The following is a 144,179-nucleotide window of genomic DNA, read 5'->3' as shown; positions in this document are numbered from 1 at the left end:
TTGAAACGGTATAAGCAGGTTTGCAACCTGATAGTTAAATGTACCTTACGTATCTGGTTTCAATTCTGAAAATTTTTTGATCTTAATGAACTTGTGCTAGCGATTCCTATATTTAATATATTTATAGGCAATATATTTTTTCCTCCCCTCCGCTACAGACTGTGCCTTTCAAATTTGGAAGACTAATAGTATATCACGGTTTTCTGACTTATTTTCAGATGGCTCCCTTATGTCTTTTGAACAGTTATCTAATAAATACAATTTAGCAAGAACACATTTTTTTTTAAGATATTTGCAAGTAAGAAATTTCCTAAATACCATACTCTTCCTTTCCAGCGTTACCCCCCACAAATAGTTTAGACGCTATCATTAACCTTAACCCGTTTCAGGAAGGTGTAACGGCTACTATTTATAATATTATCATGAAATTTAGGAAAGCTCCATTCGACAAGATTAGGACTGACTGGGAAAGGGAATTGGGTCTTACTATCCCGGCTGAGGACTGGGCCTATATTTTACAACTTGTTAATACTTCCTCTATCTGTCCCAAACACTCTTTAATTCAATTTAAAGTTGTCCATAGAGCACATATGTCTAAAGATAAATTAGCTCGCTACTACTCTCATATTAACCCTCTTTGCGATAGATGTCATGGGGAGATAGCTTCCTTGACCCACATGTTTTGGTCTTGTCCAACTCTGGAAACTTTCTGGAAAGATATTTTTAATATTATCTCAAAGGTTTTGAATAGTGATATTTCTTCCCATCCTATTACTGCTAGCTTTGGATTAGCTAAAACTTCCAGTAATTTACCCCCCTCAGCTCGTAGAATGATTGCATTTCTTACTTTAATGGCGAAAAGATGTATTCTACAACATTGGAAGGAGATTAATGCCCCAACTACATTTTTTTGGTTCTCTCAAACGATACTGTGTTTAAATTTGGAAAAAATCAGAAGTAATCTTTATGATACTTCAGTTAAATTTGAACAGACCTGGAGATCATTTATTCAATATTTTCATTTAATGTAACTATTTTTTTCTCTCTGACCATATTTACACTCCATTTGTGGATTTTATCTGTTATTAGCAGAGCTCGGGTTTGAGGACGCGATTGTTTAACTGTTCAAAGTCTAGTATATACCTAGTTAGCCCAATACTTTGCTTTCTTAGGTTAGTTGCACGGTAGGTTTTTTTTGGCGGGTGGGGGGTTCGTTCTATTAGGTATATATGAAAATTAGTATACAATTATATTACCTTGTTATTCTATAATTAACATACGTTGTTTGTATTTTTTTTGTATTAATATTACTTTTACATTTATATCCTAACAATGTATTGGTTGCTCTTTGTGTACTAATTCAATAAAAAGATTTAAAAAGAAAGAAGGAAAGAAAGACGTGATGGACACAGTGGGGTGGTTCCCTGAGCAGACTGTCCAGTTCATCTGGCAAAATGCCTCATCGCCAGATCTCACCAACAGGCACCAAGACCTCGCCTGGCTGGCGGTGAGAGGGGCCCTCCCAGTCAGATCCCTCCTGTACACCCAGAACATTGCCTCTACACCCCACTGCCCACGGGAGGACTGCAGTGAGGAGGAGTCTGTGACACACCTCTTTGCACACTGCCAGTTCGCAGAGAGGGTGTGGAGGAGGATGGACGGGCTAGTGTCATGTTTCATCCCCAGCAGCTGCGTAACAGAGGACTCTCTGATCTACGGGCTGTTCCCGGGGACGCACATGGAGACCAACATCCGGTGCTGCTGGCAGATCATCAACTCGGTGAAAGACGCTCTTTGGTCGGCCCGAAACTTGATGATCTACCAGCACATGGAGATGTCTGTGGGAGAATGCTGCCGACTGGCACATTCTCGGCTGCAGGAGTACGTGCTGAGGGACGCACTGAAACTTGGTGCAACCACCGCAAGGGCCCGGTGGGCAAGGACCACAGTATAGGTTTCTCCACCCGTGGGAGTGGGAGGGGTCGGGTGGCAGGGAGTATACCCCTTAACAATGTTGTGGGAAGGTGAACCAATGGATTGCCACGTGGGTGGCCAACGTATGGATATCTAGATACCATAAGGGAAACGTATGTAAAGGATTAAGTCATTGAATATAATTAGTATATAATTTTATTTTTGAATAAAGTACATTTTGAAATAAAAAAGTTGATTAGTATTGTTTAGATTAATTTTCTTTTCAGTATTAAACAGTATTTTTTTTTCTTTTCTTATTTCATGCTACTTCTGCATTTTTTCCTTATATTCATATTCTGTAAGGTTTTGGGAGGTTTAATATCTGTGTGTTAACTGAGTTTATACTTATATATGCTAATTATTAACAATGTAATCCTAATAGCTTTGAACTAATACTATGTTATGTTTAACATTTTGATATTAATAAAAAGATTGGAAAAGAAAGTTAAAACTAATGTATGATGGGATATGTGACCACTCAGGAGCTGCTGGACTTAAGAATGCAGATGCAAGTTGAGAATAACTTCAATGATAAGTGCAGCACCGGGAATTCAAATAAACAGAATATTAAGTTCTTTGTTCGTATTTCCATGACAGTTGCCCTATTTGATTGGCCTTTGTCGGAACAAATTATTTTTGTCCAGGAGGGCCAAGAAGAGGAAATGTTAGAGTGTATTCTGAGGTTATTGAATATAGCAAATTAGTAATTCCAACAAGTCTTCAGATCTGAATGTGGATTGTAAATTAAATTTAAAATGCAGCTCATAACAATGGTCTTGGAGCTGCAGACTGCGATTGATTGCAAACCAGGAAACACTCCAATGACCTGAGATGTCTGCACATGTATGAATGCAGCTCAGAGATGATGGTGATTAGCATTCATTTTGAGAATGCTCATGTGAAGATCTAGGTGTCTGAAAATTATATGCACCTCAAAGGAAGCATTATGAATGCATTGTAACTATAGCAATCATCCTGCTGTAACCTTTGATCTTTAGCAAACATGTGATGTAATGCTGGGTCAGGGAACCTCTCTCCAGAGCCACTCCAAATGTTATCAGCTTGTGTGTGCCAAATAGACTTTTATGCTACCAGTTACGTGCCTCTCCAGTGGCTTTTGTTGAGTCACAACACTATCCATACTATCCTTTGGCCTTTAATAGTCACATACTTAGAGATCTGATTGCAGCACTTCAACGGTAAACCCAACCATCTTCCTCAGGCATAAGTTCATCAAGTGACAAATCTCCCTGAAGACACTACCTTATATGCCCTCTCAAGTGAACAGGGCATGGGTGGGGCTTAATACTTGATCCTGATTGGCTGGATCTGAACTGCCTATTCTTGATTGGTTAGTTTGAATCGGTCAATCTTTCTGGCCAAATCCTTTTTAGGAATGTGCGGTACCCAGGCTGGTGCTATCCCTACACTCTTTGAACCTATATTTAGGTCCCCCACATGCTCCATCTTTAGTGATTCCTTAATCTTTCTCGTATAGGAATTTTCTTCCTTGCCAAGGTCGTTGGCCTCATCAAACCTTGGTCTACATGAGCATGATAGGAAGAGTTCAGCAATCCCGCTTCATTCTGCTCTCAAGTTTTTTCAAAGCACTCTTGTGTTCTGCTATCCTGGTATTTAATGGCCCTCCAATCTCACCAATAAAAACAAGAGGATATTGAGGTGACAGGGAGGAGACTGTGACAGAGCATGTGAAACCAGCGGGCAATTGAGGGTACAGGCCACGAGCAGGCACTGATGTGCAAGTTTCAATCAATATTGTGGTCAGCAGAAAGACAGTAGGCTGAAAGGCCATTCCAGTGCTTGACTGCTCTCTGCTCCTCATTACAAGGGAGGGGAGATCTGTTCAGGAAGGGTAATTTCACCAACTTCTGAGACAACAACTCAATAAAATCTGCAATTTGAAGGTACCCTGGTCACTGAGCAGGGCAAACGGAATGCATTCACGGAAACGGTTCAGGAAAAGGTGGGCAAATGCAAAAACCTACAAAACAAAAGAGTGCAGCCACCAAATTGTGAGGGTCCCTGTTCCTGCACTGCAGAACAGGGCCAAGTGCCCAGGGAATTGAAGCCAGCCTGTCACACCGTCAAGCCACGCCACAGATTTGTCTGCAAGACCACCCTATTTCTGCACCCACTACATAACCCATGTCAGCTCAGCAGTGAGCAGAGGTACCCCTGGCGTCAGGTAGCTGCTGCCTACTCCTCACCTCCCTCTGCCATAAACCTGGATTGTGATGCATCTGCATGGCTGCATGATGATGACATTTTGCACCTTGAACACCCCCCCCCGCCCCAAAGCCCCACCTCAGTATACATTCAGGCAACGGCAATGACACAACCCTGCCGTTCTTCTGGAGTATCAGACATCCCAATACCCATCAGCAGTGCATCTCCCACATCTCCAGCCATAAAATAATTTTCCAAAGGTTTTCATCAAATGCAGCACCAGATAATCATTTTCTAAGACCACTCACTCAAACGTCGTATGTTCACAGCGATGTCCAGAATTGACAGATCATCGTGGTTCACGTGCAGCTCAGTTTCCCTCCAGCAAACGTCACCCCGATGACAGCCACCTTCTTCCACAGCACCACCAAATGTGACTTTGAGGATTTAGATGAACGATGGTACAACTTCTACAGAGCTGCCTCCTTGCCATTCAAATGTTTCCTGCTTCACAAGAAAGGCTGTAATCAATACTATATTAATTCCACATCACCCACTCCCAAACCACTGTCACACACACGCAGGCACTAACATTCAAAGTCATCTTTGTGTTGCCAATTGTGGCAGAAGAGCTCCAACCAGACAGCAAAGCAATATGCTCGCTTTTCTCCTTCCCTTCCAAGCCCCATGGTTCCCTCGCAACCCTCTCCACCACCAGCACCGCAGTCCTTCCACCCACTATCGAGCCTTGTGCCCAGTGGTCACACAGGCCCCAACTGCTGGGCTGGGGCCGAGTTTACAAAGAGTTCGACTAAAGAGTTACACAAGTCAGTGCGGTTATATGATGGTCAACAAGGTCCAAAATTGACATGGTGAAGTTGTGGGCGGGGGGGGAGAGGGAGGTACGGGCGCAGACGGTACTAGTGAAAGGATGTTCTGCTGATTGATTGCACATCTGTGATTAATGTCCAGTGATTAATGGACACAGCAGGTACAATGAGATGATGTGGATGTTGGCGGCATTATGATGGCAAAGAATGTCGTCACCAGGCTGTAGTATTGTACGGATCAGTTGGAAAGTTCTTTTCCTTCTCCAAACTTCAGTACCAGAGTGATGGAGTTTTTAAATTATGACTTTCACCTCCCCATTATACAAAGGCACCATTTCAGAAAAATCTTCAATTTTAAGTGATTGCTTGGCTAGAATGTCCGTCACCTCATTCCTTCCAAGCCAACAATGTGTTACACTTAGACGTACCTGGCCAGCGTCATACATTTGCACCAATGTCCAGATTTCCACATCTTTGTGGTTCAGGTGCCACTCGGTTTCTCTTCGGATTGCCCGCAGACATCACTGCAACGAGAGCTGCCTTCTTCCAGAGCGCCACAAATTGGGACTTCGATGATTTCTCTGACAGCACAATTTGACGCAGCTGCATCCTGTCCTTTTAAACATTTCCTGTTTCACAAGAAAGGCTGTGATCAACACCAGGTTTATTCCACAGCGCCCACTCCCAAACCCCTGACAACACATGCACAGGCACTAAAGTTCAAAACTAATCTTTGTGTTGCCTATTGTGGGTAACCCAAATCTTTGTCTACCAAAACCAAACCATCTTTAACAGGTTGCAAACCAAGATGGTGAAAAGTAAAAATTAAATAGCACGTGCTGAAAATCTGGCAAATCAGGGCTTTTATAAATTGTTTCCCCAGTAAGTCATGCAGGTTTTTTTTTTGCATAGGCTTAGTAAGAGCTTGCTCATATGAAAGACTGCACCCTGTGCTCATTGTTACCAGGGGGAAGAGAGGAAGCTCTCCAAATTAGAGGAAGGCAATTTTAACTGCCTGAAAGTGGAGGCAGGAATGCTAAATGAAAGCTGCTGCCATTTAAGGCATTTCAGTCCCTGTGCAGGGCTGAAATGACCCAATGGATGGCATGCAAATACAGATCTGCAAAGCAACTGGGTGCCAATTCAAAAATCACAATGGTCCCTGCTCATGCACTGGAGAACCAACCCTGGTGCCCAGGAATCCAAAGTCAGCTCCCTCCCTGCCTGCATCCTGCGCTGTCAGTCCGCACCACAAATTCATCTGCAATGCCCTTCATCTCTGCACACATTGCATAACAAGGGTTAGTTGAACATTGAGCACAGGAACTAGATAAAGGGTCTCGGCCGAAAATAATGACTCTTTGTAGACAGAGAGACAAAAACATTTTAAAAGAACCAACCAGACTATCACCGCTCGCCTTTTCCCCCTTCCAAGCCCCAAGCTGCACGCACTGTTCCTTCGCAGCCGTCGCCACCCGCAGCCCCAGGCCTTCCACCCAATAACGTGCCTTGGGCCCAATTGTCCCATCTGAGCTCAACCAAAGTCAGTGCCTGCTCTCTGCCATCTGCGCCAGGTCGCAGCCATGAGGGAGTTCGGGGGCTTCGCATCAAACGTGGATGTACAAGTTAAATCATGAGCGGCGCAAACACAGTGGGCCGAAGGGCCGATTGTGCACACATCTCTCTGCTCCTCGTTACCAAAAAAAAGGAGAGTCGGTCAGGTCTCCACCTTGGCCAAGGATAATTTCACCAGAGACAAGACCCCAGAAGGTCCATTGGTTCCTAAGGTTAATTATTTCACGGAAACGATTCAATACACGGTGGGCAAATACAGACTTACAATGCATTAGGATTACAAGCACCTCCCGCGCTGCACAAAACCCGGTGCCCGGGATCTGAAACGGGTTGCGCCCTGCACCGTAATCCGTGTCACAGATCACACTGCAATGCCCCATAGTTCTGCACCCACTCCGTACCCACCGTCAGCTCAGCAGCGAGCGGAGGAGCAACAGGCCGTTGTTAAAAAATGAGCACAATGTGAACTGTTAAAAAAGTGCGAGAACCTGCGCAGACACGGCGCGAATCTTTAAAATCCAGGCCAGCCAGCGCAGCCAAAGAACAATATTCACACGGAGAACGAATAGAGGGGTGCACGGCTGTATCTCCGCATTCAGCCGGAGAAGCGGGCAAACACGCCCATTGCTGTCTTTTACCAATATGGAGATTGGGAAAGTCTTTCCTCTCTCCCAAGATTTCACTTCTATCCAATTTTGGGAATTTGGTAATTTCCTGCCTTCATCTTAAATGCAAGCTAAAGAGATACCAGCTCTGCAGGACACAGAAACTGCAAACAAGACCACGCAATTCCTGCCCCTCTCCTTTCCTTTGATGAGCTCTCTGTCCGAAAGAATCTTTGCAGAGGTGTAACCCTCCAATAAAGCGAGGGAGACTTTATAGAGCAACTAAACGCACTGTCCGGAGCAAATGATCTCAATCCCACGCAGACATAATCTCAATACAGAAACAAACAGGTCCCACACCCCTGATCCTAACCCTTGGGTAAAAGTTTTAGTTTAGATGGGGGCAGGTTGGTGAGGAGTGGGGTCAGTTTCAGATTGACAAAAAAGAAAATCCAAAAGCTACCGTACCCAGCCCTGGACTACTTACTGTGATGAATCCCCACTGCTGTCCTACAACTTCTCGCTAGGCACAGATTTCTGCGACATTCTCACTTCTGCAGCTAATGCAGAATAGGAATCAGACAGAGAGCAAAGCCACCGAGGCAGCTATTCAGTTGCTATGTTTGAAAACTCAGAGAGAAGCACAGACTGAACAAAACAAATTAAGGTGGCAATCTGACAACCTGTGGAAACCAAGTTCGTGGCTTAAATCTTTAAAATCCAGCAAAACCACTCAATTATAATCGCACAGAAATTTTTTTTTTAAAACAGACGTGAACGGCTGCAACTGACTCTCTATCTGGGAAAGCACAAACCCATTGTTGCTTTTTACAAAAATCTATCGATTGGAAATCCCTTTCTCCTTCCTAAGAACTCAAATCACCCGAATTTCGGGAACTTTGCAGGAGCAACGCACCACAGCAGGACACGGGAACTGCAAACAGACGGCGCAATTCTTGCCCTCTCCTGTCCTTGGACTGATATTTCCAGACTCGAGTCAGTGCCTGAAAGAATCTTTGCAGCGCTGTGACCCTCCGACATGGCAGGGGAGACTTTACTGACCAGCTAGAAAAATGAGCGCTGAGCCATACAGATAGGGAAACTCTGCCTACCCGGCCTCGTCCTTCCCCTCCGTCAGGTTCACTCTCCCTCAGCCATAAACTTGGACTGAGATGCATCTTGCGAAGGGAGCATTGTGAAGATTACTTTCACCTACACATCCCAGTCCAGCCCCAAAGCCCTCCTCAGTAACACATTCAGGATTCGGCTAGGGCGGAACCCCGCCCTTCTCCACCGTCTCAGATGTCCACACATCAGCAGAGCAAAGCATGCCCCATATCCAGCCGAAAATAAATTTCCAAAGATTTTCTTCAGATAATTATTTTCCAAGGCCTCTCACTCAAACGTATTAAAGCTTTTCTTGCAAAGTTTAATGGCGACTGACAGAACATGAGGCGGATTACGAAATTGGAAAGTGGAGCAAGGGAACGAGGATAATACCCACGAAATTCCCTCAAATAATATCGTAATGTCTTATGCTTTTCAGAAAGTGTTATCTTAACGAGCTTTACATCTATTTCTGTCCCAAGGATCTTAATTGAGCAATTAGACATTTCCTCTGCAACTCATATGAACTGAATTCAAACAATACCGGGTATTGACAAGTGCATTCCCTGCAAATGCCGAATCGTGCTTATTAATTCTGAACAAGGAATTATTGTCCAACACGTAAAGGTGTGAGTACAACGTCTTCCCTCCCTTTAAACCGTCTCTCAGTTCCATTCCCACCATCCTCTGAATTTTATATAAACGCTGCCCTTTCTTTTCCTTCTCTCCAACTGGTGATCGAATAAACTTTAATTACGACTCTCACCTCCCCTATATAGAAAGACACCACTACATTTACATCCTTAGCTAGAACCTCCGCACTTCCCTTCCTCCAACACCAGCACCTTGTAACACTGAGCCCTACCCGGTCTGGGTCGTTTGGCAGCGACGTCCACAATTGCCAGGTCGCCGTGGTTCACGTTCAGCTCGGTTTCCCTCCAGCAAACATCACGCCGACCACAGCCGCCTTCTTCCTCAGCGCCGCGGACAATCCGCTTGAGCATTTAGGTGGCCGACGGCACAATTTCGATGGAGCCGCCTCCTTTCCCTTCAAATACTTTCTGCTTCACAAGAAAGGCTGTAATCAGTACTTGTTTGATTCCAAAGCGCCCACTCCCGAACCCTTGCCGACACACACGCGGGCACTAACGTTCAGAACTCATCTTTGTGTTGCACATGGCGGGCGACCCGAACCATCTTCAACAGGTTCCAAACCAAGATGGCGGCCAGTGCAGAACATCTGGGCTTTTACAGATTGTTTTTCGCGCGGGCTTGCGGATCCGAGAAATGAAGGGCGTTGGTTTCAGGGAGAGTTTGTCCGTGTGCCGCACTGCTCTCCGTGCGCGTTGTTACCGGCAAGGAGAGGGTCACCTCTCTAAATTTGAGGAGAACCTGAGAGGGGAGAGAGCAAAATTGACATCGGACCCTGAGCAGGGTTAACGGGGAAAGGCCTCAAGCAATGGCGAGCAAGGCTGGTTCATGAGCTGAGCTCACATGGGGTTCAGGGTTGGAAGTTAGAGAGAGACGGAGGATGGTTGTTAATCCGATTGAAGTCCTGTGATCAGTGCTGGGTTTCCTAGTTGCCATATTAACAATTTGCATGCAAATCTAAGTGGCCTAAACTGGTGAGTTTGTGGACAACAACAAAATAATTGGTGTGTCAGTGAAAAAAAAGTCTACAATTAGAATTGGATCTTTATAAATTGGAAAATTGGGCAAAGGAATGGCAGATAGAATTTAACAGCATCAGGGGATATATTTAGTGAAGTTAAACCAGAACACAGCATACACAATGAATGGTAGGGCTTTGGGAAGTGTTGTCCAAGAGAAGAATCTAGGTGTACAAGTATACAGTTACATGGAAGTGCTGAGACAGATAGACAAGATGGTGAGAAGCTTGTATGACCTGCTTGTTTTCATCAGACAGGACATTCATCACAACAGTTGGATTGACCTTAAATACTGTGTGCTGCAGTCAATTTGAGCTCCCCTTTGGTCGGGGGTGACCAAGGACATTGCATCCTAGCTATCTATGTGATAAGCAAGTCAGGGCAGTACGATATGGAGAGCAAGCTGTTGCCCATGCAGCAGGCTTCCCCTCTCGGTGCAGCTGATTAATTCAAAGGAATGGCAGAGACCGATTCAGTTTGTTACTGGTGGCGTTGCAGGAGTTGCCAGTCAGCGTTGAACTCAACGTAGAGCTGCCTCAGGGGTTCCAGCTCCAGATTTATCCTTGGGGTTTACCCCAAAAGCCTTCCCCATGAGTGGGTATAGTCACAAAGCAATGGAGGTTTGAGATCAGAATTTTCCTTCTCCTAGATAAGCTGCCAACCATGGCTGACAAGCCCCATCTGCCTGAAGGGACTGGTTTTAAGGTGCCAGTAACATGCTTTTTCCCCTTCTCTTGTCAGTAGGAATGGTTCTGCTGGGCTTAGTGGCTCAGCCACACATGAAGCCCAGGAGCTGGACTTTGGTTATCAGAGGCTATTTGAGATGCACGCCACTAGGAGCATTTAATAGGTAGTGGGAGTATATCACCACTACCTCCCCCAGCAATGCCAACCTTGGGGACCTTATAGTCAATATGCTGCAACATCTGTGGAAAGAGGTGGGCAGTTAATGTTTTGGGTCCAGACCCTTCATCTGGACTGACGGGTAAGGGGGCTGTTACGAGAATACACATAAAATTAAGATGTTTGCTGGCCTGGGCTAGCATCAGTGGCATCAGCAGTTGGTCTGCCACCTGCCCTCAGGGGAAGGAGAGATAAGGAACAATGGAGCAGCGTCTGGAGATGTGTAATGAAGGGATGTGGGAGGAAGAGCTGTCTGGAGCGGCTCCCCCCTTTGAGCCCTGAACTGTTTGAAGTGATGGACAGGCGATACCCCAGCAGGGGGATAAAAAGGGACAGGTTCGCTAAGACAGACACACACGCCACCCGAGGTAACGAGACCCTGGAAGCGGTGCGCCTCTCACGAGTGGTGAGAAGTATCGGACAACGCACAGGGTGGAAAGGTACGATCAGCGGGAACCCGGTGTGTGTCCGCCCTTGCCTGGGTGCCGGGTTCACTGCAGAGGATCGACCGCATCTGGAGGAGGGGTCACAGTCGGTGACCTCAGGTGACATCACCAAGGACCCGCCCAAAAGCTGGTTGTGAGCCATCTCGCTGGTCTGTGAGCCATCTTGCTGGTCTGTGAGTGAAGCCGTTCTGAATGATGAGTTGTTCCTATTCTATCTCTCTCTTCCCCCACCTTGTCCATCGCCATGGCAACGATTACTGCGAACTGAACTACAAACTGGACTGAACTTTGAGTCATTTTGAAATTGGTCATTTAACCCCTAGACAACGATAGAGCTTGATTGATGCTGTTATCTTAATTCTGTGCACATGTGTGGTTATCATTGTTGAATTGTTGCATTTATTATCCTTTCGATTACTGTGTTGCTTGTTTCTTTAATAAAACTTTCTTAGTTCTAGTACTCCAGACTCCAACTGAGTGATCCATTTCTGCTGGTTTGGCAACCCAGTTACGGGGTACGTAACATAAGTGGGGTTCTCGTCCGCGATTTTGAACGCTAAATTTGGGACGGAGTAAATTGATTGGGTTAAAATTCCCGAAAGAAAGAAAAGACAAACAGCAGAAATGGAGGTTGAGGAATTTATAAAGGCGCCGACCTTGGAGGCATTAGAGGATGCCAGGAAATCGGAATTGATAGCTGTGGCAAAACGGGTGAATCTTGCTAAGGTGAAGTCGACAATGAGGAGAGAGGAGATACACAGAGCTATTGTAGAGCACTATGTATCTAAAGGTGTGTTTCCCCAAGGTGAGCTGGGGGAGGTGTCTATTGAAAAACCTGCTGGAGACGCGGTACAGGTACAGCTTGAAAAACTGAGACTCGAGCACGAGTTCCGGGTACGGCAGTTAGAACACGAAGAGAAAGAGAGGGACAGACAGATGGAGAGAGAAGAGAAACAGAGGGAAAGGGAATTTGAGCTGGAGAAGTTAAAGATAAGGGCCGAGCAGGGGCTCGTGCCGAACCAAGGTGGAGGGTTCCGGGCGACCCAGGAGGTTAGGCTGGTTCCCCCATTTGACGATACCGATGTGGATCGGTACTTTCTCCACTTCGAAAAAGTAGCTATAAGTCAGGACTGGCCGAGGGATAAGTGGGTTGTCTTACTTCAGAGTGTACTGAAAGGGAAAGCCCAACAAGCTTACTCCGCTTTATCCGCGGAAGATGCCCAGAAGTATGAGGTGGTGAAGGAGGCCATCCTCAGGACTTATGAGTTGGTCCCGGAGGCATACCGGCAGAGGTTCCGGAATGCGAGGAAGCGGTGGGACCGCACGTATTTGGAGTTTGCTCGCGAGATGCAAACATATTGTGAGCGTTGGTGCGCCTCGAAAGGGGTAGAGGGGGATTATGACAGACTGCTGCAACTGGTTCTGATTGAGCAGTTTAAAGGTTGTGTCCCTGAGGGTATGAGACCCTACCTCGATGAGAAAGAGGCAGCCACGTTAGCCGCAACTGCTAAGTTAGCGGATGAGTATGCGTTGACGCATAAAATGAAGGTTGCCCCGAGTAAAGGCTACCAGAAGGGTAGTCAGGACGGCGGGGAGAGTCCACCGGAAAAGTCAGAAAGTAAGCCGGGGACTAGTGAAAAGGATAAGGTAGACCGGGAGCAGTCTGGTGGGAAGTCTCCTGGGGTCGTCTGTTATAATTGTGGGAAAGTCGGACACTTTGCGTCCAGGTGCTTTGCCCCAAGGAAGGAGACGGGGAAAGGAAAAGCGGAAATTTTGAATGGCTGTATTGAGCTGTTAAGCGAACCGCTAGGGAAGGACAGGTCTGAAAAAGTCCAGGAAGGGCGCGAGAGGTTTATCTCGGCCGGACTGGTGTCAGTGAAGGAGAGGTTAAAACCAGTTCCAGTGCGGATCTGGAGAGACACGGGAGCGTGTCAGTCACTAATACTGAAGAGTGTATTAGAGTTTAGCTCAGAGACCCAGATTGGGGAGGTAGAGGTCAAAGGTGTTGGGGAAGGGACAGAGTCAGTCCCTTTGCACCAGATACATTTACAGAGCAACCTGGTCTCTGGACTAGTCACGATCGGGGTGAGGTCCGAATTACCGATGAAAGACGTGGAAGTCTTGCTCGGTAATGACATCGCCGGAGGAATCGTGTTCCCAGTCGTGAGATTGACGGGTCAGCCTGCCAGCATGGAGGCCCCGCCCGCGATGGTGAATTTGGCTGAAACATTTCTGCCAACCTTGTATGAGACAGGGTGTAGTGAGATAAGAGGTAGTGAGGGAGCTGGGACGGACGTAGCAGTAGCCAGGAAAGAATTTGTGCAGACGCAGGAGCGAGACGAGGGGCTGATGGTTTTGGCCGAGACAGCTCTCTCTGACACAGCCTTGACAAGCTATTGTGCGGATGAGGAGGTGCTAAGGAAGAAAGGGAAATCAAGTACAGCATCCGCAGATGAGGAGTGGGGGGTGGTGCAAAAGAGTTATGGGGATGAGGTTTTTAACATGGCCCACGAGGTACCCCCCGGTGGACATTTTGCGGTGCTGGAGGAAACAGTTGGTGGAATCATGAAAGAGAGTTACCGGCTGCCCAGGGGGAAAAATGTTATTGATCATGACCGACGCGAACTGAGACGGTCACCGGCTTTTGATATGCTAACAAACCTAGTCGGTGTTAGCGTGGAAATCAATGAAGCTAGGGGCCCCTTGATAAGAGGAAAAAACCATTTTGAAAAGATTAGGATGGGATCGGTCAGATGGGAGAAGGCTATTGTTTTGGCCAGGTCTACTGATAAGGTCTCTCCCTTAATCCCCGAAGGAGTAATTAAACGACTCGCACCCATGTGTTTGATTGTCCCGAGGAAATGCAAAGAACTGGGACGTTGGGTGATTGTGGTTACAATAGGGCGGCCAAGTAAACAACACCCATATTTTTTGAGTAATTCAGTGACTAAAGGGCTGATGAACACAGAGGTGTGTATTGGCAATTTAACACGGCTGTCTGAAGCCAGCTTGATAGTGAACCTTGGAAAAAATGAATTCGGCCACACGAATGTCACTTACCTGGGAATTGTGGTGACACAGGGGCAGCTGGCAGTGATGCAAGCTACAGTGCAGGCTATCGCTGACCTCCCAACCCCGACATACAAGAGGGCCCTCAGAAGGCTTTTGGAGATGGTGGGGTACTGCAGGAAGTTTTGCAATAACTCTGCGGTCAATACCCGTCCCCCTCCTACTAAGCCCTTGCGAGGGAAAATTGAGTCGGAATGGGACGACCCTTGTTGTTGTGGTCCGGGACAAAACCAAATGAGAGGTTACATTGGTCGCAATTCATCAGTGTTTTTGGCCACTATGAAGTTTGCTGAGTTGGAGCCTGGTCTAAGGGATTATTAATAACACGTGTAAAAGGAACAGAAAATGTGATGACTGTCTGTCAAGGTATTGACAGCTTCAAATTCTCTGTATTAGCTAAATAACTGTTAAAGATGTATATTGTGTATGTATCAGATAATGTAGTCATGTTTGTAATTTTTACCTCCCGGTAAAAATCCTTAAAGGGGGGAAGTGTTATGAGAATACACATAAAATTAAGATGTTTGCTGGCCTGGGCTAGCATCAGTGGCATCAGCAGTTGGTCTGCCACCTGCCCTCAGGGGAAGGAGAGATAAGGAACAATGGAGCAGCGTCTGGAGATGTGTAATGAAGGGATGTGGGAGGAAGAGCTGTCTGGAGCGGCTCCCCCCTTTGAGCCCTGAACTGTTTGAAGTGATGGACAGGCGATACCCCAGCAGGGGGATAAAAAGGGACAGGTTCGCTAAGACAGACACACACGCCACCCGAGGTAACGAGACCCTGGAAGCGGTGCGCCTCTCACGAGTGGTGAGAAGTATCGGACAACGCACAGGGTGGAAAGGTACGATCAGCGGGAACCCGGTGTGTGTCCGCCCTTGCCTGGGTGCCGGGTTCACTGCAGAGGATCGACCGCATCTGGAGGAGGGGTCACAGTCGGTGACCTCAGGTGACATCACCAAGGACCCGCCCAAAAGCTGGTTGTGAGCCATCTCGCTGGTCTGTGAGCCATCTTGCTGGTCTGTGAGTGAAGCCGTTCTGAATGATGAGTTGTTCCTATTCTATCTCTCTCTTCCCCCACCTTGTCCATCGCCATGGCAACGATTACTGCGAACTGAACTACAAACTGGACTGAACTTTGAGTCATTTTGAAATTGGTCATTTAACCCCTAGACAACGATAGAGCTTGATTGATGCTGTTATCTTAATTCTGTGCACATGTGTGGTTATCATTGTTGAATTGTTGCATTTATTATCCTTTCGATTACTGTGTTGCTTGTTTCTTTAATAAAACTTTCTTAGTTCTAGTACTCCAGACTCCAACTGAGTGATCCATTTCTGCTGGTTTGGCAACCCAGTTACGGGGTACGTAACAGGGCATAGACAATATAAAGATGTGAAGGAAGGGGTGAAGCAGGAGCTACATTAGTGACAGCTGAGTCCATTTAGGAGGAGTGATAGATAGGCGGAGGAGGGAAGAATAGAAAACACAATATAGACTGGAAGGTGAAAGGTGACAACGGTCTGCAGATGACGGAACCTGATAGGAAAGGAGGATGGAGCATGAAACTAATTGGGGAGGTGGGGTGAACAGATTGGGAGAGTCAGGAGAGGGAAGGAGTGGGTTGGCAATGGGCAGGACAAGTGGGTGAAGAGTCTGGGGTGGCTACAGAAACAACTCAGTAGATCAGGAGAAGTGAAAAGGGAGAGAAATTGAGGGCTGGAGTGTGACCTGATGAAGGTTTATAAATTATAAATGGCATAGATAAACAACACAGACATTCTCTGATAGTTTATAAATTATAAACGGCATAGATAAATGACACAGACATTCTCTGATCGTTGAACCTAAATCCAGATGGTACAAGTTTAAGGTGAGAGGAGTTTTTTTTAACAAGGAAAACCAAGAGTGGTACAGATATGGAACAAGGTGGCAGAGAAAGTGGTAACAGTGGGTGCAGTGATGAAGTTTAAGAGACATCTGGACAAGTACGTGGGTAGAACAGGTTTAGTGAGATATGGATGGATTGCATGTAAATAGGACTAGCTCAGGTCAGCAGCTTGGTCCCTAGGGTCAAAGGGCTTCCTGTTTGCAGAGTGTGAGGCTCTATGGTCAATGGCAGACCCAATCGTCATGCAAGAGTGTGAACTGCTGTACCTCTCCACTGTTGGAGGTGGTCACTGTTAGGGAGTATTCTGGACTATGTGAATAAAGCAAATATTAATTCAAACAAGAATGTCAAGAAAACAGGCTTCAGTTCTTATTATAAAAGTAGGTAAGTTCTGGAAGCTTATAATTAACCTTCAAGCAACACACATCAAAGTTGCCGGTGAACGCAGCAGGCCAGGCAGCATCTCTAGGAAGAGGTGCAGTCGACGTTTTGGGCCGAGACCCTTCGTCAGGACTAACTGAAGGAAGAGCTAGTAAGAGATTTGAAAGGGGGAGGGGGAGATCCAAAATGATAGGAGAAGACAGGAGCAGGAGGGATGGAGCCAAGAGCTGGACAGGTGATTGGCAAAAGGGATATGAGAGGATCTTGGGACAGGAGGCCCAGGGAGAAGGAAAAGGGGGAGAGGGGGGAAACCCAGAGGATGGGCAAGGGGTATAGTCAGAGGGACAGAGGGAGAAAAAAGGAGAGAGAGAGAAAGAATGTGTGTATATAAATAACGGATGGGGTACGAGGGGGAGGTGGGGCATTAGCGGAAGTTAGAGAAGTCGATGTTCATGCCATCAAGTTGGAGGCTACCCAGACAGAATATAAGGCGTTGTTCCTCCAACCTGAGTGTGGCTTCATCTTTACAGTAGAGGAGGCCGTGGATAGACATATCAGAATGGGAATGGGATGTGGAATTAAAATGTGTGGCCACTGGGAGATCCTGCTTTCTCTGGCGGACAGAGCGTAGGTAACCTTAAGTACTTTTTTGTGTGGATTGCAAGCAGTAAGATTGAGGCACGACTGTGCAAGCACGTGGACGTCAGCGAGTTTGACCAGTGGGAAGGATTTAAAAAGAAGAATGCTTTGTAGTACAGGCATCAGAGGAGCAGGCGACAGAGTAGAGGGAGTCAGAGTAGGAGGGCTTTGGCTCAAAGGGGCTTTGACAATAATGGGTCGAGGCAAGTCAAGTTACTTGTGAAGAATAGGAAGTACATCTGTGAGACGGTGTTCTGTACTGGGTGTCAGATGTGGGATGTCTGGGAGACTCCCAGCCTCCCATATGGTCACATCTGTGCTAGGTGCATTGAGCTGCAGCTCCTTAGGGAACTGGAAATGCAGCTCAATGACCTTCGTCTGGTCAGGGAAAGTGAGGAGGTGATAGAAAGAAGCTATATATAAGGTTCGTCCATCGTCATCGATGAAGACCTCGACACCATTAGTACTTTTTATGAGATCGAGTTGCTAGCTCGACACTCAACCCAGCACGGATGGACAGCGTGCACAGGAGCCGGCCGGATTCGAACTCGGGACCTCTTGCCCCGAAATCCAGCACTGAAGTCACTGCGCCACCAGCCGACTATGATGGTGTCGAGACTAGCGCTTGATTTGGATTTAAGTGAGGGAGAGTTGTGCAGCGTCAGCCTCACTCTCTCTTCTCAATTCCCATCTGGATCCAGTGGCAGGACAAGAGATGAGACAGCTGGAGATGGGACTAGGCCTGGCGGATGACCAGGACATCTTCTGTGTCTTCTTGTGCTCTACACGTTCCACAACGCTTGCAGAGACCACCTTCTTGACCGTTGGACCTTCCATTGGTCTTGTTCGCTCAATCCACCGGAGTCTGTCTTCACGTGCTGGGATAGACAACTCCCTATCTCACTGAGGGTTTGAGACCCGTCGGCTACCCTCACCTGGTTTAGCCGGCTTGCCGAGGCTGTTGCCCGGGGTGTCGCCACTGTCGCATGCAAACAGCTACGGGGAGCCACAGGTGAGAGCTGAGTGCCAGGTGGGGACCAAAGGTGGACAAACCGCCTGAAAAGGAGGTGACATGTTCCCCTACCAGAGGTGCTACCCCTCCCTGACACCCCATACACCCCAGAAAGGAGCTATAGGCAAGTAGTCACACCGGGGCCAGGGGAGACAGATAAGTGAGTAACAGGAGACGGAAGGGCAAGAGTCAGATACTAGAGAGTATCCCAATGGCTGCCCCCTTAACAATAAGTACTCCTGTTTGAGTACTGTTGGGGGGAACGACCTACCTGGGGGAAGCAACAGTGGCGGCGCCTCTAACACAGTCTGGCCCTGTGACTCAGAAGGGTTGGGAAAGGAAGAGAATGGCAGCAGTGACAGGGGACTCCATAGTTAGGGGGTCAGACAGGCAATTCTGTGGATGCAGGAAAAGGAACATGGATGGTAATTTGCCTCCCAGATGCCAGGGTCTGGGATGTTTCTGATCGTGTCTATGATATCCTGAAGTGGGAAGGTGAACATCCAGAGGTCGCGGTACACATTGGTACCAATGATATAGGTAGGAAAAGGGAGGAGGTCCTGAAAATAGACTACAGGGAGTTACGAAAGAAGCTGAGAAGCAGCACCTCAAAGATAGTAATCTCGGGATTACTGCCTGTGCCACATGACAGTGAGTATCAGAATAGAGTGAGTTGGAGGATAAATGCATGGCTGAGGGATTGGAGCAGGGGACAGGGATTCAGATTTCTGGATCATTGGGACCTCTTTTGGGGCAGGTGTGACCTGTACAAAAAGGACGGGTTGCACTTGAATGTGAGGGGGAACCAATATCCTGGCAGGGAGGGTTGCTAAGGCTATTGGGGAGAGTTTAAGCTAGGATTGCTGGGGGGTGGGAACCAAACTGAAGAGACGGAGGAAGAGGCAGTTAGCTCACAAATAGGGAAAGCTTTTAGGCAGTGTGCGGAGGAGAATAGGCAGGTGATAGAGAAGGGATGCGCTCAGACTGATGGTTTGAGATGTGTCTATTTTTATGCAAAAAGCGTCATGAACAAAGCGGATGAGCTTAGAGCATAGATCAGTACTTGGAGGTATGATGTTGTGGCTATTACAGAGACTTGGGTGGCTCAGGGGCAGGAATGGCTACTTGGAGTGCCAGGCTTTAGATGTTTCAGAAAGGACAAGGAGGGAGGCAAAAGAGGTGGGGGCGCGGCACTGTTGATCAGAGATAGTGTCACGGCTGCAGAAAAGGAGGAAGTCATGGAGAGATTGTCTACGGAGTCTCTGTGGGTGGAAGTTAGAAACAGAAAGGGGTCAATAACTCTACTGGGTGTTTTTATAGACCACCCAATTGTAACAGGGACATCGAGGAACAGATAGGGAGACAGATTCTGGAATGGTGAAGTAATAACAAGGTTGTTATGATGGGGGAGTTTAATTTCCCCATTATTGATTGGCATCTCCCTAGAGCAAGAGGTTTAGATGGGGTGGAGTTTGTTAGGTGTGTTCAGGAAGGTTTCCTGACACAGCAGGTAGAAAAGCCTACAAGAGCAGAGGCTGTACTTGATCTGGTATTGGGAAATGAACCTGGTCAGGTGTCAGGTCTCTCAGTGGGAGGGCATTTTGGAGATAGTGATCATAATTCTATCTCCTTTACCATAGCATTGGAGAGGGATAGGAACAGACAAGTTAGGGAAGCATTCAACTAGAGTAAGGGGAAATATGAAGCTATCAGGCAGGGAAGCATAAATTGGGAACAGTATGGCAGAAATGTGGCAAGTGCTCAGGGGATATTTGCATGGTGTTCTGCACAAGTACGTTCCAATGAGACAGGAAAGGGATGGTAGGCTACAGGAACTGTGAACTGTGGTGTACAAAGGCAGTAGAAAATCTAGTAAAGAAGAAAAGAAGAGTTTACGAAATGTTCAAAAAACTAGGTAATGATAGAGATCTAGAAAATTATAAGGCTAGCAGGAAGGAGATTAAGAATGAAATTAGGAGAGCCAGAAGGGGCCATGAGAAAGCCTTGGTGAGCAGGATTGAGGAAAACCCCAAGGAATTCTACAAGTATATGAAGAACAAGAGGGTAAGATGTGAGAGAATAGGACCAATCAAGAGTGACAGTGGAAACTTGTGTATGGAACCAGAGGAGGTAGTGGAGGTACTTAATGAATACTTTGCTTCAGTATTCACTATGGAGAAAGACCTTGGTGATTATAGGGATGACTTACAGCGGACTGAAAAGCTTGAGCATATAGATATTAAGGAAGAGGATGTGCTGAAGCTTTTGGAAAGCATCAAGTTGGATAAGTCACTGGGACCGGACAAGATGTACCCCAGGCTACTGTGGGAAGCAAGGGAGGAGATTGCTGAGCCTCTGGCAATGATCTTTACATCATCAATGGGGATGGGAGAAGTTCCAGAGGATTGGAGGGTTGCAGATGTTGTTCCCTTATTCAAGAAATGGAGTAGAGATAGCCCAGGAAATTATAGATCAGTGAGTCTTACTTCAGTGGTTGATAAGTTGATGGAGAAGATGCTGAGAGGCAGGATTTATGAACATTTGGAGAGGCATAATATGATTAGGAATGGTCAGCATGGCTTTGTCAAAGGCAGGTCATGCCTCACGAGCCTGATTGAATTTTTTGAGGATGTGACTTAACACATTGATGAAGGTAGAGCAGTAGATGTAGTATATATGGATTTCAGCAAGGCATTTGATAGGGTACCCCATGCAAGGCTTATTGAGAAAGTAAGTAGGCATGGGATCCAAGGGGACTTTGCTCTGTGGATCTAGAAATGGCTTGCCCACAGAAGGCAAAGAGTGGTTATAGATGGGTCATATTCTGCATGGAGGTTGGTTAACAGTGGTGTGCCTCAGGGATCTGTCTAGGACCCTTTCTCTTCATGATATTTATAAATGACCTGGATGAGGAAGGGGAGGGATGTGTTAGTAAATTTGTAGATGACACAAAGGTTGGGGGTGTTGTGAATAGTGTGGAGGGCTGTCAGAGGTCACAGCGGGACATTGATAGGATGCAAAACTGGCTGAAAAGTGGCAGATGGAGTTCAACCCAAAATGGTGGTTCATTTTGGTACGTCAAGTATGATGGCAGAATATAGTATTAATGGTAAGACTCTTGGCAGTGTGGCAGATCAGAAGGTTCTTGGGGCCCGAGTCCATAGGACACTCAAAGCTACTGCGCAGGTTGACTGTGTGGTTAAGAAGGCGTACGGTGTATTGGCCTTCATCAACCATGGGATTGAGTTCAAGAGCCGAAAGGTAATGTTACAGCTTGATAGGACCCTGGTCAGACCCCACTTGGAGTTCTGTGCTCAGTTCTGGTTACCTCAGTACAGGAAGGATGTGGAAACTATAGAAAGGGTGCAGAGGAGATTTACAAGGATATTGCCTGGATTGGCGAGCATGCCTTATGAGAATAGGTTGAATGAACTTGGCCTTTTCTTCTTGGAGTAACATAGGATGAGAGGTGACCTGTTAGAGGTGTATAAGATGATGAGAGGCATTGATCATCTGGATAGTCAGAGGCTTTTTCCCAGGGCTGAAATGGCTGCCACAAGAGGACATAGTTTTAAGGTGCTTGGAAGTCGGTACAGAGGAGATGTCAGGGTTAAGTTTTTTATGCAGAGAGTGGTGAGTGCGTGGAATGGGCTGCGGGCGACAGTGGTGGAGATGGATACAATAGGGCCTTTTAAGAGGCTCCTTAATAGGTCGTGGAGCTTAGAAAAATAGAGGGTTATGGGTAATCCAAATTAATTTTTAAAGTAAGTACATGTTCGGCACAGTATTGTGGGCTGAAGGGCCTGTATTGTGCTGTAGGTTTTTTATGTTGCTATGTTTCAGTACATTGAAGCTAAAAGCACAGGCTGCTCCACAAACTGAGGGACTGCGTACACAAGAGCCAAACATTAAAACAATGGGGTTGTGTTAATAGGCTTGCATCAAACCAGGCAACAAAGGCAAAATTAATTACACCATATTGTGACTTGAGTGCAAGCTGGCAGACCAGATAGACATTGACACTCAGCATGGTCACAGGAAGCAGCAATCAATTGTTTTAGTGTATTTAAGATATTTGTGTACTCAGACATAATCCTGACATTAATTTTGGGTGTCTGGGGTTCCTATATCCAGAAGCTTTTAGACTATTTTGCGTGAATTGTTTTGTGACAAAGGTGTTTGATCATTCAGGGTGTCTGTCGCTGTGGATATGCAATTCAAAGGAAGCATTGTCAACCCTAAATATACCGTTTGTAGAAAGAAAGACTGTCACTGTAATTGTTAAAATTGTATTATATCAGCTACTGTTACTTCTGATCTTTCGGGTATAAAAACGTGATATGCCTTTGGATTTGTGAGCCTCTACTGAGAGAATCTCCAGCTTGTGCTTCTCTATATCACCAGCTTCAGTTTCTCACCAGTGACTTTAATCAGCCACAACAGTGACAATGGCAATCCTGCGGGTTGTCAGGTATGGTCTAGGAGGTGTGACTGTCTAACTGTATCGCTAACTGAAGCAATGTCAGTGCAAGTGATATAGATCAGAAATGAGTTTGATTTAGCATTCTTACAGTCCGTCCTGTTTCTGCACCCACAACATCACAAGAATCAGCTCAGCAGTTAGCAGAGGAATTGGGACCTTTGCTACCAAGTTAATTCTGTACTCTAGGGAACATCAGAGACTCAGAATACTTGACTACAGTGATACCGCCATATAGTTATACTACCAGTCCATTTCTCATCCACACTTGGGTAAATCCAACTGCCTCACTGTGTTTCTGCAAACAGACAGAGACAGGCAGAATTGCTGCATGCTTAGCCCTGCTTTACTCCCTATACACACAACCATGTGGCTAAGCACAGCTCCAAAGTCATGTACAAACTTGCTTAAAGACTCCACTGTTTTTGGGCGATTCACTGGTGATGAGTCAGTGCACAACAGTGAGATAGGGCACCTGGTTGAGTGGTGCCCCAACAATCTCTCACTCCTCAGCAGTAAAACTGAAGAATTGATCTTTAACTTCAGGAAGGAGAAAGAGGGTGAACATGTGCGAGTCACATTGATGGATCAGCGGTGGAGAGACATCAGCTTTAAATTCCAATGACCTGCCCTGGGCCCAGTGGCGATACAGTCATAAGGAAGGTACACCAATGTCTTTAGTTCCTTAGAAGATTGAAGCTCAGCATGTCACAGAACACCTCAAATGTCCACAGATACTGTTAATTTATCCTGATTACTTGCATTATAGCCTGGTGTGACAGTTTGAATGCACAGGACCACAAGAAGCTGTAGAGAGGAATGGATTCAACACACTACATCACTGGCACATCCCTCCCCGACACCAATATTAACTACATGAGCCACTTCATCAAGAAGACAGCATCCATCAAAGATATCCACCATTTGGGTCCTGCTACAATGGGACAGAAGTCTGAAGCCCCACACCACCATGTTTAAAAACACCTGCTGCCACTCAACTATTTGCTTCTTGAACCAACCTACACAACCCTAATCAATACCTGGGTATAGCAACCCTATCACAACTTTAAAGGATCGATGAGCTTTATTTGTCACATGTAGATCGAAACTTACAGTGAAATGTGTTGTTTGCCACAATGGTCAACACAGTCCGAGGACGTGCGGGCAGCAGCCCACGAGTGTTGCCATGCTTCTGTTGCCAACATAGCCTGTCCACAACTTACTAACCCAAACGTTTTGAATCTGGGAGGGAACCCATGCAATGATGGGGGGAGCCTACAAACCCCTTACAGACAGTGGCAGGAACGGAACTTCAATCACAGGCACTGTAAATCATTATGCTAGACATTAAACTATCATGCCACCCAATGCCCAACTTGGCACGACAATGGACTTTGTTGTCTTTTTGTTCTAATTGTGCACGTTCCGTATAATTTTGTAGAATAAATGTTTATATTTTTCTTGTGTCTGTGATGCTGCTGCCATTAACATTTTCATTGCATTAATATGTACATGTACTCGTGCAAATTAACCAGCTCAACTCTGAGGGTGGGGCACAAAAGTTAGTGTAGTCTGGCTACTGAGAATGCCCAATGTGAGAGGGGCCATTCGGATATCCAAAGATGCATGAAGACCATACAGTGAAACGTGCGCATGTGTGTGTGTGAGACCTTTGAAACCCGACCCAAGAGGGCCATTAGTGTCGGAATATTCAACATTTGGAAATGAATAATCAAAGTTCTGAGGGAAAGGTTACACCCGGCAGTGTAAGTCAGCTTGGCACCTAATAACACCTGACAGCAGCAGCTCCCTTTCAGACCCAACCAGCACCTGACACTGACTGCAAACATCCATAAACCTCTCAGCTCAGGACTGCATATGGGAATGCAGAGCTTTGACCCATTAAATGGAAAGAATTCCACAGAAGCACCCTAAAGACATGCATGTCTTGTTGAAAAACCAGATGCCTGTCTAATCTGTGGATAGTACAGCCCAGCAGTGCAGAATAGTATCATGGGCTGGTGATATAGATTGGAGGAGAGGAAAGAGCTCATAAGGTAGCTGCAGTGAGTGTTATCCCTGCACAGTGAAGGCAGAGACAACCCAATCTCAAGTACATGAGATAAGGGTGAATGCCCTGGGTCTGGCAAAAAGCAAAAATGCTATCCTGAGAGTAGATATACCAAGGGAGGCAGCAGCTGTCACATGTTTAGGAAAGAGAGATATAACATGGACTAGTCTGCTCAAAACCCATTCCTACAATGTAGCCGGCATTGCTGCAGCCACCCTGATCAGTAGGGACTGGAGCCAGGACGAGGTGAGTGGGTTACTCCGTCAACAATTCACAGGGGTGTCTCGGCAGCCTCCACGTGACCAATGCTGTCCTCGGTCCAATCCTGGTGTGGTTGGGGTGCAATTCCACTGCCTGTGCAGGTGGGGTCTGCGAACTGGCACTTCAACAACCAGTTCCTGGAGGACAGCCAATTCCAGCTTTCATTCCCAGAGGACTGGTCTGCCAGACACCTCTCTCTCTCTTAGCCAGAAGACCATATGACCATAAGACATAGAAGAACAATTAGGACATTTGGCCTATCAAATTCGTTCTGTGATTGCATCATGGCTGATTTATTAGCCCTCTCAACTGTGTTCTACTGCCTTCTCCCCGTGACCTTTGGTGCCCCTGCTAATGAAGAACCTATCAACCTTTACCATAATGTACCCAATGACTTGTCCTCCACAGCCGTCTGTGGCAATGAATTCCACAGATTCATCACCCTTTGGCTAAAGAAATTCCTCCTCATCTCTGTTCTAAAGGGACGTCCTTGAATTCCATGACTGTGGTCTCTGGTCCTAGACTAGTCCACTATTGGAAACCTCCTATCCGTGTCCACTCTATCTCAACCTTTCAATATTTGATAAGTTTCAATCAGATCCCCGTTCATTCTTCTAAATTCTAGCAAGTATAGGGCCAGGGCCCTCATACGTTAACCCTTTCATTTCTAGGATCATTCTTGTGAACCTCCTCTGGACGTATTCAAATGGTAGCACATCCTTCCTTACGTAAGGGGCCCCAAATTGCTCACAATACTTCAAGTGTGGTCTGACCAATATGTTACTAAGCCCCAGCATTGCATTTTCAGTTTCTATTCTAGTCTTCTCAAAATCAATGCTAACATTCCATTTGCCTTCATTGCCATTGACTCAATCTGCATATTAACTGTTAGGGAGTCCTGCACAAGCATCTCCAAATCTTCTTGCACCTCTGCTTAATGAATTTGCTCTGCATTTGGGAAATACCCTCTGCCTTTATTTCTTCTACAAACATGTATGACCATACACTTACCTGAAGTGTATTCTATCTGCTACTTCTTCACCCAATCTTCTAATCTGTCGTCTAATTTATCTAATCTTCTGCAGACTCCCTGCTTCTTCAACACTACCTGGATTCCACCTACTTTTATATCGTCCTCAAACTTGGCCACAAAGCTATCAATTCTGTCATCCAGATCACTGACACATAATGTGAAGAGATATAGTCCTAATACTGACCCCTGCAGAGCACCACTAGTCACCAGCAGCCATCCTTTGCCTCCTGTCAGTCAGCTAATCTTCTATCCATGTTACTATCTTTCCTGTAATACCATGGGCCCTTATCTTGTTTAGCAGCCTCTTGTGCAGCACCTTGCCAAAGGCCTTCTGAAAATCCAAGTAAGCAGCACTCACTCACTGCCTGTTATTTCCTCAACTGTATAAACAGATTTGTCAGGCAAGATTTCCCCTTAAGGGAACCATGCTGACTTTGGCCTATTTTATCATGTGCCTCCAAGTATCCTGAAATCTCATCCTTAATAATGGACTCTTAATAATAATCTTCCCAACCATTGAAATCAGGCTAACTGGCCTATAATTTCCTGATTTTTGCTTCCCTCCCTTCTTAAAGGGTGGGGTGACATTTGGAATATTCCAGTCCTCCAGAACTATTACAAAATCAGATGATTCTTGAAAGATCACCACTAATGTCTCCACAATCTCTTCAGCCACCTCTTTCAGAACCCTGGGGTGTTATCCTTCTAGTCCAGGCGACTTACCTTCCTTCAGATCTTTCAGCTGCCCAAGCACCTTTGCTTTGTAATAGCAACTACACTCTCATCTACCCCCGTGACTCTCGAATTTCTGGCATACTGCTAATGCCTTCCAGTGAAGACGGACAAAAACACTTCCTAAGTTCTTCCACCAGTTCCTTGTTCCCCATTATTACCTCTTCAGTGTAATTTTACAGTGGTCTGATATCCATTCTTGCATCTCTTTTTCTCTTTATATATCTCAAGAAAACTTCCGCTATCCTGTGTTATATTTATTGGCTCGATCACCTTCATGTTTCATCTTTTCTCTCTTATAGCTTTTTTTAGTTAACTTTTGTTTGTTTTTAACAGCTTCCCAATCCTCTAACATCTCGCTAATTTTTGCTAAAGTACAGCTTCCATGCTGTCTTTGTCGTCTCTTGTCTGCCAAACTAAAAGAAAACCAGAAACCCTGGATGGACTAGAAGATTCACAGTCTACCAAGGGCTAGGTCTGTGGTGTTCAAAACAAGTGATTCAGAATCTGAGATGTAGTCCAGGTCTGTCCTTTAAAATGCTATCATGCAAGCAAAAAGGCAATTGTGTGTGAAGTTAGAGACACAATCAGGTGCACGACGGGTGTGGTAGGGTTCATTCACTGTTACTTCCTATAAGGTGAACCCAAGCAGCATAAATGGCAGTCATACTTCACTCCCAAATGGACTCAACACCTTTTATGCATGAAAGGGAGAATAACACTACACCTGCATGAGTCCCCATAATAACTTGTGACCCAGTGATCTGTCTGGGCCTATTGCCTGAGATCAAGTGTAGCATCTGCAGGAACCAGCTCGAGGTAGATCTCTGCAGACACCGACATTGAAGAAGATAAGAGGCTGCTGGTAAGAGCCTAACTTGCTAACGTAGGAGTGGATGCTCATGCAGATTTGGAGCCCAATGTCACACCCCTTTCCAGCAATTGTGCAACACCTGAGCTCAGTCAGGGCGGCTGCAGTAACAGATCGGCAAGAGGACCGGGGATTCGAAACACAGTCAGGGTGGCAATGAGGGAAACCCCTTCATCGTGGAGTGCTCTCTTCAGAAGGTCCTGCCAGAATGCTATAAGTTTCAGGTGAAGAACCTTTGCTATGTCCAAAACTTCACTGCTAAGGGCTTTTTCAATGTCACCTTCAAGTATATGGTGGGATGGTTGACATTGCTGTGGAACTTTTAGGAGAAAGGGAGAACTAGGTGCCGTTGTGATTTCTGAAGGTGCGGCCACTCTTGTCTGTCCCCTCCCAGAGGACCGTGTGATCGCAGTGAACAGGTTCAACCCACAGGTGCTCGTAATGGATGTCCTCGCCTTCATTACCCATTACACCGAGGGAACAGAAAACTGCGTAGACATCAAGGACACGTTCAGGATTTGGACAAGTAAGCGCCAGGTGATGGTCAAGCTGAGGGTGAACGTGAGTATTGCCATCATCCACCCTCTCTCATTCTTCACTGTCAGAGGGAACGACAGTTACTTGCCTCATGTCGGTCAACCCAGGCTGTGCTGTAACTGCAACTCGTCTGGACGTGTCACGGCCCAGTGCAGTGCGGCAACCTGCAAGAACTACAGAACAGGAAGGCCACAGGACAAAGGACTGCAGGGGAAGCAAAACCTGTGTGGAGAGGCAGGCCACCTCTCTACGGTCTGGCCGAAACATGCCAGCATCTACACACAAGCAACTAGAGGGGGAGCCGGAACTGAGAACCCCCAGAGAAATGGTGACACCCCCACTAGCAGCACAGCGGCCTTAGCCGAGACTGAACTGGGGAAAGGCCGACTGCCTCGAGCTCCCAGCCCTCAGCTTTGAGACTCCAGGCCTTCCCCAAGTGGAGGAGGGGAAAGCAGATGAGCAAGAGAACGAATGGCCGGTGGTGAAAAGAAGAATTCCCAGAGAGACAACAGACTGCTCGGAGTAAAAGGAATGGGAAGAGAAGGGCAGGGCAGCAGAAAGGTGCCAACAACCTCTCATCGTCAGAGGGTGAAGCAACTGTGGGAAACTGATAACACAGGCAGAGGAAGTGCAGAAAGGAGAAGGCAGAGAGAAAGAGAGCCAACAGGCACAAATGGGTGAGGAACAAATTCTGCTGGCCTCCTCTTATCCCCGGGAGACTGAGGGCAGCACAGGAGCAGATCACCCCACTCCAGGAGACCGCGAGCAGAACAGACTAACAGATGGCGCACCCCAGCTCAGAGCGGGGGAGGGGGTTGATCAACCAGAGCAAGATATCAGAAGCAGAAGTGGAGACCAACCTCCCCCCAGAGACAACACAAGTGTTGACCCATCCTGTTCAGGGGAGGACCATACTCAGTATCTGCACCCACAAGCAGTAAAGCAGTTCACCAAGGCTGCAGGCATGAGGGATGGTGAACTAGAATTCTAATTCCAAGACACAGTTCCTCCATTGGCCATGCACAGTGTGAAGAATGTCAATGCCTTGCCAAGTTCAAGGTTGTCACGATATCCTTACAGGAGTACAGGCTACCATACCTCTTCAACTACCAGAGGTGGTCACGATGGTGGTCCCACAGTTTGTCTGTGTGGTCAGGGGGCAATGACAGTCACACTCCTGATCTGGGGATTCTGCTTCAGGCAGTCAATTTTTCAATCATTGGCGTCAAAGACGTGATTGGGAGAGGTGTCTCCTCCTGGTATAAGTAATGTACCTTAGTACTCCGCACTGGTTAATTAATAGCTTATGCCTCAACTGTGAGGAACAAGCGACTGGCCATCCTCCAGCAGCTTCCACTGCTGCTGGTGACATCTCAGTCAGTCATTCTGGCTGGTAACTTCAACTGTACCATCAAAGTGGCTGGCAGATATAGTAACAGAATTGGGCCACTTCCCTCTCAGCCCCAATCTCCGTCCTCCTCTGTATAGCCTTTCATGCCCTGACTAATCAATAATCGATCAACCTCTGCCTTAAATATACCCAACAACTTGGCCTCCACTGCTACTTCTGGCAACAAATTCCACAGATTCACCACTCTCTGGCTAAAGAAATTCCTCTGTATCTCCTTCTAAAAAGACACCCTCTATTATGGGGCTGTGTCCTCTGGTTTTGGACTCCCCCACAATAGGAAACATCCTCTCCACATCCATTCTATTGAGCTCTTTCAACATTTGATAGGATTCAATGTCACCCCTCATTCTTCTGAATTCCAGAGAGTAGAGGGACAGAGCCATCTAACACTCCTCATATGACAAGCCTTTCAATCCTGGAATCATTTTTGTGAACCTCCTTTGAACCCTTTCCAGTTCAGCACATCCTTTCTAAGTCAAGGGGCCCAGACCTGCTCACAATACTCCAATTGAGGCCTCACCAATACTCTATAAAGCCTCAGCACTACATCCTTGCTTTTATATTCTACTCCTCTCAAAATGAATGGTAACATTGCATTTGCCGCCTCCACCACTGACTCAACCCGACATTGCATTCCATCTGGAACTTCTTTGCCCATTCTCCTAAACTGCCTGTCCTTCTGTAGCCTCTCTACTTTCTCACAACTACCTGCCCCTCTATCTATATTTGTATCATCTGCATACTTGGCCACAAAGCCATCAATTCTGTCATCGAAGTCATTGACATATAACGTAAAAAAGAGCAGTCACAACACAGACCCTTGTGGAACACCACTAGTCACCAATAGCAAAGTCGACTAGTCCCAATAGCAGAATGGATGGAACCTCCAGGTTCCTGATGGAAATGGTTAAAAATGCCACGATGAGTGACGCCTTCAGCACCCCTTACAGATGGAGCACAGCCAGACCGCACTAGGTTGAGTTCAGACAGCTCAGCCCTGTTCTTTGTATCAGAGACTCTGTGATCTATAGGTTGTTCCCAGGGGTGGATGCACACACACACACACACACACACACACACACACACACACACACACACAGACACGCACACACAGGCAAGTGTTGCTGACCACCAACTCAGTGAAGGTCATGTTTTTTTGAGACTGTTAGGGATTATTTAGGAGTTATGAAATTATGGATTGCATAATTGTGGATGAACTAAATGAGAGCCAGTTTTTAGGAAATAAAATCTGTACACGTATTAACTCCCAACTGATACTTTGTGCTGGAGTAACCAATCATTTGGTGTGGGACATTCTGATTCTGTCCCACTGAAACTACACAGGGGAAGGCAATCAATGAATGTTTGTGTTAATCAGTGAATGGAAAACTTCAGGATGAGGCCAGATAAAGCACTAAGTAACAATCTGCTGAATTAGCACATTGTTAAAAACTGTAAACCTGCCTTTAAGATACAGTTCAGGACAGATCAACACACACAAAATGCTGGAGGAACTCGCCAGGTCAGATGGCATCTGGACTGGGTCCTGTTGAAGGGTCTTGGCCCAATACATGACTGTTTATTCTTTTCCATAGATGCTGCCTGACCTGCTGAGTTCCTCCAGCATTTTGTGTGTGTTGCTCTGAATTTCCAGCATCTACAGTATCTTTTGTTTTCAGGACAAGTCTGTTTTGTCACTTTTGTCATATGTCAGAACAATTCCCTTTGGTCTTACAAGGAAAGGGTTAAGTTATATTCCTCTTCAGTTCATGCTAAAATGTGTAAAACCAAACGATGTTAGCTTGGAATGTGGCGATGGCCATCTTCCCCTCTAATTGCCCAATGTTTTGTCTCTATTTTGAATACACATCATTAAGATTAGATACTGGTGAAGAATGTTTTTCTCCTTTCACTCCAGCTGTCTCTATTTTTAATTTGCTTCGTCTTGGCCAAAGGTTGCATGAGATAGAAAATAGTCTTTAAGGGTATAAAAAGAGTCAATTTCTTTGTGCAAGAGAGGAACCTTTCCTTTTCCTGGAATGTGACTAGTGCTCAGAGCTAGAGGTAAAGCTGTCATTTCTCGGCTTTTTGGCTAAGATCAAGTGCAGTATCAAGGTGGACTCACTGTGATCAGAAGGCAGAGGAGAGGATTTCCCGCTGACGCAGGGGCGGATCTTCATGTGGATTGGTTCCCAATCTAGCACCCCTGTCCAGTGATGACGGAGGTGATAACGAAGATGGCTAAAGTTACCCGTGCATCGACTTGAGGTCCGGGAATCAGGAAAACTGTCAGGCTGACAGTGCGAGAGCAGAACGGGGGCACCGGCTTCACCAGAGAGACCTTCATCCGGAAGATCTTAATAGACTGCTGCGGATTTAAGGCCGAGAACATCTACTGCCTGCAGGATTTCGCCGGCTTCTTTAACGTCACCTTCCAGCAGGTTGCAGGGTGGCAGAAGCTGTACCAGCAACTTCAGCTGAAGGGGACAGAGGCGCCGCTGTCGCTGTTGAAAGCACAGGCCCTCTTTGCCACGGCTACCCAGCAGGAACGGACAATCACGGTGCACATGTTCAACCCGCACGTGCCAGTGGTAGATGTCCTTACATTCCTCGCTCGGTATGTGGAGAGCGTAGGAACTCCAGCAGACGTGAAGGACGGACTGGGAATCTGGACCAGCAAGCGGCAGGTCAAGGTGAAGCTGAGTGTGGACTCCGACGGCGGCGTCATCCACCCCCCCTCAGTTTTCGCCATCGGAGAAAATCGCGGCTAAATGATCTACGCTGGGCAACCCCGGATCTACCACAAGGCGGGATACATCGCGGCACAGTGCATGGCAATGATGTTTAAGAATAGCAAGACAGAGGGGCATCAGACAAAGAACTGCACGCAGGCCAAGTCCTGCAACCTCTGCGGACAGGCTGGCCACCTGTACAGGGCCTGCCCGAGGCGTGGGGGCACCTACGCACAGGTGACCAGAGGAGGAGCTGGCACTGCTAAAGGCTCAGGCAAACGCCGACACACCCACCACCAGCACAGAGGCCATGCCCAGCACTGGTTCAGAGACTGTGACTGAGGAAGGACCAGCCACCCCGAGCTCCCACTTCCCCACCCAAAATCTCCAGGTCGCTCCACAAGACGAGGAGGAGGGGAGAGCAGAGGGAGAAGAAGAATGGCAGGGGGTGAAGAGGAAGAAACATGACAAGAGACTGAAGAAAAGTAAAGGAACGGGAAGAGAAGGAGAGCAGGGCAACAAGCAGCCGACGACAGCCTATCTTCGCCAGAGGACGAAGCAAGTGCGGGAGACCAGCAGCCAGCCAAGGGAAGCACGTCGCAGAGCAGGAAAAGCTAGAAAAGGAAAATAGAGTTGGGAAAGGAGCTCTGGGAGACTGGGGGCAGCACAGAGGCCAGAAGACCCCAGCCCAGGAGGCTGAGAGCAGCAGGGTGCCCAGTCATCTCCAGCTTCACGGCATCCGGAGTTGTACAGTGGCCTCTGGCCCCCAGATCCGGGAGACTGGGAGAAGCACAGGAGCCACTACCCCCACCCCCCCAGCTCTGATGATCTGGGTTGGGTCATCCCAGCTCAGGGAGGTGGAGGGGGCTGGTTGGCCAGTGCAGGATGTAGAAGAACCAATGAGCAATGTCCCCCCTCCCCCAGTCACACCACCGGTACCGCTTCCCCTGGGGGAGGATTATCCTCATGAAGGCCGTGGGCATGACTGCTCGGGCTGAGTGACCACGTATGAACTGTTCCTCAAGGACAAATAATGGACATTGATTTCAGACAGGCATCATTAAATGTGTGCAGTGTAAAGAGATCTGTGAGATGTCTTACAGTACCTGGCCAAGGTCAATGCCGATGTGACTTTCTTACAGGAGCGAAGGCCACCACACCTCCACAACTACTGGAGCTGGTCGCGATGGTGGCCCCAGGGTTTGTCTGTTTGGTTAGGGTGGGGGATGGGGAACGATTGTCGCGCTTCCAGCCTGGGGATTCTGCTACGGAGATGGGAGCAAGGAGGTGGTTGGTTTGCATCTCCACAAGGCAGACGAAATGTACTGTAACGCTCCGCTCTGGTTATCAATGTGTATGCCTTGCCCTTGTTGAGGAAGCTACTGGTCATCCTCGAGCAGCTCCCACTGCTACTGTTGAGATCCCAGCCAGTCCTTCTAGTCAGTGACTTTAACTGAAACAGATAGCTTCCACATCAAGTCTGGAGTCAAACAGGGTTGCCCACTCACATCTCTAGACAAGTATTGGAGTTGCCAAGGTAAAGAAGTCTACAGACCATGTGCTGCTAAACGGGATGTATACAGACTGGGAATTGGTGATTGTATTGTCAGAGGGGGAAGTAGGGCTCACCTGTGTGTGGTCTGACCGTGAGTTGGTCAGCCTGGCAGATCTCCCACAATCTAATGACCACCATAAGTTATTGTAGCAACAGCATGGTTTGCTGGTCATTCTCACTGATGACTTCAGATTTGAGATTATTAACTGAGTTTGATAGAACTTTAAGCGCGGTCTCTGGTGGGCAAATCAAGTCATCCGAAGTAACCAGAACAGTACTATTTTGCATTCAAAGTGTGTTGTAGTTATTTTTAAAAAATGTTTAATTCCACTGTTAAATCACAGCCTATAAGGAAAGGGTTAATTGTGATTCCTCCATTACATGCCAAGACAAAATGGAAGTTCGAGGACAAGATGGTGTCAGTGGAATGTTGTGGTGGTCTGGAGATGTTCGCCAGTTCAAATCCCTGAGATCAGATAATAAATAATGTTTTCCTCCTGACAAACCGATTGCCTCTGTTTTCTTCAATTATGTGTCTGGGCTACAGGTCGTAAAAGATAAGGGGGAGCAGCTGCTACCACCAAGGCATGGAAAACAACTGGGCTGATACTTCTGTTAGGCTTCGAAGAAATCTAAAAGGGTATAAAAATGGTCGCTTTCTTTGTGTGGTGGGGAGAGCTTTGCCTTATGCTAGATCACAACTGGTACTACTGCTACGAGTTGGAGTAGGTCAAGTTAGAGAGACAGAGAGAGAGAGAGAGAGAGAGTAAGATATATAGAGGGAGAAGGAGGAAAAGAAAGAAAGGCTGTGTGAGAGACAGTTGGATCTGTGACTCCCCTCCGACATTGTAGAGACGGGCTTATTTAGGGATGAGGGCTAGTATAAGAGATAAACTTAGCCCCTCAAAATGCTGCTACACATGTGGGAAATGTGGGAGTTTTCCAGCATTGATTGCTATTGCCATGTACAGTACTATGCAAAATTCTTAGGTACATATATATAGCTAGGGTGCTTAAGACTTCTGCACAGTACTGTATTTGTCAATGTGGATTGGAGGCTGAGTTTGTAAATCTGGAGGGAGCAAAGGATGTTGAGAATGGCGAGGGCAAAGGATCACGGGGGGGTGGGCGCGGTCAGGTGGTAGAGAAGGAGTGCCGGTGGTGGGGTGCAGACCCACCCAGCTCTGAGACAAGACAACGTCATTTGGTTCCAAACAATTGGTTTATTGTTCATTACAAAATGTCTCTCTGATACTCCCCGCTCCCTCCCCTCTCCCTTTTCTTTTCCCAACTATGATTCCCCTCTCCCTGACCCCCTTCCCACTCTCAGTCCACAATAGAGACCCATATCAGAATCAGGTTTATCGTCGCTCACATATGTCATTAATTTTGTTGTTTTTTTTTACAATGCAATAGATAAAATTGCTACAGGGCTGTGCAAAAGTCATAGGCACCCTAGCAATATGTATGTACCTAAGACTTTTACTCAGTACTGTATGCTGGAAATCTACCACAGCTCCTGATACTGAGGTGGTGATGTGAGCTTACTGAGGGCAAGATGATCTGTCTGGTTTCTTGACTCCATGAAATCTCACTTGGTATCCTCTGCTGTTTTAATTCCTTCGCTAAACTGTAACTGGCTGCTAGTGCATCAGGCTTAATGGTGTTTCTTTTGTAAACGGGTTTTTAGCTCCCGGTCTTTGTGTTTGGCCCACACTGAGAACTGTAGACAGAGTAACCCACACATCCTGTCCTGGTTCCAGTCCCTGTTGATCAGGGTGGCTGCAACAATGCCGGCTACGTTTTAGGAATGGGTTGTGTGCTAACTCATCCATGTTAAATCTCAATTTCCTGAGCATATGACAGCCCCTGTCTCCTTTTGTATATCTACTCTCGGGATAGTATTTTTCAAGTTTAAGTTCAGGTTTAATTCTCATTCAACCACACACGTATACAGCTAAATGAAACAGTATTCTTCCGGGGTCAAGGTCCAAAACACGGTATATACAGTCACACACAGCAAACAGCACATATAGTTACGGTAGCACATACAGTCACAATATAATATTAGCACAGGTCCCTGAGTGTCGTGACTTGAAGATTGATGGTGCAAGGGCTGTTGTCCTGAAGCCATGTTTCTGCAGGAACAGGTATGTAGCAGTTCCTTATCTGGCATTGGGTCAGCCGCAGATTAGGGCAATCCGGCTTGTCTTCCACGGAGCGAGCACTGGAGACCTGCGGTGATGGGAGGGCCAGGCTGCAGGAACTAGCCCCCAACCCAGCACAGATTCCAGTGCCCCCACCGCACCTCTGTAATCTCCCACACTGCGACTAGTGCCTCCTTCTCTGGGTAGCTGTGACTGGCGACCCTGCAGCATGAGGGCCTGGTCCATGCAAAAACTGAGGCCACAAGGCTCCCCTGAATTCGATCTCACCAATGAACCAATGGAGTGAACTTGCAGTATTTTGTATCACCCATGTCCAACAGGGTCATGTACTCACAGGAAAACATTTGCACCCAGAGAGGCTGCAGCAACTAAGCTGAATTTTGCTTTTTGGGGAGACTCAGAAATTAACAGGGACCTGCATTCACACCTATGTCATGTACTTGAGATTTGGTTGTCTCTGTTGTAGCGTGGATGAAACCACTGGAGAGACAGTTTCTGGTAGATACAAAGCAGCTTCTTTATTCAACACAAGGTACAGCAGGCATCATATGGACGGAGATGCTTTCTGTAGAAAGGTCTGCTAGCTGAATGTGGGCTTGATATTTATATGCTAAACACAAAGGCAATCACTACTTAAAAAGTTATAGACACTGCATAGACAATACTTCCTAATGAAGCTACATACAAAATATCACACCATCCTTTCCTTCCGACGCCAACATGTCTGGGTTGGTATCCACAGCCTTTAGAAATGCAAGTTAAATCCACGATGCATTTATTTGGCATTTCCGTGCTAACATAGAAGACAATTAATATTTATAAAGTATAGATAATACTGTCTTCGAAACTACAGCATCAGGTGAAAGTACGGTGCCAGAAGCATCTGGTATTCGCACCTTTTTAGGAAGCGCATTGTTGTGGACTCAATCCACAGTACTTTGTCAAATAGAAGTCTGGTGGCCAAAGTCACTTAAGTGTAATAAATCATCCACCCAAAAAAACTCACTCTAACAGTCTCTGCCCTCACTGTGCAGGGACAACACTCACTGCAGCTACTTTGTGAGCTATCTCCTCTCCCCCAGTCCACGTCACCGGCCCATGATACTGTTCTGCACTGCTGGGCTGTACTATCCACAGATTTGTCCGGCATCTGGTTTTTAAACAGGACATGCATGTCTTCAGGGTGCTTCTGTTGAATACTTTACATTCAATGGGTCAAAGCTCTGCATTCCCAAATGCAGTCCTGAGCTGAGAGGTTTATGGGTGTTTGCAGTCAGTGTCAGTGCTGGTCGGGTCTGAAAGGTACCAGTTGTCAGATGTTGTTAGGTGCCAACCTGACTTGCACTGCTGGGTGTAACCTTTCCCTCAGAATGTATTTTATTCATTCCCATGATAAATACAATGTAGAAGGTTGAATATTCCTAGACTAATGGCCCTCTTGGGTCAGTTTTCAAAGGTCACACGCGTGCGCGCACACATACGCGCGCACACACACACATGCACACACACACACACACACACACACACACACACACACACACACACACAGAGTGTGGTGTCCACACACCCTCAGAATCCCGAATGGCCCCTCCCACTCTGGGCATTCCCAGCAGCCAGACTACACTAACGCGTGTGCCCCAACCTCAGAGTCGAGCTGGTTAATTTGCACGAGTACATGTACGTATTGATGCACTGAAAACGTTAATGGCAGCAGCATCACAGACACAAGTGAAATAGAAACATTAATTCTACAACATTATACTGAACGTGTACAATTAGAACAAAAAAACAATGAAGTCCATTGTCATGCAAAGTTGGGCTTTGGGTGGCATGGTACTTAGTGGCTGGCATAACGATTCACAGTGCCAGCGATTGGGGTTCCATTCCTGGTGCTGCCTGTAAGGAGTTAGTACATTCTCTCCTGTCACAACGTGGGTTTCCTCTGGGTGCTCTGGTTTCCTCCCACATTCCAAGGACGTTCGGATTAGTAAGCTGTGGACATGCTATGCTGGCATGGCAACACTTGCGGGCTGCCTCCATCACATCCTGCATCCTCGCACTGTTAGTTGTTGATTCATTGTATGTTTCGATGTACCTGTGACAAATAATGCTAATCAAATCTTACAGAGACGTTGGATCAGTCGGGTGTGTGACGGAAAAGCGTGGCCTCATCCTTTGTGTTCTATGCATGGGGTTTTGTCGTCAAGTCCCATGCTTGATATTTGGTCCCCAGTTAATGGTTGTTTCAGATATTAAACAGAGTTGTAAAAACAGAATAACCAAAGTAAACCTTATTTATAATAAAAATATTCTCACAAGTGCACCAAGCAATGCCTTTTCATTCTCTACACTGATAGTCAATGCTTTCAGCCCTGTTCTATTACATTCCTACACATCCATTGCACTGATCCCACTCATGTGCCCCCCCCCAGGGATAGTATACAACTGCAATAATGAATGGGCTTCCTCCCCCAACCCAGCCCCTCCCTCTCCAATAGAAGACATCCCCTACACTGTGGTCCCTCCCCACCGAGCCCTTGCACCAAGCTTCACCGCGTCCCTCGGCAGGTACTCCTGCAGCGTGGGACTTGTTAGTCAGCAGCATTCCTCCATGGACACCTCGATGTGCTGGGAGTCCAGCAAGTTTCGGGCCGACCAGAAGGCGTCCTTCACCGAGTTGGTGGTCTGCCAGCACCACCTGATATCAGTCCCCGTGTGCATCACGAGAAAGCAGCCATAGATCAGTCTGCAAAGAGGTCTCTTACTGTCTCTTCCCCACTATAGTCATCCCATGGGAGTGATGCTCCAGTCATCAGTCATGATCCCTCTCACAATATCTTGGTGAGGTCTGGCCATGAGGCATTTTGCCAGATGACCTGGACAGTCTGCTCGGGGAACCACCCCACTCTGTCCATCACGTCCTTCTCCTGCAGTGTCCACAGGATGTTCTGTGTTGACCACTTCCTGACGGCCCTGTGGTCAAAGACGTTCTCCTGGAAGAACTTCTCCATGAAGGACAGGTATGGCGGCAACGTCCAGCTGACTGGGGCATTGTGTGGCAAAAGGGTCAGGTCCATCCTTTGCAACAGTGAGTCAGACCTTTCCCTCCTGTAGCCTGTGGAGGAAACTGTGAGTGGTTTACCAGGAAAGCAGCAATTTATAAAAGGCCGGATCCTTTCAGCACATGTCTGTTTTTTCGCTTTTCACCAACTGTCTTTGGAATCTGTTAAAGATCGTTTGGGTTCGGTGACGGAAGATTCCGGTTACCCACAACAGGCAACAAAAAGATGAGTTTTGAACATTACTGCCCAAGAGTGTCTTGTCAGGGGGTTCAGGAGTGAGCACTGTGGAATGAAACTTATATTGATTACGACCTGACTTGTTCATTATTATTATTTTTTTCTCTCTGCGAGGTTATGTATTACATTGAACTGCTGCTGCTAAATGAACAAATTTCACATCACGCGTAGGTGATAATAAACCTGATTCTGATTCTGAAACAGGAAATATTTGAAGGGAAAGGAGGCGGTTGTTTCGAAATTGTGCCGTCGGTCACTGAAGTCTCAAAGTCAGAATCCGCGGCGCTGTGGAAGAAGGCGGCTGCTGTTGGGGTGATGTTTACTGGCGATCTGACGGGAAACTGAGCTGCACGTGAACCATGAAGATCCGGCAATTCTGGATATAACCTTGTGATCTCCTCCTATTTCTGTACCCACTGCGTATGGGAGACAGCCAAAGAGCAGGGGAGCAAGAGTCATTAAATTATGAGTTCTATAATTATGGTTTGAACCAGACTTCAGGAACTAAACCCTATACAAAATGCAATTTCCACCTGATACTTTGTTGCCCACCCAAGCCTCTTTCAGAGGAGAAAACATCTTTCTTTGTGCGGCCTGGTATTGGGTGGGGTTTTTGTTGTTTTCCTTTTCTTTGCTACTTTGAAATTCCCCAGAAGGGGAGTGCACCGTTCCCAGAGGCACTGCAATACCGGGTCGATGCGTGGAGTGGACGGAGCAAGCCCCTATTCCATCTCCCTGTTCCAAAAATCCATTTAATATATGGTCCCCAGATAAGGGATGTATCAGATATTAAACTGATAAGAACAGATTTTTAATATTAAAATAAACTTAATTCAAAATAAAAAAGGTATTACCATGCAATAAATAAATTGCACTTGTATTGACAGTCAGTACTTTCAGTACTGTCCTATTGTACTTTTTAAAACCAATAGGATTATTGCCACTCATGCTGTCATGGGGGGGCAGGGAGTGATACAATCCTACAACATTTGACGAGTTTCCTTGCCTAACCCCACCCCTCCGTCTCCAGCAGGAGAAGAACCCTGACTGTAGTCCTTTCCCACTAAACCCAGGTTGACAATGCGCCACGCTACGGTGCATCTCTCAGCAGGTAGTTCTGCAGCTTGGTAGGTGCAAGTCAGCAGCGTGCCTCTGCGGGCATCTCGGTGTGCTGGTAGAACAACTCTCCGGCATACCAAAGCAGGTCTTTCTCCAAGCTGATAATCTGCCAATAGCACTTGATGTCGGATTCCGCATGCGTCCTTCGGAACCGCCAGGAGATCAGAGAGCCCGCCGTCGTGAGGCTGCCTGGGATGAACCGTGTCGCAAGCCCCTGCATCTTTCTCCATGCTCCCTTCGCAGATCCAGTGTGCCAAAAGGTGAGCAAGGAGCTCAAGATCATCTGGGAGAATGCCTCACCGCAGGCCAGGCGAGGTCTTGGTGCCTGTTGCTGAGATCTGGCGAGGAGGCATTTTGCCAGATGAACTGGACGGTCTGCTCAGGGAACCACCTCACTGTGTCCATCACATCCTTCTCCTGCAGTGCCTGCAGGATACTACGTGCCGACCACTGCCTGATGGCCCTGTGGTCAAAGGCGTTCTCCTGGAAGAACTTTGCTACGTAGGACAGGTATGCCGGCAACGACCAGCTGACTGGGGCGTTGCGCGGGAGTGGGGCCAGACCCATCCTTCGTAGCCAGGGCGACAAGTAGAACCTGGGCACATAGTGGTACTTGGTGCCCACATACCTGGGCTCTACACACAACCTGATGCAGCCACATACGAAACTGGCCATCAGGGTGAGGGCGACATTGGGGACGTTCTTGCCCCGGTTGCCCAGGGACTTGTGCATGGCGGTCCGTCTCACCCGCTCCATCTTGGATCCTCAGACGAATCTGAAGACAGCCCGGGTGATTTCCGAGCTGTAGGAGCGGGGGACGGGCCAGACCTGCGCCAAGTACAGCAGCCCTGAGAGCACCTCACACCTGATGACCAGGTTCTTGCCCGTTATCGACAGGGAGCGCCCTCCCCACAGTCCCAGTTTCTGTATCACCTTGGCAGTCTGCTCCTGCCAGTTCTTGTTGCACGCCTCCACCCCTCCGAACCAGATCCCCAACACCTTCACATGGTCAGACCTGATGGTGAAGGGGATGCTGGATCGGTCGGGCCAGTTGCCGAAGAGCATGGCTTCGCTCTTCGTGCAGTTGGCCCTGGCCCCCAACGCTAGCTCAAACTGTTCGCAGATGCTAATCAACCTGCGAACTGACCTCGGATCAGAGCAGAAGACGGTGACGTCGTCCATGTACAGGGAGGTTTTCACTTGGGTCCCTCCACTGCCTGGCAGCGTCACCCCTCTTATGCCCTCATCCCTCCTGATGGCTTCCGCCAAGGGTTCTATGCAGCAGACAAACAAGACAGGGGAGAGGGGACAGCCCTGCCTGACTCCAGACCTGATGGGGAAGCTGTCTGTTTCCCATCCGTTGACCTGGACTGCACTATGGATGTCTGTGTAGAGCAGTCTGATCCAATTCCGGATTCCCTCCCCAAATCCCATTTTGGAGAGCACGTCCGCCATGTACGTGTGCGATATCCTGTCGAAGGCTTTCTCCTGGTCCAAGCTGACCAGGCAGGCGTCCACCCCCCTGTCCTGCACGTAGGCGATGGTGTCCCTCAGCAGCGCGAGGCTGTCTGAGATCTTCCTGCCTGGTACAGCACAGGTTTGGTCCGGGTGGATCACCTGTCCCAGAGCAGACTTGACCCTGTTGGCGACAGCCCTGGGCGGGATCTTGTAGTCCACATTCAGGAGAGAGATGGGTCTCCAATTTCTAATATCCTCCCTTTCCCCCTTCTGCTTGTAGATGAGGGTAATGATGCCCTTCCTCATGGAGTCTGACATGCTGCCAGGAGTTTTCATCAAATCCAAAGAGACCCAGTGAGGTCCTCGAGGGTCAGTGGCTGATTCAGACTCTCCTGCTTTCACCCTCACATCCACCCCCTTCGACTGCAGAAGGAGAAGTTGCTGCAACTCTGTCTGGAGTTTACGCAGTTCCCTCTGCTCCTGCCTTGCTTTCTGGATACCCTTGCGGATGAAGAACCTCTTGATGTTCTCCTTGGTGGCTTCCCACCAGTGAACTGGGGAATCAAAGAAGGCTTTCAAGGTTCTCCAACCTGTGTACTCCCTCTCTAGTTCCTCGATGTTCTCTGGGGTCAGCAGCTTTACATTCAGCTTCCAAGTCCCCCTGCCTGCCTTCTGGTCCTCCCGTAAGAGACAGGTGGCTCGCAGAAGGCAGTGGTCGGAGTAGAACACCGGCGTGACGTCGGTGGACCTGACTGTGAAAGGCACATCAGCCTTGAGCTTGGCAAGATATTGCAAGGCATAAACAAGAGAAAATCAGCAGATGCTTGAAATCCAAATCAACACACACAAAATGCTGGAGGAACTCAGCAGGCCGGGCAGCTTCTGTGGAGAAGAGTAAATAGTTGATGTTTTGGGCTGAGACCCTTCATCAGTCCTGAAGAGGGGTCTCGGCCCGAAACGTCCACTGTTTACTCTTTTCCATACATTCTGCCTAGCCTGCTGAGTTCCTCCAGCATGTTGTGTAAGATATTGCAAGGCACTAACACATTGCACAATGCTCTTCACACTTAACGTTTAAAGATGCCAGCGTTATGATCATGATTGAGTTCTGAAATCACTTTTCCCGTCCTCTTGCCCTTCAGTCTGAGGCATCATGCCCACAGGCTTAGTAAACTTTGTGAATCACCTCACTGTAGGCTCAGACACTGAGGGTGATTCTTCCCTGGGTGTGGCGATATGGGTGGTGTGCATGGGGAGGGGTGAGTTTGGTCACTGCCTCCTTCCAATATCCTGATCTGGTCAACCCACACCCTCCACCTGTTGGAGCCGGGGTGCGCCAGATGCTGGTCTGCTCCCAGACTCCCAGAGCTGGGGGTTGAAGATTCTTGTGCTGCTCCCAATGTCCCAGAGCTGGTTCTGATTGGTCACTGTACTGCTCCCAGTTTCCCGGAGCTGGTTCTGATTGGTCACTGTGCTGATCCCAGTTTCACGGAGCTGGTTCTGATTGGTCACTGTGCTGCTCCCAGTTTCACGGAGCTGGTTCTGATTGGTCACTTTGCTGCTCCCAGTTTCACGGAGCTGGTTCTGATTGGTCACTGTGCTGCTCCCAGTTTCACGGAGCTGGTTCTGATTGGTCACTTTGCTGCACCCAGTTTCCTGGAGCGGGTTTTGATTGGTCACTTTGCTACACCCAGTTTCCTGGAGCTGGGGACTTATGGCCTCTGTGCCTCGTGTTTGTGTTGTACCTTGGATGGTGCCTTCAGGGATTTCTTCCTCTTCGCTGCTTGCGGCTGCTCTTCTTGTCACTCCACCCTCCCTGTCAGTCACACGAGCTGTTCTTTCTGGAAAATTTCTTCCAAGAAAACATCTTTGACCACAAGTTCATCAGGCAGTGGTCAGTGTGGGACGTCCTGCAGACACTGCAGGAGAAGGGCGTAATGGACGCAGTGGAGTGGTACCCTGAGCAGGCTGTCAAAACTGTATGGCAAAATGCCTCATCACCAGACCGCAGCAACAGGCACCAAGACTTCACCTGGCTGATGGTGGGAGGGTCTTTCTAGTCAGATCTTCTAATGGGAAGACACTAACTTTTTGATGGTTACAGTGGGAAAGACAGTCACCCACCTTTTTGCAGTCTGCTGATTTGCTAAGTCAAGGGTCTGAAGACCCTTTGCTTAATGGCATTGTTCTGTGGCATAAAAAAAGGTTTGAACCCCTGCACTAAGGGTTTGGAGGAAGATGCAAGAATTCATCCCAGCAGCTGCGTAACAGAGGACTCTGATCTATGAGCTGACCCAGGGGCTCACACCTAGACAGACATCAAGTGTTACCGGAAATGTTACAGTATGTAATAGCCATGACTATAAATCCGTTGTATTTTTTTTCTTCTATTGTGAAAGTATAATGAATGAAGATTCATTAGATTATGAGGACACCCAATCATAGAAACATAGAAACATAGAAAATAGGTGCAGGAGTAGGCCATTCGGCCCTTTGAGCCTGCACCGCCATTCTGTATGATCATGGCTGATCATCCAACTCAGAATCCTGTACCAGCCTTCCCTCCATACCCCCAATCCCTTTAGCCACAAGGGCCATATCTAACTCCCTCTTAAATATAGCCAATGAACTGGCCTCAACTGTCTCCTGTGGCAGAGAATTCCACAGATTCACCACTCTCTGCGTGAAGAAGTTTTTCGTAATCTCGGTCCTAAAAGGCTTCCCCTTTATCCTCAAACTGTGACCCCTCGTTCTGGACTTCCCCAACATCGGGAACAATCTTCCTGCATCTAGCCTGTCCAATCCCTTTAGGATTTTATACATTTCAATCAGATCCCCCTCAATCTTCTAAATTCCAACGAGTATAAGCCTAGTTCATCCAGTCTTTCATCATATGAAAGTCCTGCCATCCCAGGAATCAATCTGGTGAACCTTCTTTGTACTCCCTCTATGGCAAAGATGTCTTTCCTCAGATTAGGGGACCAAAACTGCACATAATACTCCAGGTGTGGTCTCACCAAGGCCTTGTACAACTGCAGTAGTACCTCCCTGCTCCTGTACTCGAATCCTCTCGCTATAAATGCCAGCATACCATTCGCCTTTTTCACTGCCTGCTGTACCTGCATGCCCACTTTCAATGACTGGTGTACCAGGTCTCGCTGCACCTCCCCTTTTCCTAATCGGCCACCATTCAGATAATAATCTGTTTTCCTATTTTTGCCACCAAAGTGGATAACTTCACATTTATCCACATTAAATTGCATCTGCCATGAGTTTGCCCACTCACCCAACCTATCCAAGTCACCCTGCATCCTCTTAGCATCCTCCTCACAGCTAACACTGCCACCCAGCTTCATGTCATCCGCAAACTTGGAGATGCTGTATTTAATTCCCTCATCCAAGTCATTAATATATATTGTAAACAACTGGGGTCCCAGCACTGAGCCTTGCGGTACCCCACTAGTCACCGCCTGCCATTCTGAAAAGGTCCCGTTTATTCCCACTCTTTGCTTCCTGTCTGCTAACCAATTCTCCACCCACACCAATACCTTACCCCCAATACCGTGTGCTTTAAGTTTGCACACTAATCTCCTGTGTGGGACCTTGTCAAAAGCCTTTTGAAAATCCAAATATACCACACCCACTGGTTCTCCCCTATCCACTCTACTAGTTACATCCTCAAAAAAATTCTATGAGATTCGTCAGACATGATTTTCCTTTCACAAATCCATGCTGACTTTGTCCGATGATTTCACCGCTTTCCAAATGTGCTGTTATCACATCCTTGATAACTGACTCCAGCAGTTTCCCCACCACTGACGTTAGGCTAATCGGTCTATAATTCCCCGGTTTCTCTCTCCCTCCTTTTTTAAAAAGTGGAGTTACATTAGCCACCCTCCAATCCTCAGGAACTAGTCCAGAATCTAATGAGTTTTGTAAAATTATCACTAATGCATCCACTATTTCTTGGGCTACTTCCTTAAGCACTCTGGGATGCAGACCATCTGGCCCTGGGGATTTATCTGCCTTTAATCCCTTCAATTTACCTAACACGACTTCCCTATTAATATGTATTTCCCTCAGTTCCTCCATCTCACTGGACCCTCTGTCCCCTACTATTTCCGAAAGATTATTTATGTCCTCCTTAGTGAAGACAGAACCAAAGTAATTATTCCATTGGTCTGCCATGTCCTTGCTCCCCATAATCAATCCTCGTTTATTGTCATTTAGAAATGCATGCATTTAAAAATGATACAATGTTCCTCCAATATGATACCACAGAAACACAGGACAGACCAAGACTAAAACTGACAAAAACCACATAATTGTAACACACAGTTACAACAGTGCAAAGCAATACTGTAATTTGATAAAGAACAGACCATGGGCACAGTAAAAAATAGTCTCAAAGTCCTGATAGCCCCAACATCTCATGCGGGCGGCAGAAGGGAGAAACTCTCCCTGCCATGAGCTTCCAGAGCCGCAAACTTGCCGATGCAGCATCCTGGAAGTACCCGACCACAGTCCGACTCTGAGTTCGTCCAAAAACTTCGAGCCTCCAATCAGCCCTCCGACACCGAGCACCATCTCTGCCGAGCGCTTTGACCCCGCCCCGGCCGCCGAGCAACAAGCAAAGCCGAGGATTCGAGGCCTTCCCCTCCGGAGATTTCGGATCACACAGTAGCAGCGGCAGCAAAACAGGCATTTCAGAAGTTTCACCAGATGTTCCTCCGTGCTCTCACGTCTGCCTCCATCAAATCAGAATTGTGCACGGCATCCTACCCGACAGATAACAGATATCATCACCGGAGAGGTCGCGCGCGCTGCGTTGCGCCACCATCTTCCAAATACATTGACTAAATATACAATGAGTAGAGGTTTAAAACAAAACGTTTCTTGGTGTAATAGTTGCTCTGAGAAGTTTAACATTTCCGACCGTTTTCTGTGTGAGTTCAGGATTTCAGCACCTTGGCTGTGTTGGGAAGATGTGTTGGATGCATTGGAACAGCAACACGTTGCAAAGTAAAAGTACAAGTTACGCTCTTCTGCCACATTGAGGCCAGACGCAAATAGGAGGAGCAAGACATCAAACTTCTATCCTGGTTCCCTCTGACCTGATGTTATTAATGTAGCTTTCTCCTACCTTCGTTAACCACCCCCCCACTCTGTTCCACCGCCCCCCCCCTTGTTTTCCTTTATCTCTCTTGACCCTTTACCCTTTCTTTCCCCTCCCCCACGTTCATGACTTGCTCATCACCTTCTCCTTCCTCCCTCTGGTTCCCCATCCCCTTTCATTATTACATGCTTCCCTTCTCCTCTTGTTACATCTTTCCTGATCTGGATTGTTATTTTATTTCTGATGACTAGATCTCATTGCTTGCTTGTGGGTTCACAGCTGTTGCTGGTTGCTCCTTAACGCGCTGTTGTGCAATTAGCTTTCGTTGTCAGGGCAGCCATTTTATTTTGTTTGTACATTTCATTTGGTAGTTAGAAGCTCTTGTTGGAAGTTGAAGGAATTTCAATCAATATTTGAATTTACTTTTCTTTAGAATGCTGAGCAGTACTGTCTGTTACACCAGCTCCTTGCGTGCTGTAATGGATTAATGAATAGTAAAGTCACTTTCACCTACAGCTATGCTGGGACTGGAGTTAGACAATAGACAATAGGTGCAGAAGTAGGCCATTCAGCCTTTCGAGCCAGCACCACTATTCACTGTGATCATGGCTGATCATCCACAATCAGTACCCTTTTCCTGCCTTCTTCCCATATCCCTTGACTCCGCTATCTTTAAGAGCTCTAGCTGACTCTTTCTTGAAAGAATCCTGAGGATTGGCCTCCACTGCCTTCTGAGGCACAGCATTCCACAGAACCACAACCCTCTGTGTGAAAAAGTTTTTCCTCAACTCCGTTCTAAATTGTCTACCCCTTATTCTTAAACTGTGGCCTCTGGTTCCGGACTCCCCCAACATCGGGAACATCTTTCCTGCCTCTAGCATGTCCAATCCCTTAATAATCTTATATGTTTCAATCAGATCCCCTCTCATCCTTCTAAATTCCAGTGTATACAAGCCTAGTCACTCCAATCTTTGAACATATGACAGTCCCGCCATCCGGGGAATTAACCTCGTGAACCTACGTTGCACTCCCTCAATAGCTAGAATGTCCTTCCTCAAATATGGAGACCAAAACTGTACACAATATTCCAGTTGTGGTCTCACCAGGGCCCTGTACAACTGCAGAAGGACATCTTTGCTCCTCTACCCAATTCCCCTTGTTATGAAGGCCAACATGCCATTAGCTTTCTTCACTGCCTGCTGTACCTGCATGCTTACTTTCAGTGACTGATGTACAAGGACACCTAGATCTCATTGTACTTCCCATTTTCCTAACTTGACACCATTCAGATAGTAATCTGCCTTCCCGTTCTTACCACCAAAGTGGATAACCTCACATTTATCCACATTAAACTGCATCTGCCATGCATCTGCCCACTCACCCAGCCTGTCCAAGTCACCCTGCATTCTCATAACATCCTCCTCACATTTCACACTGTCACCCAGCTTTGTGTCATCTGCAAATTTGCTAATGTTACTTTTAATCCCTTCATCTAAATCATTAATGTATATTGTAAATAGCTGCAGTCCCAGCACCAAGCCTTGCAGTACCCCACTAGTCACTGCCTGCCAGTTATATCTGACTAGCTTAATAAAACAGGAAAAACTCTTGAACAAAGGCAGAAAACCTCTCCTATCGGGTTCCTTTCTCTTCAGCTCTATACCTCTTCTGCCCATCTCCACCCAGCTTCTCACATCATTCCCTCCCCCACCGTCCCCCTTCACTACCTCCCCACCTTCTCCCTCTCACCTGGGTTCACCTATCACCTGCCTGCTCATTCTCCCAAATTTTATCTTTGCTCCTGCCCTCTTTCCAGTCCTGATGAAGGGACTCGGTAAAGTCGCCCCTTTTTTTCCCTTCGGAAATGTTGCCCAGGGGCTGAGCTCCGCCAGCATTTTGTGTGTTGCTCCAGGTTTCCTGAATCTGCAGTCGACTTTGTGCCTGGGTTTTGCATTAATGTTCTGCTTGCAGGGACATGAGCCAGGAGGGAGATCAGTGGGCAGGGACGAGTGGACAAGGGAGTCGCGTAGGGAGCGATCTCTGTGAAAAGTGGAAAGTGGGTGGGGAAGGGAAAGATCTGCTCGGTGGTGGGGTCCTGATGGAGGTGACGGAATTTACGGAGAATTATGTGCTGGACGCGAAGGCTGATGGGGTAGTAGGTGAGGGCAAGAGGAACCCTATCCCTGGTGGGATGGTGGGTGGATGTGGTGAGGGCAGATGTGTACTCAATGGAAGAGATGCAGTTGAGGGCAGCGTTGATGGTGGAGGAAGGGAAGCCCCTTTCTTTGAAGGAGGACATCTACTTAGTTCTGGACTTTAGCAAGACATTTGACAAGATCCCGCATGGGAGGTTGATCAAAAAGGTTCAGTTGCTCAGCATTTAAGATGAGGTGGTTAATTTAGATTGGACATTGGCTTTGTGGGAAAAGCCAGAGAGTGGTGTAACTGGGTCTTGGTTACACTGGCTGCTGAGGTGTCTAAAATGGCTTCTTTGTATGTTTTCTGTAATAATAACTGCGATGTAAGGAGTTCTCTCTCCCTGCTTGTTTGGGTTATATTATTGATGAGAGAGGGAACGAACCAATGAGTGTCCATGTTATTCTTTTAGTGGGTGATACTCTGTCTCGTATGTCTCGTGAGGTTTGGCCGGCTTTTCGGGAGGAGACCCGAAGAAGAGGGACGTGCTGGATGCGCTCTGGTCAACCACCGTGGTTGGTCCCGAGCGGCGGTCAAGGGGGCTGGAGGTGATTAGCCTGGTGGAACGAGGACCCCATTAACTGAGCTCCAACGGTTGTGCACGAAGTGGTTGAACTCTGATAAGTTTGGTGCCTTTTGCTTTCCCTTTTATATTGCATCTCTATTAATTACATAGTTCCAGTAAGATTTATAAAGTGTAATCTGTAAATCATACATTGTGTGCTGTCTGATATTTGATGTGTGAGTTTGTACCAGGTGGCATTACACAGCAACTACACAACCGTGAGACATGGTTTGGTGGGCGGACGGGGTTTCCCCTAGATAAACACGAGCCGATAGACCTGAGCGTTGCAGTGGTCTTAGGGGGTTTTCCTCTCTGACTGGAAGCCCGTGACTGGTGGAGAGCCACAGGGTTTGGTTCTGGATCCATTGTTGTTTGTCGTCTATAATCAATGATCTGGATGATAATGTGGTAAACTGGATCAACAAATTTGGAGATGACACCAAGATTGGGCGTGCAGTGGACAGTGAGGAAGGCTACCATGGCTTGCAGAGGGACCTGGACTGGTTGGAAAATTTGACTGATAAATGGAAGATGGAATTTAATGCAGACAAGTGCGAGGTGTTGCACTTCAGTGGAACCAACCAGGGTAGGTCTTACACAGTGAACGGTAGGGCACTGAGCAGTGTGGTAGAACAAAGGGATCTGGGAATACAGGTCCATAATTCATTGAAAATGGCATCAAAGGTAGATAGGGTCATAAAGAAAGCTTCTGGCACACTAGCCTTCATAACTGAAAGTATTGAGTACAGAGATGGGATGTTATGTTGAAGTTGTAAATAAGACATTGGAGAAGCCTAATTTGGCGTATGTGTGCAGTTTTCATCACCTACGCACAGGAAAGATGTAAATAAGGTTGAAAGAGTACAGAAAAAATTTACAAGGATGTTGCCGGGACTGACAGACCTGAATAAGAAGAAAAGATTAAATAGGTTTTATTCTTTGGAACATAGAAGTTTGAGGGGAGATTTGATAAATGTATACAAAATTATGAGGGGTATAGATGGGGTAAATGCAAGCAGGCTTTTTTCTGTTGAGGTTGGGTAGGACTACAACCAGAGGTCATGGGTTAAGGGTGAAAGATGAAAGTTTAAAGGAAGCAGGAGGGGAAACTTCTTCACTGAGAGGGTCATGGGAGTGAGGAACGAGCTGCCAGCACAAGTGGTGCACGCAAGCTCGGTTTCAACATTTAAGCAAAATTTGGATCAAAATTTGGATGGTAGGGGTATGGAGGACTATGGCCAATAGGAGCAGATAGTTTAAATGGTTCGGCATGGACTAGATGGGCAGAAGGGTCTGTTTTTGTGCTGTACATTTCTATGACTATGAAGGTAAGCTAATCAATAATAAAAAAGAGAATATTAAAAAGTTTTCAGAAATATAAAGAGTAAAAGAGAGATGAGAGTGGACATCAGACTGCTGGAAAATGATGTTAGAGAGGTAGTAATGGGAGACAAAAAATGGCAGTATTTTGCATCAGTCTTCACTGTGGAAGACACTAGCAGAATGCCAGAAATACGAGAGTGTCAGGGAGCAGAATTGAGTGTTATTACTATCACTAAGGAGAAGATACTTGGGAAGCTGAAAGGTTTGAAGGTAGATAACTCACTTGGACCAGATGGACTACACCCCAGGGTTCTGAAAGAGGGGGCTGAAGAGATTGCGGAAGCATTAGTGATGATCCTTCAAGAATCACTATATTCTGGAATGGTTTTGGAATGCAAATGGCACTCCACCCTTTAAGAAGGGAAAGAGGCAGAAGAAAGGAAATTCCAGGCCAATTAGCTTACAATTAACCTTCAGTAACACACATCAAAGTTGCTGGTGAATGCAGTAGGCCAGGCAACATCGTCTGTACCTCTTCCTAGAGATGCTGCCTGGCCTGCTGCATTCACCAGCAACTTAGATGTGTGTTGCTTGAATTTCCAGCATCTGCAGAATTCTTGTTGTTTGCGTTTATTAGCCTTCAGTAGTTTGGAAAGGTGGAGTCGATCGTTAAGGATGAGATTTCAGGGTACTCGGAGGCACATGATAAAATAGGTATGTCAGCGTTGTTTCTTTAAGTGGAAATCTTCCCTGACAAATCTGTTAGAATTCCTTGAGGAAATAACAGGCAGAATGGACAAAGGACAGTCAGTGGAAGTTGTTTATTTGGACTTCCAGAAGATCTTTGACAAGGTGCAGCACACGAGGCTACTTAACAGTTTAAGAGCTCATGGTATTACAGGAAAGATACTAACATGGATAGGAGATTGGCTGACTGTCAGGAGGCAAAGAGTGGGAATAAAGAGGGCCTTTTCTGTTTGGCTGCCAATGTGTAGTGGCATGTACCAAGGGATTGGTGTTGGGACCACTTCTTTTCATGCTATATGTCAATAATTTGGATGAAAGAATTGATGGCTTTGTGGCCAGGTTTGCAGGCGATATGAAGATTATTGGAGGGGAGGTAGTGTTGAGGAAGCAGGTTGTCTGCAAAAGGACTTAGACAGATTGGGAGAATGGGCAAAGAAGTGGCACATGGTCCTGCACTTTGGTAGAAGGAATAAAGACTATTTATTAAATGAGGGAAAATTCAAAATTCAGAGCTCCAAAGGGACTTGCGAGTCCTTGCACAGGATTCCCTAAAGGTTAACTTTCAGTTTGAGTCAGTGGTGAGGAAGGCAAATACAGTGTTAGCATTCATTTCGTGAGGACTAGAATACAAAAGCAAGGAGGTAATGCTGAGGCTTTATAAGGCATTGATCAGACTGTACAGAGTATTGACAACAGTTTTGGGCCTCTTATTCAAGAAAAAATGTGCTGGCACTGGAGAGGATCTAGAGGAGTTCCATGAGGATGATCCCAACAATGATGAGGTAACATATGAGGAATGTTTGATCACTCTGGTTCTGTACTCACTCGAGTTTAGAAGAATGAGGGGGATCTCTATGAAACCTATTGAATATTGAAAGGCCCAGATAGAGTGGATGTGGAAAGGAAGTTTTGCTATTGTGGGGGAAGCTAGGACCCAGCCTCAGAATAGAGGAGCATCCATTTAGTGCTATGATAGAATGGTGGAGAAAACTCGATGGGCCAAACGGCCTAATTCTGCTCCTATGTCTTATGACTTAAACTGGAAGTGAATGATATGATTGCCGATGTATTATGAGAGGTATCTGCTGTCAGCTGGAACTCCCGTCACTAGCTTCCATGTTAATAGAGGCACCTGGTGGTGGAGAGTGGAATTACGTGTTGCCTCAGTCAGTGGGATGAAGGAGACATCTATTGGTGGATGGCGGAACAGCACGTTGTCGTGACCTGTGAGATGATGGTGACATCTGTTGGTGGACAGTGGAACTGCTTGTTTCCCTGACATGTGAGATGATGGAGACATCTGGTGGTGGAGAGTGGAATTACGTGTTGCCTCAGTCAGTGAGATAATGGTGACATCTGTTGGTGGACAGTGGAACTGCCTGTTTCCCTGACATGTGAGATGATGGAGACATCTGGTGGTGGAGAGTGGAATGGCATGTTGCCCTGAGCTGTGAGATGATGGAGACATCTGGTGGTGGATAGTGGAATGGCATGTTGTCCTGACCTGTGAGATGATGGAGACACCTGTTGGTAGAAAATGGAACTTTTACTTGTGTGTTTACAGCGACATCTACACTATTGGGATAAACTGTTGCATTATTAACCCAATCAGTCTTAACTGTATTAGATACGGCTAGACGTATTTTCATAATTATATTATAAATAGTTGCTATTACACCTTTCTGAAAAGGATTTAAATCTAAAATTTTTTTCCAAAATATCCGTAGAATATAAATTCGGGAAGGTAGGAAGAACAGTATTTAAAATGTTACTAATCTGTAAATATCTTTAAAAATGGGATCTAGGCAGGTTATATTTATTAGATGTTCAAGGGACATGAAACAATTATTCAAAAATAGATCCAAAAATCGTACTATACCTTTAGTTTTCCAAGCCAAATAGGCTTGATCCATGACAGAGGGATGAAAGAAATTAGATATAATAGGACTTGCTAGAATAAATTGATTCAACCCCAAAAATTTTTGAAATTGAAACCGTATTCGTAAAGTATATTTTACTATTTGGTTATCCATTTGTTTATCAATTTAGAAAGAGTAATTTCCTAAAATAGAACCCAGAGAAAACCCTTGTAAAGAATACATTCTAGATTTACCCAATGTGGACTTGAAGTTACGTCCAAGTCCCATAACCAAAATTTTAAATATCGAATATTAATTGCCCAATAGTAAAATCTAAAATTTGGCAATGCCAACGCACCCCCCACCCCTTTTTAGATTTCTGTAAATATCTTTTACCTAACCTAGGATTTTTGTTCTGCCATATATATGAAGAAATTTTGGAATCAACATTATCAAAAAAGGATTTCAGAATAAAAGTTGGCACCGCTTGAAATAAATATAAAAATTCAGGTAAAATATTCATCTTGATAGCATTGATCCAACCTATCAATGACAGAGACATCGATGACCAGTTAGTAAACAGATGTTTAATCTGATCAATTAATGGTAAAAAAAATAGCCTTAAATAAATCCTTATGCTTTTTTGTAATTTTAACCCCTAAATATGTAAAAAGTCGGTAACTAATTTAAATGGTAAACATCCATAAATTGGAACCTGCATATTTAGGGGGAATAGTTCACTCTTATTAAGGTTGAATTTATAACCAGAAAAGTTACTAAACTGAGCCAACAAAGATAAAATAGCGGGAATGGATTTCTCAGGATTGGAAATGTATGATAACAAATCGTCTGCATATAATGATAACTTATGTATTTCATTCTTGGATCTGAAACAATGTCTTGATGAGAAAATGTAATTGAGGAATCTATAAAAATTGGAACTCCTTTCACTTTGGCCTGAGAGTTTGACTGATACAGTGTTCCTTCCAAAACATAAAGAAATGTTGATTATCCTCTTTCCTCACATGTGTTTCTTGTGCAAAAATAATATGAGCATTCAGTCTTTGGAATACTTTAAAAATCTTTCTCTGTTTAATTGGATGGTTTAAACCATTTGTATTCCAAGAAACAAAATTAATAATCTGAGCCATATTTTAAAGTCAACCCTTTGGTATATAAAGAGTTAACCACAATGTAAACTCATGAAATCGGAAGAGGAATAAATATTCAGAGAGGAACCGGAAGTCATGACATTGCAGACATCTTTGTAGTTCTGAATCAGCCCAATAGAAAAGACTAATAATAAAAGTAAAGAACTCCTCCCCCACCCTCCACCCATAAAGTCCCAAAATTAAGCCAGAAAGGGCTAGAAAAAGAACTAAGAACTAATACTAAATCTACTCCCATTTCTTCAGAAGGCAACTCCAAAGATATATATTAAAAAGAGAACCCCCTGAAATCCAAAAAGAAAAATTAAACACTGTACTATAATAATCTTCATATTATGATTTCTATGTCGCTATGGTCAATGTTTATGCTCCAAACGTGGATTATCCCAAATGTTTTAAGCATCTATTCACTTTTTTCCCTAATTTAAATGAGTGTATGTTGATAATGGGTGGTGATTTTAATTGTTGCTTAAATCCGCTGATGGATAGATCCATATCTAGTCAGGCTTTACCGAATAAGTCAGCTACTCTTATCAACTCTTTTATGATTGACTCTGGAATTTCAGAAATTTGGAGATTTTCATACCCTAAGGATAAAGAGTTTTCATTCTTCTCACATGTTTATCATTCTTATTCTCGAATTGACTATTTTTATTGACTCTCGTTTAATTCCATCTGTAATTGACTGTAATTATGACATTATCGCCATTTCTGATCATGCTCCAATGAAACTTTCTATCAAGTTAATGGATACTTCTCCTAGTATTAGACAATGGCGACTTAATTCTAATCTGCTTCAAGACCTGGATTTTGTTAAGTTTATGAAGGAACAGATTGAACTCTTCTTTTCAACTAATATTATGGAAGAAATCTCCAATGGGACAGTATGGGACACTTTTAAAGCATATATTCATGGACAGATTATTTCTTACTCTGTTGGTTTGAAAAAACGTGTTAAGAATGAAACACTTTTGTTGGTTGATAAAGCTAAAGAAATCGATAAGAAATATTCTGTTTCTCCTAGTAAGGAGCTTTATAAACAGAGAGTCAAACTTCAAATGGAACACAGCTTATTATTAACATCCTTGATTGAAAATCAATTAATGAAAACTAGAAGTGAGATTTATATGCATAGTGACAAATCAGGTAAATTATTAGCTAATCAATTGAAAACTGCTTCGGTTAAACGTCAAATTATCAAGAGTCACAAACATGATGACACCTTGACAGTTAATCATGATGAGATAAACAAATCTTTTCAAGAATTTTATACCTCCTTATACCATTCTGAATTTCCTCACGATCCCAACACCATGCATGACTTTTTAAGGAAATTGAATTTTTGGAAATTATCACCCAAAGAATGTTTAACATTAGAAACTCCTATTATGGATGAAGAAATAAAAGCTGTTATTTCCTCAATGAATTCTGGCAAAGCACCTGGTCCAGATGGTCTTACAGTGGAATTCTTTAAGTTTTTTTCTTCTATTCTTTCTCCTTGGTTGTTGCATTATTAACCAAGACATCTGTTGTGATGAAGTGGAGCTGTAGATCATTCTTCTTCTTCAAGTTCAAGTTTAATTATCATTCAACTATACATGAACACAGCCAAATGAAACAGGTGCAAAACACATTACCAACAGCACACACATATGGTTACGATGGCAGAAAAACATTCAATCACACAGAATAATAATACATGTAGCCTAAGTCCCTGATTGGCACGGATGTTTTCCGGGTCCAGCTTGTTCTTCCACCAAGTAAACAGTGGAGGGCAGCACTGGGCAAACAGTGGTGGGAGGCACCAATGAGAGGAGCGAGCTTCCAACCCAGTACAGATTCCAGCGCGTCCACAGAGACCTCTCCTCTCGTTCACACCACCTCCTGCATCTTCTTCCTGGACTCGTGCAGCAGGTGACACCACAGCATGAGAACATTGACCATACAACAATAGAGAGAATGCAGCTCTCTGGTTATCAGTCTCACCAATGAAGCAGTGAACCAGACTTGCAGCATTCTACATTACCAGCGTCCAACAGGGACTTGCAATCACAACAAAAATGTCCAAGACAATCTCTCGCTCTGTTTGTTGGAACGTGCTTCATTGCCACACAACAATGTTATGCAATAAGACCAGCCCTACTGTTATCGAGCAAGTGGCTGATCGGGTAAACCTGCAGTACCTGATTTTCTTACTATCCAGTTACTGTGTGTTAATACGATCTGTTAACCAGGACATCTATTGGGATAACCCGGAAGTACAGCTCACTGTTGCTTGTAAGATAACTGAGATATCCGAGGGCATAAAGTAGAACTGCAGCTGTATTGAAACATTGTTGGTATTAAAATTAGAATAGTGTTGAATCAAATGAATGAAGATAACTATAAATGAGCAAAAGACCAAGTGGGGAGAACTTCACTCAACTACACATGTCCCATCACTGAAATAGGCTCACAACCCATGGACTCTCTTTCAAGGACTCTTCATCTCATGTTCTTGATATTTATTGCTAATTTATCATTATTATTATTTATTTATTTTTGTATTTGCAGTTTGTTGTCTTTTGCACGCTGGTTGAATGCCCAAGATGGTGTGGTCCTTCATTGATTCTACTATGGTCTTATTGAGTAAGCCCACAAGAATCTCAGGGTTGTATATAGTGACATATATGTACTTTGATAATAAATTTACTTGGAACTTTGAAACTTGGCCACAAAGTAATCAATTCCATCATCCTAATCATTCACATATAACATTGTCCAGAAGTGGTCCCAAAACTGACCCCTGTGCAACACATCTAGTCACAGGCAGCCAACCAGAAAAGGTCCCCTTTACTCCCACATTTTGTCTCCTGCCTGTCAGCCAATCTATCCATGCTAGTACCTTTCCGTTAATACCAAGGGTTCTGATCCTATTAAGCAGCCTCCTGTGTGGCACCTTGTCAAAGGCCTTCAGAAAAATCTGAGTAAATGACATCCACAGATTCTCCTTTGTCCGGGCTGCCTGTTATTTCCTCAAGGAATGCCAGCAGATTTGTCAGGACTGTTTGGGGCCCTGAATGGTGGTGAGGGAGGAGGCACAGGGGCAGGTGTAGCACTTGCTCCGCTTGCAAGGATAAATACCAGGAGGAAGTTCAGTGGGGAGGGACGAATGGGACAAAATCGTTTCCTGATTTTGCTTTATTCCCTTCTTAAAGAATGGAGTGATATTTGCGATTTTCCAGTCTTCTGAACCATCCCTTTGGAGCCATTCCGGCTCCAGAGTTAGTCACAGCCGAAGGGTGGTAGTGGGGACGAGCTCCCGCTGCTAAACAAATGCTCTTCATGGCGTGCGTCTCAAACAGCCTCTGATAACCCAGTCCAACTCCCAGCCTTCACGTGTGCCATAGTTCTTATGCCCGGTGGAGCTGCTCTCACTGACAGGAGAAGGGGCAAAGGTGGGCCACTGGCGCCTTAAAACCAGTTGCTCTGGGCAGATGGGGCTCGTTAACCACGGATGGTAGCTCATCTAGGAGAGGGAAAACTCTGATTTCAAACCTCCATTGCCTTGTAGCTATACCCGCTCAGGGGAAAGGCTTTGGGAGTAAACCCCGAGGAAAAATCCGGAGTCAGAGTCCCGAAGGCGGCTGACTGCTGTACCCAGCACCGGCATAGCAACTCCTGCGATGCTGCTGGCACCAAACCGTACCGACTTTCGTCGTTCCTTTGGACTGTCATCAGCGTGGAGAGGGGGGTCCCACTACATGGGCAACAGACGGATCTCCATATCAACTCTGCCCTGGCTTGCGCCCTGGAGGGGACACTCCCCAGTGACTACCAGAGGCGCAGTACCCATGGTTGACCACGACCAACGGAGGCCACATTGAACCATTCCAGATCTCATGATTCTTGAAAGATCACTATTAATGCTTCCACAATCTCTTCAGCCAACTCTTTCAGAACCCTGGGGTGTAGTCCACCTGGTCCAGGTGACTTATCTACCTTCAGATCTTTCAGCTTCCCAAGCACCTTCTCCATATCTTAAGCTCCCTAACCAAATATAATTCATTACACAACACCCAATCCAGAATGGCCTTTTTCCTAGTGGGCTCAACCACGAGCTGCTCTAAAAAGCCATCTCGTGGGCATTCTACAAATTCCTTCTCTTGCATGTTGAAAACCCCCATGATTATTATCACATTGCCCTTTCTACTTGTCTTTCCTATCACCCACCGTGGTGATTGTTCAGTCGCCCAGATTATTCCAGTGCTAGTGAGGGCTGGGATAGGCCAGATGAGTGTGTGGCTGAGGAGCTGGGGCAGAGGGCAGGGTTTCAGACTTTTGGCCCATTGGGATCTGCTCTGGGACAGAGTTAACCTGTACAAGAGGGGTGGTTTTCACCTGAGCTGGAGAGGAGCAACATCCTGGAGGGGAGATTTGGTGGTGTTAGTCATCATTATTACTATGTGCCATGTCATATGACATCATCATTATGTGCCATGTCATATGACATCATCATCATGTGCCATGTCATATGACGTGGGCGATCGTGGTCTTTCTGTGACCATGATTGTCCTCAGCAATTTTTTTCCGCAGAAGTGGTTTGCCATCGCCTTCTTCTGGGCAGTGTCTTTACAAGAAGGGTGACCCCAGCCATTGTCAATACTCTTCGGAGATTGTCTACTTGGTGTCAGTGGTTGCCCTATGCACCAGAAACTCATATGACCATCCACCGCCTACTCCCGTGGCATTAGAGATGTATCTGCACGCTGCCACCCGAGATGGTGCTGGTAGGAAGGGTTTGCAGGGGCTGGGGTCCAGGTTAGTGGCGAGTCAGATGGAATGTTCGAATTCAGCAGAATGGCTGCAGCATGGCAGGGTGCAAGGAGAGGTCTGACAGATGAGGTGGATGGATGCAGGGCTTGGGTAGCTACACTGGACTGCGACATTTAGAAGTTCAAAGCAAATTCAGCCAGTACAGGAACAAGGTAAACAACAGGAATTCTGCAGATGCTGGAAATTCAAGCAACACACATCAAAGTTGCTGGTGAACGCAGCAGGCCAGGCAGCATCTCTAGGAAGAGGTGCAGTCGACGTTTCAGGCCGAGACCCTTCGTCAGGACTAACTGAAGGAAGAGAACAAGGTGACCATTCCCTTGGAATGGAACTGGAAGCCCTCAAATGGTCGATGGGAGTTTGAGGAACGAGCACGTAGGGAGATTGCAGAGAGTTGTGGGAACAATGGATGAGTGAGCGCAGTCTTTTCCCCAGAGATGGGGGAACTGGAGGGTGAAAGGGGAACATTTTATACTGACTGAATACTCGGACAGAGAGAACGTGGAGAGCATGTTTCCACCAGCAGGATGGCCTCAGACCCCAGGGCATAACCTCAGGATAAAGGGATGCCCCTATGAAAGTGAGGTGAGGAGGGAATCCATTCGCCAGAGGGTGGAGACTCGGTGGAGGACAGTGGGGACCAAGTCACTGGGTGTATTAACCTTGATTGCTACAGGAGTTAGGGGAGGGAGACTCAAGGACGATAACAGAAACTCAGCCATGACTGAACGGGGAAGCAGACTTGATGGGACGATTGTTCCGATCCTCCTCAGTCTTACAGTCTTAAAGGGGCCTGAGGGCCAACTTCCTCATGCAGAACGTGGTGTGTGTATGGACCAAGTTGCCAGAGGAAGTGGCAGAGGCAGAAACATTAACACTTAAGAGACACAAGGACAGGTACGTGGACAGGAAGGGTTTAGAGCAGGGATTCTCAACCTGGGGTTCATGGACCCTTCAATTAATTGTAGGGGTTCACACTATTAGAAAGTTTGGGAACCCCTGGTTTAGAGGGACATTTGGGCAAGTGTGAGGGGATGGGATCAGCTTCGATGGGATTGGACTACGGAAGTCCGGTAAGACGGCAATGCACAAGGTTGCAGTGGCCTCTCCAGGACAATCAATGGTGTAATTGTTTGTCTTTTATGGGTTTTTTTTAATGATCACAAGACACTGCTGGACATTAAGAACATCAAGTGTTTCCGGTCTACCCTATCAGTGAGCTGCTGGATAGTGATGGCGTGGGACTAATTGCATATCGCCTGGACTTGTGGCACAGCATTGTCGTGTGGAGGTGGTCCATGGACCAACAAATGGTGCCAGTGATTGTCTATTGTCATTGCAAGACTCTGCTGGACATTGATAATGTAGAATGCTGCGAGTCTGGTTCACTGGTGAGACCAACAGCGAAGGAGTTGCGTTGCCTTGGCTGGTGCGTGGACCAAGGCCCAACGGCAGTACATGACATACGTATACGTATTTGATAATAGTTTTACTTTGTACTTTGGCCTTTCTATAAGTCTACAGCTTGTCGCTATCATGTTTAAGCAGAGCAAATGTCCTCTCCTGACCTGCCACATTGCTTACGTTGCCAAGCAAGGAAAACAGACGTCATCCGGCCACTGGAAGACTCTTTCAGGTAGGTGGCGGAAACACTGACCTCTGGTCCACGACTGCTCAAAGTCAAAAAGGGACTCTAGTGTTAGTAACTTCACGTCCTGCATCAAGAGCCCCGTGTAAAACAGCAGGAGCCCTCTGCCCTGTCACAGTCTGCAGTTGCACAATCACCTCAGGAGTCACCTCATCCCCTACCCTGAGGCAGCACCCAGGGGAACTGAAGGAGCTCTGAATGAAATAATAGAGTGTAGAGGGGATGGAGACACCTAGTGGTAAGAAATGCAACTGCAGCAGGCTTGTGATCGTCTTGTATAGGAACGACAATCTCAACTAACTTTTGTTTGGAATACGTGGACATCTGTTGGTATGAATTGAAGTTATAAGGAACACAATGAGATGAGCACCATAGCGTGTGAACGCAGTAGCTGTAATAAGTTTGAAAACATGGTGAACGAAAGGGAGGTGGTCCATTTGGTGCCCCTCTGTTTCTACAGAGCAACTCAGTAAGGTGCCACTTTGTTCAGTCCGATGTTCCTTGCTGACTGGTCTCACCAACCCTCATTAGGTGGAATTACCTAAAGTTGGAGGGGTGGAGATGTGTCCCTACCAAAGGAGGTGTAAGGCGCTCCTTCCCTCCGCTAGCCGGCAGGCCACCTTTGGGCAAGGTGTAGCACCTGCTTAGTCCCCCTGATCAGGGTCACGTGAAGCCCTGGGAGTGGGTGGTGGATGGTCATATGAGCAGCTGGTGCACATCACAAGTCCTGATTATGCGACCACTGACGCCAGGCAGACAGTCTCAGAAGAATATTGACAATGGCTGGGGTCACTCGTATTGTAAAGAACCACTTCCGTAGAAAAATTTGCCAAGAACAATCACGGCCATGGGAAGATGCCCATGGCATACGACGTGGTGTATGACAAGCGAACCTAAAGATGCTGGGAGTTTGGTTCACAGGAGCTGTGGCAAGTGGGAGGACTGGACATTGGTTTGTTATTGTCACAGAGACACAGTGAAACGCTTTGCATGTTGTTCAATACACACGTACACAAGGGTGACACAAAGGGAAAAGCAATATCAGAATGCAGAATAGAGGGTTACAGCTACAGTGAGAGTGCAGAGCAAGGGTTACGACAAAGTGGGCTGAGAAGTCAAGCGTTCTTCCATGTCATACAAGACATCTTTCCAAGAGTCTTATGACAACGGTTAGAATCTGGTGGTACGTGTTCCCAAGTTCGTTGCATCTTCTGCCCAACGGGGGGAAGAGAGGGAACGACGGGGTTGGGAGGAAGGGGTCTTTGATTATGTTGGCAGCAGGAAATCTTGACGGAGTTACTGAAGGGGAGACTGATTTTCGAGGTAGACTTGGCTGTGTCCACAACTCCCTGCAATTTCCTGTGGTGTTGGGTGGAGCATCTGCTACGCCAGGTTGTATTGCATCCGGATGTGTCCAGAGCAGCAGCCAAGGGGGAATAGAAGGTGGGATTGTGGAGGCACCAAATGAGGATATAGTTCCTTGATAATAGATAGATACTTTATTGATTCCAAAGGAAGTAACAGTGTCACAGTAGCATTACAAGTGCACAGATATACAATATTAGAAGAGAAGTAAGAAAGAATAAAAAATAAGTTACTACAAACAGTCTAACAGGAGGGGGTCATCACTTCCCCGGCTATAGGTTGACTCATTACAGAACCTAATAGCCGAGGGTAAGAATGACCTCATATAGCGCTCTTTGGAGCAGCACAGATGTCTTAGTCTATTACTGAAAGTGCTCCTCTGTTCAGCCAAGGTGGCATGCAGAGGGTGAGAAACGTTGCCCAGAATTTCCAGGATTCTCTATAGTGTCCTTTGTTCTACCACAGCCTCCAGTGTGTCCAGTTTGACTCCTATAACAGAGCCAGCCTTTCTAATCAGTTTATTGAGCCTGTTGGCATCACTCGTGTTGATGCCATTGCCCCAGCACACCACCGCATAGAAGATTGCAGTGACGATAACAGACTAGTAGAACATGTAAAGGAGAGGCCTGTATACTCCAAAGGACCTCAGTCTCCTCAGGAAGTAGAGGTGACTTGGCCCTTCTTGTACACAGCCTCTGTGTTAGTGCTCTACTCAAGCTGTCATCCAGGAGCACCCCCACATCCACGTCCTCACCATCAATAGTAACAGGGAGTTTAGTCCTCCTAGCCCAGCACCTCGACGCCGCATCCTTCAAGATCATCTTCCGATCAAGGGTCCGAACCGTGGAGCAGGACGAGACGTGCTCACGTTTCTTCTTCCAAAAGGTGCACAGGGGGAGCTCTGTGATCCACAACCTTAAGGAAGAGGACGGCTCAGTCACATCCTCGCAGACAGACATTCTGAGGATCTGCAGGTCCTTCTATGCCGGTCTGTACGACGAAAAGGCCACAGAATCCACAGCCTCCCGCAACTTCCTGTCGTCTATCACGCAGGTCTTAGATGGCGGCAAGCGGGAGAGTCTGGATCAGCCACTGACCCTGGACGAGCTGACAGGCTCCATCCGTTCCTTTGGGTCGGGTAGGACTCCCAGAAGCGACGGCTTACCGGCTGAGTTGAACTCGGCTCTGTGGAACTGGATAGGCCCAGACCTGCTGGAAGTGTACAATGCTATGCTTCTGGCCGGCAGCATGTCAGAGTCCATGAGGAAGGGCATCATCACCCTCATCTACAAGCAGAAGGGGGAAAGGGAGGACATTAGAAATCGGAGACCCAGCTTACTGTTGAATCCACTGAAGTCAGACTCACCAGCCTGCAATGTCCAGGTTTGTTTTTGCTACCCTTTTGAAGCCACCGCCCAGTCCCCAGGATTCTCGCCTGTTGCTGGAGATGAAGAAAAAAAATCTCTACAAGGACCTCTGCCACTTCTTCTTTAACTTCTCACAAGGTTTGAGAATACCACAGGTCAGGTCTAATCAATCTAATCTGTGAGAGAATCTTATTCTCTGAATTCAGCCTGAATCTCCCCCTCCACCCCCGCCCAGCGTCGTGTGAAACCAGTCATGACCCGCGGAGCAGTAGAACCCAGTAATCTAAGTTTCTGCACTCTCCACAACTATCTTTAAATATGTAAAAAAAAACCCTCCCAACAACTGACTGGCCCCATGACTCACCTTTGATAATACCAACTACGTGACACGTCATCCATTCACACAACAGTTGTTTTGGAGGGAAGGAACACTAACCTTTACTCTTTTGAACATTTCTTTATGAGCGGTTTAAACCCTCAAACAGAAAGAAGAAAGCAGACGAGTGAATCACACCTTTGGGAGAATCTGATTTGAGTCTCTGTGAGAAAAGGTTCTTTTGCAAGTATTTCAGCTTCGTCTCCCAGTGGATTTTGAGACACAAAATTTGATAATATTTAGTGGGCAACATGTTACTGGGAGTTAACTTTGCATTTCGATGCTGGATTAATGGGATTAAGCCGACATAGCTCAGTTTTAGCGCAACAGCGCATTGATCGTTGAGAGCTTTACAGGGGGTTCCCAGCCTTTTTAATGCCATGGACCCCAACTATGAAGTGAGGGGTCCATGGACCCTAGGTTGGCAACCCGCGCTTTAGAGACACCCATTTGTCAGATTTGTCAGATTAATTCTGTTACTGTAGTGACAGTGCTTGACAACAGATTCTTTCTTTGTAACAACGAACCATGAAGCAAACTTGGTGTGTAAAGATTTAACAAATTTATCCAGGATGCTCTTCACCTAGGAAAAAGGAAATCAATCTGTCCTGCTAAAGGGTTCCGGCCCGAAACATCGACTCATCGTTTCCACGGATGCTGCCCGACCTGCTGAGTTCCTCCAGCGTGTTGTGAGTGTTGCAGGAAATCAACATGGTTGGCCAAATATCAAAGAATAGTTCTTTGCATTTTTATGAATGGAAAACTCAGTGGAAAGCCCTGATTTTGCAAAACATTTTTTTTTACAACCCCAACACATTTTTGAAGAGAAGACTTCTTTGCAAAGCAGGAACTGTTACAGTCTGGTATACAAACACCACGGGTGGAAGAAAATAACGGTATCTGTGGTTACTAGAGTAAGCCAGTGATATTAATCAATGGTTTGCCAGGGATAACCTGTCTGATCCCCACTGGCACTGCCTGATCTGTATCTCTGGCACTTTTTGCTTTGATTGTTCTGTTCTTTGCAAAGTGGCTGTGGTACCCTACCGGCACCTTTCGAGTGGAAAGGTATTTCTTCCAAAGGTGCATTCATTAATGCAATCCCTCATTATCCCTACCTTTGTGACAATGTGTTACTCCTCGAATAGAGACAGAGAGTCGTACACCACTGAACCAGCCCCCTCAGCCCGGTGTCCATGCTGACCTTCAAGTGCCCATCACTATTTAACCCTGTTTACCAGCACTCACTCCATTGCTTGCCACTGTCACCACTTAAATGCTCGTGAAGATGTCTGATGTTCTGAGAGTACTTGCCTTCACTACCTCCTCAGGCAATGCCTTCTAGATCACAACTAGCAGCTCCTCACTAATTCTCTTACCCCTTCCACAAGCATCCAATCCCTCCACCGTTGATGAACAGTTGCAGCAGTGTGTACTGTCTACAAGATGCACTGCAATAACACACCAAAGTTCCTAGGGCAGCACCTTCCAGACCCACGATCACCACCATCTAGAAGGACAAGAACAGCCAATACCTGGGAGGGCCACCACTTGGAGGTCCCCCTCCAAGTCACTCACCATCCTGACTTGGAAACACATCACTGTTCCTTCATAGTCGCTGGGTCAACATCATGAAATTCCCTCCCTAACAGCACTGTGGGTGTACCTACACCTCAGGGACTGCAGCGATTCCAGAAGGCAGCTCATCACCACCTTGTCAAGGGCAACTAGGGATGGGCAATAAGTGCCGGCTTAGCTGGTGATGCCCACATCCCTTAAATGAAATAAAAAACTCCTCTCCTTACAACTATTCCTTCTGCTCTCGGAACCCTCTGCCAAGGGGAAAAACTTCTCTTAGTCTGTGCTTGTCATAATTTTGCACACATCAGGTTTTCTTCAGCCTCCCCCAACTCTGAGAATTCAAGATAGTCCAACCAGCCTCCCCTCACAATCAAACCCCTGCACACCCTCCAGTTCAATCTCATCCTTCCTCGAGTGTGGCAACCCGAACGACACCAGCTAATCCAGCTGAGGAAACTAGTGTTACATGAAGTTGTATCAGAAACTCTTTGCTCTCATGTTCAACGCCCTAGGTGGCAAGGGCATTAATCATGTGCACCACTTGATCTACCTGTGCTAACTCAGGGACCTATGAACTTGTACACTAAGGCCCTTTTGCTCCTCAATACTTGCTCAACCCCTACCAAATGTGATATATGCCCTACCCTTATCTGATCCTCTAAAATACATCACTTCACACCTTTCAGGATTGAATTCCACACTCTGCCAGTTTACCAGCTGATCAATCTCCTGCTATGATCAAAGACTGCCCTCCTCACTCACAACTCAACTCACCTTTACATTTCCTGCATTGTCGTTAGTACATATAAAACACTGTGATGGAAATTCACTTTTCAGGGTCCGACAAGCTTATTGCTGATCTCAGCTTTCTAGCACAGGCCCATGACCTTTCCAAAGGGTCAGAGTTGTCTGTGACAAAGTTAAACTTCTAACCAATATTCCCTGCCCAGGTAAACAGTGAGGTCTTGTTGGCCTATGGCCAATTTTAATTGACATAAGACAATGGGGTTATGTTAACTGGCCTGCATCGAACCAGATGACACTGGTTGTTATTTAGTTCAAGGAAACTTGCAGACCAGCTTGATGTCATTGGTTACCACATCAAAAATGGTCACAGGTATAACCAATCAATTGTTGGGATATTTGTGTACTCAGAGATTGTCCCTCATAGTATTAATCTGAGCATCAAGAGCTCTGTCCCTAGAAGCTTTTGGACCATCTGTGTGAATTACTTCATCCCAGCAAAAGTATCTGAGAAACATCATATGCAAATAATGCCAAAACAGTATAAATATTAGAAAGCATTGGGGATTGTTGGGAATGACAAGGAGAACAACAGAAAGACAGAAGAACTAGAATTCATTCAACCTTCAGTTTCTGTGTTGGACAATTCATTTGTATTCAAATTGTTCATATGTTCTTTTTATATTTGTAAGAATTGTATCTGTGTTTGAAATATTTTTGTAGTCTGTGAAGCATCTCCCCCTTGATAAGGAGGAAGGACCCACCACTCAAATAGTGAGTACTGGCAGCTGGACATCGCTTTATTGTTGTATATAATCCAGACTCTCCACTGGATAGACTTGTAGTTAAGTAGCATCCACTGTCCCCCAGTCCCCTGAAACTCAGGGACAATTAATCAGTACCGGTACAATCAGTTGAACGACTGTCTCAAGGCAGCAAGGTGAATGAACTATTGATGCTGGTGATACGGAGGAAAGTCCTGACACTGAAGAATATTGACAAGGAATCTTTAACCTACAGCTCAACAGCCAAACCCACATCAAGGAGACACAGTCATAGAGAAAAGAAACAGGCCCTTAGCCCCACGCGGTCCACACCCCACCCTATCCACCTACATAATCCCATTTAATGTTCAACAGTACAGCAGAACAAATTCTCCCAGCTCCGCAAACATTGTGAGATCAAGTCCTGAGATGACTCTCAAGTCCATGACTTCCTGCCTCAGTTCAGCCAGGTCATGTCGAGTCTGACAGTTGTTGTTCTTTATCCCGTAGTTTCCAGCACAGGGGAGATGATGGGAAACTGGAAACTTGTCTGGATTTTATGGACGCTGTTTTAGCCCGTTTGGTACCAGACGCTCACTGGTATAACGTAGAATAATTTTGGAATCAGACGCAGCTAGAATATACTGCCTCTCCCTGACTGTGGGAGGGAAAGGCTTGACTGGTTTTCTCAGACTGCTGCAGTGTTCAGTCCTGGCAAACTATCCGCAAGTGTCAGAGGGGTACCAGGAACTTTGGTTTCTTGAACATTTTCTTTTTTGCATTCTTCAGCCGATAAACCACATTGGCAACATCATCGGTAAGAGACTGGAAACAGAGAGATGTGCATGCAGTCAGTAGGTGGATAAACGCAAGGAGGGGAATTTGTAGGATTCTATATCATCTACAGTTAACCTTTTTCAACAAGAACAGGCCATCATAAACACAAGAGGTTCAGCAGATACTGGAAATTCAGAGCAACACACACAAAATGCTGGAGGAGCTCAGCAGGTCAGGCAGTTTCTATGGAAATGAATAAGCATCTGACACATATCTAAAAAGAGCAATGTTACAATAGTCATGGGGGATTTCAATATGCAGGAAGATTGGGAAAATTAGGTTGGTGCTGGATCCCAAAAAGAGAGAAATCGTAGAATTCCCACAAGACAGCTTTTTAGAGCAGCTTGTGTTTGAGACCATTAGGGAAAATGCAATTCTGGATTGGTGTTGTGTAATGAACCATATCTGAATAAAAAACTTAATATAAAAGAACTCTTATGTGATCATAATATGATAGAACTCACATTGCAATTTAAGAAGGAGAAGCAGTTTGAGATGGGAGAAGATAAAGTCAAATGTATCAGTATTACAGTGGAGTAAAGGGAATTACAGAGGCATGAGAGAGGAGCTAGCTGGAGTTGACTGCAAGGAGACACTAGTAGGGTTGATGGCAGAGCACCAATGACTGGAGTTTCTGGGAGCAATTCAGAAGGTAGGATAGGTTTATATCAATGAAGAAGAGTATTCAAAAGAGAGGATGAGGCAACTGTAGCTGACAAAGGAAGTCAAAGGCGCATAAAAGCAAGAGAGGGTATACAATATAGCAAAAATTAGTGGGAAGGTAGGGGATTGGGAGGCTTTTAAAAAACATATCAGGCAACTAAAAATGCAATAAGGAGAAAAAAATGAAATAGGAGGGCAAGCTAGCCAATAATATAAAGTAGGATACTAAAAGTTTTTTTCAGATATATAGAGGGTAAAAGGGAGACACTATTGGACCGCCGGAGAGGTGGCAATGGGGGAAACAAAGAAATGGTGGACAGACTCAATAAGTATTTTGTGCCAGTCTTCACTGTGGAAACCACCAGCAGTACACCAGAAATTCAAGGGTGTCATTGGGCAGAAGTGAGTGGAGTCGCTATGACCAAAGAGAAAGTGCTATGAAACTGAGAGGTTTGAAGGTAGACAAGTCACCTCGACCAGGGTTCTGAAAGAGGTGGCTGAAGAGATTGTGTAAGAATTAGTATATAGATTCCAGAATGTTCTAGAGGACTCTAGAACATTCTGGAATCTATATACTACACCACTCCACTCTTTAAGAAGGAAGACAGGCGAAAGACAGGAAACTATAGGCCAGTTAGCCTGACTTGAGACCCATTATCAAGGATAAGGTTTCCAGATACTTGGAGGGAGATGACAAAATAGGCTAAGGTGAGCCTAGTTTCCTGATGGGAAAATTTTGCCTGTTAAATCTGTTGGAATTCTTTGAGGAAATAACAGGCAGGATAGTCAAAGGAGAGGGAGGGAGTGGACGTCATTTACTTGGATTTCCTGAAGGCCCTTGACAAGGTGCTGCACGTGAGGCTGCAAAAGAAGATAAGAGCCCAGGGTATTACAGGAAAGATACTAGCAGAGACAGAAGATTGGCTGACTGGCAGGGGGCAAAGAGTGAGAGTAAAGGGAGCCTTTTCTGGTTGGCTGCTGGTGACCAGTGGTGGTCCACGGGGGTCTGTGTTGGGAACACCTCTTTTCACATTATACGCCAATAATCTGCATGTTGGAGTTGATAGCTCTGTGGCCAGGTCTGTGGACCATACACAGATAGGCAGAGGTCTGCAGAAGGACTTGGACAGATGTGGCAGATGGAATGTACCACACAGAAGTGTAAGGTGATGCACTTCGGTAGAAAAAATAAAGCTGTAGAAATCAAACGTGCACAGGGATTTGTGAGTTTGAGTGCAGGATTCCCTTAAAGTTAACTTGCAGGTTGAGTCGATAGTAAGGAAGGTAAATGCAATGTTAGCATTCGTTTCAAAAGGACTAGAATATAAACAAAATAAATGTAATGCTGAGGCTTACATTTAAAGCAGATTGCACTTGGAGTACTGTGAGCAGTTTTGGGTCTCTTATCTAAAAGATGTGCTAGCGTTAGAGGAGGCCCTGGGGACACTCACAAGAATGATCCCATGAGGAGCATTTGATGGCTCTAGGCCTGTATTTGCTGTGATGAGGGGGAGGGTGGGGATCTCATTGAAACCTATTAAATGTTGAAAGACCTAGGTAGGGTGGACAGGGAGAAGGTGTTTCTATTAATGGGGGAATCTATGATCAGAGGGCACAGCCTCAGAATAGAAGCACGTCCCTTTAGAACAGAGATGAGAAGCAATTTTTTTTAGCCAGAGGCTGATGAATGTGTGGAACTTATCGCCACATATAGCTGTGGAGGCCAAGACATTGGGTGCATTTAAAGCAGAGGATGACAGACTCTTGTTTAGTCAGGGTGTCAAAGGTTTATGAGGATAAGGCAGGAGAACGATGGGCTGAATGGCCTCATTCTGCTCCTAAGTCTTATAGCACGATTCTGGGGCTACCATTGACCAAAACCTGACCCTGGAGGAGCCTCACAACGTGGCTACGAAAGCAAGTCAGAGGCTGGGGAAACTTGTGGCAAGTAACTGACCTCCTAACTCCTCAAAACCTGTCCACCATCTACAGGGTTGTATCAGGAGTGTGATGGCACACTCTTCACTTGACAAGTGCAGCATCAACAACACTCAAGACACCCAACCCCAGAAAGGACATAGCAGCCCAGTCGGACTGCACCCCATCCACAACCAGTCACTCACTCCACCACTGACGCACGGCAGCAGCAGTTTGTACTGTCTGCAGGACGCCCTCCAAACAGCACGGCATTCTGATTTGGTAATATATTGCCATATCTTCACCGTCACTGTGTCAAAATCCTGGATCTGCCTCCCTAACTGCACTGTAGGTGTATCCACACCTCATAGACTTCAGCGATTTTGAGAAAGCAGCACCCACCGTCTTCTCAAGGAGAACTTAATAAGATGATGGGAGGCATTGATTGTGTGGATAGCCAGAGGCTTTTTCCCAGGGTTGAAATGGCTAACACAAGGGGGCATAGTTTTAAGGTGCTTAGAAGTAGGTGCAGAGGGGATGTCAGGGGTAAGTTTTTTCACACAGTAAGTGGTGGGTGCGTGGAATGCACTGTCAGAGAAGGTGGTAGAGGCGGATACAATAGGCTTTTAAGAGACTCTTAGATAGGTACATGGAGCTTAGAAAAATGGAGGGCTGTGCAGCAGGGAAATTCTAGGCAGTTTCCAGAGTACGTTACATGGTCAGAACAACATTGTGGGCCGAAGGGCCTGAAATGTGCTGTAGATTTCTGTTCTATGTTCTAACTAGGGATGGGCAATTAATGCTGGCTCAGTCTGTGAAGCCTAGATCCCTCAAATGAGTTAAAAGGCGCAAGTCGGGGACGTGCATGGATTCCTCAAAATCAAGAGTCCATGGCATAACCAATTTCCCCCGGGATCAGTAAAGTATGACTATGATTATAAAAAAGGTTGGGAACCCCCTGCTCTGGACAGTGCCCGATTGCCCTGGGAACAAAGAACTGTTTGTGCTACTTGGCCAAATTGCTGGGGACAACAAAGTTGACATTCTTAAGGCATGTGGGATGCTGACGTAGTTGGTATGAAACACGGAGGGGATCAGATGTCCCTGCCCGATGAAACAAGTCGGACCTGTTCCCTTTCATTCAGGTGCAGTGTTGGAGACGATGATTAACAAATGAACCACAGCCCACCGGAATGCTCTCACTTACGAGAAGCAGAGAGTTTATCCCTCATTGGTCAAGATGTAAATATTTGTACTTGAGCAGAAAAGTGGGCAGGTGTAATATTGGTGTACAGAGGTGACTGACCTCCTACAGCAGGGCAGAGGAGTGCGGCAGAAGCAGAGTGCGGTAACACAAAGCGTTCCGATACACATCAGTAGAACGTAGAACGGTACAGCACAAAAACAGGCCCTTCAGCCCATCTTATCAGTGTCACCAGACTCTGGCCCATCTGCCTGCACGCGATTCATATCCCTCCATTCTCTGCCGCTTGTGTGCCTGTCTAGCTGCTTCTTGAAATAGCATCTGCTTCCATCAGGTCCTCTGGCAGTGTATTCCAGGCAGTTACCACTCTGTGTAAAAACTTGCCTGACAAATCTGCTTAAAAGCTTCCCCCTCACACCTAAAACCTAAGCACTCTAGTGTTTGACTTTTCCATTCTTGGGGGAGGGGAGAAAGTTTCTGACTGCGTACTTTATCTACACTGCTCATAATTTTGTAAACTTCTGACAGGTGTCGACCTCTCCAGAGAAAACAACCCAAGTTTGTCCAGCCTCTCCTGATAGGTTATACCCTCTAATCCAGGCAGCATCCTGGTGAACCTCTTCCGCACTTTTGCCAAAGCCTCCACATCTCACCTGTAATGGGGCAGCCAGAACTGGACTCAGTACTCCCAGTGCAGCCTAACCAAAGTTTCACACAGCTGCAACACGACTTTGCAACTTTTATATATTGATATGAAGAGATACAGTAAGGTAGCAGGTTCTTCTGGTCCAATGAGCCCATGCCACCCAATTACACCCATGTGACCAATTAATCTATAACCTCTATGGCCTTTGGACTGTGGGAGGAAACCAGAGCACCCGGAGGAAATCCACGTGGTCACAGGGAGAACGTATAAACTCCTCAGGAATTGAACCTGCGTCTCTGGCGCTGTCATAGCACAGTGCTAACTACTATGCGGCTAGTCAATGCCCTAATCAAAGGAGGAAGCATGCCACACACCTTCTTTACAACCCTAAACTACTTTACAACCAGTTTCAGGGAACTATAGGCTTGCACCTCGAGTACATCAATGTTCCCAAGGGTTCTGCCATTTACTGTTTCCTTTAATCTTTCATTTGACCTCCCAAAGTGCAACATTTCACCGTGCCTGGTGTAAATTTGATCTACCAGATTTCCTCCCAAGTTTCAAAACTGTTTACGTCCTGCTAAAACTTCTGACAATCTTCCTCACTATCCACCAGTTTTTCTGCACCTGCAAACTCACCAATCAGCCCCAGAGGTTCGAAAGAGGTAACAACGAAGTTAGTGGTTAGTACCTTCCAGAGTTCTCCAGACTCTGGAAAAGTTCCCAGCCAGACAGCAGCAGGTGTAACCCTCCCCCAGCCCCATACTGACTAAAAGAGGGAGAGGAAACAGGAACCCACTGGAGCCTTGTAGTGGGGAACTGTTGCAATCTAGAATAAAGAATATCTTGTGACAGAAGCAAATGAAGAAGAAAAAGAAAGAATAGAAAGTACAACAGCTGCTACATTTCTTTAGGAGTTTGAGGAGATTTAGTATGTCTCCAAAGACGCTTGGAAATTTCTACAGATGTACCACGGAGAGCATTCCAACTGGCTGCATCACCGTGTGGTGTGGAGACACCACAGCACAGGACCGGAAATGCTGCAGAAAGCTGTAAACTCAGCCAGCTCCATCATGGGCATCAGTCTCCCCAGCATCCAGGACATCTTCAAAGGGCAATGACTTAAAAAGGTGGCATCCATCATTAAAGGCCCCCAGGACGTGCCCTCTTCTCATTGCTGCCATCAAGGTGGTGGTACAGGAGCTTGAAGACACTCACTGAACGTTTCAGCAACAGCTCCTTCCCCTCCGCCACCAGATTTCTGAATGGACAATGAACCCATGTACATTACCTCAATATGTTCTTTCTCTTTTAGCACAACTTATTTAATTTTTATTTATATTTATTATAATATAGTTTTTTAAACTATTACTGTATTACAAATTTCACAACTTTTTTTTTTGCTGTTTTAGATGTGCTGTGTATGTTTCGCACTTGGCCCCAGAGAAACGCTGTTTCATTCACCTGCGTTCAGGTTTGGTTGAATGATAATTAAACTTGAATTTGATTTGATACACCTGATTCAGCGGAGTCAGCATGGAAGTGAATGAGTTTGACTGGCCTGGTGGGGTTGATGAGGAGAAACCAAAGGACTCAGGTTTTCAGTAATGTCCCCCATAGGAGGCTCGTAACAAAGAGCACGTGGGCTGGAGGGGACCTTTAGGTGTGGGATGAGAGCTGACTGTGAAGTGGGATACTGCAGGGCTGGTGCTTGGACCCAAATCATTCACAATTTACAATAACAATACAACTGAAGGGGGTGGTAATGGGGACAAGCTCCCATTCCCAATTAAATGTTCCCAATGGCGTGCGGCTCAAATAGCCTCTGACAACCAAGTCCAGATCCTGCCTTCACGTGTGGCTTAGCTACTAAGCCCAGATGAACTGTTTCTTCTGACAGAAAGGGCAAAGGCAGGTTACTGGCACCTTAAAACCAGTCGTTTAGGGCAGATGGAGCTCGTCAGCCATGGCAGCTCATCGAGGAGAAGGAAATGTCTGATCTCAAACCTCTGCTGCCTTGTGGCTATACCCACTCATGGGGAAGGCTTGGGAGTAAACAGCGAGGGAAAAATCCAGAGCTGGAGTCCCTACACTGAGTTCAAAGCTGACTGGCAACTCCTGCGAGGCTACTGATACCAAACTGTAACGGTCTCTGCCGTTCCTTTGGGTTCGTCAGATACGTGGTGAGGGGGAACTTGCCGCATAGGTAACAGCTTGTCCTCCATATCGTACTGCCCTGGCTCGTGTACCTAGAGAGCTGGGATGCAATATTCACCGTCAACCCTGACCGACAGAGGCCTCAGACCAGACGGCTGAAGGAATCAAGTGTAACATTTCCAAGTTTGCTGATGGCGGGTAACTGAGTGGGATGTTTGGTAGTGACGAGCAGGAAAGAGGCACTAAGAGGATAAAGTCAGCTGAATGAGCAAGCAACAAGATTGCAGATGGAGTACGTAATGGCAGGGGTGAGCCATTGATAGAAACACGGAACAGCTGAGCGTTTCAAATGGTGAGAGACTTGGGGATATTGATGTATAAAGGAGTGTCCTCCCTCGCAAATCACTGAAAGGTAACTAACGGGGGCAGTACACGGGTAGAAAGCAAACTGTGCTCATTGTAAAAGGATGTGAGTGCAGAAACAAGGATAATTAGCAGTTGTACAGCACACTGGTGAGACCACACCTGGAAGTGTTTTGGACATCTCACCAAAGAAGGACGTACTTGCGTTAAGGGGATTGAGTGGGTTGGTGCACATGTCATGGTGGAGTGGACTGGCTTGGCCCCTTCTCATCTGCAATTTAGAGCACTGAAGGGTGACCCCATTAAGATGTCAAAACAATACACAGAGAGCTTGACAGAGAGGAGACAAAAGTTATTTTTCAGGCTATAGATCTAGAAAGAGGAACAGAAGGGAAAGGGCATGTCCGATTGAAAGGAGGAGAAACATCCTCATTCAGGGTGGTAAATCTTTGGAAGGCTGTGTGGCTGAGTTGTTGATTGAATTCATCACTGATGGGCATTGGAGTAAAGGGGTGTCAGGGCAGGACAGGACAATAACGTTGAGGCAAGATCCTGTGAATTGGAAGGCAGACTCAGGGGCGGGGGTGGGTGCGGGAGCAGAGCCTGCACCTCATTCTCACAATTCTGAACAGCCTGGGAAATAACGGCAACGTTCCCGGCCACGAGCAAACCAACAGGCTAATCCTGCTGGCTCGGGCTGTTCACAGAAACCCATGCGTTGGCTGCTCGACCGTCTCCTTACCTTAACGACTGAGTCTCTGTCTCCCTTGGTGCGCACTGCTTCATACACGGGATGTGTTGCCGCGTTATCCTGGAAGAGGAGGAAGATTTGTTTATAGCCACACTTGCTTCCTGCACTTCACAACTGTATGGGCCTCAAAACAGCTGGAGAGGAGGCAGACAGCTGTGGATGTTGACTGGATCCAGAGGGGCACTGGTGTGACTGAGCACTGCTGGTCCACGTCATTGCTGTATTTCTGTAGACAATGTCTGGAGTTCAAACCTTACCTGTTGAGCAAAGAGCTTCGACAATGTACTCAGACAGGAACAAAGAGCTTACTGTTTGACCGTTTACACAAGGCAATCAGGCAAGCTTCCTTGTTCTTCACACACACAGGTTGGGTCTGATTTTAGAAACTGCTTGTGTAGGAGGACTCCAGGCATCAGGGGAGTCTGATCATGAAACCCAATAGCATGAATGGCAGCGATGCTTCGCTACCAGATGAACTCAACACCTTTTATGTCCGCTTTGCAAGGGAGAACACAACTACAGCTGTGAAGATCCCTGCTGCACCTGATGACCCTGTGATCTCCGTCTCAGAGGCTGATGTTAGGCTGCCTTTAAAGAGAGTGAACCCTCGCAAGGCAGAAGGTCCCAATGGTAAGGCTCTGAAAACCTGTGCCAACTAACTAGCAGGAGTATTCAAGGACATTTTCAACCTCTCACTGCTATGCATCCGGTTACTCTCCTCGTAACTGAAACACTCCAGCCCAGGCAACACTCTGGGTAATCTCCTCTGCACCCCCTCCAGGGCAGTTACATCCTTTCCATAATGTGGTAACCAGAACTACACACAGAGCTCCCGTCACGTCTTAACCAGCGTTTTGTACCACGACCTCCCTGATATCATATTCTGCATTCTAGTGAATGAAGGACAACATCCAGTAAGACTTCTGCACCACCTGTGTTGCCATTACAAGGGACCAGTAGATTTGTACAGGTCTTAGCATTTGTGGTTTTAATACTCTCTTAATACACCTCCCAAAAATGTATCACCTCACACTAATCAGGATTAAATTCCAACCACTGAATCTTCGCCCACTTTACCAGCCAATCACAAGTGTTGTGACTCAACATTATCCTCAGTGCCAACACCACCATTCATTTCCTTAACATTTGCTAAGTTACTTTCACATCCAAAGCATTAACAATAACAGTCCCAAAACCGATCCCCGAGGAACACAGGTGATCGCAAAGGGAACCCTCCACTATCATCCTTGACCTCGGTTACCATGGCAACTGTGGATCCAACCTCCCAGGCAGGACATTACCAACAGCCTCACTGGAAGCCCGTTTTCACTGGTTGGTTGATTTTGTTCCTTCTTTGAAACACTCACTTTGATCACGCTGATGAGATCTACCAGCAACAGACCCTGACCAATCCCTGCCTTCGATACCTTCTCAGGCTGGAGTGTTCAGTGGGACTGTTGAGATGGGGCCTGGCTTTCGCCTGCTGAGAGAAAGAAAAGAACAGCATGCTGGGTCTGATTACCTGCTGGAGGTGGTTGAGACCACTGTAAATAGGGCTCATGGACTGCACCCAACTTTCATAGATCGCCTCCTGCTCCACGTCGTTCCTTCGGGACCTGCAGAAGGTAGAGGCGTTGTGACTGCTGTTGAGCTGACGCTGTCCCCAGGATTACTTGGGGAATGTTTGTTCTGTGTGATAGCTGTGAGTCGGTGCACACTACACTCTCTGCCCACCAGGCAAGTCACAGACAGGAACAAAACAAGCAGCCTCTCCTACTCTCTAGTCAGCCCAGAACACCACACCCACGCCCCCTCTTCAGCCAGCTCACCCAGAGGTCCTCTGTGTAACAGCTGAGTGACGTTCTCAGGGCACAGCTGACTCATATTACTACAGGCTCTCCCGCATACAAGAGGCACATGAAGGCTACCAGGTATCCCTCAGCAGCCAGATGGTAGTGGCGGCTGTCCCAGGTACAGTGCGGCAGCCAGGTGTTGGCAGGGGCTGCCCCACATACAGAACATCAACCAGATGTTTGTGGGGGCTGTCTGGGGCACAGTAGAGTAGCCAGATGTTAACAGGGCTGTCTGGGACACAGTAGAGTAGCCAGATGTAAACAGCTGTCCGGGGCAGAGTGGAGTAGCAGATGTTAACAGGGGCTGTCTGGGACACAGTAGAGTAGCCAGATGTAAACAGCTGTCCGGGGCAGAGTGGAGTAGCAGATGTTAACAGGGGCTGTCAGGGACACAGAGTAGCCAGATGTTAACAGCTGTCCGGGGCACAGTAGAGTAGCCAGATGTTAACAGGTGCTGTCCGGGACACAGTAGAGTAGCCAGATGTTAACAGCTGTCCGGGGCAGAGTAGAGTAGCCAGATGTTAACAGGGGCTGTCCGGGGCAGAGTAGAGTAGCCAGATGTTAACAGGGGGGCACAGTAGAGTAGCCAGATGTTAACAGCTGTCCAGGGCACAGTAGCGTAGCCAGATGTTAACAGGGGCAGTCCCACATATGATACATTAGCCAGGTGTTGGTTGAAGCAGTCACTGGCACAGTATGCCAGCTAGACGTCAGTGGGGCAGTCCCGGACGCCATGCATTGGCCAGATGTTAGTGGGCCGTACGGCCGCGGATGGTACTCACAGAACGTCTTCCATCAGTTCCTTCTGGGTGAAGGCGGTCTCCTGCGCATCCTGCATCCTGCCATCCATGGCCAGGCGGGCACTGGTCTGTGCAGCGTGAATCTGGAGAACGCTGAGGTTTATGCTCTCCTTAACAACGGCACTAGAAAGATTTAAAAAAGATGTTCTAGGGTCAGTAGTTTGCTTCCTGGTTTGGATTCTACTGGAAGGATGTGATTGACTGTACATAGGGATTGATCGCCACCTGGTACGGGAGCAGCCGGGCGTCGGACCAGAAATCCTTACAAAGGGCTGAGGGAACGGCTAAGAGGATCATAGGAGTCTCCCCTCCCTACCATCCATCGGGGACATTTATCAGGAGCATTGCGTATGCAGGGCCCTTAGTATTATTAAGGATTCCACCATCCGCCCAGCACCCTCTTTGACTTTCTATCTTCAGGCAGGAGACTGTGATTCATAAAACAAGAACGATCAGGATGGGAAAGATTCCTCCCCCAGGCCATTAGGCTTCTGAACTCCCTGCCGCATTATATTCAAAGTGCCACTGGTTAATCTGTTCTGTATCTTACAATATTTAATTAATTCAGCTTAGTTTGTTTACTTATGTGTGATTCATCTGTAGATTTTACCTGTAAACTCACTATATAAATGTAGGGGTTCAGTTTAGTACATTTCCCGAAAGCATGATAATTGGTGGAGTCATGGTCAAGGAGAAACAAGATCTAACAGTAGAGGGACATAGATCAATGGAAAGTTGGTGGGACATTGCAGGGTGGAGTAAGTGTGAGGTGACACTCTGAGGTGTCTCAAACCAAGTGGCAGGGACTTTAATCAGCATCTGTACACACAGATCTTCCAGTGTAAACTCAACAGTTCCCTGAAATGAGTATCGTGTTCAGTCTTGGTCACCACACTACAGGGAGGGTGTATCAGCGCTAGAGGGAATGCAGAAGAGATTCACCAGGATGTTGTCAGGAATGGAGGTTTTTATATACAAGGGTAGATTGGACAGGCCGGGCTTCCTGTCACTGTGGTCGAGGTGTGATGTTGTAAAGGTTGATAAACCACTTGCAGTTCCCTCCAAGATGGTGACACGTCCAGTCACAGCAGCCACTGCAGCTCCAACTAAAGCAGTAAATGTTCACCCCTTCCTTCTTTCTTAGGATCACAAGACACTGCCGGATATTAAGAACACCACATACTGCAAGTCTACATCACTAGCGAGTTCCTGGATAGTGAAGATGCTATTTAGGATGTAATGCTGAGGCTTTATAAGGCATTGGTCAGACCGCACTTGGAGTTTTGGGCCCCTATTCTAAGAAAAGATGTGATGACATTGGAGAGGACGTTCACAAGAATGATTCCACGAATGAAAGGTTAAGTCTGAGGAGTTTTTGATGGCTCTGGGCCTGTACTCTCTGCAGTTTAGAAGAATGGGGGGGGGGGGTGAAATCTCATTGAAACCCATCACATATTGAAAAGCCAATGTAGAGTGGATGTGGAGAGGATGTTTCATACAGTCCGGGAGTCTAGGATCAGAGGGCACAGCCTCAGATTAGAAATGGACATCCATTTTGGACAGAGATGAGGAGGAATTTCTACAGCCAGAGGGTGGTGAATCTGTGGAATTCATTGCCATAGACGACTGTGCAGGCCAAGTTATTGGATGTACTTAAGGCAGAGGTTGATAGATTCCTGATTAGTCAGAATGTCAAAAGTTACAGGGGAGAAAGCAGGGGAATGGGGTTGAGAGGGATAATAAATCAGCTGTGATGGAATGGCAGAGCAGACTCAATGGGCAGAATGGCCTAATTTGCTCCTTTGTGCATAATGGGTTTTTGCATATGGTGCCACCAGGGGTAGAGGTGTCAGAAACGGAAGCACGGTAAACATGCTGGCATTTGTGCAAGACAAAAGGCGAAACCCTACAGTCCAGTTGACCCATCGATTCTGCTTTCAAATGTCAGATTGCTAGAGAGTAAACTGAGTATCTGCGTCTCCAACTGAATCAGCATGAGATGAGACTGCTGCGTGCCCTTCCTAATGGAAACATGGCTCCAGGATACCGCACGAGGCCAGAGAAGGTTTCATCTCTTTTCAGGCCAACAGAACTTCCGCAATCTCTGGTAAGATCCGTGGGGTAGGACTGTTTATGTAAGTTAATAAGAACTGGCATAACAGGTAAGTGGTCAGAGTATCCAAGGTGGGGGTGAGAAGCTGCTTTGAAAGTACCACAGATATTGGTATCAACCAGGTCTAATGTGCCCCAAGCTCTAGCAGCAAAGTGTGAATGCTTCATAGTGATGGCACACTGTTCATCTCTGGTGGAGATTTTAATGGTGAGGTGCTGGCCTTTCTGTTTACCGAAGGGGTTCACCATCATTGTGACTGTATACAGCCCCTCTGTGCTAAAGTTGGGGAAGCGCTACTTGAGGTCTACGACGGCACACATGCTGACGGTTTCTTTATTGTTGCTGCCAATGTCAACCATGCTAACTTAGAAACAATCCTGTTTAAAATCTATCACGATGTTGACTTTGCTGCCAGAGGTGGGGGCACATTAGACCTGGCTGATATAAAGCAGCTACTCACCTCCACCTTGGATATTCTGACCACTTACTTTTTCTCTGTAAACCACCTCCCTTCACGGTCACTGTCGCAGCCCAAAAGGCTGGACCGAGGAGGCAGCAGACAGAGAGCTAGACAGGAACTGCAGCAGAAACTCAGCTTCAGCTGCTCCTCAGCATCCCTCAATCAGTTACCGCGCCTATTAGAAGCTGCCAACGTTTACCAAGGGAATACGGCGCACCAAGAAACACAGCTGTGGCCTGAAATGGTCATTGTACAGAGATCCCTTTGGTTACATCTCTGAGGCATCAAGACAGAGTATAGAGAGCAAGTGGAGCAACTGGTGGATTGGTCTCAGAACAACCCAACCCTGAATGTGGAGAAGACCAAGGAAATCATTGTGGACTTCAGGAAGGTGCAGACGAACCATCCCCCTCTGCGGATGCATGGCTCCTCTGCAGAGAGGTTTATAGGCATCCATTAGTCTCATGAGACCATGGATTTGTGCCTTGGAAGGTTTCCAGGGTGCAGGCCTGGGCAAGGTTGTATGGAAGACCAGCAGTTGCCCATGCTGCAAGTCTCCCCTCTCCACGCCACCGATGTTGTCCAAGGGAAGGGCATTAGGACCCATTGGGCTTGGCACCAGTGTCGTCGCAGAGCAATGTGTGGTTAAGTGCCTTGCTCAAGGACACAACACGTTGCCTCGGCCAAGGCTTGAACTAGCCACCTTCAGATCACTAGATGAACGCTTTAACCGCTTGGCCACGCGCCAACACTAGAGAGAGTTAAGTTCCTGGGAATTCACATCACAGATGACCTCCCCTGGTCCCTTAATATGACCTCCCTGAACAAGAAAGCACAGCAGCACCTCCATTTCCTAAGCAGAATGAGGCAAGCGAGGCTCCCAACCCCCATCTTAACAGTGTTTTACAGGAGCATCACTGACAGCATCCTGACAAGTTGTATCTCTATCTGGTACGGGAGCAGTTAAGCATCAGACCAAAAGTCCCTACAAAGGATTTTGAGAACAGCTGAGAGGATTATAGAGGCCCCCCTGCTACTATCCATCGGGACATTTAACGGCCCTTAGTATCATTAAGGATCCCACCCATCCATCCTCTTTGACTTTCTGCCATTAGACATAAAAATAAGAACAGTCAGGATGGGAAACAGTTTCTTCTCCCAGGCCGTTAGACTTCTGAACTTCCTGCCTTATCGCATTTAAAGTGTCACTGGTTAATCTGTTCCGTGCATGGCAATATTTACGTTATTGATACATTATGCTTTCTTATTTATGTGTCAGTCATCTGTAGATTTTATCCGTACCTTCATAAGTTGTTGTGTGTTATGTGTACTACTGTGTTTTACACCCTGGTTCAGAGAAACAAATCGTTTCTATATACCTGATATAGGTTATATTCATGTATATAGTTAAACGACAATAAACTCAACTTGATTCAAATTGTCGCAACTGTGATGTCTTTACTCCTGTGAAACTTCACCACTCTCTGTTATGGAGAGGATTAAGACAGACCCTTAGGTGTTTCCACTGAGTTTGATGGAAATCTGCAGGGTGGTCAATACAGCCATTACAAGGGAGACAACTCTCTGGAGTACTCCATCTTCAGGTCACTTAATGGCTGGCTCCTCTGGCCAAGGCCCGGTGACATTTAATGTAGGTACTGGACTGGATTTGGATCAAATATTCTATGGCAGTGTGGGCTAATAGATGGATTGGACTTGGTCTTTGTAAAGGCAGAGGGATGGGCTTATTGGGTATTAGAGGCAGTCGTGAGCAAGACAATCACCAAAAACGCTGGGTTTTCCAGAAATACAAAGCGAGGATAGGTACGCGGATGGGATGAGTACAGAGGACCATGGCGCAGGTCGATGGGACTAGGTGGCTTAATACTTTGGCATGGAGTAGATGGGCTGAAGGGCCTGTTTCTGTGCTGTAGTGTTCTATGACTCTAACCCCCAATACACATGGGGGTCTTTCTTCACTTCAGTCTTTGCACCACGATGGTGGCGATAAATTAGGAAACAACGTGATAGGGAGAAGAGAGACATTAAATGTGAGGGATGTTGAATTGTGCGAAGAAGGTCATTACCACCCCCGCCCCCCCAACCCCAACCTCAAGAGTTGTGAGGCTGTACAGTCTGAGCCCCTTAGTGCATGGTAACTGGAGAAGGGATTGGATCACGAGGACCATTGGTAAGGGAGCTGGGAGCTCAAGGTGACAGAGAGTCTTTGGACTAAGCAAAGAGCAGTGTGACAGGGGCAGGATGCGGGCTCCTGCTCCTTCTACATGCTACAGGAGCACCCTGCTTGTATACAGTGGCTGCCATCAGCACTCGGTTCCAGTTACCTGTGGCTGGTCATAGGCTTTTCCTGAGTAACGATCCTGTAGACATGGCGTCCGTCTGGGAGTGCAAAGCCCAGCTGAAGTTGGAAGGGGAGTGCAGTTTTCTTCAGAAGTTCTGGGGAACAGGAAGGGACATTAAAACAAATTCTAACACATTAAAATGAACACCCTCCTCGGTCTCCAGTTTTGATTCGAGACTGGGCTGCGGTTGGAAGCTGGAGCAATAAACCATCTGCTGAAGGAACTGTGTTACATACACCTGTCAGCTGGTTCACTTTGCAGAATTGTTCACATTCAGGTCTGGTGAATATTCTCCAGGCTCTGTTTGTAAGACGACCCGAGCCTACACCCCAGAGGCAGCTTTCACATCGCCTTCTCCTCAAATCCCTTTAGTACCTGAATTTCTAATGAACCACTGGTGCCTTTCAACAACACTTAGTGCTGTAATTTCCCTTCGCTGGTGTGGGCACGTGGCCAGGTGGTTAAGACATTGGACTAGCGACCTGAAGGTCGTGAGTTCGAGCCCCAGCCGAGGCAACGTGTCCTTGAGCAAGGCACTTAATCACACATTACTCTGCGATGACACCGGTGCCAAGCTGTTTGGGTCCTAATGCCCTTCCCTTGGACAACATCGGTCTTGTGTAGAGGGGAGACTTGCAGCATGGGCAACTGCCGGTCTTCCATACAACCTTGTCCAGGCCTGCGCCCTGGAGAGTGAAGACTTTCCAGGCGCAGATCCATGGTCTCGCAAGACTAATGGATGCCTTAGTGCTGACTTGAGCGCAGCCACTGTTTTATGAGCACAGCATCTCTGGAGCTGGATTAGACGCTCACTTCCCAGTGGCAGCGCGTCTTGAGGCAGAGTGAACGTGATTTCACCACAGGATAACTTTCGGAGAAACAAGAAGAGCAGCACCAACCACAAGGGCCTTTTCCCACCTCACTGAGGGCAAGACTGTGGAATATCCTTCTCAAATTTCCCTTCGCTACATATTGTCTTTGTTTTGGCGCATCAAGAGGTGCCCGTCGGAGCCAGTTTTCAGGCAAGGCCACGTGGACCCAATACTTTGCTTAGCCTCCCCTCCCCAGTCTGCGGCACTTCAGTGAAGGAGTGGATTGGATCTCCAGGGCAGATGGAAATCAGCTCAACTCTCATCATCTCCATAAGGAATGTCACACCAAGGTTTGTAATGAAGCTGTGGTGTGAACACGAAGCTTGCACGTGCACACTTCATGTTCACTGAAGTGTACGAGGTCATGGGCCTGATGTTAAACATCTGCCAAACAAAGTTCCTGAAGCAACCTGCCCCCATCATACAACACCAGCATCTGATTTCTAAAGCCCACAGAGATGCCCAGGAGTGGGTGAGCAAAAATCTGAGGGGAGACTAGCGTCCTCCATCACCTCTATGTCAATGTGGTCTTGGATCACCTGGGGAGAAAGGGTGTTTGATCATCAAATCCAGCAGAGATCACCATTCACCTCTCTCCTTCAGACACAGACCCTTCAGAGCACAGGAGAGGTCTCAACGATGTTGTCGGCACAAGCCGAAATCCACGCCCACTGGCCAGTGAGCAACCTGGCATCAGAGTCCTCTCCCAGGCTGACATCGCCATGATTGACGGCCTAATTACACACCACTGTCTCCTCCGGGCAGGCTGCATCGTCACAGACCTCCTCTTCCACACTCTCCCGTCCTGGCAAGAGGTTATGACTGACTCACGGGAATCCCTAGACCACATCTGCTTAGAAAGGAAGTGAAGCATTCGGACAGCACTGAGAACTCGGAGGCCAAGCGTTGGGAGGACACCAGTTACCTAGCCACATCATCAGGTCCAGTCCCATGTTACCCTATCGTCCACCTGGGAAACCACAGAACTGGAGTGAGGAAGTCGCCCTCGACCCCGAGGGACTTGTCAAGATGTCCCAGTCCACAGCAGAGAACTGGAGACATCCCCAGTGTTACAGTCTTGTTAAAGCCTGGGCTCCGCCTGTTAAATGGCACACTTACCCTCTCGCTCCATGTCTTTGATTCCAAACTCAAAGGTGATGGCCATATCTTTGACCACATTCCCAATTTCTTTCACGTATTTGTTGCTGATGTTGTCTTCATACTTAAAATACCTGCAAGGAAATTGGAAGTTAACATTCCACACAAGGAACAGGAGTAGGCCACTCAGCCCCTCAAGGGTGTTCAGTTATTTATATATGATCTCTGCTGGCCTCAACTCCTCTCCTACCCTTAAACCTCAATTCCTCCAAGGAAATTGGAAGTTAACATTCCACACAAGGAACAGGAGTAGGCCACTCAGCCCCTCAAGGGTGTTCAGTTATTTATATATGATCTCTGCTGGCCTCAACTCCTCTCCTACCCTTAAACCTCAATTCCTCAATCTTTCAAATACTTATCTATCTCCATCTTAACTATATCCAGTGTCTGGCCTCCAGTGCCCTTACTGGAGAGAATTCCAAAGATTCATCATTGTCCGAGAAGAGAAATTTCCACACAGCCCAATTTTGGATGACCCAATTTTCTTCTTTTCCAACGATGTCCCCTTGCTCGTGACTCCCACATCTCCCCAGTCAGGCACCCGAGGGTCAGATATGTATGGGTAAGGTTGCCCCCCACTCTTGTAAACTCCTAGGACTATGGAATTGGCTTAATTAGAATTAAAAGTGTTAGAAACAAAATGGCACAGCAAGCGAACAATCGGATTGGACCTGATGCTACAATGGAGCGTTGGAAGCTGCCTCAAAGCTGAAACTGTTGTACAAGGACACCCCAGACAGGTCTTACCGTCCAGTTTAGAGAAATCAGGCACGCTTCATTAAAACTACAACATTCCTGAGGGGCTCAACAGGAGGCTGTCAGAGTTGTTACTTGCTCTTGCTGGAGTGTCTAGGACAGTGGGAGGGGGACCAGTCTCAGCACAAGGGTTCTCCATTTACAACAACAAACAGGAGAAATGTCTTTACTGAGCGAGGGCTGAATCTCTGAACCTGTCTACCTCCAAGCACTCAGATACTGACTACGTCCATCATGGGAGATCGATGAATCCTTTGACATTAAGGGAATTATAGGCTATGGGGTAAACGCAGAAAGTTAGTGCTGCGGTGGAGATGGAGGAGTCTTTCGAATCAGCTGGTTCCATTTCTTACATTCTTTGTTTTTCAGTTTTTTTCCCCGCTACCAAAACTATTTCTGGTATCACTCACCAGCTGACGTAACCTCACCCACCCCAGCCCCTGAATGTGCCCTTTACTCTTCCAGCAGCTGAGAGTGCCAGGTGGCACTGCTATACCCGAAACAGTCCCGATCCACCTTGGCTCAGGCGGAATCCCTCGTCTTGCCCCGTGGCGCGGACCTGGATCATAAACCACAGATCACAGACACTTACAGGCCAGCGTCAGCGAAGAAGGTGATAGTGACATTCGTGGCAATGACATCGTCTTCTAAAATGAGCTCAAATTCGTTGTATAAACTGGCTGGATTGGTGATGTTCACCTGAGGTGAAGAAGCAGCGAAAGTCAATCCTTACACATCCTTTCTCATTTTCTCCTCTGATAACAACCCACTAGGTAACCACTGTCTCCACTCCACCTTGGCAACTCTCCACTCATCTCATTTCCCCATCAACCTGAAGCCATGGGCAATTAGGCATAAATCCAGCCTCCGGACAGACGCTGCTCCCGACTTAGCTGATTGTGCCATGTTTCTGTCAGTTCTAGTCTCCAGCACCAATTCACAGGCTCAGCCCCGTCTCCCACCCTTGAAGCTCCCCCCGCCCACCCCGCAGGCCGACTCACCTTTCCTCCTGTTTTGTCAGCCAGCTGTCCCAGCTCGGGTAACCTGCAATCTGTGCCCTTGATTGTCAACACCGAGATGATCACCCTGCAAAGAAAGGTCCAGGTGGATCGTGAGACATTGCTTCCTCGCTCTAGTGTTCAAACAGGGCCTGCTTTTGGGGGGTGGGGGGGGTGGTTGTGAGGAATTTAGAGATCTCGGTGGCGGGGGGGGTAGGTAGGGGTAGTGGAGAGCTAGCTGCTCATTCTTTCCACAAAAGGAGCACAGGTCAAAGGTCAACACCCCAGGTCTTGGCTCTGCACAGAAGGTGCCCAACCTTTGCCCGCACGTTACCTCAGGTTGACTTTGATGTCACTCTGCTCAGCTGCTCCAATAACAAGCCAGTGGGGACCTGCTGACCGACTCCATCTCCCCAATCTCAACATTATGAATCTTTGTGTCTTCACCGTCATCATCCTCTCCAAGGTCATCAAACTCCAGCATTGAGCAATTGTGAGACGAGGGGATTCAGCTCCAGCTGGGATGGACTTAGACAGCGGAGAACCGCTACCTTGGAACTTTCTCTCCTTCACTTGACCCATTGCCCTGCCTAGGTGACACGCCCTCTGATCACCTTGGGGAGGCATGGTAGCATAGTGGTTAGCACAGCGCCTTACAGTGCAGGGTTCAAATCCCGCTGGTGCCTGTAAGGAGTTTGTACGCTCTCCCTGCGACCGTGTGGGTTTCCTCCGGGTGCTCTGGTTTCCTCCAACTATCCAAACACATACCGGTTGGTAGATTAATTGGTCATTGTAAACCGTCTCATGATTAGGCCAGGATTAAATCAGGAGGATTGTTGGGCAGCATGGCTGAAAGGGCCAGAAAGGCCTACTCCACACTGTATCTCAATAAAATAAATAACATTGGAAACAAAATCTGAAGTTCTGCACTGGGCACTTACCCCTGCTTCACTGCGTATTCAGCAAGGTGACTGTAGAACCGTTTGGAGCTTTGATAAATCAGATCTTCCTTAATATCCTCCAGGTTGCCCAGGATGGTGTTTGCTCGGCCGTCTGTACAGATTATAACCTCAAACCAAACAAACCATCTCACATCATTCAACGTTCACAGTAAAACCTCCTTAACACCCACCAGATCCCAAAAATCCAATAGAGCACAGAACAGTACGGCACAGGAACAGGCCTTTGGCCCACTATGTTGTGTCGAACCAAATAAGTTAGTAACAAAGAAAATCTGCAGATGCTGGATTTCCAACCAACACACTCTGCTGAGTTCCTGCGGGGGCGGGGGCGGGGGCGTGTGTGTGTGTGTGTGTGTGTGTGTGTGTGTGTGTGTCTCAAATAAATTGGTAATCAAATGGCCAACTAAATTAATCTCTTCTGCCCACACAATGTCCACATCCCTCAGGTTTCCTCACGCTAATGTACTGGCCTCTACCACCACCCCAGGCAGTGCATTCTAGGCACCCACCACTCTGTAAAAAAAAAAAAAAAAAATTGCCTCTCACATCTCCTTTAAAATTACCCCCCTTCACCTTAATTGCTTGCAGGCTTTCAGTTGGTTCTATTGCCCCCAGGTGTAGGACAGAAATAAAAGGTTTCTGGAGGCTGTTTTTGCCAGGTCATTGACTGCAATATTGCCCCGTCCCATCGTGACCGATTTGTGCCCAGGTCGTGATATCTGGCTGCCTTGTTGGGAAGGGGCTAGTCCCCCGTACCCTGACTCACTGGGAGATTGCAATAACACCAGAGTGCGACGCGCACACCATCCGGCCAATCCCGAAGACACAGCCTTGGCAGTCAAAGTGAAGGATAATCCAAAGAACTTTTACAGATATATTAAGAGCAAAAGGATTGTAAGGGATAAAATTGGTCCTCTTGAAGATCAGAATGGTCGGCTATGTGCGGAACCAAAGGAAATGGGGGAGATCTTAAATACAAACAACAGGAATTCTGCAGATGCTGGAAATTCAAGCAACATACATCAAAGTTGCTGGTGAACGCAGCAGGCCAAGCAGCATCTATAGGAAGAGGTGCAGTCGACGTTTCAGGCCGAGACCCTTCGTCAGGGTCTTGGCCTGAAACGTCGACTGCACCTCTTCCTATAGATGCTGCTTGGCCTGCTGCGTTCACCAGCAACTTTGATGTATGTTGCTTGAGATCTTAAATAGGTTTTTTGCATCTATATTTACTAAGGAAACTGGCATGAAGTCTATGGAATTAAGGGAAACAAGTAGTGAGATCATGGAAACTGTACACATTGAAAAGGAGGAGGTGCTTGCTGTCTTGAGGAAAATTAAAGTGGATAAGTTCCCGGGACCTGACAGGGTGTTCCCTCGGACCTTGAAGGAGACTAGTGCTGAAATTGCAGGGGCCCTGGCAGAAATATTTAAAATGTCGCTGTCTACAGGTGAGGTGCCAGAGGATTGGAGAGTGGCTCATGTTGTTCCGTTGTTTAAAAAAAGGATCGAAAAGTAATTCGGGAAATTATAGGCCGGTAAGTTTAACGTCGGTAGTAGGTAAGTTATTGGAGGGAGTACTAAGAGACAGAATCTACAAGCATTTGGATATACAGGGACTTATTAGGGAGAGTCAACATGGCTTTGTGCGTGGTAGGTCATGTTTGACCAATCTATTCGAGTTTTTCGAGGAGGTTACCAGGAAAGTGGATGAAGGGAAGGCAGTCTACATGGACTTCAGTAAAGCCTTTGACAAGGTCCCGCATGGGAGGTTAGTTAGGAAAATTCAGTCGCTAGGTATACATGGAGAGGTGGTAAATTGGATTAGACATTGGCTCAATGGAAGAAGCCAAAGAGTGGTAGAATAGAATTGCTTCTCCGAGTGGAGGCCTGTGACTAGTGGTGTGCCACAGGGATCAGTGCTGGGTCCATTGTTATTTGTCATCTATATCAATGATCTGGATGATAATGTGGTAAATTGGATCAGCAAATTTGCTGATGATACAAAGATTGGAGGTGTAGTAGACAGTGAGGAAGGTTTTCAGAGCCTGCAGAGGGACTTGGACCAGCTGGAAAAATGGGCTGAAAAATGGCAGATGGAGTTTAATACAGACAAGTGTGAGGTATTGCACGTTGGAAGGACAAACCAAGGTAGAACATACAGGGTTAATGGTAAGGCACTGAGGAGTGCAGTGGAACAGAGGGATCTGGGAATACAGATACAAAATTCCCCAAAAGTGGCGTCACAGGTAGATAGGGTCGTAAAGAGAGCTTTTGGTACATTGGCCTTTATTAATCAAAGTATTGAGTATAAGAGCTGGAATGTTATGATGAGGCATTGGTGAGGCCGAATCTGGAGTATTGTGTTCAGTTTTGGTCACCAAATTACAGGAAGGATATAAATAAGGTTGAAAGAGTGCAGAGAAGGTTTACAAGGATGTTGCCAGGACTTGAGAAACTCAGTTACAGAGAAAGGTTGAATAGGTTAGGACTTTATTCCCTGGAGCGTAGAAGAATGAGGGGAGATTTGACAGAAGTATATAAAATTATGATGGGTATAGATAGAGTGAATGCAAGCAGGCTTTTTCCACTGAGGCAAGGGGAGAAAAAAACCAGAGGACATGGGTTAAGGGTGAGGGGGAAAAGTTTAAAGGGAACATTAGCAGGGGCTTCTTCACACAGAGAGTGGTGGGAGTATGGAATGAGCTGCCAGACGAGGTGGTAAATGCGGGTTCTCTTTTAACATTTAAGAATAAATTGGACAGATACATGGATGGGAGGTGTATGGAGGGATATGGTCCGTGTGCAGGTCAGTGGGACTAGGCAGAAAATGGATCGGCACAGCCAAGAAGGGCTGAAGGGCCAGAAGGCCTGTTTCTGTGCTGTAGTTTCTCTATGGTTTCTATGATGCCGCGTGTTTCAAAGGAACACAGACTCCTTGCGGGTAGGCTGGTGAGTGAGCTTTGGTCGGGCGAACACCAGTTGGTGTTTCCAAACCTAGTTCTGGTTCATGAAGGCTGCATCCTCGCTGCAACCAAACCTTCTGCTTCAATATGGGCGTTGGTGACCGTTCCTGAGAAGCGTTGGCCGGAGAGGAGAACATGGAGACCTGCCCGAACGCCGAAGGGCACCCAGGAAGTGGCCTTCCTGCACGGGGCAGGAGACGCGGAAACACCGTGGGGAAGAGGTATCAAACCCGAGGTGGAAGCAGGACGAGGGGAATCTGACGAGGAGCAGCTGCAAAGGCTGGCTATGGTAAGAGCAAGTGAAGAGGTGCAGAATATAAAAGCAGGGAGATGAAGTTGGAAGCTTCCAGGGCTGTGGGCTGCCCCAGTGCTGGTTAACTGTCTCAGCTAAAGCTCCTGCTCTGCCAGCTTCACAAGGGCGTGGCTGGGAATTTCCCTTCTGCGTAGCCCAGCGTTGCACGTCAGGACCACACTCCTGTCAGCGAACGGAGGTGATAATGGGAGGGGAGAGGGTGGGGTAGAACAGTGCATCGAGGACCAGATCATGACATGATATTTATGCAGGAGAGCAAGGATAACCCCAGGGCGAAGGCCACATACACCTGGCAGGAAAGCTCCTGTCCTGACACAAATCTTTCACCAGGGAGGGATTTAGGAGTATCTCAGGGAGTGTGACACTAGCTGAGCCACAGAGGGGATGGTCATTATGGCGTTTAGCTCGGCAGGACTGTTACACTGGGGGAAGGTGGCGCCACCGAAAATCCATCGCAACCCAACTGACCTTTGAACCCGATTTCCGCGAGGCCATCGCTATGGATACGAGTGCAGCTGGGCCGAGTGCAGTGGAACCACATTCCTGCAATCTGCAGGTACAAGCAAAGAATTAAAATGAAGACGTCAACAAGTACAGCAGAGAAAGCTGCTTCCGTTGTTAAAATAAGGCAGAGTTCACTTTTCACAAACACCCCTTCGCTCTCCTTAGATACGGCTCACATACGCACTGACCCTCACTGGAAGATGACTCCCACACACACACTGACCCTCACTGGGGACGAGCCCCACACACTGACCCTCACTGGGGGACAGTCCCACACAAAAACTCACCCTCACTGGAGATGGTCCCACACAAAAACTCACCCTCACTGGAGACGGTCCCACACACACGCTGACCCTCACTGAGGGACGGTCCCACACACACTGACCCTCACTGGAAGATGACTCCCACACAAACACTGACCCTCACTGGGGGACGGTCCCACACAAACACTGACCCTCACTGGGGGACAGTCCCACACAAACACTGGCCCTTACTGGGGGACAGTCCCACCCACACACTGACCCTCACTGGGGTTGCCCCCCCCAAACACTGAAACTACTGCACTGGGGGAACAGGCCCCACACACATGCACTGACCTTCACTGGGGACGGGCACCACACACACACTGACCCTCACTGGGGGAACAGTCCTACACACACACTGACCCTCACTGGGGAACAGTCCTACACACACACTGACCCTCACTGGGGGACAGTCCTACACACACACTGACCCTCACTGGGGGACAGTCCTACACACACACACACACTGACCCTCAACTGGGGTACAGTCCCACACACACACTGACCCTCACTGGGGTTGCCCCCCCCAAACACTGAAACTACTGCACTGGGGGAACAGGCCCCACACACACACACTGACCTTCACTGGGGACGGGCACCACACACACACACTGACCCTCACTGGGGGACAGTCCTACACACACACACTGACCCTCACTGGGGGACAGTCCTACACACACACACACTGACCCTCACTGAGGGACAGTCCTACACACACACACTGACCCTCACTGAGGGACAGTCCTACACACACACACACTGACCTTCACTGGGGACGGGCACCACACACACACTGACCCTCACTGAGGGACAGTCCTACACACACACACTGACCCTCACTGGGGGACAGTCCTACACACACACACTGACCCTCACTGAGGGACAGTCCTACACACACACACTGACCCTCACTGGGGGACAGTCCCACACACACACTGACCCTCAACTGGGGTACAGTCCCACACACACACTGACCCTCAACTGGGGTACAGTCCCACGCACACACTGACCCTCACTGAGGGACAGTCCCACACACACACTGACCTTCACTGGGGGACAGTCCTACACACACACACTGACCCTCACTGAGGGACAGTCCTACACACACACACTGACCCTCACTGGGGGACAGTCCTACACACACACACTGACCCTCACTGGGGGACAGTCCTACACACACACACACTGACCTTCACTGGGGACGGGCACCACACACACACTGACCCTCACTGGGGGACAGTCCTACACACACACACTGACCCTCACTGAGGGACAGTCCTACACACACACACTGACCCTCACTGGGGGACAGTCCTACACACACACACTGACCCTCACTGAGGGACAGTCCTACACACACACACTGACCCTCACTGAGGGACAGTCCTACACACACACTGACCCTCACTGGGGGACAGTCCCACACACACACTGACCCTCAACTGGGGTACAGTCCCACGCACACACTGACCCTCACTGAGGGACAGTCCCACACACACACTGACCCTCACTGGGGGACAGTCCTACACACACACACTGACCCTCACTGGAGGATAGTCCCACACACACACTGACCCTCACTGGGGGACAGTCCTACACACACACACACACACACACACTGACCCTCACTGGGGGACAGTCCCACACACACACTGACCCTCACTGGGGGACAGTCCTACACACACACACACTGACCCTCAACTGGGGTACAGTCCCACACACACACTGACCCTCAACTGGGGTACAGTCCCACACACACACTGACCCTCACTGAGGGACAGTCCCACACACACACTGACCCTCACTGGGGGACAGTCCCACACACGCACCGACCCTCATTAGGGGCCGGGCCCCACACACACACAGACATACATCGGGGGTCAAGTCCCACAAACACAAACACACCTGAGGATGGATGGGTTGATCACACACGCACGGACACCTTCTCAGGGAGACAGGTCACTCACACTGAAGCACAGAAGGAACATGGTTGCAACAAACAAGAAAACAAGGGATATGAACCATCGCCATAGCTACGGACAATGTTATCTTCAACTCTTTAGGTGTGTTTCATTTAAACAACAGTAATAGACCATTGATTTGACATGCTAATCTCTGGAATACTGAAATAAGACCGATGCAAACCTGTGGGGAATGCGTCTACATGGGCTTTGATCAAAGGCTGATTGGAGAATCAAACCATGTTGGTGAAACATTTACTGAAGGCTGGTTGCGCCGCCTGGGGACAGTCAGTGTTGTTTTAAAGGGAAGACTGTTGCAGAGAGGACGGAGTCATTGGCTTGAGTTAGTCTGAAGGCCAGGAGTGACGATGAAAGAAACAACAGCAAGTCTACAGCTTAGGAGAGCAGAAAGGGGTTGGAGAGAGTGTGGACAGGGTGGTCAGCCAGGCTGGCGAAGAGCCAAGAGCACTGAATTGTTCTTCTGGAAGCTAATCACAGCAGTTATTCCCTGTGGATGCTGATTGGTGGGGAAATCCCCAGTCACATCCGTTCGTGTTAATAGTGGCCATAGCCGTCATTCTCACTTCCAGCGGGACACAGATCCAATTCCCAGGGATGACGGATACTCACAGCTGCACCCTGCGACGGAGAGCATCTCTGCTGTCCGAGATACACTGTGGCAGGGCCTCCTCGGCCCCCTTCGTCTTCAGGTACTCCTGATCGATTAATTCAAAGTCCTCCAGGGTCCGCGGAGTGCCCAGCCCGTCCCCATAGATTGTTACCTGAGAAACCGATCAAATTTAGAAGAGTTCGGTTATGGGGCTGAGATAATTTATTGGGGATCAAAGTAGTCTGTCAGACTTCACTGGGACGCGGTAGCTACCTGTACTCACATTCGTGGTGATCTGGGACAAACCAGTAACAAACTGGCTACTGTCACAGTATTGTGTGCAATTCCGGTCACCACACCACAGCAAAGGATGAGGTTAAACCACAGATGCTGCTGAAGAGATCCACAAAGAGGTTGCCCCGGACTGGAGGGTTAGAGTCATCAGCTAGAGATTGGACAGGCTGGGTCTACTTTCCCCGGAACAGAGGAGAATGAGAGATGACTTGATCGAGGTAGATAAAACTGTGAGAGGAGCAGATAAGGTCGATAGCCTGGGGCAGTTTCCTGTGATAGGCGTATCTAAAACAGGAAGGTATAGGTTTATGGCGAGGGGCAGAAGGTTTAAAGTGATTTGGGGACCGAGTTTCTCACACAGAGCAGATGTTACCTGGGGGGAGGTGCCCGAGAAGGTGATGGAGGAAGGGACAGCAATGTCACTTGAGAGGTATCGAGACAGGTGCTTGAAAGAGCAATGCATGGAGAGGCATGGAATTAATGCCGAGAGATAGGGTTAGTATAGAGAGGATGGGCCAAATGGCCCATTCCTATGCTGTACGACTCTGTGACAAACATATGAAGGGAGTGGTCTGAAGATACAAGAGGACCTCCAGGATCCTGGGGCCCTTGGAATGGATGGATCTACAGATCCTGCACCGGAGAGCAGACGTCATGCTGGGAAACTCTGGTGGGGTCATCTGAGCCCTGGACTCCACACGACAAGGAGGCTGGTAATATCGAGACTTGTGCATTATGATCTACAGGCTCGGAATACATCTGGAGAAAATACACGCAAGGAAGTCTGCAGATGCTGGAAATCTAAAGCAACACGCACACAAAATGCTGCAGGAACTCAGCAGGCCAGGCAGCATCTATGAAAATGAATAAACAGTCAACGTTTCAGGCTGAGACCCTTCTTCAGGACTGAGAAGGAAGGGGGAAGATGCCAGAATAAAATGGTGATGGGGGGGGAGGGGAGCGAAAGAGGCCAGTTGGAAGGTGTTAGGTGAAGCCAGGTCGGTGGTAAAGTCAAGGGAAATAGGAATGTGATAGGAGGGAAGAGTGGCCCATAGGAGAAAGGGAAGGAGGAGACCCAGGGGAAAGTAATAGGCAGGTGAGAAGAGGTAAAAGTCAGAGTAGGGAATAGAGGAACAGTGATGGGGAGTAGAGAAATTTTTTTTATTGGAAGGAGAAATCGATATTCATGCCATCAGGTTGGAGGCTACCCAGACAGAATATACAAGGTGTTGCTCCTCTACCCCGGGGGGGGGGCCCTCATCTTGGCACCTGAGTAGGAACCGGGAGGAGGGAGCAGACAGGGTTAGTGAGGGATTTCTGGAGTGCACGATTGAGACAGGGTAAGGCACCCGTGGTGCAGCATTAAAGTCAGGAAGGCAGCACAACCTGTTTGGGTGGACAGGGAAAGGACAGTGATGTCCCATTGCGCTGGGCAGCGGCTGGGATGTTAGGGGGACGGGTGGAAACGCACGGTTAATGATGGAAGCGCTGGAACAGAGAATCACAAGGAGGACTGGTGGTAAGCTTGGAGGACGGAGGGAAGTTGGTGGATTTACAGCAGATGGGCGTTGAGAGGAAGCAGAAAAATTTACAGGACCAAGGCAAAATCATTCAAGGCTGAGCCAGAGCATCTGCTTCCTCGTTGTACGACTCTGTAGGACTCAGTGAAGCTGACTGAACGACTTCTCAGAGAAGCCCTTGCAGCACAGTGACTGGCGTCCCTCTCAACTCAGTCAGAGAAACTAGTAGAAACAGCTTTAGCCAGCAAATCGACTTCAACGTCAATCTTGCACTCAATGTCAGTAAGACCAAAGATTTGATTGTGGATTTCAGAAGGGGCAAGGCGAGACAGCAATCACCTCATCGAGAACTAGAAGTGGAAAGGGTGAGCAGTTTCAAGTTTATGAGTGTCAACATCTCTGAGGGTCTATCCTGGGTCCAACGTATCTATGCAGTTACAAAGAAGACATGACAGCGACTGTTTCATTGGGAATTTGAGGAAATTTGGGATGTCACCAAAGACACTCGCAAATTTCTACAGAAGTACTGTGGAGAGCATTCTGACTGGCTGCATCACTGTCTGGTATTGGGGACGGGTTGGTGGGGGGGGCTACCGTACAGGATTGAAATAAGCTGCAGAAAGTTGTGAACTCAGTCAGCTCCATCATGGGCACCAGCCTCCCCAGCATCCAGCACATCGTCAAGGTGCGATGCCTCAAAAAGGTGGCGTCCATCACTAAGGATCCCCACCACCCAGGACATGCCCTCTTCTCGTTGCTACCATCAGGAAGGAGGTACAGGAGCCTGAAGGCACACACGCAGTGATTCAGAACAGCTTCTTCCCCTCTGCCATCTGATTTCTGAGTGGACATTGAACCCATGAACAAAACCTCACTACTTTTTTTATTTTCCTCCCTTTTCGCACTACTAATTTAACTTTTTTTAATATACTGTAATTTACAGTTTATTATGCTTTGCAATTTACTGCTGCCACACAACAAATTTCACGACATATGCCAGTGGTATTAAATCTGATTCTGATCAAGAAAACACGGGATTTGCTGCCAGGGGACAGTTTGGTTCTGGGAAAGGTAATGGGGAACGAAGGGAGAGGAAGCACCCAGGACCCAGGACATGCCCTTTTCTCACTGTTACCATCAGGTAGGAGATACAGAAGCCTGAAGGCACACACTCAGTGATTCAGGAACAGCTTCTTCCCCTCTGCCACCCGATTCCTAAATAGACATTAAATCCTTGGACACTATCTCACATTGTTTTTTTTAAATATACAGTATTTCTGTTTTTGCACGTTTAAAAAAAATCTATTCAATATATGTAATTGGTTTACTTATTCATTTATTATTATTATTTTATTTATTTATTTTCTCTCTGTTAGATTATGTATTGCATTGAATTGCTGCTGCTAAGTTAACAAATTTCACGTCACATGCCGGTGATATTAAACCTGATTCTGATTCTGAGGTGTGTAGAACGGGAGGGTGAGAGGACCCAGTGGTGTCTTTCTGTGCAGGGAATTCAAATGATACATTTAAAGCCGCATTAGGACACCACTGGATGGAAAAGCATATGTCACCCATGTTCAGGTTTGCATCTACTGTATGACTGATTCAAATTAAGAGCAGCAGGACTGAGGGTGAAGAGTTCAGAGACTTTATTCCAGGAAACAATGGAAACATTAGTTCTGGCTCTGCTGAACCACAAACACCTGAGGGGAACAGAAATGGCTTGGTTTCAGATTCGTGTGCCCCACCTCCAGCCCTGCGGTGAATCACTCTGCCTGAAACACAGACTCATACGGAGGTTATATTTGGTCCTGCACTACACATGGCTAAAATCTGGCCTTAGGCCCTAGAGCCTCCACCCCAAATCTTGCTGCCCTCCCCTTTACACAAGGTCATTTCTATTCTGCCAGTTTGGGTGTACCCCAAAGAGGGGTAGCATCTCCGGTTTGCACATGACACCACTTCAACAGGCGGGATAAACCAGGTGAGGGTGGCTGGAGGCATCATGCCCCGATGAGAGAGGGACATGCCTGTCGTAGCATGCGAAGTTAGCTCTGGCGGACTGGGCGGATGGGATCGGCAAAGGTTAGGACGGTGGTAACGCAACGCTGTGTGGGAGTGAAGGGCTCGACGAGGCACAGAAGCCGTCACGGTCATTCACTGCAACTAATGAAAACCCTTGTTTGTGATGCTTATTCGTACTACTGGACCCGGACTTCCAATGTCGAGGAGTGCAACGGCTTTCCCACTTTAAAAACTCTCCCACACAGGTTTCTCATCATCATCGGACACGATGGACAACCACCACCATTCTACCAAACACAGTGTGGGTTTGAATGGTGTCAGAGCCCCGCCTGTGTGGTTTGATCATAAGGACAGTTCAAGAACTTCCCTTCAGCAAAAGCTGGGTGGGTTTGCAGTTTCTGATTAAAGCCTTGGATGTGGTCAACGTGAAGATCTGCGGTTCCTTTTATGCAAATTGGACCAGAAAAGAAAGCTCACAATCCAGCAACCCTTCCAGTGCACCCATGTGTCTCATTTGTCCCTTGCCTGAAGGAACAAGCAGTCAGTTGCAGAAACTCAGCGGGTCAGGACGCAGCCGAGGGGGAAGGAACTGTCGATGTTTTGGGCCGAGGCCCTGCATCAGGACTGAGAGTGAAGAGGGAAGGTAGTCAGTGTAAAGAAGAGAGGGACGGGGTGGGGCTGGGGATAATCGGTGATTGGTGGACGGAGGACCGGTTATAGATGACGGCCAGATGGAGTCATGTGGGCGAGTGGGAGAGGTGGAGCTGGGAGTCAGAGGTGGGTGGGTGAGAGGTGGAGGCAGGTGGAGCTGGGTGAGGGGAAAGGAGGGTCTAAGGTGGAGACAGATGCAGGTGGGTGATAGGTGAGGACACAAAGGCTCCCAGTGCTGGAATCTGGTAACTGAGGGAGCTGATAGTCGGAACCCCAGGGGAAAGACAAAGGGCAGGTGGAACTGGCTGTGGGAGGGGAGATGAGGGCGAAGTGTGTGGGTTGGAGGTGGATGAAACCAGGAGGAGAGAGGGGTGAAATTGGGCAGATAGAGGGGGGAAGCTGGTGGGGTGTACGAGGAACTGGACAAAAATGGGATGACTAGAGCAGGATCAGAAGCTGGGGAGACAGTGCAGGCAAGCACTGCCTAAATCGAAGAACTCAATCTTTATCCTATTGGGCTGTGCACCATCCAGGCAGAATACGAGGTATTGTCCCTCCACTTTGGCATGATTCTTACCTGGTGGTGGATAAGGTCAAGGATGGACAGCTGGGTGTGGAAGCAGGAAGGTGAGATGATATGGCATATAACTGGGAGCTTGGGATGGGGGTCACAGACTGAGTGTAGCTGCTCTCTCGTTGTCCAGTCTTTGTTTGGTGTCACTGATGTAGGGGAAGCCACATCAGGAACACCAAAGGCAGTAGATTAGGTTAGAGATGATACACATGAACCTTTGCTTCACTTGGAAGGGCTGTTCAGATCCCTGGATGGTGGCGAGGGAGGAGATATAGAGACAGGTATTACATCTCTGATGGTTGGAGGGTCAGGGAGGCGTGGGTGGGTAGGGATGAGGGGAGCAGGGAGTCACAGAGAGAGTGATCCCTGCAGACTGGAGATAGGTGGTTGGCGGTGGACTGTTGCTGAAGCTGACAGACAGGATGAAGGATGATGAGCTGGGTGTGGAGGCTCGTTGGGTGGAAGGTGAGGACCAGGGGAATCTGAAGGGACAGCAGAAGTCTGGGAAATGGAGAAATGTGAGAGAGAGAGAGAGCTCTAACAACATTGGGAGAGGGTACCGAGAGAAGGACTCTAATGCAGGGTCTCAACACAAATGGTGCTCATTCCGTTGAGTTCCAACAGCAGACTCTCTACGTTCCAGGTTCCAGAGTCTGCACTTGTGTCTCCATCACTGACACGATGATTGATCTTCAGTGACTCTGGTCGAAGGCCACTGGAAACTTTGCTCAGTTATGGAACGCACCCTGGTTAACCTCAGACAAGACAGCCCCAAACACCTCAGCTGTTTAAGCCCACCTATGACCTCAGTGAGTCGCAGACCACAGCTCCCAGCAGTGCTGTGCAGATACGATCTAGAAGCAAGTCATCTTCCTGGACTGCAGCATCATCAGCGTGGGTGGGCATGTGGCACAGCTGCCTGACCAGACATAAGACCCCTGTCACAGCCTGTGAGGGCTTGAAATGTTCTCTCTCTGAACACACAGGCTTCCCCAGACATCCCTCTAACGTTCCAAAACCATGCCGGCTTGCAGGGTCATCGGCTGCGATTAAGGAAGCCCACTATGGGTGGCTGGGAGGGGAAGCAGCAGAGAATTGGTGGGCTGGTGTGAGAGAAGCATTTACAGTGGGGCGAAGTAACGTAGCTTCTGGGAGAACCAGCAGACTCGGTGCATAACCACTTCTTCCTACGTCAAAGGGAAGTGTGAAGCACAGAGCAAAGTTCAACAGGCTGACTGGCTCCAAGAGAGTAAAGCCTTTGTCCACGTGAGCAGGAGCCCTCAAAGAACCCAGCACTTGTTCCCACAACCCCGCGGTCAAGAAGCAAGGGAGCAACGGTCAACGACTGCACAGGAGACGTGTCTCCCAACAGACGTTACGGGGAGGTATCTGGGCAGCTCACTCCTCTTTACCTACCTCATTGTTGAAAGTAACCAAAGCAACTCTTGTCCTGGGTGACGTTTCAAACAGATAGTCGAGTGACTGGTTCACTGCCTCTTGGACAGCCTGCAACAGAGCACAGCACCACCCCAGACCCAGTGAGATATGTTTAAAGTTCAAAGTACATTTATTATCAAAGTACTATATATTTCATTCATTTTCTTGTGGGCATTCACAGTAAAGCCAAAAAAACGTCAAAGACCTGAGCAGGTTGATTATCAGAAACACTACATTGCATGGGTGCTGGCAGGCAAATAACTTCAATAGTACAGCTGACCCAACTCCCCTTGTCATTAATACATCACCCTTCACGCCCTGATCGGTTGCTACCAAGATTACCAGATAAATGAATTATGACTATGAGGAAGGACGGGAGCTTCTTTTGAAGTGTTTTCTCCCTGAAGCATCAGATCTGTGCGGAGGGTACGGGCCAGTGGAGGGAACCTTTGCCACGGTAACCATTTACAGGTCGAGCTGGCATATGGCCGAGGCCCCGTATGTCTTGACCACCTGGCCTGGGTTAATTCCCGCATTCCTGCTCAAGGCATTCCGCAATGGCTAGGTCCTCACTGTGGGCACAACCTCTTGTTCACAAAAAAAAGTAAAAACTTCAATATTATTTTGGTAATTTAAAAAAAACACAAAAAGACTGATGACTTTGGGATTTGTTCCACACATTTAACTTCCCTCTAGTTTTACTAGTTCCCTTAGAAGTTTTTCCACAATTGAAAGTTTGTTTCCTGACTCTTACTTTCAATTACCTGCAAATACTGACTTTCTCCCACCCTGAACATTTATTTTCCCACCCAGACACTCACTGCTCCAGGAGGCAGGTGTCAGACCATTGAAAAGGTACGAGGTAGAATTCAGCCATCAGCCCCTCTCCCCACTTAGTGAGATCATGGCTGGCCTTGATCTGTAGTTCCACCTCCTTGAACAAACTCAAATACATCAACCCACTTAAAGTGCTACAACCCTGTTAAACTCGGTCTCCAGCTTCTCACGGACGGAGTACCTTGGGTAGAGAACACTACTACCCATGGCTGAAGAGCGAGTGAGCTCTTGTTTTGTTCTATATCCAGACTGCAGACACTTTGGTGTTCACCAATGCGACCAATTATCAGAGCATAGTGAAAGCACCGGCTCCCGAATATCCCATCAATAGATGCATTGGGCAGGTGGACAAGAAGGGTCAGCATGGACAGAATGAGCTGAAGGGCCTGTTTCAGTGCTGTACGATACTGTGACTGAGGACAAGGGCCGCAGCATGGCCCACCAAGCTGACATTTCTGGCTGGTAGCTTCATACCTGTAACCTGGATATGTAGAGGGATTTGTTGTTGCTCTTTCCAGTCACCTGCTGCAAAAAAAAAAGTTAGGATCATTAAAACTTTCCTTGAGGCAGAGTTAAAACCTTCCCAGAACAAAGTAAGACACAAAATAATTCAGATCCAGCATGCATCGCATCACATCTCCACAGGTGGTACCTGGGATGGGGGCAGTACAGACAGGGTTAGCCTTAATGTGCAGTCAGACCTACTGGTGATGTTCTGGTGTAGGAGTATGGATGTCATTGCACTGTCCTGCAGGGAGAGCTGGGGAAACCCCTCATCCACAGAGTCACGTCTTTGCCACGGGGGCATTCTCTACCAGAAGAGTGGTCTCCATCCTGGAAAGACAAGTGTGGCGGTCACACATGTCTATACAAAACCCTTGCCAACAGCTTATTTGCTACAAATGCAAAGCCTTAACTAGATGGCATAAGCCCTGGCTGAAGATCAGAATAACAGGCAAATTGGTCCACTGTGTCGGTCTGAACTTTCCAAAGGAATTGGTTAGGTACTTGATGGAAAATAATTTGCAGGGATGTGGTAAAAGAGCATGGGAATGAGCTCATTCTAGAGAGGGTCAGCACAGACAAGTTGGGCACAATAGCCTCTATTAAGTATTAACATTCAGCGGCTGTTTTCACCGCTCAACTTATAGCTTGGCTTTAAAACAAGGATCTTCCTCACGTTCCACCAGCCCACCACATCAAATCTTTCCCCATCATTTAAAACAGTCTTCACACAATCTCCCTCTAAGCCAGGAGTCCCCAGCCTTTCATTAATCCATGAACCAATACCATTAAGCAGCTCCTGCTCTAAACCCGCTCAATCTTGGGCAGTGAAACCTCTTCCCAACCTCCATTCTAGGCATAACCTTGTAGCTGAACTCTTTGATCACCACAGGACTGGAGGGCTTGAATTGCAAGAAGACACTAGATCAGCTGGGGTTGTTTTCCCTGGAGTGAAGAATGCTGAGGGCTGACTTTATGGAGGTTTACAAAATCATGAAGGGCATAGATAAGATGAAGAAGCACAGCCTTTTTCCCCAGGGTTTAAAGTGAAAGGGGAGAGATTTATAGGGGACCCAAGTGACAATTTATTCCACACAGAGGGTGATGGAGGTATGGGATGAGCTGCCAGAGGAAATGCAGAGAGGTGTACAATTACAACAGTTCAAAGACATTTACACAGGTTCATGGGTTGAGAAGGTCCCAGAGGGATATGGAACAAACACAGACGCATGGAATTAAGCACCTTGGGCTGCATGGATGAGTTGGGCTGAACGGCCTGCTTCCACGCTGCGTTACTTTCCGAATGCGTGACCCACGCGCGGCTTGTCAACGACCTGCGGCACCGGGAGAAAGTGCGGTCTCCCTTCGTCAAAGTCCCCTTACCTCGAACGTCACACTCATACTGCCAGAGATGTCCACGCAGAACACAACCACCGGATCATCGCTATCCGTGGAGATCACCGGGTCTGGGATGTGAATATACAGCTGGTCATCGCTGCACGTGTCTTTGCTAAACCGATAATCCATGACATTGCTATGGTTGCAGAATTCACATTTCCATATCTGAGGGCAAATGGAAGAATCCACGTTAGCGGATACTGAAGGTATGTGACTTCCAAAATGCCTGGGACAAATAAAGCAAGGTTAGCCATTAAAACCCTAGAAGCAATACTTTGGTCCCCAATATTCCTGCCCCATGGCCCTCCCACAGCTCCTCAGCTGATGCATTTACTTACTATTTGCATACTGACGATGGCTGTGCTCAAGCAGTCCAGTGTTCAACAACTTTCTCCAGATGGAGAGGCGATGGCAGGGTGGCCTGACAGAGGGGTTTAAAATGTTAGAAGGGTTTCATCTAAAGAAACCAATTCCTTCAGAGCAACACCAGCCAAATGCTGGGGGAGATCTGCAAGTCAGGTGGCGTCTACAGAGAGGAATAGACAGTCCGCGTTTTGGGCTAAGACCCTTCATCAGGACTGGAAAGGAAGAGGGACAAAGCCAGAATAAAGGATGGAGTACAAACTGGCAGGTGACAGGTGAGACCAGGTGAGGAGGCAGATGGGTGGGTGATGGAGGGGGAATGAAGAAAGAAGCTGGGAGGTGATGGGTGGAAGAGGTAAAGGACTGAAGGAGGAATCTGATAGGAGAGGACGGGGGACCATAGGAGAAAGGAAGAAGGGGCAACAGAGGAAGGTGAGGGGCAGGTGAAGAGAAGGAGCAACAGGGGAACCAGAATGGGGAATGGTAAAAGGGAGAAGGGGAGGCACTCCCTTGTCCATTGTTCTCCCTCCTGGTACTTATCCTGCAAATGTGCCATGTGCTACACCTGCCCCTACACCTCCTCTCTCGCCACTGGGCCCCAAACAGTCCTTCCAGGTGAGGTGACACTTCACCCATGAGTCTGTCAGGGTCATCTATCATGCTCCCGATGCAGCCCCCTCTACATCAGTGAGATCCAACGCAGACTGGGTCCATTCTGTCTGCTACTAAAGGCACTTGTGTGGCCCTTAGATGCCACATCGAGCTTACAGTGAGCAGTTTTTAAATAGAGTCAGTTGCATGAGTTTGCGTTCAAGAAAACTTTTTTTTTTGGCCACTGATAGTTGGTGAGAAATTAGCAGCAAGATAATTCAAATTGTTTTGCTTGCTGCAGCTTCAAGCATTCAGGCTTGGAGATGCCAAAAACGGCCGTGAGTGGAAAAGGAACAATTTCACTACTTCTACAAGTTAGGAACTACGAAGAATTTGAAGGTATCGACAATTATCTTGAATGTTACAATGAAAATGAAGATTTGGAAGATGTAATCGTTGATAGCCTTGTACGAAGGCAGTCCATTATCAACACTCGGTGGCTGTGTTGACTTTGTTCATTGTGTACACTGCATGAATTCCTCGATTGATAACTATTAAATAGTTTTATAGTAGTCTATAAAACTCATGGTAGTGTTCTAATTTTTTCGGTATTTCATTAAAATGCATAATTTGTTACTCAGTTTGTCTTTTTTATACCTTTTTTTAAAAAAACTATTTCCATGAAACTTCGGCTAATTGGGCCAAAATGTACTGGTCCTGATGTGTCCCAATTAATCAGAATCTACTGTAGTAGTTAAATGCCTAACTAATTCGTTATGCCTATGCAAAATCCACATCCCTCCATTCTCTGCACATGCATGTGTCTATCTCAGAGCCTCTTAAACAGCTCTATCATATATACCTCCACAAAACACCCCTGGTAGTGCATTCCAGGCACCTACCACTCGGTGTAAAAAAAAACTTGCCCCAAACATTTCCTTAAATTTACCTCTCTCACCCTAAAAGCTTGTTTTCTAGTATTATACAGTTTGATCCTGGGTAAAAGATACAGCTTTTGCCTCTGTCTGTGTGTCTCACAATCTTATAGACGTCTATCAGTTGTCCCTTCAGCGTCCAACACTCCAGAGAAAACAACTCAGTTTCCTCTGGAATCTGGAAGTCAGTGGGCACACGCATCAACCCTCGCTGAGGGGCCAGTGGTGGAAAAGCTGAGCAGCGTCAAATCCTTGGGCGCCAAGCATCTCAGAGGATCAGTTTTGGGCCCAACACCTCAATGAAATCATGAAGAAGGCATGCCAATGATTATACTTCATTTGGAGTTTGAGGAAATTTGGTCTGTCACCAAAGACTCCAGCACGGTGGAGAGCATTCTGACTGGTTGCATCATGGCCTGGTATGGAAGGTCCAATGGAAGGGGTTGCAAGAGGCTGCAGAGGATTGTAGATCCAGCAGCTTCACCACGGGTGCAACCCTCCCGACCAGCAAGGACATCTCAAAGAAGAACATCACTGTCACTGCGGCCGGAGCTGGCATGTGAAGTAACCCCTCTGTCAATGTTGGCCATCATTGTGCTGGGCCAAGCTGCATCCTCTGCCTCTCCCCCCGCCCCACCATCAAACCCACAGGGGTGCCGCTGCCTCATGTCTCCAGAAACCCAGGCACGACCTGGCCCTCACAGGCCGTCTATGAGGAGTTTTGCACTGAAGAAAGCTGGTCTACCTGAACAGATGCTGGTGACCTTTTACCGCTGCACCACAGAGAGCAACTTAACATACTGCATCTCTGTGTGGTATCTCAGTTGTACAGCAGCTGATAAGAAAGCACTTCAGCAGGCCGTCTCTAGCGCACAGAAGATCATCAGGACACAGCTCCCAGCCCTGGAGGACACCTACAGCTCACGCTGCCTAAGGAAAGCTACAAGCATCTGTAAGGACAATACACACCCATGCAATCATCTGTTTGAACTTCTTCCATCTGGCGGACGTTATAAGATTTTCTATGCCCACACTTCTAGACTGAAAAATAGCTTTTTCCCCAGAGCTATAATTGCTCCGAACCAATCGATCAAGCATCATCCATAATTTGTTATATTGCTACTTTAATACTGGTTTTATGGATGTCATGCACCTGAGTTGTGCTTTTGTACTGCTGGACATTGCTTGTACTGGCTGGTTACTTGATTTTATTTATTGTTTATTTATTTTATTTATTTTTTATAGCATTGAGTATGAGAGTTGCAAACTCATTTTCGCTGTATTGGTGCATGACAACTGTACTATGCAATGACAGTAAAGATATTTCAATTTCAACTTCTCCCGATGAAGGCCACTTCGGTTTCCTCCAAGGTCCCACAGACACGCGGGTTGGTGGGTTAATGGCCCATCGTGAGCTATCCCGAGTACGTGCATGTGATGGGGGTTGGGGATGCAGGGTGGAGGTTTGGGGTGCTGACGGGTGCGTGAGAGGGTTACGTCACAAGAAACACACAGGGAGTGGGCCGACGGCTGCACGTAGGGCACGCCAACGAGAAGCTACTCACCGTGGCGTGGTGCTCCTGTAGGCTGCTGCAAGAGGACGTGGCAGCTGAGCAGTTCAGGCAGTAGGTCGGAGATCCCTGCTGTCCTTTCACTGTAGACCAAGGCACCAAGTTAGAACATGACTGAGGTGTGACAGCCCACATCACACACTCACCTCCGCAGCCTTTACCCAGGGTAATGGCAGATCTATGGCCTGCCTCAATATAACCCCATACCGACAGTGTCCGTTCAAACACCCGCCCCGCACCAAGACTGTCCCTTCAAACCCCCCCCACACACCGTCCCCTCAAACCCCCCCACACACACACACACCGTCCCCTCAAACCCCCCCCACACACACTGTCTCCTCAAAGCCCCCACACACACACCGTCCCCTTAAACTCCCCCACACACACACCGTCCCCTCAAACTCCCCCACACACACACTGTCCCCTCAAACCCCCCCACACACACTGTCTCCTCAAACCCCCCCACAGACAGACCGTCCCCTCAAACCCCCTCCCCCACACACACCGTCCCCTCAAACTCACCCCACACACACACCTTCCCCTCAAACCCGCCCCCACACACACCGTCCCCTTCAACTCCCCCACACAGACCGTCCCCTCAAACCCCCCACACACTGTTCCCTCAAACCTCCCCACAAACTGTTCCCTCAAACCCCCCCCACACACACACCGTCCCCTCAAACCCCCCCACACACACACCGTCCCCTCAAACCCCCCCCACACACATTGTCTCCTCAAACCCCCCCACACACACCATCCCCACAAACTCCCACACACACACCGTCCCCACACACAGACCGTCCCCTCAAACCCCCCCACACACACCTTCCCCTCAAACCCCCCAACACACCGTCCCCTCAAATCCCCCAAACACCGTCCCCTCAAACCCCCCCCACACACATCGTCCCCTCAACTCCCCCCACACACACACCGTCCCCTCAAACCCCCCCACACACACACACCGTCCCCTCAAACCCCCCCACACACACTGTCTCCTCAAACCCCCCCGCACACACCGTCCCCACAAACTCCCCCACAAACTGTCCCCTCAAACCCCCACACACACACACCGTCCCCTCAAACCACCCCCCACACACATACTGTCCCCTCAAACCCCCCCACACATACACCGTCCCCTCAAACCACCCCCCCCACACACACCTTCCCCTCAAACCACCCCCCACACACACTGTCCCCTCAACCCCCCCCACACACCGTCCCCTCAAACCACCCCCCACACACATACTGTCCCCTCAAACCCCCCCACACATACACCGTCCCCTCAAACCACCCCCCCCCACACACACCTTCCCCTCAAACCCCCCACACACACACTGTCCCCTCAAACCCCCCCCCCACACACACACCGTCCCCTGAAACTCTGCAGTACCTGTGGAAAGAGGTGGACAATTAACGTTTCAGGTCAATGATCTTTCATCCTGATGACATTTCTGTGAGTTCACAGGTGGTTGAAGTGAGAGAAGGGGTTTCCCGTGGCAGCGGGTGGGGTGGGAAATGGAGGAGTTGAGCAGTTGCCCCGTCAACAGGCCCCTAAAACCCCATAGCAGAGAGCGATGATCAGCTGTGGAATCAGCAAAGCTTACCATCCTTGATGTCGACCAGTTTTCCCAAATTCACCAGCACCACATTGGTATTCTCAGTTAACTCCTGGGCTTTGGGAGTCAGAGCTGCTGTGGAAAACACAAGGGAAAGTTAACACGAGGAAATCTGCAGATTCTGGCAATTCAAGCAATACACACAAAGACTGCTGGGGAACGCAGCAGGCCAAGCAGCATCTATAGGAAGAGGTACAGTCGACGTTTCGGGCCAGCATTTTTTGTGTGTGTTACAAGGGAAAGTTAGATCACTGCCTCCAGGCAAAGGAGTCCTGGAGAACAAGTAAACAATTAGCATTTGATCTGACTGGTATAATGGAATGATCTGACTGGGAACTCTCAGTTCTTAAATGAAGCCGCAGAGGGTTCAGGGTGACAAGATTGCTGGGCAGGTGGTATTTGATACACATGAAGATAGTTGGCAATATTGGCGATGAGGGAATGATGGGGACCAGTGGTGTTTGGGTGGGAGATTGAGTTCAAATGTGTTAGGTCAACTAAACACAGGATATGTTGAAACCCAAGGCAGCTTCTGTGGAGATAGTAACTGAGTTACTGTTCCGACGGCCAGAAGAGACTTTTAACAATGTTCCTCCCTCTGCGGATGCTGCCCGACCCGCTGAGGGTTTCAGCAGTTGGTTTCTCCTTCATATTTCCAGTATTTGCAACCTTTGCTTGTCATTTACTGCAGGGAATGGACTGAGGGCAGAAGATCAAAGCACTGCGTAATGAATTGATCGGTATGAATAGTGTGCGAGAGAAGTTCTTCAAAAACACATGACAATAATGAACCAATTCCAAAGTTGCTCAGAGGCTTGTGCTGAGACCAGCACCCACTCTGATAAGAGCGATGGAACATCATTTGTGGTGACACTGTAACTAGTGGCGTCTGGAAGACTTCAGGAAGGGCAGAGCAGAGAGAACACGTCACAGTCCTTACTGGGGAGTCAGCAATGGAAATGGTGAGCAGCTTCAAGTTCCTGGGCGTAAGTATTGCAGAGGATCTCTCCTGAGCTGAGCATATCCCTAGCATATCAATGCAATCATGAAGTCAGCAGGTTCGTGACTATTCCATCAGGAGCTTGGGGACATTTAGTATGTCAACAAAGACTCGCAGATTTCTACAGAGGAACCATAGATAGCATTCCAACTGGTTGCTTCCTTGCCAATAATGGTGGCTCCAAATGCACAGGACAGCAAGAGGTTGACAGGGTTATAGACTCAGTCTCCTCAATCATGGGCATAACCCACCTCACCATCAATGACACCTTCAAGAGACAGTGCCTCAAGAAGGCGGCATCTATCATTACAGAAACAGCTTCTTCCCCTCCAGCATTAGATTTCTGAACAGTCCACGAACACCACCTCATTATTCCCTTCCTTGCACACTATTCATTTATTTTAAACTTTATCGTTGTTGTTCGTCCTGCTTCCAGGAAGCAAGCCATTTTGCGCCGTACGAGAGAGTGATAATAAACCTGATTCTGACAGCAGCGGAATTCACGGGCGTTGGCAGGCTGGTGAAGTGGGCAGACACACAACGTTGAAACCTAATACAGTGAGAGGGCGAATCAGGAGAGGCCGCACTGATCCAGAGAAGCTGGAAGCCCAGGAGCTGGATCTCAGGTAGATTAGCTCCAGGCGTTCTGGACTTTCTAAAACACTGAAGTATGGAAATAATGCTAAACGTTACTAAGTAACACACACAAAATGCTGGAGGAACTCAGCAGGCCAGGCAGCATCTAAGGAAAAGAGCACAGTTGACGTTTCAGGCTGAGACCCATAACTGTGTCTGGTTAAGCACCAGCTCAGGCGTTGGAAACACTATGGCCATCACAGGAGCATTGACCATCATTGGCCCCAGGGCCATCACTGGTTGCTGGGCTCTGCACTTCGGGAAGGGCATTGCCATCCTGGACAGAGTGCAGAGGGAGTTGACCAGAGTGCCTTGGCTTTGGCGACGTCTGTCCCGGCAAGACGATGAGCTGTGGTTCAGGGGAGGTGGCCTGAAGTGTGAGCAGGTGTGGCAGGTAAAGGGGTGGGGAAATTGTGTTTCCAGTGGCAGGGAACAGAGCAAAAGACAGAGGGGAAGAGGAGACTTTTCCTTTCATTGTACAAATTGTAGTCTGCAGCAAGCGACTACAAGGAGTGGCAGAAGTGGGTTGGAGGGAGCTTTCCAAGGACAATTGGATGAACATCCAGAGGGAAGGAAAGGTGAGAGGGCAGTTCACGGACTGGAAGAGCCTTAGTGTCAGTGAGAGGGAACACCTCCTCTGGAAGATCCCTGACCCTCTCGCTGACTTTACTATCCTGTTCCACACAGGAGTGTTGCTGGTGGAGTGTAAAGTTCTCCCTCTCCACCTCCCACCACCCACACGCCACCTCCCCAGCCTCCCTGCTATCCATCTCACAGCTGGTGAGTGCGGAAAGGTCCAGTTTAATTTGGTGTGTCGCGGTCCACACAGACACAATGGGCTGAAGGGCCTCTTCCAGAGCTACACACACACAAAATGCTGGAGGAACTCAGCAAGTTAGGCAGCATCTCTGGAGGGGTTGTTTCAGGCCGAGGCTCTTCATCAGGACTGGAAAGGAAGGGAAAAGAAGGCAGAATAAAAGGGTGGGCGGGGGTGGAGGAAGGAAGAAGTTTGAGCTGGCAAGTGGTAGGCCAGACCAGAGGAGGGAGAAGGTTGGTGGGTGGCCGAACTGTCCCACGTCCAGAGGATCCATGGACAGGGAATGGTGAGGCTTCCTTGTTCCAGGGTCCATAGAGCCAGTTTGAGTTGTGGGAGCTGTCCCGACTGCCATCATGCCCAGTGCCTGGAACCATGGGGCCATTTCCGAGAGCAGAGGTCGTGGTCTCTCCCTCTGGGAGGATAGATCTGGGACCAAGGCAACGTAGTTCCCTCACCGACCACCCAAAGTCCTGCTGAAGGGTCTCGGCCCGAAACGTCAACTGTACTCTTTTCCGCAGATGCTGGCTGGCCTGCTGAGTTCCCAAAGTGCCTGCACCCCAGTGCACGAAGGAATGCTGAGCAAACAAGCAGCCGTACTCCACCCTGACTCACGTCTATCTGGCAGAGGGGGTGCGGACGCCGGGGGCCTGGCTCCTGGGGCGGTCCACGGGCCAGGGCTCGACTCCAGCACCTCCAGGTACTCAGCCGCCTTCTTCATGTTGGGAGGCCTGGGCGGGAGGGGAGGCGGCACACCTGGAACACAGTGAGGGAGGGAGTCAATCTCACCTGCACAGGACACTTACACACCGCCTCAGCAAACCCCGCTCCACCCAACCCTGCACTCCCGACCACACACCACTCACCCACGTACCCCTCACGACCCATCCCCCCAGCTCACAACCCCACACATCTCCCCCTCCACATACAAACACCCCCTACACACCACTCCCCTCCAAGTGCCTCTCGCCGCCCCCAACCCCCAGTCCCTAACCCCTCCCACCCTTAGGGGGAGCTGCTCTGGGGAGAGGCCCTGGCCTCAGGCCCCTGACTCTGGGTGCCACACTGAGACGAGGGGGTGGATAGTGTGGGTGGTGAAACCCATTCCTCAGCCAGGGAAGCGGCCAGAGTGCCTGAGACGGTGAGAGTTCCTGGGCACAGAGATGTTGGGAATAGAGATGGAGTGGGATTCCGGGATGAAGGAGAAGGGGATTATGTCCTGTTTACATTAACGCCGTTGAGCTTCAAAATTACAATCAACCAATTGATGCTGATTAAATGGGTCCTTTCTGAAATACAAGTGAGACAGTAAATGTTAAATGATTATAATGAGGGAGGGATGCTGACCTTGGCTACAGAGAGCGAGCTGTGCACTGAGGAGAGGCTGAACCCTCCCCACTGCACTGAGCGAGACTCTCCAAGAGGAAATGTTTTTCCCAGGAGGTTCACACCGAATTTCTGACTTCAAGGTCACAGGCCCTTCGGCCCACTGAGTCCATACTGTTCATCAATCACCCATTTACACCGAGCCACCCGAGCCCACTTTATTCCCGTCGGTACCCTCACCTAGTGGGGAGATCTGGCGTAGTGGGAATCGCCACCGGATCAGTCATCCAGAGACCCAGTTATATGCTGGGGACATGAGTTCAAATCCCACCAGGGCAGATGGTGAATTTGAATTCAATTAAAAAAATCTCAGTTGTCAATTGTCATAAAAATCCATCTGGTTCACCAATGTCCTTTAGGGGAGGAATCCTGCCGTCCTCAGCTGGTCTGGCCCAGACCCACAGCAATGGTTGACTCTTAAAATAGGGATGGGCAATAAATGCTGGCTTAGCTGGCGAAGCCCACATCCCATAAATGAATAAATTAATCCACCGACCTGCACATCATTGGGAAACCAAAGCACTCCGGGGGTGGGGGGACCCAGATGGCCATAGGGAGAGCGTGCAAACTCCACATAGACAGCACCCGAGTGCGGGATCGAAGTGTGGTCTCTGGAGTTGTGAGGTAGCAGCACGACCCCTCACACCACTGTGTTGCTCTACCTGTAGCAGGACTGGAAGAGAGAGCTGCACTCGCTCTGCAATAGTCCTTATGGGAAGGCAGATGGCGTGGATCGGAAGGACTTTAGACTGGGAGTGGAAGCATTACAACATATAACTATCTAACAATTACAGCACAGAAACAGGCCATCTCGGCTCCTCTAGAACGTTTACTCTCACCTAGTCCCACCGACCTGCACTCAGCCCATAACCCTCCATTCCTTCCCTGTCCATATATCTATCCAATTTAACTTTAAATGACAACATCGAACCTGCCTCAACCACTTCTGCTGGAAGCTCATTCCACACAGCTACCACTCTCTGAGTAAAGAAGTTCCCCCTCATGTTACCCCTAAACTTTTGCCCTCTAACTCTCAACTCATGTCCTCTTGTTTGAATCTCCCCCACTCTCAATGGAAAAAGCCTATCCACATCAACTCTATCTATCCCCCTCATAATTTTAAATACCTCCCTCAAGTCCTCCCTCAACCTTCTACATTCCAAAGAATAAAGACCCAACTTGTTCAACAGGGAGAGATCTAAAACAAACACCAGAGGAAAGGCTCACAGGTAGACAGCTTTAGGCACCAGAAGTAGAGGGAATACGAATGAAATGAGAAATGTAATCCGAGTACTGGTGCAGAAAGAGAGTGAGAGACTTACAGTAATACAGCAAACAGCACCAATTAAACAATACATATTTAGGCCCTTTAGTTCAATCATGGTCTCCTCCCAGTTAGACCCAATTTTCTGTATTTGGCCATACAATATGCCTCTAAACCCTGCTCCTCCATGTACCCTGCTTCAACCATTTCCTCTGGCAGCTTATTCCACATGCTCACCACCCCCTGCATGAAATGTTTGTCCCTCAGGTTCCTTTTAAACCTTTCTCCTCTCACCCTAAATCTGTACCTCTAGTCTTGGACTCCCCTGACCCTGAGGAAAAGACTTTTACCATCCACCTTGCCTAAAACTCTCATAATTTCAAACTTCATAACTTTTGCAAGGTTGCCCCTTATTCCTCTGTGTTCCAAGGAATAAAGACCTGTCCTGTAACTCAGGACGCTGCATCCTCATAAACTTTCCCCGCAGTCTTTCCAGTTTGAGCACATCTTTAATACAACTCTATACAGCCTCACCGGTGACTCGGACAACTACAACACAAGGTCCCAACTCCTGCACAAGGGTACACACTCGAAATGCATGTAAAGTTTCAGAAGTCAGGATCAAACAAAACATGTGAGGTGTATAAAGAAACCAGAAAAGAACTAAAGGAGGGAATTAGAAAGCCAGGAGGGGCCATGAAAAGCCTTTGGCAAGTTGGATTAAAGTAAATCCCAAGGCATTTTGTACACACATCAAGAGTAAAAGGATAATTTGGGAGAGGTTGGGGGCCTCTCAACGATAAAGGGAGGAACATTTACTTGGACGCTGAGAATGTGAGTGAGGTACTTAATGAGTACTTTACTTCAGTATTTACCAAGGAAAAGGATATAGAGGATTATGAGATCAGTGCTGAGTGTATAAATATGTTAGGCTGTTTACAGGTCAAGGAGGAGGAAGTGTTGGACCTCCTAATGAGCATTGAGGTGGATAAATCCCCAGGGCCTGATGGGATTTACCTCAGGTTATTGAAAGATCCAAGAGACAAGATTGCTGGGCCCTTGACCAGTATCTTCATGTCCTTTCTACCTACAGGTGAGGTCCCGGAGGACCGGCAAATAGCTAATGTTGTACCTCTAATTAAAGAAGGGAACAACGAAAAATCCTGGAAACTAGACTGGCGAGTCTCACGTCAGTTGTTGGGAAATTTCTGGAGAAAGTTCTTGGAGATAGAATATATGAGCATTTGGAAACCCTTGGGCTAATTAGGGAGAGGCAGCATGACTTTGTGTGGGGCAGGTCAGGTCTTACCAACTTGATTGAGTTTCTTGAAAAGGTGATGAAAGATTGATGAAGGTAGAGCAGTGGATGTTGTCTGCATGAATTTTAGTAAGGCATTTGACAAAGTCCCTCATGGGAGGCTAATCCTGAAGGTCAAGATGCCTGGGGTCTACAGCAAATTGGTTGTTTGGATTCAGAACTAGCTTGCACATAGAATATAGAGGATAGTGGGTGAAGGGGCTTATTCAAGCTGGAGGTCTGTAATTAGTGGTGTTCCACAGGGATCTGTGCTGGGACCTCTGCTGTTTGTGATATATATAAATGACCTGGATGAAAATGTAAATGAGTAGGTTAGTAAATTTGCAGATGATACCAAGATTGGTGGAGTTGTGGGTGGAGTTGTGACTGGCAAAGAACACAGCACCATATAGATTGGTTGCAGATATGGGCTGAGAAATGGCAAGCGGAGCTTAACCCAGATAAATGTGAGGTGTTGCACCTCGGTAGGGAAGATGCAAGGAGACCGTACACTGTTAAGGACAAGGTCGATAAGTTGGTTAAGAAGGCTTATTGAATGCTTGCTTTTAGTAGTTGAGGCACTGAGTTCAAAAGTCAGGAGGTTATGTTGCAACTTTATAAAACTCTGGTGAGGCCACATGTGGAGTTTTGTGTACAGTTCTGGTCACCCCACTGTAGGAAGGATGTTGAGGCTTTGGAGAAGGTGTGGAGAGGTTTACCAGGATGCTGCCTGGTTTGGAGGGCATGAGCTATCACGAGAGGCTGGATAAACTTGGGTTGTTTTCTCTGGAGCATCGGAGGCTGAGGGGAGATCTGATAGAAGTTTATAAGATTATGAGAGGCATAGATAGAGTGGACAGAGAATATCATTTCCTCGGGTTGAAATGTATAATACCGGAGGACATGCATTGAAGGTGAGAGGTGGTAGGTTCAAGGGGGATGTGAGGGGTAAATTTTTTACTCAGAGTAGGGGATGTCTGGAATGTGCTGCCTGGTACAGCGGTAGAGGCTTTTAAGAGGTGTTTGAATAGGCACATGGGTGTAATAAAGATAGAGGGATATGGACATGGTGTACGTAGGAGGGATTAGTGTTTGGGTGTTTTGATTTGCTTTTTAGCTGGTTCAGCACAACATTGTGGGCCGAATGGCCTGTTCCTGTGCTCAGCAGGGCAGGCAGCACCTATTGAAATGTTATGGGCTGAGACTCTTCCTCAGGACTCACAGTGCCCTGATTGATAAAGGCCAGTACGCGAAATGCCTTTTTCACCACTGTCTATCCTGAATTTGCGGTAAATTGAATTGAAGTGGTGATTTATTTGATTTTAATTTGGAGATACTGCACGAAACTGGCCCTTCTGATCACCCGAGCCTCACCACCCAGCAACCCACTGATATAACACCAGCCTAATCACAGGACAATTTACAATGGCCAATTAACCTACTAACCAGAAGGCCTTTGGACTGTGGGAAGAAACCAGAACACCCGGAGAAAACATTCACGGTTCACGGGGAGAATGTACAAACTCCTTACAGACGGTGCTGGAATTGAACTCTGAACTCCAGAACATCTGGAGGTGTAATAGTGTCGTGCTAACAGAGTGTACAAGATACACTGAATTATGGTGGTAACAATATGGAGGGAATGATTCGAGGGCCATCGCTGAGGTCAGACTACAAGACAGTCAGCCTGCAGGCTGAACACAGCAAGTTGCTGGAACGTCAACGGATTCCATCGGATGGGTGCCTGTAGGAAAATGCCTGTTGGAGTCTGTAATTTATAGCTGCACTCAAACTACTGTTCTTCATGTGTGCTGGGTTCTTACTCTCGGATCTCGGCAAGTGGCCTGGCGTTCAACATCTTCAGGTAAGGCCTAAAAGACGTGAGTCTTCTGGGTGAAGCCCTGCAGACGATCCAATTCCTCACCGGTGTTGCCGACTGAAGCATCGGGGGGGGGGGGAAGATTGAAACTTCGAGACAGAAGTGTACACTGCTATTGAAAGAAGGCCCCCATACACTCACTCTCTCTCGGTGAGTGAGAGTCTGTCGGCCTTTGAGTCGGGGGCTCGTGAGTGAGAGAGCCTGTCTGAGATGTCGAAGTGTTGGGATGGACAATAGTTTTTGAGGGACACTAGATTATGGTCCCTGGGGGCTTTACTATTGCTTGCATGGTAGAGGGGGTGGCGATGCCGTTGCTGGAGCAAGTGGGGGGGGGGGGGAAGGATTGATCTTTTTGCTGCTGCTTACACGTGGGGGGGAGGTGGGGCTTAGGGGTTCTAACGTTTTCTGTCATTCATTCTTTGAGGCTTTCTTCTGTTTTGTGGACGCCTGTGAAGAGTAAGGATTTCAGGCTGTATCCATTCCCTGATATTAAATTGAACCTTTGAGCCACTGGGGTGAGGCAGCAGCAACGTAGCATTGATATTGAACCTGACGGTGTACAAAGATTTATCAAATAATAACCTCAATAAGGTTTAGGTCATTATGAGCCAAATGGGACTAGCTGAGACCAACATCTTGTTGGCATGAACAGGCTGAGCCGATAGGCCTCTGGGTCTTTATCAAGGAAAATGGGATTCACAAGGAAGAAATTAACAAGTTTCCAGGTGTGTTCGTTAAAACAGAAAATTCTGAAAATAAGCAACCGGTCAGGCAGCAGCCATGGAGAACAAAACATCTCAGATGAGTACTACGCTATTTAAAAGTGGGGAGGGGGAGAAATGATATCATTGGCCGGTTAGTCCAGTTCTATGTAGACCATGAGCTAGGTGGAGTGCTTGGTCCTTTCTGATCCTGCATGATCCCCATGACACTTGACTTTCCTAAATGCCAGAAACCCAAGATGGAAATTATTATGTTTTGTAACTTCAAAACATTAATTTACTTCAAAGACGACACGGTAGTCCGAAATACGGGTGTTACTTTCAGCGAGGCGCGCATGTATCACATGGTAGTGTAATGACGTATGCAATTAATGTATTTCACACGTAACCCATAATTAATTAACTGAACAGAAATCCTTAATCAACAACAGATTTGCAAGATTACTCAAATAGCACTTAAATACACAACAGATATCACAACGGCAGTTCCATGCCGCAGGAAGCTGTCGAGGGATGACTCCCTCTGGAACAAGCACACCCTGTTTCAGGTGACTCACACTCGAGGTATAGTGGATCTTCCCAACTCCTGCATCCTACCTTCTGGTTATGAAGGTGAATGCGTACAGGAGTTGGCCTCCCGTTGCCTGCTTGCTGGGGCGACGTGGGCGTGTGTGGGGCTGTGTCTTGACAGCCAGAGGGAGGAAGGAATAAGAAAGGAGAGGACATTCAGGGCAGTGAAAGAAGGCAGAGGAAAGGGGAGGGATACCATGGGGCGGGGTGGGGGGGCAGAGTGAGGACCTTTCGCCACTCACAGAGAAGGGCCAGAGGAAGATGGTGCGAGGGAGGCCCGGTAACCAAGGGAACGGCTGGGATGAGGAAGCAACAACACTGTTACAACACTGTTTATGTGCTGGAGCTCACCTTGGGCTATCCTGTGCCGGGGAAGTCTGGGTGGAGGCACTGGTGGTGTGTCGGAGAAATGCTGCCCAGCTTGGGGGTCTGAAGCCTTCCTACTTTCAGCAACACTGCTGCAGTCCTTGCCCCCAGTGTGTGGGCTGAGCCCCAATCCGCTTTCGGCGGCAGGTGCGGAAGGAGTGACCACAGGCATGGAGTTGCTGTTGAGGTAGATAGGGTCGCCGCCCCCGACACCTCCTTCACACACCCATGGATTCAGCCGGCAAGGCTCATACACCTGGTCGTAGAGTGGAGAGGTTACCGGCTGTTGTCCTTCTGGGGCTGGGCCGCAGGTCGCCACGGGGTCGTAGACGGGAAGTCCCTGCCCTGCAGTGAATAATACAGTTGAAGTTACTGCGGGAACAGACGTAGCTACCATGACGACAAAGCTGTAGCCACCATGACAGCAGTGGCTGTAGTCACTACAGGAACCATGGCTGTAGTTACCATGGCTGTAGTTACCATGGTAACAGCGGTAGGCATAGAGATGCATGTGAAGCCTCTGAAACGCCACACAACTGGCTGGCACTTACCAATCCCATCACTGCTCTCGGACCCCGAGGGGCAAATTCCACCGGGCTGCTTGGTGTGATTCGTGTCAGCTGGACTTCGAATGTAGAAGTGGCTGCTGGCAAACTCCATCTTCTTCTTTCACAGAAGCTTGCAGTGGTCAAACCTGAAAAGTTAAAGAAGTGGCTAGAACATTCATGTCCTGTTATTAACCCTTCCAACCAGAGAGGCTGTGCTGGTGACAGGAACAGGACCTCCCATGTGTTTTTTTTTCCTGACAACAGGTCCTGATGTCCTGCCTGTCACTTAAACTGACAGCATTGTGCAGGGGTCCAGGAGGCTCTGAAGTGGGCAGAGGGGCCTTGGGCACAGCAGAAAGAGCCTGGCACCCCAGAGTTGTTCTCAAATGAAATCCAGAGAGACTTCTTTCCCGGCATGGGGATCAAATCCGGACAGTCACCTTGAACATTCAGGGGCTGGGGTCAGGTGCAAAGGAGGGAACTGAAATGGAGGCAGAAAGCACATCATCGCAGGCTGGTCTTCATCGGTCAGGGCAGGAGACGGGATGTTATGCCACCGTTGTACAAGTTGTTGGTGAGGCTGTGCACGGTTTTGGTCACCCTATTATCACAAAGACCTGGTGAAACTGGAAGGAATGCAGAAAAGATTTACAAGGATTTTGCCAGGACTAGAGCGCTGGAGTCTACAGGGAGAGGTCAGCCTGGCTCGTCTTTATTCCCTGAAATGTATAGAAATGTTTAAAATTATGACAGACATACACAAAGTAGACAGTAACAGTCTTTTCCCCAGGGTAGGGGAGACCAAAACTAGTATGAGATTAGGTAGATTTGAAAGGGACCTGAGGGGTGAATTTTTCACAGAGAGCATGCAGAATGAGCTGCTAGACTCATTCCTCCAAGATGCAGCACAGAGCATCATAGGAAGTCATTCCTGCCTGTGGCCATCAAACTTTTACAACTCCTCCCTTGGAGGGTCAGACACCCTGAGCCAATAGGCTGGTCCTGGACTTATTTCATAATTTACTGGCATAATTTACATATTACTATTTAACTATTTATTACTATTTTCTATTACTATTTATTATTTCTATGACTATTACTATTTACTAATAGTAATATTACTATTACTATTTCTATTACTATTTATTATTTATGGTGTAACTGTAACGAAAACCAATTTCCCCCGGGATCAATAAAGTATGACTATAACTATGACTAGAGGAAAGAATCAGATTTAATATCACTGGCGCTTGTCATGAAATTTATTAACTTTTGCAGCAGCAGTACAATACATAATAGAGAAAAAAACTGAATTACGGTAAGTATACATGTATTAAATATTTAAATTAAACAAGCAGTGCAAAAAAAGAAATTTAAAAAAGTAGGGAGGTGGTGTTCATCCTTTCAATGTCCTTTCAGAAATTGAATGGCAGAGGGGAAGAAGCTGTTCCTGAATCACTGAGTGTGTATCTTCAGGCTTCTGTACCTCCTTCCTGATGGTAGCAATGAGAAGAGGGCACGTCCTGGGTGGTGGGGATCCTTAATCGTGGACGTTGCTTTTCTAAGGCACAGCTCCTTGAAGATGTCCTGGACACTACGGAGGCTAGTGCCCATGATGCAGCTGACTAAGTTTACAACTCACTACAGCTTATAAGACCATAAGATATAGGAGCAGAAGTAGGCCATTTGGCCCATCGAGTCTGCTCCGCCATTCAATCATGGGTTGATCCAATTCTTCCAGTCATCACCATTCCCCTGCCTTCTCCCCATACCCTTTGATGCCCTGGCTACTTAAAAACCTATCTATCTCTGCCTTAAATGCACCCAACGTCTTGGCCTCCACAGCCGCTCGTGGCAACAAAATTCCACAGATTTACCACCCTCTGACTAAAGTAATTTCTCTACATCTCTGTTCTAAACGTACGTCCTTCAATCCTGAAGTCGTGTCCTCTTGTCCTAAACTCCCCTACTATGGGAAATAACTTTGCCATATCTAATCTGTTCAGGCCTTTTAACATTCGGAATGTTTCTATGAGGTCCCCCCTCATTCTCCTGAACTCCAGGGAATACAGCCCAAGAGCTGCCAGACGTTCTTCATACGATAACCCTTCCATTCCTGGAATCATTCTCGTGAATCTTCTCTGAACCCTCTCCAATGTCAGTATATCCTTTCTAAAATAAGGAGCCCAAAACTGCACACAATACCCCAAGTACTTACTGTACTTTGATCCTGCGCAGTAGCTCCCCCCACCCCCCCCCCACATACCAGACGGTGATGCAGCTCGTCTGTATGCTCTCCACAGCACATCTGTAGAAGTTTGCGAGTGTGCTAGGCGACATGCCAAATCTCTTCAAACTCTTAATGAGATATAGCTGGTGAGGCAGGTACGATACTATAATTTCAGAAACAGTTGGACAGCTACTCGGAGGCACAGGGCTCGGAGTGACCTGGGCTGAACACAGGAAACTGGGACGAGCCTGTAGCTGTGCTGTATTGCCCTAGGACCCTATCTTCAGGTGCTAGGTTACCCTTTCTTGACACCAAACGAGATCCCAGTTGGGCAGCTCATTCAGAGACCTGTTTCCCAGCTCTGCTGCAACTCTCCAGCTTGATTCCCTGCCCGCTGTATTCCCCCATGGTGGCACTGACAAACAGTCCGTCCCCAGGGCAGACAAGACAGGCGTTTACACTCCCCTTAGTCTTTCCACCATCGACTCGAACACCGGCACACCAGGTTAGAAAGCACAGCCCTGTGGTTATTACCTCTTCACACTGGCTGTCACTCGTGTTTAGAATTTCAGAGGGGACTCGTGGAGGATTGTTGTGCTGAGGGGGAGGGAGGAGGAGCCGATGCAATTTTGTCTGTGGGCCTTGCCTTGAACCGTAAAAACATAGGAGCAGAATTAGGACATTCGGCCCATCAAGTCTCCTCTGATCCACTTTTCCTCTCAGCCCCAATCTCCTGTCTTTTCCCCATATCCCTTCAAGCCCTGACCAGTCAAGAATTTATCAACCTCTGCCTGAAATATACATACAGACTTGGCCTTCTTCCCAGTCAGTCTTGGGTGAATGTGGACTGTAATCAAGCAACCCGGCTAGACCCAATGGTCAGCTGTGGAGCAGTGGGTGGGTGAGGGGGATGTTGGTGGTTTGTGATTGGGGAGATGATGGGTGGTGGGGCGATGATGGGTGGTGGGGAGACTGATTACCCCAAGGTAATCATACCAAGCATGGACTACCTCCAAATTAAATTTGCTACCACAAGGATGTGGCAGTGATAAAGAGTGTGCGGAGCAAATCTCCAGGATGACGCCTGGGATGGAGGGCAGGAAGTCAGGGAGATTAGATAGCTTGAGTTTATTTTCACGGGAAGGGAAAATAAACTCAAGAGGAGACTGAGATTTATTTCATGGTGAGGAGGACAGATAGAATCTCTCTCTTCCCCACAGCAGGGGAGTTTGGGACCAGAGGGAGCAGGTTTAACGTGAGGGTAGAAATTCAAAGGAGATCTGTAGGGTTAGAGATTCACCCTCAGGAATGAGCTGCCAGAGGAAGTGGCAGTACAGACACGACCACGTTTGGTCAAAAATCACACAGTATGAGAACAGGCCCTTCAGCCCAACTGGCCCATGCTGACCAACATACCCTCCAAGACAGTCCCATCTGCCGTTGTTTGGCTGGTATGGTGGATTTTGAAAGCTGTTATAGCTTTCCACCAGTTGAGGTAACCGGTGACAGTGAAGGTAGACTCAAAATGGAATCTATATCCTCCACACAGGAAATGACTGCATATGAAGCAGAACGTAGTACCTTTCGTGATTGAATATTCCAGTCAGATAAACCAGCCACGAATAAAACTCCTTTGCTGATTGCCAAACTGTTGCGAGCAGCGAAGGGTACTTTTTCCAATGCTGACTGACGGGGTCCTTCCTCAGGCTGCTGGCTAACATCGCTAGCAGTATTCCCACTAGCATCAAGAGCAGCTTCATCCACGTTCTCTTCCGAATCTCGCTCCATTTCTTGTTCCTCTACTTCGCCCTCACACTCCTTCGATGAACTGCTGTCGTCCTCATCTCCACTTACTCCTTCCTGCAAGTCACTTTCAATTAAGACATGCTCGGGCTGAAACACCACTGATTCCTCTGGGTGAGGTCGTTTTCTCACTAAAACTCGATCCATTTTCACGCCGGCCAAAATAATGCACGTGCCAGGCCCATGGTAGCTTGTAAAAGCACAGTGTGTGTGTGTGTGTGTGTGTGTGTGTGTGTGTGTGTGGAGGGCATCCGTTAGTCTCATGAGACCATGGATCTGCGCCTGGATGTATACTATCAATCTCTCGCATGAGTGAGAGTGAGTGACCTCACCACCATAAGTGATCTTAGATCAGTTTAACTGATCTGAGGACAGCAAAGGCAAGACATTGACAATGAACGAATAAGCAGAAGTGTAGAGTGGATCTGACAGAGTTTATAACTTTATTGCTGCGTGGGTGCTACGGTAATTGGGGGCGCTGTTTCACTCGATCAACTGGAGAAACAAAACTATACAAAGAAAGCAAAGCAGCTGCAATTTGTTTGTGAAATTTCAGTTAATTTCTTGGTGGTGCTACGCTGGTGCCATTGCAATCTCTGCTGGGGCTATAGCACCAGCTAGCACCACCTTAGCGCCACCCCTGGTCCAACACCTTGCTATAAATCATGCTCTTAAGTCCCAGCAGCAGCCAGCAAAATGTTTCCTGTTTCACTCTTTCCTGTTTAATAACATTTTCCCTACAGCAAGGCGACCAAAACTGAACACAATACTCCAAGTGTGGCCTCTGCAGCGTCCTGCACCACCGCACCATCACCTCCCTGACTTATGAAGGCCTGCTTGCCGAAAGCCTTCTTTACCTGTGACTTCCACTTTCAGGGAAACATGTACTCGCTTCCCTGAAAGTGGAAGTTGCAGGTAAAGAAGGTCTCTCTGTCTACAGCACTCCCTGGGGTTCTTCCGGTCACTGTGAAAGGTCTATCCGTATTTGACTTTCCAAAAGGCAACACCTCGGATTTTTCCCAGTTAAACTCCTTCTGCCATTCCCTTCACCCACTACTCATCTGATCAAGGTCCCACTGTCATTTTGATAATGTTCTTCCTTGTTCACTATACCATCTATTTTACTATTACCCACAATCTTACTGTTCAATCTAGTTTGGCATATTGCCATGGACACTTCCCAATTTTTAATTGATGTGCCATAGAATGCATCCTCTCTGGATACATAATGGCTTAATATGGCAACTGCTCTGTATGTGACCACAAGAAACTGACGAGTTGTGGACACAGCTCAGCAGATCACAGAAACCAGCTTCCCCTCCATGGACTCTGTCTACAGTTCTTGCTTCCTCAGCATAATCAGAGACCCTCACCACCTCAGACATTCTCTCCTCCATCAGTCTGAAAAGCACATACCACCAGGCTCAAAAGCGGCTTCTACTCCAGTATAAGATAGATTCCTGACCTCACAATGACTTTGCACTTTGTTACCTACCTGCATTGCACTTTATTCTACATTCTCTTATTGTTTACCAGTATGTAAGACAAACTTTTCACTGCAACTCGAAACCTGTGAAAATAATAAACCAATTCCAATTGTACATTCTTTTCCAAATCATTGATATAAATGACAAGCAACAATGGACCCAGCACTCACCCGAGGTACACCACTAGTCATGGGCCTCAAGTCCAAGAAAATCTTCCTCTCTCACTCTCTGTTTTCCTCCATGAAGCCAATTATGTATCCAATTAGCCATTTCTCCCTGAATTCCATGTAATCTAACCTTCTGGATCGGCCTATCATACGGAACTTTATCATAGGCCTTACTGAGGTTGACATAAACCATGTTTACCGCCCTGCCCTCAAGTTCAACGCCAATTTATCAAAGTACATTTATGTCACCATATACACCACTGAGATTCATTTTTACTTATTTACAGATAAGGTGCAGAATAAGCCCTTCCAGTCCTTCAAGCTGTGCCACAACCCCTGATTGAATCCTAGCCTAGTCAAAACACAATTTACAATAACTAATTAACTGGTAGTCCTTTGGATTGTGGAAGGAAACTGGGGTACCCAAAGAAAACCCATGCATTCCACACGGAGGATGTACAAAGTCCTTACAGAGGATGCCGGAATTGAACTCCGAACTCCAAAACCCCAAGCTATAATAGCATCGCGGTAACTGCCATGCTACCTTCTTGCAGGCGTACTCAATAAACCCATAATAGAATAATAGCTATAATAGAATCAATGAAAGACCGCACCATCTTAGGCAATCAACCAGTGTGCAAAAGACAACAGTGCAAATACAAAAAAAATTATATATATACTTTGTGGCAGCAGTACAATGTAATATATGATAAATATAGAAAAAAAAAGAATTACAGTGATTATATATGTATATTGGCTGGCTGGTGGCGTAGTGGCATCAGTGCCAAACTTCGGAGCGAAGGCTCCTGAGTTCAAATCCAGCAGGCTCCCGAGTTTGAATCCAACCGGCTCCCTTGCACGCTTTCCATCCGTGCTGGCTTGAGCATCGAGCTAGCAACTCGGCCTCATAAAAATAAGAAAGCCTGCTTAAAAAAAAGCCGTCATGATGGCATCCCGATGACTCCACTCGGCGTTAAAGGCTTCCTTCTCATACATGTATATTAAATAGTTAAGTTAACGTTACGGGGAAAAACAGAAATAAATAAAAAATGTGGTGAGGTAGTGTTCATGGACTCAGTGTCCATTTAGAAATTGGATGGTAGAGGGGATGGCAAAGTGGCTTATCATTGAATATGTTAATAAATTTCTACAGATGTACCATTGAACATATCCTGACTGGTTAGATCATGGTCTGCTACTGCAATTTGTATGTACGGACACACAAGTAGCTGCAGAGAGTAGTGGGTTCAGTTTGATACATCTCGGGCACATCCTTTCCCACCGTCGGTAGGATCTACAGGAGGCACTGCCTCAAAAAGGCAACATGCAGCTTCAAAAATCCCCACCCACCTGGACCATGCCGTCTTCTCACAGCTACCACTGGGCAGGTGGTACAGAAGCCTGAAGTCTCACACCACCAGGTTCAAGCACAGCATCTTCCCTTCAACCATCTGGTTCTTGAACCAATGGGCAAACTCCTAATCATGACTTAGGCACAGCAACACTGTGACCACTGCGCTACAATGGACCTTTTTTTTAAAGATTAGATTAGATTCAACTTTATTGTCATTGTGCCGAGTACAGATACAAAGCCAATGAAATACATTTAGCATCTGACCAGAAATGCAAAGAATAGGGTTATTTACAAAATAACTGCGAATAAAAAAGCACTACAGCACACAAATATAAAAGTACTGAGACAGTACAATATGGGTGCAATATTGCTTAGCGCTGTCTCTCTAGTATGGGTGCTCTAATTGTGTCCCTTATTGCACAATTTTGTACAATTTATGCTTTTGTTGTGACTGCTGCTTATCAGATGCTTTGTGATGCTGCTGCAATTAAGTTTTTCATTGTATCTCTGCCTACAAGTGCTTGTGCATATGACAGTAAACTGAACTTTGATTTCGATTTTTTTTTGTCAGGCCAAATAATTAAACACTTTTTCTTTTCGCTATAACTAAAGTTTTCACACTTAACCAGCACTTTTTCACTCTTGCAAACTAGTCAGTTCAGAATACATTCAACAAGTGACAGATTATAGGGTTTATGAATCAGTCGTTTGGTGTTAAGACTGTGTTGAGTCTCTGAGGACCGCTCTGTGTTTGGTGGAAGATTAGTGGTACCTCTGACACAACTTACCCTCTCCCCTTCTCTCACCAAATCATGGCATACAGTTTAAAGAACTTCAGAAAATATTTGATTATTACTCTTCACTGAGCTACAAGTATCTGGAGAACCATTTCTCCATTCCACAAAGTCTCTGATGGTCAGTGAAGTAACCATGGTTCTCAAGAATTATCTTTAAATTGGTACCATCCAGCATGGAAACAAGCTCCCCTACCCACTGAAACTACACCTACCACCATTTACACTGTCCATCCTCCTCAAAAGCCCTCAACTGCCCCAGTTCCCACCACCCACCTACTCACTGGGGCAATTTACACTAGCCGATTAACCTACAAACCTGCACGTTTTTGGGATGAGGAGGAAATGGGAAAGAGCATGTGGTCACAGGGAGAACGTGCAAACCAGGAGTGCAGTGTTAGCCAGAGCGCACCCGGCACACCTTTAAGAAAAAAGCCGAAACAAACAAGCTAATTAATTAGGTGCCGCCTGGCACGTAAATATCGGCCCAGATCAGAGACGATTGCCGATTTCACTTGCTCTACGCGATGTTCACTCCTCTTTCCAGGGCGCTGGAGCCTTTAGCCGTTCCATTGTTTGGTCAATTTAAACGCCAGCCCAGACAGGCTGAAAAGACAGGGCTGTCGGGATCGAGGTGACATGTTGAATCTACACAAACTTCTAATAAAGTATAGGCGTTGCCGGGCTTTCTTTGTAATGACAGTTACATGCTGGTCCCAGGACAGATCCTCTGACACTTTTCAGAGAGAGAAACGTCGATCCTTAATGCCGAAGAATTTAAAGTTACTGACCCTCTCCACCTCAGTTCCTCTAATGAAGATTGGCTTCTGGGCAGCACCTAATTAATTAGCTTGTTTATTTCGGCTTTTTTCTTAAAGATGTGCTGGGTGCGCTCCGGCTAGCACTGCACCCCTGGTGCAAACTCCAAACAGCAGCCGAGGTCGGGATTAAGCCAGTTCACCGGCAGCTTTGCCCACCATTCCACAGGAGTGACGCTATTAAAAGACAGTGTGCTTTTGTACGTGGAGTTACTGAAGGCATTTATGAATCTACATCTTAACAAAGTTGAAAGTTAGACCACTTCCAACCATTTTAACACATGGGCAGCTTTTTAAAACTGAATAGTTTTGAAGATTCCATTGCAAGGCCATTATCCAGTCAGCAATACTCCCAGCAGGCCTGAACTGAATACAGAGTCTCTGTTTCATAACTGCCAAGTATTGGTGGATTAATTACGTAGGTTATTCAGAGTAAGAGCGAGAATTTCTCAGACACGGTAGTAAAAGAAGACCTCTCATTGGCTACGTTTCTGTGAGCACACAGACCTTACAGCAGACAGGCCCACTATTCTCCGGGGAGGTAGCCACAGGATCACTTGATTGTGAGGAGCTGATCTCGTACAGGGGATGCAAGACAATGCGACAGCCCTCCCCACCATTCAGCCCATCTACACGGAGCACCGTTGCAGGAAGGCATCACGCCGGCAAGGCTCTCTTCTCCCTGCTGCCGTTAGGAAGAAAGTACAGGAGCCTCAGAACGCACACCACCAGGTTCAGGAACAGTCATTACCCCTCAACCAAAAGGCTCTTGTACCAATGGGCATAACTTCACTTACCCCATCACTGGACTATTCCCACATCCTACTGAATCACTTACAAGGACTCTCCATCTCATGTTCTCAATATTTATTGCTCATTTACTGTTTTTTTTCCTTTTGTATTTGCACACTTTGTCGTCTTTTGCACATTGGTTGTTTGTCCGTCCTATTGGGTGCGGTCTTTCACTGATGCTTTAAAAAAATACAACACATTACAGGCCCTTCGGCCCACAATGTTGTGCCATCCATGCAACCTACTCTTGAAACTGTCTAGAATTATCTTACCACATTGCCCTCTATTCTTCTAAGCTCCATGTACTTGTCCAAGAGCCTCTTAAAAGATCCCATTATATCTGTCTCCACCACTGTCACTGGCAGTGCATTCCACACACCCACCACTCTCTGTGTGAAAAACTTAACCCTGATATCCCCTCAGTACCTACTTCCAAGCACCTAAAAACTCTGTCCCCTCATGTTAGCTACTTCAACCCTGGGAAAAAGCTTTTGGTTATCCACACAATCAATGCCTCTCATCATTTTATATACCTCTATTAGGTCACCTCTCACCCTCCGTCGCTCCAAGGAGAAAAGGCCAAGTTCATTCAGCCTATTCTCATAAGGCACGTTCTCCAATCCAGGCACCATCCTTGTAAATCTCCCCCTGAACGCTCTCTACAGTATCCACATCCTTCCTGTAGTGAGGCGACCAGAAATGAATACAGTACTTCATGTGGGGACTGACCAAGGTCGTCTATGACTGTAACATTACCTGACATTTGAACTCATTCCCATGGTTGATGAATGCCAACACACCATACGCCTTCTTAACAACCCTGTTAACTGGCGCAGAAGCTTTGAGTGTCCTGTGGACACAAACCCCAGGTAGGTTGTCCCCCCCAGCAGTACTCAAAATGGAGTACATTGTTAAGGGGGAGCACCGCAGGGGTGCTCTCCACGACCTGACTCTCCCTTCCATCTCCTGACATTCTGTTATGTTTCTTGGATTTACTGTGTATGCCCACAAGAAAAATGTGTGTTGTGCGTTGTGACATATGTGTACTCTGATAATAAATTTACTTTGAGACAGAAGAGAATCTCTTCCTCTCTCAACACCAGGCTGCAGGTAATTCTTGTTGCTGTGGTAAGAAGCATTGGTGAACACCTCAGTCCTACCTGGAGGCTGAGGGTTGAGGCCGGTGATTATAAACTTGCATTTTCCCTGCACCTGGTTAATCATCTCTCTCTCTCTCTCCCTCTCCGGCAGTGACACACAACATCCCTCCCCTCCCCTCCCTCCCACCCCTGGTCACTGACTCACCTCCAAAGCTCAGACACAGCTTCCCAGTTATTCTGATTCAATGCCTTAGCAACCGTGGTGAAATGAAAAATAATCTCCTTTTACTGCAAGAGGTAATTTTGCAATATAATATACTTTTCGCATTGTAACATAAGCATCAACACATTTCTTTTCAGTGGTTACAGCAACACCCTGGAGATCGGGCTACTGACAGTCTTCCGGGCTTCCTACACATCAAACGCTTCTTCTACAGTGCCCTCCGTTTGACATCAGTCACTCCTCGACTCACCCCCTCCCCTCTCTTCCATTTTCTCTGTAGCTTCTGTAGTTTATTCTGCACTGATATTGTTTTACCTTGTTCACAGTTAGCCCAGCTCCCGGCCTGACCCTGCTGGCACCTCCCCGACCCCACCTGCCACTCATTGCCCGCAGCCTATTTAACCCTCGCTCTCATCCACAGTCTTTGTCCTCTCGTGGAACCAGCTAGTTGCTCCTAGCTGTCACTCTCGCTGCCTGACGTTCACCTTGTTGCCTGTTGTGTTTGGTTCCTGTTCTCTCTTGCTCTGTGGCCCCTCGTGGCTTGTTATTTGTGGCCTATTATTAGAGATATTGTTCACCACTGTACCGTCTCCGCCGCTCTGCTTCTGGGCTAAGCCTCCTCTATGCTTCCTGACAGGTGAGCTTTAATGCTCTGTGTAATGATTTGATCTGTATGAGCAGTTTGCAAGACAAACTTTTCACTGCATCATGGCACACAAGACCAGAACACCAATACAGTTGAGACTGCTCCACCGTTCATTAAGATCACAGTTGGTCTGGCCCCGGTCTCAACTCCGTCTGCCTGCTATTTCCCCATAACCCTTCATTCCCCCACTATGCAAAAATCTATCTAATTGTGTCTTAAATACATTTCATCAGGTTGCCTCTACTGCTTCCCTGGGCAGAGAATTCCACACATTCTATACTCTCTGGGTAAAGCAGTTCCCCCTCATCTCTGCCCCAGATCCATTCCCTGAACTGCACATACAGCCACAGAGTGACTCCTTGCTCTTAAATTCAACCCTTCTGGCAATGAAGGCAAACTTTCTATTTGTCATCCTGATAACTTCAATAACTTGATAAGTTCAAGGGGGATATTAGAGGAAGGTTTTTCCACTCAGAGAGTGGTTGGTCCGTGGAATGCACTACCTGAGTTTCCAGGTGTGTTTGTTAAAGCAGAAAATTCTGAAAATAAGCAACAGGTCAGGCAGCAGCCATGGAGAACAAAACATCTCAAATGAGTACTATGCTATTTAAAACATCCTCTGTACAATAATTTGCTTTTCCGCTCAATTTGGTGCGATCAGCAAACTCAGTCCCCTCATCCAAATTGTAAGTGTATATTGTAAACCATTGTGGGCCTAGCACTGGCACCTGTGGCACTCTGCCAACCAGAGAAACACACATTTATCCCAAATCTCTGCTTTCAACCCTCTAGATATGCTAATATATTACCTCCTACTCCGTGCATCCTTATGGGCAAGTCCTTTATGCGGCACCTTAATTGAAAGTCTTCTGGAAATCCAAAGTATACAACACCCACCTATTCCCTTCTGTCCATTTCTCAGATTAGGTCTTGAATGAACTCCAGTAAGTTTGTGCCTGATGGAGCCACTTCTATCCAGATGTCTCAGTACTTCTTCCTTGATGATCACTTCGAGCATTTTCCCCGATTGCAGGTGTTAAGCTAACTGGCCTTTTGCCTACCTCCTTTCTTTAAATGGTGATGTGAAATTCAGAGTCTTTCAATCCTTCAGGACCTGCACACAGTCCGGAGACTTTTAGTAAGTTATCACAAACAACTCTACTTTAACTTATGCCATCTCTTTCAGCACCCTGGGATGCATTCCGTCAGGATCAGAGGAATTGTCCACTTTTAGGCCTACCAGTTCGAAGATCAAAGTGTCTTTATCATCAAAGTACATGTATGTCATGATATACAACCCTGAAATTAATTTTCTTGCAGGCATTCACAGTAAAACAAAGAAATACAACACAATAATAGAAAAAAATGACGCACAAAGATTGACAAACAACCAACGTGCAAAACAAGATAGTCGGTATAAATACAATAATATAAATGAATAAGTAAATTCAATGATTCAAAGTACATTTATTATCAAAGAATGTACAAATTATACACCTTGCGATTCATCTGCTTACAGGCAGCCACAAAGCAAGAAACACGAGAGAGCCCCAACTTTAAAAAACCAACACCCAATGTGCAGAGGAAGAGAAAAAAAACAAATCATGCAAACAACAGCGTTCTGAACCAAATTGAACCCGTAGTCCTGGAGCCTGGAGCAGCCAGAGTGGGCCCATAGTGTCACTCTCAGTTCATCACACAGTGGGAAAGTCACTGCAAAGCTCGCAAACTTGGATCACGTAGCAGCTGGATCAGTCTCACAGCCTCAGCGTCGCAGAGAAAGGAGTAAATATCGTGTAAGAGCTAACGGAAGTGGTCCAACCCTGCCTTTTCGCTCTATCTGGGCTGGCGCTTAAATCATCCAAATACTTGGCCGGGCTCCGGCACAGAGATATGCTCTGGGTCTGTACCCTGCCGCCCAGCCCGAGACCGTACTCGACCTTTCCAAATCGACTTGGCGCTTCGATCAATCGAACCTCACTCCCGGTTTAGGCGGACAGGCCCCGAAACTCCTCCATACCGACTCCTCTCCCACTCAGTCGCTCCAACTCCAACACCGTCTCAATCACACCTTGACCTCACTCCTCCTCGAACATACCACGCTCTGACTTTGCATTGCAGTGCATGGCTCGACCCTCGAGTCAGCCTTGTCTTTGCCCGCCTCTTCATTGTTTGTGATGACCATTTACCAGAGAAAAAAGTTATAAGCATTTCATTGTATTTCTTGCCTGTAAGCTGTCGCCCAACTTCAATAGCGCCATTTTAAACCAGAAAGATTAACCAAAAATAAATAAGTAACTAAGTCAGTCAATAAAACTGAAAACAAGAGTTGTAGAGTATTTATCAAGAATCTATCAACCTCTGTCTTAAGTATACTTGGCCTCCACAGCTGCCTGTGGCAAAGAATTCCACAGGTGGGAGAAGCAAGAAGAGGGCATGACCTTTGACATGGATACTGCTTTCTTCTGGCAGCGCTTGTAAATGTGCTCACTGATAGGGAGGGCTTTGCCTGTGGTGGACTGGGCTGGAAACACTACTTTTTGTGGACATGTCTGTTCCTGGGTATTGGTGTTTCCATACCAAGCTGTAATGCAACCAGTCAGAATACACCCCACTGTGCATCTGAAGAAGTTTTTCAAAGTTCTGGCTGACGTGCCAAAACTTTACAAACTTCTAAGAAAGCAGAGGTGCTGTCGTGCCTTCTTTCAAACAGCACTTAAGCACTGGTCCCAGAAAAGATAGCTGTATGGTAATGCCAAGGAATTTAAAGTTACGGACCCTCTCCACCTCCAATCCCCTAATGAAGACGGGCTCATGGACCTTCCGCATCTTCCTCCCGTAGTTAATGATCAGCTCTTTGGTTTTGCTGACCTTGAGTGAGAGTTGTTGCTATGGCTCCAATTCAACCAGGTTTTTTAATCTGCTTCCTGTATGCTTGCACAACCCTACTCTTGTTACCGCTTAATAATTTTCTTGCCTGCTTTCTCTTGAATCAGGGAAATGTCTACATGGAGCTTACTAAATGGCTCTGGGACGTCACCCACTGACGTGAAGGTTTCAATCTGTGGCACCTTAGAGAGGATCTCTGATCAGGGTCAGTATATGTCCATAATCAATGAACCTTTCCAAAAGCAGTCAAATTTTAATTCCTCTAGCTTAGATCTGTCTAAATTCAAGGGAACAATAGCCAAACTGTAATGATAACTCTTGCTGTGCAATGTAGTGAGGGGTCTTGACAGGATGACTACACATCCAAAGTTCAAAGTAAAATAGATTATCAGAGTACATACATGTCAGCACATACAACCCTCAGATTTTTTTTCCTGCGGGCATACTTAGCAAATCTACAGAATAGTAACTGTAAACAGGATCAATGAGCAAGAAGCTGAGCAAATACTGATATAAGTAAATAGCAATAAATAATAGGAGTGTGAAGTAACAAGATAAAGAGTCCTTAAAGTGAGACCATCAGTTGTGGGAACACCAGAAATAGAATGAGAGTAATTATCCTCTTTTGTTCAAGAGCCTGATGGTTGAGGGGTAATAACTGTTCTTGAACCTGGTGGTGTGAGTCCTGAGGCACCTATACCTTCTACCTGATGGCAGCAGTGAGAAAAGAGCAAGGCCTGGGTGGTGAGGATCTTTGATGATGGATGCTGCTTTTCTACAGCAGAGGCCAGGATGCTTTCACAATAGACAATAGGTGCAGGAGTAGGGCATTCAGCCCTTCGAGCCAGCACCGCCATTCACTGTGATCATGGCTGATCATCATTTGGCACAGCTTTAGCACAGACTGCTGCTAACACGGTAATCATTGCCCCCATGTGGGAGGTGAGATTTTCTGTTAGCCATGATGCTCCTTTCTCCCTGAGCCACCAGGCCTCGTTTGTTGCAGGGTGATCCTGATAATGGTGGGACAGCATCAGAGGGAGAGAGAGAGCCTGTGGTATGTCGAATACCGGGTGAATGAGTAGTCTTTGGGGTACTGCAAGTCTGTGTCTTTATTGATGCTTTGCTGCACGCTTGAGTGCTTGGTGGGGGTGCCGATGCTTTTCTGCTGGCAGGGGAGGGGGACGGTCGTTGCTTTGCTGTAGCTTGTGCGTGGCAGGGGGAAGTCGAGGGGGAGCTTTTGAGTTCTAACATTTAATGGTCACTCATTCCTTGGGGCACTCCTCTGTTTTCGCGGGTGTTTGCGAAGGAAAAGAATTCCAGGATGTATATTGTATACATTTCCCTGACATTAAATGTGCCTATTGAAACCAACTCCTGGGAATCTGAAGCAACGTTGGCTTCACATCTCTGGAGAGGTAGCACGAAAGATGAATGGTAATTCTGCAACTGGCTGTGCATCTGGTTAAGTTTAAATGGCAGTCAAAGTCACAACAGGTAAGGCTCCTCACTGGATGCTTTTACACACACATGCACACAGCTCCATGTGTTACAGCTGCTTTAACGTACTGACATCTTCCCAAGTTTGAACAGGGCCCTCAGCATTGTGAGAACTGTAAACCTGCCCTCACTTCAGCAGTGGGGTCTCCCAGCATCTCCGACCCATCCTTCTGCAGGCTCCAAAATCCCTGTTTTGTCCATGTAACCTGTGATCATCTGTGGATATCTGATGTAGAAACGTCCTTCAGTGGGAACAAGTGGATCCCTGGAAATCATTGGAAACCGTGGAGTTAACAGGATCTAGATTTCAAGCAGGGCGTCTGCTCCAACACCAACATACAACGTCTCTACCAGCACCAAGTCCTTGCCAAATCTAAATATTTCTGAGAGAGACTGAATGTTGCAGGATGGGTACTGGTTGAACTAATGATGTAATCGTCATGTTCCAAGACTAGGAATTGTGAATTTAAGCCCCATGAACACATACTTAAAATATTTCACCAGATCTGGAAACTTAAAGGGGCTGATTCCATGTTACTTCGTCTCTGAGGCTCAGTTTCTGTTGAACCTGTTGCACACGTCAAGGCAGCACCATGACAACAGCAATTAATCATGTCAGCCAGCAGTATCTCCAGGAAATCTATTGACGTCTGTGGTTAGTGGGTTGTTTTGGGTTATTCTGGGCTACAATGAAACTTCCATTAACTTTAACTAAAACAGAGGTAGCCGGAGGTCAGGCAGCTTCAGCGGAGGGGAAAGCAGCCAGCTTTTCTCGTCACCTCCGTGGAGAAATGGTGGACTTTTCTCCCCATCTCTGTGGAGGGCGAGACATCACCCCACAGACGCCTCCGACACCGAGCTCCTTCAGTATCCTGTGTGTTGCTCCAGATTCCAGTGACTGCCATCTCAAGTTTCTCAAAATAAAAATCTACTTCCTTAAATGTAATGCCATCCACAGCCATATGCAGCAGGGAGCTCCACTGCTCAACCCCCACCAATGAGGGAATCTTTCTAGATCTCAGTCTGAGAAGTATACACCAAATCCCGATCCTGGAATTCCCAGTCACTGGGACCACCCTCTCTGCGTCTGGGCTGCATGGTCCCGTTACAATTGTATAGGTTCCTGCGAACTCCACACTCTCAGTTTCTGCAACAGAGATGAAGGCTGAATGGTCCTCATTCCCTCCTCGTTTATTGGTCTTGCCATTCTGGACTTTCACCACTGCAGGAAAGGGAGCTGCACACAGGTGAAGTAGGAGTGGGTTCCCTTTGCGGCGGAGTGCAAGTCAGGCGGACGGACTTCGGGAAGCAGGGGCAGTGCTGATGGGGAGAGGCCGGAGAGGACGGCGGCCTAGCCGGACGAGGTGTGAGAGCACAGGGAGAGAAGAAACAGTTCGGGAAGTGCGAGAGCAAGTTTGCAGCTGCTGGGAGTATCAAGTAAAGGAAAATGCTGTTAAGTTTCAGGTCAGGTAACATCTGTGTCGAGGGGAAGATGGAGCTGTGGCTGCAGGCTGTAACTTACTCAGATGAAATGCTGTTCCTTAAGCATCCCTGGATTAAGAGGCTGAATTCAGAGATCAGAGGGGGACTGGATCCTGCTTTTGCCTGACTCCAGTGGTTGGCAAGATATTAGAGTCCATTATTAAGGATGAGGTTTTGGGATATTTGGGATACAGTGCATGACAAATAAGCCAAAGTCAGCATGGCTTCCTTAAGGGAACATTGCCTGACAAATCTGTTGGAATTGTTTGAGGAAATAACAGGCAGGATAGACAAAGGAGAGTCAGTGGATGTTGTTTACTTGGATTTTCAGAAGGCCTTTGATAAGGTGCTGCACATGAGGCTGCAAAACAAGATCAGAACCCATGGTATTACAGGAATGACACCAGCATGGACAGACAATTGGGCTGACTGGCAGGAGGCAAAGTGTGGGAATAAATGGGGCCTATTCTAGTTGGCTACTGATGACTAGTGGTGTTCTACAGAGATCTGCATTGGGACTGCTCCTTTTCACATTATATGTCAATGACTTAGATGTCTGAATTGATGGCTTTGTGGCCAGGTTTGCGGATGACATGGAGTTAGGTGGGAGGCATCCGTTAGTCTTGCGAGACCATGGGTCTGCGCCTGGAAAGTCTTCACTCTCCAGGGTGCAGGCCTGGGCAAGGTTGTATGGAAGACCAGCAGTTGCCCATGCTGCAAGTCTCCCCTCTCCACAATACCAATGTTGTCCAAGGGAAGGGTATTAGGACCCATACAGCTTGGCATTAGTGTCGTCGCAGAGCAATGTGTGATTAAGTACCTTGCTCAAGGACACAACATGTTGCCTCGGCTGGGGTTCGAACTCACGACCTTCAGGTCGGTAGTCCAGTGCCTTAACCACTTGGCCACGTGTCCACAAGGTGGAGGGACAGGTAGTGTTAAGGAAGCAGGGAGTCAGTAGAAGGATTTAGATAGATGGGGAGAATGGGCAAATGGAATATCGTGTAGGAGAGTGCAATTTGGTAGAAGGAATAAAGGCATAGACCATTATCTATTATTTCGGCCTACAGGGACGAGGTCCAGCACCTGGCTGCGTGGTGTGCCAACAACAACCTGGCCCTTAACACCCAGAAGACCAAGGAGATCATTGTGGACTTCAGGCATGCCAGGACCCACACTCACATCCCCATCTACATCAATGGAGCTGTAGTGGAGCATGTATCATGCTTCAAATTCCTTGGTGTCCACATTTCTGAGGATCTCACCTGGTCCCTGAACTCCTCCATCCTGGTCAAAAAGGCACAACAGCGCCTTTATTTCCTGCGGAGCATCAAGAAAGCTCACCTCTGTCCCAGGATACTGACGGCCTTTTACCGCTGTACCATTGAGAACATACTCACCAACTGCATCTCAGTGTGGTATGGCAATTGTCCTGTATCGGACCGCAAAGCACTCCAGCGTGTGGTGAAAACTGCCCAGTGGATTATCGTCACCCAATTGCCCACCATTGAGAACATCTACCATAAACGCTGCCTGGGCAGGGCGAAAAGCATTATCAGGGATGCATCTCACCCTAACCATGGACTTTTTACTCTCCTCCCATCCGGTATGCGCTACAGGAGCCTCCACTCCTGCACCAGCAGGCACAGGAAGAGCTTCTTCCCTGAGGCTGTGCCCCTGCTGAACCTCTCATCACAGCACTAAGCAGTATTGCACCCATATTGTACTGTCTCAGTACTTTAATATTTGTGTACTTAATTTTTATTTGCAGTTATTTTGTAAATAACACTATTCGTTGCATTTCTGCTTAGATGCTAACTGCATTTCATTGGCTTTGTCTGTACTCGGCACAATGACAATAAAGTTGAATCTAATCTAATCTAAACAGGGAGAAAATTCAAATAATAAAGTTGCAAAGGGACTTTGGAGTTCTTGTGCAGGGTTAACTTGCAGGTTGAATCAGTGGTAAGGAAGGTAAATGCAATGTTATCATATATTTTTGAAAAGACTAGAATACAAGAGCAGGAATGTAATACTGAGGCTTTACGCCATTGGTCAGACCACACCTGGACTATTGTGCGTGGTTCTGAGAAAAGATGTGCCAGCATTGGACAGGGTCCAGAGGAAGTTCACAAGAATGATTCCAGGAAGTGTTAACGTAGGAGGAGCATTTGATGGCTCCGAACCTGTACTCACTGGAGTTTAGAAGAATGATGGGGGCATGTCATTGAAATTTATCGAATATTGAAAGGCTAAATAGAGTGGATGTGGAGAGGATGTTTTCTATTATGGGTGAGCATAGGTCCCTGCACTTTTTCCAGTTTAATGGCAACTTTCCTACAGCAGGAGGAGCAAAATGATCACAATATTCCAAATATGGCTTCACCAGTGCCTTGTACAACTGCACCACCAGCTCCCAGCTCCTATACTCGATGCCCTGACTGATGAAGGCCATTATACCAAAAGTCTTCTTCACCACCTTCTCTATCTGTGACATCCCTTCCGGGGAACCTTGTGTTCCTCAGTTATAGAGGCAAAGTCATGGCTATGCAGCACAGAAACAGGTGTTCCTATCAAACTCTCACCTACCGACTGCGACTCCCATCTAAGCTTGGCCCATTTGTCTTGTGTTCAGCAGAATTCCCTCTTGTACAACTGCAACATAGCATCCTGACGTCTACTCTCATTGCCCTGACAGATGAATGAGGACAGAAGTGGAGGAAAAAAAAAGAGGAGGGAGAGTTGCATTTAAAGAGAACATCGCGGCAGTAGCTGTGATTAAACTAGTGAGGGATCACCTCGTGAGGTCTTATGGATGGAGCTGATTGGAAAAAAGGGGATGGTCACCTTGCTGGGATTGTATCTAATAGTCAACGGGAGTTAGTGAGGCAAATATGCAGAGAGAGAGATTGTGGAGAATTGCAAGAATAGTTTCGCAGTTGTTGGTGTTTTCAATTATCCTAATTGACTGGGACCAAGATAGTGCTAATAGCTTATATGAGGCAGAATATGTGAAGCATAAAAGGATCAATTGTAAACAAGGTGGGACAGCGGAAACCTGATTGGATGAGGACTAACCAATCAGGAGGGATGGACAACGAGGGTACTGGACTAGACATGCCCAGGCATCAATCCTGATGAAGATGGCAGAGTCTGTCTTTGAAATGTCGGTTAAAATCGATACTTGTACCCGGCTGGAAGCCCGAGAAGAGTTTATTTGTTGTGTGAAGTGTGTTCAGGGAAATTTCAGCACACAATGCTACCAGGGAGAGAGCAAAAATCCAGTGAGGAAGGGCAGGACAAGTGACTCAGATGTTCAGTGGCGGGGGACCACTGTCCGGAGTTCTATTAGTTTTAAACTATCATTGGAAGGGACAGATCTAGCCCTCAGATTCAAGTTCTAAATTTGGGCAAGGTAAATTTTTATGGTATTATACAGGAACTTGAAAAAGTTGATTTGAGAATGCTGTTTGTGGGCAGAATCACATCTGGCCTTCTATATATAGTGTGAGGAAACTTTCCATAAGACACTGGACAAAGATCACACCACCTAAGCCGTTAGCACACTGGCAGGCCTTGTCTATCTCAGGTCTTGTCCCGATCATGACAACTCTATGGTTCCCACAGCTCCCTGTAATCTTACTTCATAACTGGAGTTCTGGTCTCTCTAGGTGTGTATCTCTGCCCCAGAGGTGCCGCAGGGAGAGTTAGTACTCCGATACTGGGATGAGGCAAGTCTGGCTCAGTGGCCCTGGGAGAGTGGGGTGGGCGGGGGGGGGTGGATGGCTCTGTCAGCAGAGTTGGTGCACACCTGGTCCGTCCTCCCATTTTTTTCACAGCCCTATATGCCTTTGGAGAAGGTAAGATGCCAAGATGTCTTTTTTCCCTAAGAGAGGTGACGGGACGCAGACAATTTCTTCTGCCCCCCCCCCCACCTGAGCAGGGTGCAAAAGGCACTGGGGAGGCAAGATGTTGCTGTTGTTAAATGTGGGACCAGGAGAGAAGGGGGTGGTGGGGGGGCAGTACCAGGAGAGAAGGGGGTGGTGGGGGGGCAGTACCAGAGAGAAGGGGGTGGTGGTGGGGCAGCACCGGAGAGAAGGGGGGTGGTGGTGGGGCAGTACCGGAGAGAAGGGGGTGGGGGCGGGCAGTACTGGGGAGAAGGGGGTGGTGGGGGGGCGGGCAGGCAGTAGCGGAGAGAAGGGGTTGGTGGGGGCGGGCAGTACCGGAGAGAAGGGGGGTGGTGGGAGGTGGGACCAGGAGAGAAGGGTGGGGCAGTAGCGGAGAGAAGGGGGTGGTGGGGGCGGGCAGTACCGGAGAGAAGGGGGTGGTGGGGGCAGGCAGTACCGGAGAGAAGGGGGTGGTGGGGGCAGGCAGTACCGGAGAGAAGGGGGTGGTGGGGGGTAGTACCGGAGAGAAGGGGGTGGTGGGGGTGGGCGGGCAGTACCGGAGAGAAGGGGGTGGTTGGGGCGGGCAGTACCGGAGAGAAGGGGGGGTGGGGCGGGCAGTACCGGGGAGAAGGGGGTGGTGGGGGCGGACAGAACCGGAGAGAAGGGGGTGGGGGTGGGCAGTACCGGGGAGAAGGGGGGTGGTGGGGGGGGCATTACCGGAGAGAAGGGGGGTGGGGTTGGGGCGGGCAGTACCGGAGAGAAGGGGGGTGGGGTCGGGGCGGGCAGTACTGGAGAGAAGGGGGGTGGGGGTGGGGGAGGGGGAGGGGCGGGCAGTACCGGAGAGAAGGGGGTGGTGGGGGCGGGCAGTACCGGAGAAGGGGGGGGTGGTGGGGGCGGGCAGTACCGGAGAGAAGGGGGGGTGGTGGGGGCGGGCAGTACCGGAGAGAAGGGGGGGTGGTGGGGGCGGGCAGTACCGGAGAGAAGGGGGGGGTGGTGGGGGCGGGCAGTACCGGGGAGAAGGGGGGGGTGGTGGGGGCGGGCAGTACCGGAGAGAAGGGGGGGTGGTGGGGGGGGCGGGTGGGCAGTACCGGAAAGAAGGGGGTGGTGGGGGGGGCAGTACCGGGGAGAAGGGGGTGGTGGGGGGGCAGTACCGGGGAGAAGGGGGTGGTGGGGGGGGCAGTACCGGGGAGAAGGGGGTGGTGGGGGGGCAGTACCGGGGAGAAGGGGGTGGTGGGGGGGCAGTACCGGGGAGAAGGGGGTGGTGGGGGGGCAGTACCGGGGAGAAGGGAGTGGTGGGGGCAGACAGTACCGGAGAGAAGGGGGTGGGGGCGGGCAGTACCGGGGAGAAGGGGAGCGGTGGGGCGGACAGTACCGGGGAGAAGGGGGGCGGTGGGGCGGGCAGTACCGGGGAGAAGGGGGGCGGTGGGGCGGGCAGTACCGGAGAGAAGGGGGGCGGTGGGGCGGGCAGTACCGGGGAGAAGGGGATGGTGGGGGTGGGGGTGGGGGTGGGGGTGGGGGTGGGCGGGCAGTACCGGGGAGAAGGGGGTGGTGGGGGTGGGTGGGCGGGCAGTACCGGAGAGAAGGGGGTGGTGGGGGGGCAGTACCGGAGAGAAGGGGGTGGTGGGGGGGGCAGTACCGGAGAGAAGGGGGTGGTGGTGGGGGCAGTACTGGAGAGAAGGGGGTGGTGGGGGGGGCAGTACCGGAGAGAAGGGAGGTGGTGGTTGGGGTGGGGCAGTAACGGAGAGAAGAGAGGTGGTGGTTGGGGTGGGGGGGGCGGGCAGGCAGTACCGGAGAGAAGAGGGTGGTGGTGGGGGCAGTACTGGAGAGAAGGGGGTGGTGGGGGGGGCAGTACCGGAGAGAAGGGAGGTGGTGGTTGGGGTGGGGCAGTAACGGAGAGAAGAGAGGTGGTGGTTGGGGTGGGGGGGGCGGGCAGGCAGTACCGGAGAGAAGAGGGTGGTGGTGGGGGCAGTACCGGAGAGAAGGGGGTGGTGGGGGGGGGGCAGTACCGGAGAGAAGAGAGGTGGTGGTTGGGGTGGGGGGGGGCGGGCAGGTAGTACCGGAGAGAAGAGGGTGGTGGGGGACCTCATATCATTCAGAGCGTGAGACTCAGAATTCTAAACCGGGATCGATACAGGCGACCACGCTTCCCGTTGCTCCATGCTAAGCTCCCACAGTGGAATTCCCTCCATCACCTACCTGCCTTGTGCTCTCCCCTCCCTCGGGTTCTTCGCCGTATCCTGGAAAACTCGGCCCGGTCCGATTGAAAGCTCCGGCACTCAGTCCGCAGGCTGGGGAGGCGCCGGCTGTACTGGACTCGGACCTCGGGCGATCCCGCCCCTGCTCTCGCTCTCTCTGTCGCTCAGTTTCGTTTCCTCAGGAAGGTGTGAGTGTCACCTGCCCAGGTGGGACCCGGCCGCCGCCCACGGCTGCCCTCTGCCGGCAGCTCTGGTACTGTACCGGCATCCGCGGCTGCGGAGGAAACGATCGGCTTGGGTGAAAGTCTGTACTGTAATTAATGCGGCGATGCACCGGTTACCCCAACACGCCCAACTACAGAATTGTACAATAATTCATGTCCGGTCCGGCACAGATATTGCTAACTCGGATGAAGTGTCTCCAGCTTGATTCGGTCTCCACAGCACCACAGGCTGAACAGTTTCTGCCGTGGCATGTTTCAGACTTCCCCTCTGTATACATATTCACACCGTCTCGTCCGCCCAGCTAGAATCGTGGTGGTCATCGTCAGATCCGGATATCAACCAATAATTTAACTTCTGTTAAGTTATACATACATTATACATAACTTTAACGTCTGTAAAATAAACAATAAAATAATCAGAAGCAGGTTTAATATCACCGGCATATGTCGTGAAATTTATTGCATTGCGGTAGCAATACACGACAATCCATGGTAATAAAAACTATACATTACGATAAGATTATATATAAAACAGATTAAATAGGTCGTGCAAAAAGAGAGGGAAAATACTGAGGAAATGTTGGTGGGTTCAATGCCCATTCAGAAATCTGA

At 47.6% G+C, this 144,179-nt stretch overlaps 1 protein-coding gene, 1 long non-coding RNA gene and 1 other non-coding gene across 7 annotated transcripts in view; all 3 read right to left on the bottom strand.

The window, feature by feature from the left end:
- Window positions 1-9,332, bottom strand: part of LOC134353971 (uncharacterized) — an 18,024-nt gene extending 8,692 nt beyond the window's left edge. The window contains exons 1-3 of one of the 2 annotated variants that reach the window (XR_010019703.1): window positions 9,144-9,332; window positions 5,420-5,620; window positions 4,470-4,665 (exon numbers count right to left, since the gene is read on the bottom strand). This is a non-coding gene — a long non-coding RNA (uncharacterized LOC134353971). Of the gene's footprint in view, window positions 1-4,315; window positions 4,666-5,419; window positions 5,621-9,143 lie in introns of those variants that run through there. The other variant, XR_010019702.1, reaches the window with a different exon arrangement.
- A 30,760-nt stretch (window positions 9,333-40,092) lies between these two features.
- On the bottom strand, window positions 40,093-40,288 carry LOC134354468 (U2 spliceosomal RNA). The gene has a single exon (XR_010019836.1). It is a non-coding gene; the product is annotated as a U2 spliceosomal RNA (small nuclear RNA).
- A 27,120-nt stretch (window positions 40,289-67,408) lies between these two features.
- LOC134354362 (circularly permutated Ras protein 1-like) lies at window positions 67,409-143,505 on the bottom strand. 4 transcript variants are annotated; one of them, XM_063063315.1, is made up of 20 exons: window positions 143,345-143,505; window positions 119,980-120,122; window positions 119,414-119,773; window positions 112,560-112,700; window positions 109,483-109,566; window positions 107,873-107,961; window positions 104,404-104,583; window positions 102,991-103,041; window positions 101,659-101,748; window positions 95,196-95,347; window positions 92,267-92,348; window positions 88,502-88,629; window positions 87,564-87,648; window positions 87,155-87,261; window positions 85,768-85,880; window positions 83,759-83,870; window positions 78,823-78,963; window positions 77,710-77,803; window positions 76,179-76,247; window positions 67,409-68,474 (listed from the first exon to the last, which is right to left on the bottom strand). In XM_063063315.1, exons 2-20 carry the CDS (start codon window positions 120,086-120,088, stop codon window positions 68,382-68,384), a joined length of 2,280 nt encoding a protein of 759 aa, XP_062919385.1. In that variant the 5' UTR covers window positions 120,089-120,122; window positions 143,345-143,505; the 3' UTR covers window positions 67,409-68,381. The 4 variants fall into 4 exon arrangements, with proteins under 4 accessions (XP_062919385.1, XP_062919383.1, XP_062919384.1 ...); XM_063063313.1 differs by lacking the exon at window positions 143,345-143,505 and adding an exon at window positions 138,662-138,773 and having other exon boundaries at window positions 109,483-109,569; XM_063063314.1 differs by lacking the exon at window positions 143,345-143,505 and adding an exon at window positions 127,014-127,111 and having other exon boundaries at window positions 109,483-109,569.
- Between the last annotated feature and the right edge of the window lie 674 nt (window positions 143,506-144,179).

This window comes from Mobula hypostoma, chromosome 11 (genome assembly GCF_963921235.1).
Source record: "Mobula hypostoma chromosome 11, sMobHyp1.1, whole genome shotgun sequence".
NCBI classification, from domain to species: Eukaryota; Metazoa; Chordata; class Chondrichthyes; order Myliobatiformes; family Myliobatidae; genus Mobula; species Mobula hypostoma.
Note: the sequence above shows the minus strand (reverse complement) of the source record. Positions and strands in the feature narration are given on the sequence as shown.

Coding starts and splice junctions, on each gene's coding strand:
- LOC134354362 (XM_063063312.1), bottom strand. CDS start 120,088: ATGGAGTTTGCCAGCAGCCACTTCTACATTCGAAGTCCAGCTGACACG. Junction 92,349..95,195: donor CTCCGTCGCAGGGTGCAGCT/GTGAGTATCCGT, acceptor TTGTACCTGCAG/ATTGCAGGAATGTGGTTCCA. Junction 87,262..87,563: donor CTGACAAAACAGGAGGAAAG/GTGAGTCGGCCT, acceptor TCTTCACCTCAG/GTGAACATCACCAATCCAGC.